General features: G+C 45.3%; 2 protein-coding genes across 9 annotated transcripts; both read left to right on the top strand.

Moving 5' to 3' along the window:
- The first annotated feature begins 10,728 nt into the window (after positions 1-10,728).
- Positions 10,729-49,799, top strand: atp2b1a (ATPase plasma membrane Ca2+ transporting 1a). Of its 2 annotated transcripts, XM_056578035.1 has the most exons (21): positions 10,729-10,981; positions 17,041-17,238; positions 19,065-19,322; positions 19,628-19,753; positions 22,085-22,243; positions 22,700-22,738; positions 24,727-24,882; positions 25,476-25,690; positions 26,050-26,292; positions 27,350-27,591; positions 28,935-29,172; positions 30,076-30,255; positions 31,328-31,415; positions 31,523-31,629; positions 32,884-33,075; positions 36,786-36,999; positions 37,543-37,754; positions 41,091-41,198; positions 41,704-41,892; positions 43,277-43,366; positions 46,710-49,799. In XM_056578035.1, exons 1-21 carry the CDS (start codon positions 10,789-10,791, stop codon positions 47,139-47,141), a joined length of 3,879 nt encoding a protein of 1,292 aa, XP_056434010.1. In that variant the 5' UTR covers positions 10,729-10,788; the 3' UTR covers positions 47,142-49,799. The 2 variants fall into 2 exon arrangements, with proteins under 2 accessions (XP_056434010.1, XP_056434011.1); XM_056578036.1 differs by lacking the exon at positions 43,277-43,366.
- A 3,658-nt stretch (positions 49,800-53,457) lies between these two features.
- Positions 53,458-86,431, top strand: LOC130372549 (NACHT, LRR and PYD domains-containing protein 3-like). 7 transcript variants are annotated; one of them, XM_056578611.1, is made up of 18 exons: positions 53,458-53,481; positions 56,916-57,023; positions 57,230-57,346; positions 60,171-60,287; positions 60,823-60,939; positions 64,273-64,389; positions 65,196-65,312; positions 66,019-66,085; positions 66,264-66,483; positions 68,998-70,816; positions 74,208-74,381; positions 75,652-75,825; positions 79,111-79,284; positions 81,693-81,866; positions 82,979-83,152; positions 83,368-83,541; positions 83,711-83,757; positions 84,527-86,431. In XM_056578611.1, the coding sequence occupies exons 2-18, from the start codon at positions 56,923-56,925 to the stop codon at positions 85,090-85,092; spliced, it is 4,449 nt and encodes a 1,482-aa protein (XP_056434586.1). In that variant the 5' UTR covers positions 53,458-53,481; positions 56,916-56,922; the 3' UTR covers positions 85,093-86,431. The 7 variants fall into 7 exon arrangements, with proteins under 7 accessions (XP_056434586.1, XP_056434585.1, XP_056434584.1 ...); XM_056578610.1 differs by lacking the exon at positions 53,458-53,481 and adding an exon at positions 55,521-56,256; XM_056578609.1 differs by lacking the exon at positions 53,458-53,481 and having other exon boundaries at positions 55,521-57,023.
- The last annotated feature ends 23,569 nt before the right edge of the window (positions 86,432-110,000 follow it).

The following is a 110,000-nucleotide window of genomic DNA, read 5'->3' as shown; positions in this document are numbered from 1 at the left end:
AGAGCATATGGCCCATTTGCACTAACTGACTCAACAATACGACCCAGACAACAGCTGTGAGCGCCAGGGAGTGGAAGAAATGAGTTTCCCCAATTATAAACCTATAAAAAACAAAGCAAGTACCGACTTTCATCAATTATTATTTGAAACAAAAAAACTGAGTGATCAAATGATTAGCTCAAACTGACAGCCGATCCGCAGATTGAGGTGGTTTCGATCAATCTAAAAGCCTTCACATGCAGTGACTTTCCAACGTAATCACTTGTGTGTTGCCTGAATTCTAATTGTTTAAATGGCTTAATATGAGGATTACTCATCTTAACAATCAGAGCCTCTGTTATAGAAGCTATTGTCTGTTGTACTTTGATGAAGAAAAGATGAGCTACACATTAGCTTTATTTTCGTGTCTGTTTGAGAGGGAAGAACATTCTATAGACGAGCTTATGCATGATTAAATATTTGATGCCGACCAAACATTTGAACTATGCTACGACATTAATTTCAAGGCTGCCTGTGCACGAGAGCGTGTATGTGTGGGTGGGTATGTGTGTCTGTGATCGTGTGGGTGTGGGTATGTGTTGGTGTGTGTGTTTGTGAGTGTGTATGTGTGTCTGTGTCCGTGGGTGTACCTCTGTGTGTTTATGTGTTAAAAATAGATAACAACGGATGGATAGGAGAGACATCTGTGTTTTGAGACTAGAAACACACACACACACACACACACACACACACACACACACACACACACACACACACACACACACACACACACACACACACACACACACACACACACATACCGCACAGTGGGCGTCCAATCAGGGGACAACCCTCAACACCATGACTCTGACTTCAAAAACGATTGAAACTTCGACCAAATCAAGATGTTTGTTGACCTTGTTGTGGTGATGCAGGGTTGGTTCCATGGATGCTGTGCTCTGGCTGATATGCAACCGTGAGATTATAAAAGAAAGGGGGGAGATAAAAGGAGACGAAAGCCGGCGGCGGTGTCACAGCCTCGGTGTAAAAACGGACAGCGGTACATTGATTGACGACAGAAGATGTTTAGAAAGGGTGGGTCAAAGGATATCGGATATCCTGACCGGATCAGCGACACCAACGTAATGACAACCTTTCCCCTGAAACATTGCCCTATACACACACACACACACACACACACACACACACACACACACACACACACACACACACACACACACACACACACACACACACACACACACACACACACACACGCACACACACACACACACACACACACACTTGACTTGCATACACTCACGCAGACTTGTTTTGGAGGGTTCGGATGGGAACCATCGACTCACTTGGGAACTTTTGGTATTATATTTTTAGCAGCAGCTCTAGCACTCTGTTCTCTGCGTTTGTGTCTCGCTGTCTGCGTCTCTCTCCGCTTGTGAAGTCGTGATTGGGAAATCATAATTGACATGGTGCGTGAATAAAGTCTATGTCATTTCAGCACTTCACCTCATCTTAAATAAACAACCTTGTTTTTGCTTGTTCTTGCCTTCCCTCTCGATCTTTCTCTTCGTCTCTCGCACTCTCCCTCGTAAGGCGTCCAAGATGTGATGTGAATGTACAGGGTCACGATCACTTTGAACTTTTCCCGCTACTATACAAAAAGTGTGTGCTGCCTAAATACCTCTGTATGTAGGATGGTTAATAATGAATCCCATTATGTATGAACAGCAAGTAGCGCTATTACATCGGGCTTATCTGAACCTCGCCTGGTTCTGTTTATCATCTACCCACACGTAGGCCCTATGTGAATGTCCAACCGGGGTCAACATGTTTAGTCGTAAAAACCCATGACCTGCTGTCATGACCATAGGTCAGTGATGTCTGATTTAAGGACCCCTGGCAAGAAATGGGCCTTAGTCATGAATATTCATGTTGAATTGGCATATTAGGAACATATTAAAGATGTGTTCTACCATATGCTTTCAACTGCCTATCCTTGCATTGCTCACAGTTTGCAGCATTGTACCTTATTATATGTGTCGGTGTGTTCAATCAACACTCATAATTGATTTCATATGCAAATGTGTTCTTGTTGCTATATTGATGCTATATGGTTCCTGTGTGTATTGCTTCTCCATCATCTACATGTTCTTGTGGTATAGACCAACAGTGTGTGTGTATGTGTGTGTGTGTGTGTTTGTGTGTGAACAGCATTTAACGTGTTACAAATTCGATTTAGGCAAGACAATTTTTAACCCAATTCATCACTGTTTAAGTGACAGTGGAAAAATGTCTGAAAATTGGTTATTCTGTCTCTACAACGGGATTAGGGGAATGAATACGGGCATTGAGATCCAGCGAAAGAAGAAAAAAAAGCACTACGTCATGGAAATAATGACGTCAGGTTTGATTAGGCGCCGAGGGAAGTCTTGACTGGTGTGGGTGGAGAGTCAACGGCGGTGCAGACAACAGACCAGCTCAATGTGGTGGACGGCCGCCGAGCCGAGAAGGTGCCGTTGATTGCCGGCTGTGTCATATGATTCGACCTGGGCCATCTATCTTTGTATTATCCCGTTATTATAACGTGAGACGGGGAAAAGCAGGCAGTGGGATCCGTGACGTAACCGTTTCCATAGGCGACTGATCCGCCGGCTGAGCCAATGGGGACGTACACAAGGGTCCATGGCCATCCTCCTGACATGCATCACATGTCCCCGGCGGTGTTGTGACAGTGCGGTGGGCGGGACTCTGCCTCTGGTCGGGGGAGCGCGTCCAGTCCCTCGCTGAGACTGAGGGGGAACGTAAGAGAGAAGGGGACCTGGGCTGTTTTTCAGGGAACCGAGTAAGTATTATTTTTTGCATTTTTCGTAATTCCAGCCAAGCCTGCGTAAAAAGGGCTCGGCGTGTCTCTGACGCGGCGCTCTCCGTGTGGTCCAACAGCTAGGTGTTCTCTAAGGTCCGCACATTGTGCCCACCGAGCAGACCGCCGTGCGCTAGCGGGGCAGTAGCTCGATGCTAACGGTACATCAGGACTGGCTGGCACCGGGCTGCTTCTCCTCTAGGACTCCAGCCGCTGTCCTGGTCGGCCGGGTCGGATTCTCTCCCACCTTGTCCGTTGCGATACTGAGCTGGAACATGCTATCGGAAATGTCACAGTGGTGCAAGAAGGGGGTTTTGGGATAAATGGCTGGTGTGCAATGAGTGGAGGCTAGTCGGCTACTCGGCTAAACGTGTAAGCTAACCTCTTCCTTTTGCGGCTGAAACGTTATTATTGTGTTATTATTGTGTTATTCTGTACATGGTGCAGCTGCTTGTGCACGACGCCTGGCGACAAAGTTCAGCAGCTCATTTGTGTGGAGGAGGAATAAGCTCAGACCGTTGACAAGGCTATTCCGTTAAATACAAGGCTGGCGCGTTTACGAGTCATTTGTCAGTTATATTGACCATTTTCCGAATATTTTCCAACGTTAAATAACCATTTCATTACAAACAGGCGAATTTGAGTGTGCTTTTTATTGTCGAGGGACTTTTAATATTTAAATGTATTCCTGGTCTGGAGTCGGTCGGAAAACCCCCCGTTAGAGCACCCAAAGAAGACAATTTGTGGGCTTGTGTGCTGCAGAGCCGTGTACTGCCAGGGTCGGCGGAGATAGGGTCATAAATTGTAGCGATATCCCGGTCAGCGGCAACACAATTTCCTGTCTCTTACTTTCTATGAGCTGTGTTCGTCAGCTAACAGTCGAGGAGAATGAGAGCATGACAAGAATAACATTAAAAACATTGACCATGAGTACACCTATTAGGTTATGAGGAAAAGCATTGACAAGACATTAAAGGGAAACGGGTATCCCTCGATCGACGTCCCTCCCTCTCTATCGTTGCTAAAATCATGCAACGGAAAGTCCCGCCCTCTCTCGCCAATAAGGCTCATTTGGAGCGTCCAGGACAGGCGTTCCGTCGTGAGATGGGAACGCCTGGGAGCGAGGATACGGCCGGGGCTGAGGGTGGCGTTAGCTGGTGCGGTTCTTGGTTAGGTGGTTGGGCGTTGCGCCCTAGAATATAGGAATGTATCCATAACACCTGCAAAATAAGACGCATTCATAATTGATGATTACATTTCGGTTTAAGAATGTAATTATTGTCTTTAACGGTCTATGTCTTATTCATTTTTTTAATCATGCTTTCATGAAACGGTGTAGAAGGACAACCCTTTAAAGCCTGTGCGAAACGAAGTTAGTTGAAGAGAGGAAGAAGCTACACTAGAAAATAAGTTCTTATTACATAGAGGCAACATTAGCACACAGTTATGTTAGGGCATGCACTTAATCATCAATATGATCATTAGGGTTGCTCACAAAGTCCAGGCAGGCCGACCCTACCCTAATTGTAACCTAACTGAACCAGGAAGGCGACATGTTCGTCAGCTAGAGCAACGTGACTGAAAAGATAAACTTCAATTCACAAGTAACAGACTACAGCTCTTGAGCCCAACCCGACCCTGATGCTATTAGATGGAGAGCCTGAATGCTGGAGAGTGCACTGTCACCGAATACCTTCTGGTGTCTTGGAGAAAGAAAAAGCCCCCATCCAATTAAAAGACTCATTGCTCCTGTGCATGAGCAGAGTTACACAGTACGAGACACGCTTCCTTCCGTCTTCTTACCACCACTTTCCAGCTTTAAAAGGATCCACGCTGCCCAAGCAGCGAGCCGTGCTTGCTTGACCCTTGCTTGTTTTATTGAGTGTGGTAAATGAATGCATCAGAATGTGTGGGACACTAGCGTGGACCGAGACACGCTGTCAGCAGAAGACAACCTCTATAGCATGGCGGAGTATGAATCATAGCTTGTCAAAGTAGATGGTGCATAGTAGGGGTTGTATGACACACCAACTGCTGTAGCCTACTGCTATCATTCCTGGTATAGTGTTCTGTAAAGTCTGTGGCTATTTGAGCTTGTCCTTTATGCATTATAACGGTAAACACAATTTAACAATTTGCCTATATTTGATGAATGAATTTCTTTCTTCATGCTCATTGCTGGTATTGCAATCATGGTTAATTTAGAGTATATTTCATTCAGGGTATTATGTCTGAAAAGTATACATGCAATATCTAGACTTTGTTTAATCATTCACTCTCAAACCCATTAGTAATGCAATCTGCTGTTCTGTCTGAGGCCTTTGCCCCCTCACTGTCACGGTCACTCGAAAGTAGATAAACACGAGTTGATGGCAAACAGTACTATCGAGATGTTGCTCTGTTTAAAGTGTAGTGTATCTATTACCATACTGGGATACTATCTTGTGTCCTTTGTTATACTTATTTCATGATGAAACACAAGCTTTTTGCAGAATTCATCTATTTATGCATTTTGTATTGCAACAGTGGCTGTTTTCAAAGTTTAATGACATAACTATGACTATAAATGGTACTCATTTAGGCTTTGAGCATTGGTGGTGGCGGGAGTAGTAGTAGTAGTAGTTCCAGCTACCTATCTATCATGCCTGATAAGATCTTTTAAGACTAATTATGAGGTCAAGTAATGTCTTGTACCTTACAGTAGAATATACTTATTTGGTCTGATCATTCTGTATTTATTAATTAAAATAATGATTGACTCTGTCTGCTACTTCATTTGCAGATAAACAGTGTTTTGGAAAGCGTCTCTCAGTATTTGCCTAACACGTGATGATTTGCCTGTCTTTGTATGGCAGTCCCTGAGCTGAAGTCGTCACTATGAGCCAAGTCATTCTGGCTCTCGCGTTGATTTTAGACAAATAATTTTTCCACTCAGAGGTGACCGTGATAACTTGTCAATACATTCTGACACATTTTGCAAGGGTGGTCTTGGAACCAATCTTTCGTCGCACTATGCTGCAGTGCTATCGCAGAACCGTCCACGCAGTAGCCTCTACTGGAGGAGTAAATTAATGGCACTGGACTAGCCCCTATTTAAAAGTATTATTTGCTTAAAGTATTTGGCCATTGTGGGTTATTCGTCTAAGGTGACATTTAATCTATGTAAACTAGAATGGAAAGCTGAACATAGTCTGCTGCTGTACTGTTCAGTGCATTGCAATGATATTTACACACGTTGGCCTTTTGCTTGTAATCTTTATCCTTGGTTGATTCACTGAAGGTCTGCTGCGCACCAGAACCAAGAGTCTTGAACCCTTTCAGAACTACTTAATTTGTTCCCGAAAGAGGAAATGCCAAGTGATAATAGTGCCATATGAGGTCAAGGTTTAGATTGGCAACCAAGACACAGGACAAACATGGAAACGTGTTGTCTTCTCCCCCCACTCAAAATGATAAAGGAGCAAAGAAGATCCTTATTGCTGTTAATATCTATTTTGTATGGTGCACTGCAATATTGTAAGAGTCATGTGTGTCATGTAATTTTAACAATGAACACATTTTATGCCATGAACATAGTTCAGTAGGAATAGCGAGGTCGCCGTGGCAGCCAATAGCTGGGCGACAGGTCCTCAGTGAGAAGCTTCTCTGTCTAGCCTGGTAACCAAAGATCTGAGTGATCGGCATCCTCAAAGCTTTGGCGTTAAAGAGGTTCCCTTGAGGACGATTTTCCTCGGAATGTCGTCGCACAGGAGGCTATATATCTCCTGAATCCTGTATCGGCAACGCTCGACTGCCAACAGCGATAAATATCTTTTCACTGATGACCCACCATCAATGTTTGAATTTCATCTATAAATGCAATTCATTTCTGGTTATCTAAGTGTTTTAGAGACCTCTAAAAACCCAACAACAAAACAAAGTGGAGCTCAGCGTGCAAAGTGAAGTGTGTTGAGCCTGACACCTCCGCCCGTGTCCTTATGAACTGGCCTGGTGACAATGTTGGAGAGCTATTTAGAGGTTCCTCAGTGCTGGTGTGAAGCACAGCCCTCAGATCTGTGAATCCACACGGCGCAAGAAGGCCCTGCTCCTCCGCTTTTACAGGGCCTGACCCAGATCAGCCGTGGTGGGGGGGAGGGTGGAGGGTCGGGACGGGGCTGGAGAGATGGGGTGGGCAGTCTGGGGAAGCTAAAAATACCGTCCTTCCAATCGGCAGCTTCCAATGTTGAGGGATCCCTGTATTTGGTGTCCTTCTCCTCTGCGGAGTCGTTGGCACGCGGGGGCCCACAACCTGCCAGAGGGTTTCCTTCGATTGGTACGTACGTACCTCGGAACGCTTAACGGGGCTGCGCTTCCGTCCAACGTGTACATGTTCCCTCACATGTTCCATCTGCCCCCCTCCCAATATCAGCAGTGGATGTGTTTGGTCAAACTTCGGAGCACTGCGTCCTTACAGCCTGAATAAAGAACAGGCCCCTGGTCATCACGACACGAGTGCCTTCCGGCCATAGGTCGGGCCATCACGTTGTGTGAGTTCTCACCGAGCAGGGGACACTCTGTGACAAGGGGTTAGCCTCAGCCGCCGCCGCCGTTCAGCCCACCACACCGTGCCAGCTGTTGGCTAGGGAGATCCAATCACCAATGATTTTCCGCTGTTGTGACATGTGACCTGTTCCGCAACCCGAAACTGTCACGGCGCCGCAAATGTTGGCACTGGCTTCATCTTGACTTTGTTGCCGCTTGTGTGGTGTCATGGGCGAGAGGGAGGCGTGGGGGGTATGGGGGGGGGGGGGGGGACTGCTTTCATTACTTCAGGTTGAACCTGTGCTCAGGGGACTTGCAATTGTGTCCACCCAGCGGAAACCCCCCCCCATTTCAAACAAGTCCTGCCGCAGTGTGCAAGATGACATCGTAAGTCATCTGGATGTAGTGGAACTTAATGTCTTGGAATACACTCAGTCGCTATGGTAACATCACTCTACCGTCAGGCCCAGTCTCTGAAAGTCAGACGAACCCGGCCACTCTGTTTCAGTGGAGGAGCGTCGGCACTACGACTGTGATATGTTCCATTGAGGCGTTTCAGTGAAAGTTTCACTTGTGTTTTCACTGCTTCGTACATATCTGATGGCCATAGGAAAACACCATGCGAAATGACGTGTGCATAGCGAAGCATGCACTGAAAACCCCCAGAAGTGAACACGGTGTTTCCCCTCCAGAGTAGGTGTGGTGGTGGTGGTGGTGGGGGGGGCACTGGGACCAGCAACCGATGCCACGCCAGTAATCAACGCTACCCTGCAATTATGCAGAGTAATGAATAATAAATTCTGTCCCCCTTTTCCGTGGCAGATGGCTCCAAATAGAATTTCAACATGTGACGGCATAGTTTCCAAGTCGCTCCACGGCAGAGACGGAAAAGCATCCACTTGTGAGGCTGCTGATAAATAAAGGCTGTTTCTTTATCTCCCGTGGCGTGTGTCCCAGTTAAAAACGCCATATTCTGGGAATTTTTGTGTTTGTTTCTTTGTTGGAGCGACAGGGTGTCTGGCGTTCACCAGGTAATGAATAGCGTTCCTGGCAGGCTTGTTTAGCTCATTGTGTTCTAGCCAGACGCTAATGCACATAGTGAGTAAAATAGACCGTCCAGCTGGTGGCCATCACAACAGCAGCACTGCATTTTCTTTTTCCTAGGAAATGTGTGTGAGTGTGCGTCCCCTCCCATGACATGCTTCATGCGGTCGCATTGTTCAAAGCTTTCAAATAAGAGTTACAGTATTTGCTTTGTCTTTTTCACAAAAGGATTTGAGGCTCAGAGTCCAACGTAACCGCTATCACTCCTGCCTTGATAGGCCCCTTCCAGCACTCCTATTCAGCCTCTTCTCTTTCACAGAATTTAATTAAACAAAATCCCCCCTCCCTCTTTTCGTCTTTAAAACTGCATGACAACTGCTGCGCTTTTGAAGGAATGATTCTGATTATGTTAGGCTGATTAAAGCTGAACTGGTAAGCAGGGTCTTGTTTGAATGGACTCTGGCGTGGAGCACCGGGAGCTTCCTGATGCCACAGCACAGATAGTCCTAATTAGATTAAATAGGAGGCTTTTCCTAGGCTAATCAGTCAGACGGCCTCGGCTTACCTTTAAAACGCCGGCAGCAAACCTGCAGAGAAGATGGTTCTTCCTCCTCAAGTCCTTTCTGACTTTGGGTTATTGGGGTACATCTTTCTTTGACCAATTTTGTGATACTAATTTCTTCGGTTGGTTTTGGGTAGTATGTAGGTATTATCATACCGGGATACCACATTTTGTAGTTCAAATTAGGATGTGATGAACTTTTTTTGAATGATCAAAATAAGTTTGGTTTGGATTTTACAGAAAAATGTTTCAAAAAGGCACACTTACTTGATCTGACTCCAAACCTAAAAGAACATCTAGCCCAAATCAATTAGCCGTGGTTGGAGTGTTTCAAATGTGTTTTGAATAGCATATTATACGATAAGGAACTTTTTGAGATCCACATATATTGTGTGGTAATATCTTTCGGTTTCCGTAAGGGCCCAGTACTACTGTGCTAAAAAGAGAAATCTAATTCTGCCCAAGGCAGGGCTGCTAATGCTCCACTTATGATGCTGAAAGGAAATCATGCAGGGCCATTCCATAAACACAGAGCAGTACAGTGGGCATGGAGTCTGGTTGTAAGGTGAGCATGTTGAGACATTCGCTGCCTCTGTAGGACAAATCAAACCGGTCTTGGGGAAATGAACAGCGTTTTTTCTCCTGGGTGTGATATGGGTTGTTTGGGACAGATCTTGAACAGTCAATTAAAGCTGTGCATTGTTTTCTCTGTGGCTTTCACTTTTTGTTCAAATTATTTTAAATGATGGTTGCCCGAAGAATAAAAAACATCCACTCAGAGCTCAGTCAAACCGGGGACTTTTTCTCTCTCTCTGAATCTCTTTGGTCCAGTCTGGAAAAAGGAGAGATATTCAGATTTTGAGCAATAGTGATGGTGGCAGTACAAATGTGACTATTGCATCTTTTTCCACCCCAGAGTGTTTCATGTTGGTCCCATCTTAAATTCCAATAACATTGCTCATATTTGCAGACATCACTCCATAATAGGACAAACTGCCATACAATTATCAATTTATTATATTTGTGCGACATTATCAATCTTCTGCTCGGTGAAGGGTTGTTATTTAGATGAATGTAAGATTCTTCCCTGGATTCCTATAATGAAAGGCACGTGATCAGTTGCAGGCATCCAACACTGCCTCAGACGCAAGGCATAGCTTTAGAAATGGAACCCTTACCAGGCGAGACGAGGAAAGTCAATCTTTAACGTCAGTCCTCAAGGGTTCCAATTTGAGCCGCTCAATGGAAAGTTTTTTTTTTCACACTTTTCACTTTCGAGTTACTGTCCTCTAGACAGTTGTGAGTGTGTATGCCGTTCCCTTGTGACTGTCTTACTGACTGTTTTCTTTTAATCTGTCCCAAGTGTTGTACTTGATGTCCATGTATGTTTTTTTTAATAGCAACCCTTCCTCATCACTAACGCTGACCTTTCTCTCTCCCCAGTTTCCCTTTCAGATCCGGGTGTCTGGGGTTCTCTGGCTCTGTGGATGATCCTCAGTCAACATGAAAGACTAGGAGCTCAGCTCTCCGAGGGGAAATGGCTTTCTGTGCTGCGTCCCAGTCCGGCGCCCTGGCCTGCTGCCCCAGCTGCCTCTGAGAGGAGCCCCGCTCCACGGCCCATGGGAGCCACGCCTGCACTCGCTCGCTCCAGGATTTAAAGCAACCCTTTTTTAATAAATCGCCGCTCCCCCTACCAGAGAGCCACCTGCCCCCCCACCCCACCCCCCCCCCCTCCCCGGGACACCGACCCCCCCCTCCGGCACTGTTGAGCAGCGAGGCGGGGTGCTGTGCGGCGGACACGATGGCCAACAACTCGTACAGCGGCGTCAAGAACTCCGTCGTGGAGAACAACCATGGCGGGGACTTCGGGTGCTCGCTCAAAGACCTGCGCTCGCTCATGGAACTGCGTGGTGCAGAGGGGCTGGGCAAGATAGGGGAGAGCTACGGGGACGTTCACGGACTCTGCGCCCGCTTGAAAACGTCGCCCGTCGATGGTATGCCGTAGCCGGGTGCCCCACCCCATCTTCACCGTCACCCGTTGATCTTGTTGTTTAACTTCCTGTACGGAGACGTTTGTGTGTCTGCAGCTGTCATGTCCGCGCGGTTTAGGAGAGGGGGTTAGACGTTGGCCCCCTGTCACCCACGTCACCTTGACATCACTTCCTTAAAACACGAATGGCGGACAGGTGGTCTGACAGCCGGCACTGCCCTGGAGCCTGTCCAAAGGCCTCGTGCCCTCGGTCTCTTGTTCTCCCTCTGCCCTTCCTGTCACCTGTGTGTGTGTGTGTGTGTGTGTGTGTGTGTGTGTGTGTGTGTGTGTGTGTGTGTGTGTGTGTGTGTGTGTGTGTGTGTGTGTGTGTGTGTGTGTGTGTGTGTGTGTGTGTGTGTGTGTGTGTGTGTGTGTGTGTGTGTGTTCCCAGCAGCTGTCTTGCCCTGGGCAGAGTACCAGTTGCGGCATGTCGCTGTCGTCCATGCGTGGGGCAGAGTACGTGCGTGTCACACACATGAACACCACCGGCCTCTGGCACAGGCGGCTGTGCTTACACAGAAATCGGCGCAAAATATCACACCTGCACAAGTGGATTAGGCTAATCAGTTCTGTTTAGCAGAACTTAAAGATATAGGGAGGTAAATGGTCTAATTGCTGAGGCAGGTGTTTGATTACAGAGGCGGGGCATAATAATGGCCTTCGACCCTTAAAACCGCCTGGATTATAGACTTCCTGTCCGTCACTGTGACCCTAAGCCGTGCATATATGGAGGCACCTTTCCCAACTCAGCAGATGTAACCAGGCCAAGTCTGCTGGGGTGAGGGCAAAAGAACTGCACCGTCACCTTATGGGCCCCATCCACGCTGCGCCACATTCCAACGCATCTAACTCCATTTGTCTTTTTTCTTTTACCTTCTTGCTCGCTCTTTCTCTCTCTCTCCGTCTCGATCACTCACAGCACACGCATACATTCTGTCTCTATAGACTGCCGGCCTGCCTCATCACGGATGGGACCTTGATTGGACCCTGTTTTTGGGGTGGGATTTTCAGTTTTATCCAGGTTTAGAACGACACTGCGTATCTTCTGTGGAGGCAACTGTGCCACAGCAGGGACAACGCTGCCAAGCGGCCGCCCCTAGCCTTTAGTGAGCCGTCGCCTTCTAAAGAGAAGTCAGACTGGATCTAAACCTCCAGGTTCTGATCAGGAAGAGCGCCTTGCAGTATTCTTGCAAGGTGTTCTTGGGTGTAATGAGCACAATGGTTCCATTGTGTGAGGTGGTGTAACCACAGTGTTGTTGAGCATGCATTGTTTACTGAAGGGCACCATGTAGGTTGTCCTGGTTGTAATTTGCAAATGACTGGTTGGGCCAAGTTGACCATCTTGTCTTCTATCTGGTGACGTTCATACAATCTGGTTGTTTGCATAAATGTCCCCCGTCTGTATGGTGTCTCAAGTCCTAATTAAGACTACAGGAAGTACATTTTAGAAATCAGCAGCTTGTTGCAGTCTAAAATGTTCTACTATTGATACTTAAGGGACTACTTTGGCGCATTAACGGCAGGATATTTCCGTTGACAATCTTCAAATCAATCTCGTAAAATTGCTTTCACTTTTTCTTCCCTTTTTTATTTTGCCAAATGAGATTGCAGAGGCAGAGTCTTGCAAATGCTTTTTTCTTCTACTCTCGAGAGTTTCCAGAGGTTCTGGAAGGCCTGCCTACTGACCCACACGCGTACTAACCAGCGCTGCTAACAGATTATCTGCAGGGAGGTCCGTTTATTCCGGGCACTCGTGGTTTTGAGTCTGGCCGTCGGCCATCGGACTGAGAAATTAAGCCGTCATTTAAGATTACAGGAGCTTGACAATTGAAAAGGGATTTCCAATTAGTGGGCCGGGCATTTCTCTAACCTCTTAAGTCTATCCTGTTGCTAATCCTTCAACCTTTCCAAGTGTGTGTGTGTGTGTGTGTGTGTGTGTGTGTGTGTGTGTGTGTGTGTGTGTGTGTGTGTGTGTGTGTGTGTGTGTGTGTGTGTGTGTGTGTGTGTGTGTGTGTGTGTGTGTGTGTGTGTGGGGGGGGGGGGGGTTCTTCCTTCCTCCCTCCCGAAGTTTGACTTAACTTCACTGGCGCAGCTGTGCTTTTATGCTTCACAACTCTATTTTTATCCGTCTCGGCAGAGTCCAGGGCTCAGACTATAACGCCCCGCTGAAGTGCGGCTCAATGTCCTCTCTGCAGCGGGCACACATCTCGTCACGCGCATTCCCCACACTTTGTATCGGCGTGTAAATGAAGAAAGGGCCCCTCCGTGTCGATGGTATCGACCATCTCGCCCCGTTTTCTCCACTCTGACACTTATTGTCTGTTGATGGCTATTTCGGTGGAGTCAAATATTTGGGTCCCGTCCTATAGATCCAATCGATTGTGGGCAGAGACGATTCTGCTGTTTGCCTGCATTCACAACGTCGTCAGGCCCTTAGCATCCGTCACCACGGCGATCAGCCCGGCCGCGTTCAACAGGAAGGCGCAGAACGTTAAATGATCGTTTTCTGCTGGTAACTCACAAGCAGAGTGGCGGCGTTGGCTCGGTGTCCATGAAGGACGAGGTGAGGAGGTTTGTTTGGCCTGTGAGCGGAGGCGGCAGATGGCCCTGCCTGTTGAGTCAGCACCGTCACTTGTTGTTGTTAATACCTGTTGTAATCTCTAGATGCCATACCGTGATTCGAGTGCGAGAGGCGTTCACTGACTTCCGTCATTGCACAACCGCATTTCCTCACTTGGTTGATAATAATTTACCCTCATTTTGTGGAGCCTTATCAGAAGATTGATGGCCTAACACTTCAGAAACGGTCTGGGATGCTTGTGGTGCAACCTGCCTGTTTCTAGGTCGGCCTGCAACACAGAGAGCTCTGTTACGTGTGAGAGGCACTTTTAGTTAATATCCTATTTCAACACATGACCTAACGGGTATTGACGTACCGCTTATCTCTTTCCAAAATGGAAAGAAGGGCCACGAGCGACGTAGATCAGCGCTGTCGTCGGGGCAGAGCCTCTTTATTTGTCTGCAAGCCCGCAATCTCATTGGGAGCGCACGGAAAGGTCAGCGGCCAGTACGGGTAAAGTGCAAAGTGTGACCTTTGAGCGCCGCGGCATGGTGGAACATCTCCTCACCTGCCGGGTTCGAGGGTAGCGGCGGCGCTAGGTCGGAGGCCAGCGCTATCTTCACCGGGAGACTCAACCACCAGGACACCGCAGAACTCTGCATTCACTTCCCCCCGTCCAGCTGGCTGCTAGAGCCAAGATGGCCGCGGATAAAGCCCATGGGCTCGCGCGGATGGAGAGGAACAAACCAACCTGTGGTTGGACCAGCGGATGTCTACGCTGCCGCTTTGGCCCATGTTGGGAAGGAAAGGATTGGGGATAGGATCTCGGCAGCCCCCCCCCCCCCCTCCTCCCGCCAGCGGGGGCTGAACTGACAGCGTTCTGAGGGGCCGTGTAGGGACAACTAGGTCCGTTTTAAACGGTTAATGATTAGCCACTTAACTGGAGACGGACTCCCTGTGCTGAGATGATGTGCTCGGCCGTCTGTTTTCGGTCGCTGTGGAGGGAGGGGGTGGGAGGCCCGGTGTTAACCTTTAACGTCCTTTTTACATTATGATCGTCCATGCACGTATGTCCCGAGCATGAAGGCAGACGGGGAGGGGGGGGGGACAATGCAGTGGAAAATGTAATGGGTTATTAGCTGTCAGCGTGTTCTCATTAGAGGCCTAGAGAATCAAAGCCGGCGCTGAGAGATGGCCACACAGCAGGCCGCCATGTTGGAGCCAGTGAGTCATCGATGGCTCCTAGAACTCGTAGCGTCGACGGTGAGGTCTTTTTGTTACCGGCTGGCGCGTTATTACATCGTGACGAAGGAGTTAGCGTGTGCTAGGATTGACATGACCACAATGTCTCTTTTCCTGGATTTCTTTCCCTCTCTTTTAAGAGTGTGAAAGCCTGGACGCGCCTAGGCCCATACATGTTGAAGTGAATCGGGGTCCTTTGAGGCTGTTCCTTACCGAATTTCGATTTGATTCAGTATGTCCAATCACCGTAACATCATTGTTGTTTTTCTGTCTTTGTATTCGGGTGTAACTTCAAATGGCTGAGGCCGCATCTTCAAGTGGAGTAATGTCACGCAACACAGAATAATGTTAGGCCATTGGAAGTCTAGGCCCTTGAGTTGGTTCAAGTCTACCAAAGAAATATACCCAAACAGCAAATGTATTTTGGTGTTTGTCTCAACACGGAGAAGGCGAACCATGCTGGTTAATTCTGAAAGTTTATAATAAACTTTCAAATGTGTTTTCATAATGATTGTTAAAATGAAAGATGAGACATCTGTAGTCTTAATCTTTCCATGCCAGAAAACATTATTAAACCAACCAATTATGCTGTAAAAAGAAGTCACTAAGAGGGTTTTACACAAAGAATACCGCGGGAATAATACATCCATCCAAAAATATGGACAATCAATTATTCCCCACACGAAAGGCTCTTCACAATATCACAAACCACATCAGTTTGCTGATTTAAATGGCTCATTAAGAACAACCCATTCATTCTCTGGCACTCGCTTTGGATTCCCTGTGTGTGTGTGTGTGTGTGTGTGTGTGTGTGTGTGTGTGTGTGTGTGTGTGTGTGTGTGTGTGTGTGTGTGTGTGTGTGTGTGTGTGTGTGTGTGTGTGTGTGTGTGTGTGTGTGTGTGTGTGTCACCTTGAACATCCAAACAGACCTTCCTCAAACCTTCCCTTCTCTCTTGGCATTCTCTCCACCGTCGGCTGAAGATTTAAGTTTATTTTTAGGAAGCTGAAAATGCTTCGACAAATACGGGAGGCTGCGAATGTTGGTGTGTGCGTCTCACCTCAAAGCCCTGCAATGCAGACTTTTTACCCACATCCAGAGGCATGAACAGTGTGTGTGCGTGCCTGTGCTCCCCTCACCTTTCCCCCCCTGCCTATTGAGACGACGAGCCCCGACCCCCTCCAGCACTCTGTTGCTCCCTCTCGTCATTAGTGGGTCCCCCGCAACACGCCGGGGGCCTGTCTCGTCCTCACCACACACACACGCACACGCACACACGCACGCACACACCCTCTCTCATTCTCGACGCATCTGCCTGTCAGCAGCAGTTTCACACAGTCACTCTCCCCTCTCTCTGCTCCATCTCTCCTTCTGCCTCTGCAACACACTGCCACACACACACACACACACACACACACACACACACACACACACACACACACACACACACACACACGCACACGGGCACACACACACGGGCACACACACACACACACACACACACGGGCACACACGCACACGGGCACACACGCACACACGCACACACACACATGGCCCCACACATGCCCAAGTCCAGTTCCGTCCAGTCTGCAGAGCCACCCCCGCACCATCGTCATGAATAGAGCTGAAAAGCTGTCGCGGATCATCAGATGTGCGGAGGTCCTTTAGGATACTCGACTCGGCCTTGAATGCAGCGGTACTTCAACGGCCAGTGGCGGAATGCTTATCTCTGCACATGGATGAATGGATGAATAACCAGCCAGACGAAAAATATTAGTCTCTTAATGGTACGCAGGGAGGTGTGTGTGCATGATGCTGAGATGATTTCAGCTCCTCCAATTGATTACTTAATACCCTTTACCGTTTATTAAATTCATGACAATGAGATAAGAAACTGGGAAGGGGGTTTACTGCTGGTCCATGGCCTGCAGAACGTGTATGATGGTTGGGGTTCATGGTTTCAGATAAAAGGCATGGTCACAACACTGATGTAACTGCTCGCTGACCTTTTGAATTGGATAGATTGTTTTCTTGAGGGAACAAGAGACCCTTTTGCTTATTAAAATGGGATTCTCCAAAGGCCACTTTCAGTTTCGTTCGAGACTAGTTGTTTGTTAGGAGAGTATCTGAAATGGATTTGACTTGTGTGAGGTGATCCAGTTCATTGTTCATCTCACCCTCACCCCTTATTTTTTCTCTCTCTCCCTGCTCTCTCTCTTTCTAGGTCTTAGCGGACAACCTGCAGACATCGAGAAACGGAAAACTGCGTTTGGGGAGAACCTAATACCTCCTAAAAAGCCAAAAACCTTCCTTCAGTTAGTATGGGAAGCATTACAAGACGTGACGCTCATCATTCTGGAGGTGGCGGCCATAGTTTCATTAGGCCTCTCTTTCTACCAACCCGAAGACGCTGATAGAACTAGTGAGTTACCTGTGTTCCTCCTCTAACTACTGAGATGCTTCTGTTGATCTGCATTACCTAACATCTCAACTAGTGAGTAACCCGTGGTTCCTCCTCTAACTACTGAGATGCTTCTGTTGATCTGCATTACCTACCATCTCAACTAGTGAGTAACCCGTGGTTCCTCCTCTAACTACTGAGATGCTTCTGTTGATCTGCATTACCTAACATCTCAACTAGTGAGTAACCCGTGGTTCCTCCTCTAACTACTGAGATGCTTCTGTTGATCTGCATTACCTACCATCTCAACTAGTGAGTAACCCGTGGTTCCTCCTCTAACTACTGAGATGCTTCTGTTGATCTGCATTACCTAACATCTCAACTAGTGAGTTACCTGTGTTCCTCCTCTAACTACTGAGATGCTTCTGTTGATCTGCATTACCTAACATCTCAACTAGTGAGTAACCCGTGGTTCCTCCTCTAACTACTGAGATGCTTCTGTTGATCTGCATTACCTACCATCTCAACTAGTGAGTAACCCGTGGTTCCTCCTCTAACTACTGAGATGCTTCTGTTGATCTGCATTACCTACCATCTCAACTAGCTCCCAGCTTGAAACGACCTGGACACATCTGTGGTCAATGCTGATCGATAGCGATGTCAATAATGTTCAACCAATGAAATCACATCCAATAACGGATATATTCTAGTAATTAAAAGGGCTGGCCAGCCGGTGTACTGTCACCTCTTCCAAAACCCCTCCCATCACTGGGGGGGCTCCACCTCACACACTAAGGTCATCCAGTCAGGTCAGGGGGGGCTCCACCTCACACACTAAGGTCATCCAGTCAGGTCAGGGGGGGCTCCACCTCTCACACACTAAGGTCATCCAGTCAGGTCAGGGGGGGCTCCACCTCACACACTAAGGTCATCCAGTCAGGTCAGGGGGGGCTCCACCTCACACACTAAGGTCATCCAGTAAGCTCTGCAGCCATTGGCTTGGAGAAGAAGGAGGCTGCAGCCGGTATGCTCTGCAGCCCTTGTATCTTTGAATGAGCCATTCTCCCAGTGAGCTAATGAGAATGGATGTGTTCCAGTTGAGGCCCTGTCAGACCTTCTCAGCGTGGGGGGGCTAGAAGCCATTTCTATTAACGTTTAGAGGCAGGTAGAGCAGGGGGGCGTTGTCAGCATAGTGGAGATGCCCCGTGCTTTTTAATGATCAAACCTGTCCCGTTCCAACAGGGGATGAGGAAGAGGAGGAAGAGGAAGGGCCTCACAGTCAACTGCTATAAGAATCATAAAACATAACCCGTGTTCGATTTGGCTCCCTTGTGCCCAATATAGTGCACCACAGAGCGGGCGTCAGCGTTTTGTAGTTTAATGTCCAAAATCTTGAGTGTACAGATCTTGTCCCCTATATAGTGCAGCACTTGATAAGTTAACTTTGGATGAACTGGATTTTGTTTTGTCCCAAAACGCAAATGTACCATGATGGGTACACAATGCACCGTAAAAGAAGTGCACAACTGATGCACACTGATTTCCACACCGTGTCCCATGATGCATAGCAGTTTTCATGGTCGTGAGATTCATCCACTAACAATGTTCCGGCGTGTCAGAGTGTGATGTCATATGAGCTGTCAGGGGGTGATGTCACATGTCACATCACACCAATAGATGACATCATTAGTGTCCGAAATCGCCCTCAATTAGGGCGAGTTAGGAAATATTAATGCAGGAACACATGAAGCGACACCACGGCCCAGATGAGCGTCAGGTGGAGCTCCGTGCCGGCGGTGAGAAGGCTCCCTTCTGAACCCTCTGAACCCCCCCCCCCGCGCTAACAGATTGTGGGCGGGCCGCCGGGGGCATGGAGGAGGAGGGCGAGGCGGAGGCGGGCTGGATCGAGGGCGCCGCCATCCTGCTGTCGGTGGTGTGCGTGGTGCTGGTGACGGCCTTCAACGACTGGAGCAAAGAGAAGCAGTTCCGGGGGCTGCAGAGCCGCATCGAGCAGGAGCAGAAGTTCACCGTGGTCCGGGGAGGACAGGTCATCCAGATCCCCGTGGCGGAGATCGTGGTCGGGGACGTCGCACAGGTCAAATACGGTATGTGGACGCTCGCCGCTCGCTGCTGCTGAGTGTTGCCTTGTTGGCAAATGTGACAGACCTGTTTGTAGGCATTTTTGTTAAATGACTAGCAACCTTATTGGCGTCCTAGCAGAAGTTTAAAATACCGCCTAAAGCGAGGAAGGCAGTAAAGTGCGATAAGGAAGTCAGAAGTGCACCACAAACGTTTGAAGATGTAAGGAATGCTGGAGAAGTAACTTAACAATTTGCTAAAAGGATGCAGAAGCCTTTGACTGTTCCCCGGAGTGTAACCTCCAGGCCGTGTGCTCCGCTGTGTGTCACAGGAGACCTGCTGCCTGCCGACGGCGTCCTCATCCAAGGGAACGACCTCAAGATTGATGAGAGTTCCCTCACAGGGGAGTCGGATCACGTCAAGAAAACACAGACGAAAGATCCCATGCTGTTGTCGGGTAAGGCCTACCAACACTGAAATACTCCCAGGGTCACCCAATTTGGTTGTCAAATAAAAATAGCGCACTATTATTGGTGTTTTTTGTCCCATTTGAGTGGGGCTGAACCAGATATGTTCATTGCTGCTTTTTTTTATAAAATGGGCAATTTATGATCCACCTATTTAATCAAATCAACAGATTCACTGAAATCTGTAATAACGAAAGGATCTATGACAACCTAATCCAGGTCCAGGTTTTAATGTTCGCTGAAGGGAAGTTTCTCGAGCATAAGTGATACCTCACATCGTGTGTCAGCCTCAAGTGATGCTGACGTACATAAACACATACATGATGGTAACACACTAGAAGGGCTGGGCGATTAATCAAAATCTTATTACGATTTAAATTTTAACGTCATACGATCCCAAAACGTATATACCGGTAATCGATTTTTTTGATTTCTTTCTTTATTTTTATTTTTTCTTTACATTTTTATAGGAAGTGCAGAACAGATGGATACATATCTGTACATTATTTTAGATTTGAACATTTTCTTTTTGACCAAAGTCCTGAGTTACAAAGTGTTTTTTGGTAGAGACATGCTGAATAAATACATCGTCTTTCAAACTCAAAAATAATCGTTTGAATAATCGTGACTTCAATATTGACAATAATAATCGTGATTATGATTTTTTTCCATAATCGAGCAGCCCTACACATTAGGCCAAGGCGCGGTTGGAGACATTAAACTCCTGTTAAGACTGTGTTTGGGTCAGCCTTTTATGCACTTTCAATTATCCCTCTTCACAGGTCTCTGTTCACAGGGGGAAGGTCTTCTGCTTGTTTTGTTCCTAATCTGTTTCCACCAACAGCCGGCTGGTCCTTAGATTCAAATAGCTTTTTGTTTAGTTTTTCTTTCTTCTTTCTCCTCGTCTCTGATTGCCTGTTTTCCTCCGGGAGTACGCAGCGAATCTAGAGGAGCGTTCCTTGTTTTAGTTTCACTCATCTTTCTCTCGCCACGCAACCAAGAGGGACACGGTGCATGTGAATCATACCCCCCCACCCCCCACCTGTTCCACCTCCCCTGGCTCTGACTCTCCTCCTACTCCTCCACCAAATCCCTGAAGAAAGATGGAAGGAAAAGCATCCTCTCATTTAGGGACACATACGGCCGCTCTCGCTACCTCTTCCTTCTCTCAGTCTCACTCTTTATCTGTGTCGTTCACTCTTTGTCTCACTCTCTTTCTAACTTTACTGGTTCCTAAACATTTAGTATATTCTAACTCTAACCAGCTACCTTTTCTCTGAAACCTTATGTTGTCCTCTGCTATCTCTCGCTAGCTCGCTCTCTCTCTCCCTGTCCCTCTCTCACTCTCTCTCAATCTCTTACTTTCTTACTTCCTTCTTTTCTATTCCTTACATTTATTGCTTTTACTGATGCCTTCTCTTTTTTTTTTCAGTTGTCTTTCTCCCCTTCTCTCTTCCTCTCTCTTGCGTTCTCTCTCTTTGATTTCTAGATTCTATGCATTTTTTTCTATATGTTCCCCCCATGTTTCTGTTTTAGTATAATTTCTGCTTTCTACGGCCAGATGGAGCACAAGTGGATACTTAACATTCAGATATTTAACTCCGGGGACAAGACAATCCTCCATTAATTCAGTCCCGCCATTAATCTGCCCTACAATGGCAGCCTGGGGGTTTGACGATGAAAGGCTGCTGATGAAAGATCCGGGGCGCGTTTGCTTCAAAAACAGGCGGCCTCCTCTCGTCGTTTTGATTCTCTGGGCGGGTCGATCCTTTGTGCTCCGCAGACCAAGAGCCACTATTTATTTTTCCACTCCTCGCATGCTGGCCTACTCCTCGGTTCAGCCCCTACACACACACACACACACACACACACACACACACACACACACACACACACACACACACACACACACACACACACACACACACACACACACACACACACACACACACACACACACACACACACACACACACACACACTACGGCACTAGGGAAACGCTTTGAACAGGTGGCAAATAAAACGAAACCAAACATTATTGTAAGTCGTTTTATTTTTTGGCGCGGGTCATCAGCTCATACTCTCAAGTCACTGCAAGACGGCGTGAAGGGAAACGGGCGCCATGGTGTAAAGGGCCAGAGAGAAACGCTGAGGGGAACATCGTGACTCGTACGCTGTGCCGAAACACCCGCTAAACATGCTGATAGCATTTACTCAGAAGTCTGTGTGTTATTCCTTCCTCCCTTGTGTGCGTGCGTGTGTCTGTGTGTGTGCTTGTGTGTGTTTTGTAATTTTTTGACCTCCTCCCCTCTCGTCCGCAGGCACCCACGTCATGGAGGGCTCGGGGAAAATGTTGGTCACGGCCGTGGGCGTGAACTCCCAGACCGGGATCATCTTCACCCTGCTGGGAGCCAACGAAGAAGAGGAGGACGATGAGGAGGAGAAGAAGAAGAAGGAGGAGAAGAAGAAACAGAGGAAAAGTATGTCGCACACACACACACCCAAGCAGTCACATACACACACAGTCTCACAGTCTCAGTCCCACAAACACACGAGCAGTCACAAATACACACAGTCAGACACACACACGCAGACACACACACACACAAAAGCAGTCGTATACTAAGAGCAGGGAGGGAGCGCACATCGCTCTCCCCCCTCCCTCCCTAGCGTCGGGGTTCTCGGCCTAGCCTCTAGTTATTTCTGGACGTCAAAGGGAGCCCGGTCGAACGCTGATTTGTTTTGATGCCTTCTGCTCATACGGGACCAGGGACAGGCTGCAGCCTCGGCGGGGGGCCGGTGGGACCGGTACGGGCCAACATGTCTGAGCTAATGGCTCCTCTATGACAGCCAGGTGGGGGGCTGTGTCGTTACGTGTGTCTGTGTTTCCATATTGATCCGTGCTGACTCCATTCCCTCCTCTCTCCGCTCCACAGACAAGAAGCAGGAAGGCGCTGCCGAGAACCGCAAGAAAGGTGAGGTGGATGCTGACACGGACACACACTCACACTCACACACACGCACGCACACTCACACGGCAGCATGCCTAATTGCCTGACGGCTTAGAGCCTGCCTAGATCCTTTAAGCCTCACGTGTAAATAGTAAATAGTGTTTCCTTGGCACTCATTTCACCACCTTCTGCGTACAAACGTCCCCGCGGCCCCTGGGCGCGCCTACGGCCGACTGGCCTCTGTCGGCCCCTCTGCCCCCCAGGTGTGGCCCAATCCAGAGTGAGGACAAGATTACAGCCCCGTGTACCCCCCCCCCCCCCCCCCCCCCCCCAAGGGTGTCATGAGGAACGGGGTGATACCTTAGAGTTAGGGTTCCATCGGGGTGGGTCGCTACACCCCCCCTGGACTGGGCCGCTGCACCACCCCTGGCCTGGGCCCCCCCCCCCCTCCCTCCTGTAGTCAGCTGTGGGGCCTCAGAACGCAGCCCTGACCCCCCCCCCCGGGTCACGGATGTGCTCCGCCGGCGGGCTGCGTGCGCTAATCCCCTAGACTGAGATTACATGGAGAGGACAGCAGCGCTAGTATTAAAGCCCCTCCCCCTTACACACACACACACACACACACACACACACACACACACACACACACACACACACACACACACACACACACACACACACACACACACACACACACACACACACACACACACACACACACACACACCCTGTCACACACACACACACACACACACACACACACACACACACACACACCCTGTCACACACACACACACACACCCTGTCACACACACGAGTGTGTTTAAGTTAAACTGAGCTTAATGGAGCTATGGCAGCCATGGCTGCTCTGTGGTGCAGCTCTCCCGTGGAGCTCTCCCGTGGAGACCACGTGGAGCTCTGCCGTGGAGACCACGAGGAGCAGCTCTCCCGTGGAGACCACGTGGAGCTCTGCCGGGCCTCAGGGCGGAGGATGATATCACGGGGTGCGACATCATGTCCCACTAACAGCCCCCGCTGATTGGTTGGTGGGGTTTGGCGGAGGGACTCTCTCGTTCTCCCTCTCTCTGCTGAAGATGGATGCTAGATATAGAGCGTCATGGGTGTTCCTAACGACCGCCACAGACATACATTCCAAAGCCTTGGAATCTGAAGCATTTGTGATGTCCTCTCTCCGTTCTGGCACATAGTTATTACTATTCCTCTTTCTTCAGAGGATAAACGGTGTAGTTTCTGTGACGGCGTTGGTTGCTCAGTCGTAGCTGGTTCAGTGAATCACGGTGATGGGATGGCTCCGGGCTGCACACAGTGCAAACCTGTTGCCTCTTTGACAAAGGTGCCCGTTCTCCTTATTGTAATTGCTACTCTGCGCGTTGCCTTAGTATTTACCTAGGAAAGCAGTGTGGAAGAATTCCTGAAATACAGCGCTCTGTATTTGAATATCTGCGCTGTAACCTTTCCTTGTTTGCTCTGTGGCGCTCGCAGACAGCTCACACAGAGCCCGGTCTGGCTAGCTTCTCTTTTGTTGCTGTGATCTTTTTTTAAAGGGTCTAGCACAAACACGGCGATCCCGCGCTGCTTGTGTTTGTTAAATTCTCTCTTCCAACGATTGGAATTGGAACCAAAAATGCCTCCCCTCTTCCAAGGAAGCAAACACTAGAAAAGGCCAATGTCCTTCCATCACACCCATATGCCCGTATTAGCACATCGGCTCATTGTTTGGCATTTTATATCAATTAACTATTTTCATATTCTGTGTGTGTCTTTATTTGTGCGTTTTATATCTTCAATATATATGTGGTTCAAATCCACTGCAGAGTTCTAAAAGTGTCGCCTCACACTCAAGGACAGCTCAAAGAGACTGAAAAGAGGATTCACGTGCAAGGACGAAGTACAAACGTGATTGTGTACCGTGCATACAGAGTGTGAAGGTGAGGACCGAGGGTGTCTCTGGGCAGTGTTTGAGCAGCGCTCCTCTCCTTCGTTGGTTCTAGCCAAGGCCCAGGATGGTGCCGCCATGGAGATGCAGCCGCTGAACAGCGACGAAGGCGGCGACGCCGAGGAGAAGAAGAAGACCAGCCCTCCGAAGAAGGAGAAGTCGGTCCTGCAGGGCAAGCTGACCAAGCTGGCCGTCCAGATCGGCAAAGCAGGTCGGTACACTAACCAACCATATACTTATTACGTTCTGTATTATTCACTAAACAAGCAATAAATCATTCTGGAGTCTGACCAACACAACATTGTAAGCAGTGAAAATTAGTGCTGTCAAGCGATTAAAATATTTAATCGCGATTAATCGCAGTAATGTCATAGTTCACTCACGATTAAAACTAGTAATCGTGATTAATCGCAAATCTTTTTTCTATGCTAAATATCGATTTATTTCTATGTCCCATTAATTGTTCTCATTTTAATGCTCTTATCAACATGGAGAAGTGCATCGGCTTGCCTTGTGCAAATGTTTTTTTATTGATAACAACATTGGCTTATACTGATCAAAGTGAAAATATAAGCTGCTCTTTCCTTTAGGCCAGGCCTATGTGTTGAGATGAATTGATGCATGAATTGATATTAAAACATCTTTATTTATCTATTGAATTGTATATAAAAAAAAATATGAATCTTTCTGATCTCCAGCAACAGTAAAAAAAAGAAAAAAAAAAAAGTTTAATGGTTCAGCCCTAGTCTGGATGCTTTGTTACGTCTCAGCTCAGTCCGCTCCTCACCCTCGCCCCGTCTCCAGGTCTGGTGATGTCGGCCATCACCGTCCTCATCCTGGTGGCCCTGTTCGCCGTCGACACCTTCTGGGTGCAGAACCTGCCCTGGGTCAAGGACTGCACGCCCATATACGTCCAGTTCTTCGTCAAGTTCTTCATCATCGGCGTGACGGTGCTGGTGGTGGCCGTGCCAGAGGGCCTACCCCTGGCCGTCACCATCTCCCTGGCTTACTCCGTCAAGGTAAACACCGAGCAGATTACGCCTCAGCCGGTCAGAGCGAGCCCGCTAAACCCAGCGCGACTCCACGTAGGCTGATGCTGCGTTACCGTTTCCCCCCCCGCAGCTTCTAGTCTGGAGATTACTGTGAAGAGATGTATTTTTCTTTTTCGTTTTTTTTGCCATTATTTCTTTCCTGCTCATTTTAGACGACACTGCTACTTCTTCTTTTTTTTAAGTTAGCTTTTACTCGCACATTAGTCTTTGTCCAAGAATGCTAATTTTGCCCCCTCATTCTAGTTTTTCCCGCTCATTCTGTCTTTCTCCCGCAAAACGGCCATTTTCCCCCGCTAACCCCGCCCGTCTCGGCCCCGCCTCCACAGAAAATGATGAAGGACAACAACCTGGTGCGGCACCTGGACGCCTGCGAGACCATGGGCAACGCCACGGCCATCTGCTCGGACAAGACGGGCACGCTCACCATGAACCGCATGACAGTGGTGCAGGCCTTCCTCGCCGACAAGCACTTCCGCAAGGTCCCCGAGCCGGACAAGCTGCCCCCCGCCACCCTGGACATCCTGGTGCTGGGAATCGGGGTCAACTGCGCCTACACCACCAACATCATGGTGAGAACCCCCCCCCCCCCACTGAGGTTAGTGGAGTAGGGTGGCTGGGGGCCTACACCACCAACATCATGGTGAGAACCCCCCCCCCACTGAGGTTAGTGGTGTAGGGTGGCTGGGGGCCTACACCACCAACATCATGGTGAGAACCGCCCCCCCACTGAGGTTAGTGGAGTAGGGTGGCTGGGGGCCTACACCACCAACATCATGGTGAGAACCCCCCCCCCCACTGAGGTTAGTGGAGTAGGGTGTCTGGGGGGCTACACCACCAACATCATGGTGAGAACCCCCCCCCACTGAGGTTAGTGGTGTAGGGTGGCTGGGGGCCTACACCACCAACATCATGGTTAGTACCCCCCCCCCCCCACTGAGGTTAGTGGAGTAGGGTGGCTGGGGGCCTACACCACCAACATCATGGTGAGAACCCCCCCCCCCCCCCCCCCACTGAGGTTAGTGGAGTAGGGTGGCTGGGGGCCTACACCACCAACATCATGGTGAGAACCCCCCCCCCCCACTGAGGTTAGTGGAGTAGGGTGGCTGGGGGCCTACACCACCAACATCATGGTGAGAACCCCCCCCCCCCCCCCCCCACTGAGGTTAGTGGTGTAGGGTGGCTGGGGGCCTACACCACCAACATCATGGTGAGTACCCCCCCCCCCCCCCCCCCCCCACTGAGGTTAGTGGAGTAGGGTGGCTGGGGGCCTACACCACCAACATCATGGTGAGAACCACCCCCCCCACTGAGGTTAGTGGAGTAGGGTGGCTGGGGGCCTACACCACCAACATCATGGTGAGAACCCCCCCCCCCCCCCCACTGAGGTTAGTGGTGTAGGGTGGCTGGGGGCCTACACCACCAACATCATGGTGGCCTTGCTACCTTTGTCAACACCCCTGATGTGATTCATGGTCCACCATTTTGAATTCTTCTTAATGCTGCGGTCAAAGAGCAGCGGTTCTCTTAGACTGAGTCATGAGGGCGAGGGATGGGACCACCGGTCAGAGCGACGGACGTCCCGGTCTCACCCTGCGGTCTCCCCCCTCTCCCCCCTCTCCCCCCCAGTCCCCGGAGAAGGAGGGCGGGCTCCCGCGGCAGGTGGGCAACAAGACGGAGTGCGCCCTGCTGGGCTTGGCCTCCGACCTGAAGCGCGACTACCAGGCGGTGCGCAACGAGATCCCAGAGGAGAAGCTGTACAAGGTGTACACCTTCAACTCCGTCCGCAAGTCCATGAGCACCGTGCTGAAGAACGCCGACGGCAGCTACCGCATGTTCAGCAAGGGGGCGTCGGAGATCCTCCTCAAAAAGTAAGATGTGTGTGTGTGTGTGTGTGTGTGTGTGTGTGTGTGTGTGTGTGTGTGTGTGTGTGTGTGTGTGTGTGTGTGTGTGTGTGTGTGTGTGTGTGTGTGTGTGTGTGTGTGTGTGTGTGTGTGTGTGTGTGTGTGGAGCTGTGTGTGTGTGGAGCAGTGTGTGTGGGTGTGTGTGTGGAGCAGTGTGTGTGGGGGTGTGGGTGTGTGTGTGTGTGTGTGGGGGTGTTTTGAAGCTTTGATTAATCAGTTTTGAAGCTTTGATTAATCAGTGGATGTTTGCAATGACAAGCCTGCAGTAGACCCTGTGCACACATGTACACACATTCACAATCACAGCACACCAAGTCACCCGTGGGTGTAAATGGGCCCTAAATAATTTTTAGTTTCCGCTCGAAAAAATAACCGATGTAATAAAGTTTCAACTAATGATCGCATCGTTTGGATTCTTGAGATTATTTGTTAACATACGCTGACGTCCTTTTCGTGGGCTATTGACGTTGGATATACAGCTTGAAATCAGGATTTTAACACATTACAGCAGCAACACATTTTCTGAGTCATTATTCTCAGGCGTAATGACTCGTTATCTCTAAGTACCACACAATGAAGGCTGTATTTCTATATAAACGTGCAGCGTTTCAAAACCTTCTGAAGACGCGTGACTTGTCGGCGTTGTGCTTCACACCCCTCAACACCAACACGCTTTGCTCAAAGTTGTGAATTTTCGCAGCGGGGGAATGTAGATTTCTCGCATTCCCCGCGCTCCTGTAATTGTCAGTGTTTTGGCTGGCGTCCGGGGCTTAATGATGTGTGTCACGGCTTATGTGGCTAAGTAGTTCAAGTGCAACCCACCCAAGCCCCTTACTTTGGGTCTTAAAAAAGCAAGCCTGTAACCGTTCCCTGTAAGCCTCTTAGCCTGGCCCACACAGGGCCCCCACAGCCTGGCCCGGGCCCCCACAGCCTGGCCCGGCCCCCCACAGCCTGGCCCGGGGCCCCCACAGCCTGGCCCGGGCCCCCACAGCCTGGCCCGGGGCCCCAACAGCCTGGCCCGGGCCCCCACAGCCTGGCCCGGGCCCCCACAGCCTGGCCCGGGGCCCCCACAGCCTGCCCCAGCCCCCAAAGCCTGGCCGGCCAGGCTGTGGGGGCAACAGTACGGAGCTTTCCATACTGTTGTTGGGGAATAGCCAGCTTGACGGTTCCCCTTAAGAAGTTGTTCTATTCAGTTCCTTCATGTCTTTGTACCGGGAGCTCCTCTTCGACAGCACCTGATTTGTCACCGTTTCGTGACAATAAGGTGTTTCTCCCCTGACCCCCCCCCTCCCCCCCCCCCCCCCCCCCAGGTGCTGTAAGATCCTGACGGCCAGCGGCGAGCCCAAGGTGTTCCGGCCGCGGGACCGAGACGACATGGTGCAGAAGGTGATCGAGCCCATGGCGTCGGAGGGCCTGCGCACCATCTGCATGGCCTACCGCGACTTCCCCGCCTCGGAGGGCGAGCCCGACTGGGACAACGAGACCGACATCCTGTCCCGGCTCACCTGCATCTGCGTGGTGGGCATCGAGGACCCCGTCAGACCGGAGGTGAGCTTTACCTCCCCCCCCCCCCCCCGTCAGGCGGAGGTGAGCTTTACCTCCACCCCCCCCCCCCCCCCGTCAGACCGGAGGAGAGCTTTACCTCCCCCCCCCCCCCCCCCCCCCCCCGTCAGACCGGAGGTGAGCTTTACCCCCCCCATCCCCCCGTCAGACCGGAGGGGAGCTTTACCTCCACCCCCCCCCCCCCCCGTCAGACCGGAGGGGAGCTTTACCCCCCCCGTCAGACCGAGGGGAGCTTTACCCCCCCCCCTCCCCCCGTCAGACCGGAGGGGAGCTTTACTCCCCCTGTCAGACCGGAGGGTGCTTTACCCCCCCCCCTCCCCCCGTCAGACCGGAGGAGAGCTTTACCCCCCCCCTCCCCCCGTCAGACCGGAGGAGAGCTTTACCTCCCCCCCCCCCCCGTCAGACCGGTGGAGAGCTTTACCCCCCCCCCCCCCCCCGTCAGACCGGAGGTGAGCTTTACCTCCCCCCCCCCCCCGTCAGACCGGAGGTGAGCTTTACTTCCACCCCCCCCCCCCTTAACTATTTACCTGCTTATTAAGGAGAAGGTAGGGGTCCATAGGTCTTTCCAGTCCTGGGAGTCACAGCCCTCCGTGGGGTCACCCAAACGGGGGCAGGACAGAATCCTGCATAAAGTTATTTTTCAAATAAACAAATTCTTCTTAAATGCATGTTCTTTTGGGCTTATGTTGTGAGGGTTGGTTTCAGGATTTGGTTTAAGGACTTCATAGTTTTAGGTCTAGGGTTTGGTTTCCTTTTAGGGTTTATTTTAAGAGTTTAGTTTCAGAGTTTAGTTGTGGGCTTTCTTCCACTGACCGAATGTTCAGCCTTTACTAACTGATCTCCTAACTCCCGCCCCCCCCCCCCCCCCCCCCCCCCCCCCCCCCCCAGGTACCGGACGCCATCAGGAAGTGCCAGCGCGCTGGAATCACGGTGCGCATGGTTACCGGCGACAACATCAACACGGCACGCGCCATCGCCTCCAAGTGCGGCATCCTGAACCCCGGAGACGACTTCATCTGCGTGGAGGGCAAGGAGTTCAACCGCAGGATCCGCAACGAGAAGGGAGAGGTGAGGAGAGGGGAGACGGGAGAGGGGAGAGGGGGAGAGGGGAGAGGGGAGAGGAGAGAGGAGAGAGGAGAGAGGAGGAGAGAGGAGAGGAGAGAGGAGAGAGGAGGAGAGAGGATAGAGGAGGAGAGAGGAGGGGGGAGAGGAGAGAGAAGAGAGAGGAGGAGACAGGATAGAGGAGGAGACAGGAGAGAGGATAGAGGAGGAGAGGAGAGGGGAGAGAGGAGGAGGAGGAGAGAGGAGAGAGGAGGAGAGAGGAGGAGGAGGAGGAGAGGAGAGAGGAGGAGGAGGAGAGGAGAGAGGAGGATAGGAGGGGGGAGGGGAGGGGAGAGAGAGAGAGAGGAGGAGAAGAGACAGGAGAGAGGAGAGGATAGGAGAGACGGGACGGGAGGGGAGGATAGGAGGGGGGAGAGAGAGGAGAGAGGAGAGAGGAGACGGGCCTCTCACTACACAGAGAGGCAGAGGGGCGAGGAGGCCTTGTCCTGACTCCCTGGACATTTTAGATTCAGCCTTGTTTGAATCATTGATCTTTACAGGACCTAGACATTCCAATGCTAACTATGCTACCCAGTGATTTTTTTATTTTTTATATTACCCTAATCCAAAAGTCGTTGGCGGTAGGGTAGAAACTTTTCAGAGTAAGCTCAATTTTTAAATCATTCAAACTGAGAAAAATCCCCACCCTCCCCTCAGACCACCCTCCAATAACCACTCCCCCAAAACATGTGACTAGCTCTCTAGCTTAACAATAGGTCAGCCTTGTGGAAGACTCCTGTAACGGACAATGAGTGCAAGGGACGGGTTCGCGCTGGCAGCCAGATAAGTAGGTTGACTGACGGGTAAGCCGTCCAATCAGGTCATTCGGGCTGAATAACATGATTGGACAGGCTTATGGTAGGCCTGCCGCAGATACTAGATTTAGTTATGTTTTCGTTGGAGCATATTATGTATTGTTTGCTGTAGTGATGTAAAGAAATATGTAAAATATTTCAACAATTATGCAACTATGCTTCCAAACTAGATTGCCTGCTCAGGCTTTAACTTAATGCTCATCATTTATTGTTTTTTTTTCCAGGTTGATCAAGAACGCCTCGACAAGCTATGGCCCAAACTGCGAGTGCTGGCCCGCTCCTCCCCAACAGACAAACACACACTGGTCAAAGGTAGGAGCTGGCAGAGTCCCTCCTCCGTTCTGCTTCCACAGTCACGGACCACTTCAGGCTTGGTACAATACTGCATCAACCGGACGGCCTTCTCCTTCCTCCTCCAGGTATCATCGACAGCACCGTCCTGGAGCAGAGGCAGGTGGTCGCGGTGACGGGAGACGGAACCAACGACGGGCCCGCTCTGAAGAAGGCCGACGTGGGCTTTGCCATGGTACCTCCTCCTGCTCCTCCTCCGGCTCCTCCTCCTACTTATCCTCCTCCTCCTCCTCCTCCGGCTCCTCCTCCTCCTCCTTCTCCTCCTCATCCTCCCTCTCCTCCTGCTCCTCCTCCGCATCCCTCTCCTCCTCCTGCTCCTCCTCCGCCTCCTCCTCTTCATCTTGAACCCCTCTGAGCATTACCCACACACACACACACAAAGCGAGAGTAGCTCTATCAACCAGATCAAGGCCGGGGCTACTTACTACTATAATACTATCCTCTACTTCTATTTATGCCTTTAGCAGACGCTCGGATCCAAACCAACATTGTTAATAACAACGTTAATTCAAAAAAACATTGTACACAAACACAAACAGTAATTGACTCATGCAAAACAGAAAAGCACATGAATAGAAAGTACACGATGGGCTGTGGTATGGCCACTCAGCAGAACGCCATAGGACAGCGTACAAAAGAACAGCCAGCGCAGAGCTGTCACCAAGGAGGGGCGGGCTAACCCGGGGATTCCACCGGACGCGTTACGGCAACGTTACGGCTGCGGCACGGAACGGCTGCGACTCTGCCCTGCTTATATTTCCACCGGGCGCGTTACGGCAGCGCAACGTGCGTTGCGAGCCAGCCGTATTGACGCGAGATCACGAGATCACGCGATAATCCTAAACCTAATGTACTGAACTTCCACTTCCAAATCGACTGCAATTAAATTTGTCCTTCCGGCCATCGCCCTTATGAAAAGGATGATTTGGTACATAAATGACGTTGTGATAGGCTACATGAGCTGAGTATTGTGTTTTATTTGAAAATTGACCGGATGCTCTATGGCTTTTACTTTTTCCCTTCCTGCCCTGCTCGATCTGCTCGGTTGAAATTGACGCGGTTCAGCAACGGCTTGCAGCAAAAATAGAAGTGCTGCGGAATGATAGCGCTGCGGCACGGCGAGCCGCTCCTGGGACGCTGCTGAGACGTTCCGCAGCCGCGCCCGGTGGAAATGGTCTCATTGATTAGAGTGGAACCTATCTGCTGCGGTGACCGCGGCCAAGACGTGCCGCAGCCGTAACGCGGCCGTAACGCGGCCGTAATGCGGCCGGTGGAATCAGGCCTTAAGAAGGCTCCCATCCATGCTGTTAGGGGACGGCATGGGGCCGATCCTGGCACCGTCCTGCCCCACTGCTAGAGAGACTATTGGCACACCTCACACCGACATGGGTATCACGAAGGTGTTAACGACCATCCCCCTCCTCCCCAGGGCATCGCTGGCACCGACGTGGCCAAGGAGGCGTCTGACATCATCCTGACGGACGACAACTTCTCCAGCATCGTGAAGGCGGTGATGTGGGGCCGGAACGTCTACGACAGCATCTCCAAGTTCCTGCAGTTCCAGCTCACCGTCAACGTGGTGGCCGTCATCGTGGCCTTCAGCGGCGCCTGCATCACCCAGGTACGCCTCGACGTCCCCCTCCCCCTCTCCCTCCCCCTCCCCCTCCCCCTTCCCCTCCCCCTCCCCCTCCCCCTCTCCCTCCCCCCCCCCCTCCCCCTCCCCCTCCCCCTCCCCGTCTCCTGTTGTAGTGGCATAAGCGTTTCCTAGGCTGGCTAGGTTGTCTAGCCAGTGTCGGTCTTCAGTTATGACCCGCTCGCTGGCGGACAGATAAGACCAGCTCCAGCCCAGTACCGGTCTGTGCCTGGCTCTCCCTCCCAGTCTCCCAGTGCAGCTCCGGTCTCTGAGCCGAGGCAGTGTTTAGGTCTCCGTCAGGCGGTGGAGTCATGGTTAGATCTCCGGAGCCACCGGCCTCTGTAGTGCTCACGGTCCTCCCAGCAGCCCCCCCTGTGAGGTGCTGGGAGGGTGACGGTGCGGGGGGGGTGACGGTGCTGGGGGGGTGACGGTGCTGGGGGGGTGACGGTGCCGGGGGGGTGACGGTTGCGGGGAGGGTGACGGTGCTGGGGGGGTGACGGTGCTGGGGGGGTGACGGTGCTGTGGGGGTGACGGTGCTGGGGGGGGGTGACGGTGCTGGGGGGGTGACGGTGCTGGGGGGTGACGGCGCGGGGGGGGTGACGGTGCTGGGGGGGTGACGGTGCTGGGGGGGTGACGGTGCGGGGGGGGTGTCGGTGCTGGGGGGGTGACGGTGCTGGGGGGGGTGACGGTGCTGGGGGGGGTGACGGTGCTGGGGGGGTGACTGTGCGGGGGGGGTGACGGCGCGGGGGGGCAGACCGAGCCGCTCGCCCCCGCTCCCCGTGGGGTTGATCTCGGCACGGACACTCCAGGCTCCCACGGAGGCGCTCGTGCGCGACTGGTACTCTCGCCATCACCTCCCCCTCCCCGCTGCCTTATATCTTCTTCCCTCCGCACATGTTGGTCCTCTCAGGAAGCCCTAATAAGGGCCTCCTGTCTGACCCCGTCGGCCGCTCTGACAGCCGCTAAATTAGAGCTCACCCAGCCAGGAAATAATTGAAAATTGGGGCTACGCTCACGAGAACAAATGGCTATTTACAGTTCACCCTACTCCCCCATATCCCCCCCCCCCCCCCCTTTTCACCAAGTAACAAATATGGCTATAATTATGGCATAATGAGCAGGCAGAGACGAGGCACCACTGCGAGTAAAGAGGGCCAGACTCCCTCCCTCCAGTTCTCTCCCTGCTCCTCCCTTCTCCTCCTCCACCTCCCCCTCTCCACTGCTGGAGATGTTGGCCCGTCGCTGCTCTGCTTTATATAACCGCGCAGTGGAAATAGCCCAGTCTGCACCACTTGACTAAATCCTGTAATTTTAAATCCTTGAGGAGGAGAAGAGAGAGAGGGGGGGAAAAAAGAAAGAGGAAGAAAACGAGGAGGACTGAAATGAAGTGCCTTCCCTTAACTGTTGTCTGAAGCCCAGTTTTGCGGTGGTCGTGATTTTTTATGTTGTTGTTTTCGTTCCTACCTTGCGGCGAAAGTTTTCTATATTTTTTTCTAGCGTAGGGAACAATGCCACGGTGAATCAGCAGCTCGGTCGGTGAACACTTTAGCGCGCGTCGTTCCCGAGGACTGAGTGGGCTGCTGCTGCTGCTGCTGCTGAACACTCGCCCTCCTCAACAAGAGACCTGCATTCCCTGCGCATTGCAGAGCTTTATGACTGTTCGATGGGAATAAAAAGCTACTCTGACCCTTTTTATACGATTCAAACTGGCTGTATGCACACTCTCTAATACTGCAGTGGCGATCAGCCTAGATCTGAACTGTTGTACTGTGGGTAGGTTGTGGCTCCGATGTGACGGAGCCGAAGACACGTCAGTGACATCTGAAGTGTCTGAACATATCGTCCATGAGGCGTTGGATCGACCTACCCGAGGCCACCTAATCCGAAGCTTGAGTTGCACTTCTGCGTCGATATAGCCCTCACGGGTCAATGCGTTAGCGCCGTAGCTTACGCCTCTCCGACAGAACTACATTTACATTAACATTCAGGGCATTTAGCTGACGCTTTCATTAAAGACTTAAAAAAAGTCCAATTGTCAGAAGAAAGAGAAACAATATATCGCTAAGTAAGGATGTTCATAGAACCAAGTGCCCTTCCACAACAAAGACAGCTACACATAGCTATAAACTATATGTCTCCATAGCAACGCATCGCAATCCGTTCGGGCCATCTTGTTGTAACTAAGGATCCCGAATCCAAATCCCGTTAAAATATTTTTTTTGACGATTCTTGATATTTTTTTTGCAAATCAACTTGTGACGGAGTCAATTGAGAGAGGATCATTAGTCGACATGTCTCATCGTGTTATTGTATCTCACCGTGTTATTGTGTCCCCTCGTATTATTGTGTCTCATCGTATAATTGTATCTCATCGTATTATTGCGTCATTGTGTTATTGGGTCTCATCGTATTACGTCGGCCGGAGAGATGATCGAATGATGAAACTCATGGAAATGTGTGAAAGTGATGCAGGGTGATGCAGTTCATTCATATTGCAGGGCTGAAAACTTTCTCCGTGTTGGAATAGAGTCACCGAACCTCAAACTACTGGACGTGTTCCACTCATCACAGGCGCTCGGTTTCCCCCGACACTGAACACGACCACCTGTAGTGCCTCTTGTTGAGGAGGCACTATCTGAGGCTGTTCTGATAATAATTGCATTTTACAGCACTTCTCTCGCACTCAAAGCGCTTGGGTTCTGACCTTCAGACCTAAGGTCACCTTCGTCCAAGTGGATTTTCTAATGTTTGACCAGTTGCATTAAAACGAAACCCTTTCTCTCTACTCAACCAAAGTCGTATGTAGAGGAAGAGAAACGTTTCTCTTGCCCAAAAATAAACAAAACGGTTGTGGTTGACTAACTAGATCTTTCCGTTTACTTCTACACTGCAACAGGAAGCAGCAGCAGGCTGGTATCTAGGTTTCATTAAGTCCTTCCTGTTTGCTTGTCAACATTACTCACCGGTCTACGTTTGACGTGCGTAGCCGGAGCAATGGAGTAGCAGTAGTGGTAGTCTTATGGAGTGGCAGTAGTGGTAGTCTTATGGAGTAGCAGTAGTGGTAGTCTTATGGAGTAGCAGTAGTGGTAGTCTTATGGAGTAGCAGTAGTGGTAGTCTTATGGAGTAGCAGTAGTGGTAGTCTTATGGAGTAGCAGTAGTGGTAGTCTTATGGAGTAGCAGTAGTGGTAGTCTTATGGAGTAGCAGTAGTGGTAGTCTTATGGAGTAGCAGTAGTGGTAGTCTTATGGAGTAGCAGTAGTGGTAGTCTTATGGAGTAGCAGTAGTGGTAGTCTTATGGAGTAGCAGTAGTGGTAGTCTTCAGACTGACACGTGTCCTTCTACCATCTAACATTCTTGTTCTCTCTGTCCCTCTCCACTACTCTCCACTCTCTCTTTACCACTCCTCTATTCTACTCAACCCTCTTCTACCTCTATCTCTATGTCTATATCTCTATATCTCCCTCTTCCACCTCTATCTCTATGTCTATATCTCTATATCTCCCTCTCCCCCTCTGCTCTCCTCCCCCCTCCCCTTCTGCTCTCCCCCTCTCCTCCCCCCTCTCCTCTCCTCCCCCCTCTCCTCCTCCCCCCTCTCCTCCCCCCCCCCCCCCCCCTCTCCTCTCCTCTCCTCTCCTCCTCCCCCCCCCCCTCTCCTCTCCTCCCCCCCCCCCCCTCTCCTCTCCTCTGTCTCCCCCCAGGACTCCCCGCTGAAGGCGGTGCAGATGCTGTGGGTGAACCTGATCATGGACACCTTCGCCTCGCTGGCCCTGGCCACGGAGCCCCCCAACGAGGCCCTGCTGCTCAGGAAGCCGTACGGCCGCAACAAGCCGCTCATCTCCCGCACCATGATGAAGAACATCCTGGGCCAGGGCGTGTACCAGCTCGTCATCATCTTCACCCTGCTGTTCTGCGGTACGTGGGCGTGCGGTACTGGTGTTCTGTGATACCTCAGCCGCGGCTCGGATAGAAAACTAAAGGATAGTCCCACGGGGGGGGGGGGGGGCTTTAGCCGCCTGCCTCCTGGGTGAAGTCCCCTTCAGCCCTGCGGTGTTTAGTTCCAGATGTGCCAGCGCCCCTTCCTGCTGCGGCTCGTAGCCCCGACACCGCTCAGGGACAGGGCTTACATAGGATCAGCCGCCTCGGCTCCACCAGAACCAGGACCCTTCAGCAGGGAGGGGGCCTCGCACCTCCGTCAGCTGGGGTGGGTGGAGGCCGTCTGCTGCCTCATAGTCAGGGTGGAGGTTTTTATTCACACTCTACGCTGGTTGGTGTGTTTAAGTTGGAGACACCAGAACCTTCATTCATTCAGTCTGGTCGTTTGTTTAATAGAGGAAAGTTTAAAGCGTAAAACTTGTATTTATTATAATGGTTATGCACTTCTCTACATAATGCAAAGTTACGATTTCTGTGAATTTAAATGGTAATTAAGAAGAGGAAAAAAACCTGTGTGTGCAGGTGAGAAGATCTTCAACATCGACAGCGGCCGTAACGCCCCCCTCCACGCTCCGCCCTCGGAGCACTACACCATCGTCTTCAACGTCTTCGTCATGATGCAGCTCTTCAACGAGATCAACGCACGCAAGATCCACGGAGAGAGGAACGTCTTCGACGGCATCTTCAGGAACCCCATCTTCTGCTCCATCGTGTTCGGCACCTTCATCATCCAGGTGCGGCCCCAGCTTTTATTCCACAGATACTCTAGGGTCTATAGCATATAACCGCCGTGTCTGATTACAGTTTAATTCATTTTTCACAATTTACCGGCTCTCGTTTTGAAGTAAATCCTGCGCCATTCGTTTCAATGGGAATCGCCACGGCCTATACTTCAACATAAGGTGGACTTTGAAATTCGTCCCAGCCTTTATACCCAAAATACTAAAGGGTTTATAGCATATAACCGCGTTTTCTGATTACAGTTTAATGCTTTTTTCACAATTTACCAGCTACCGTTTTGAAGGCTGAACAGACAAGAGAACTAAAGTGTGACGTCACGTTTCCATAGCAACCGATTTTCGGTCCTACACAAACCAAATTAAACAAGGGGAAATCCTATGCCACACAAACCTTTTATAGAAAAGGAAAAAAGAAATTGCGAATTGATTTGTGAGTTTGCTTTACCAATGATGTAAGTCAGTGGTTTTCAAACTGTGGGGCGCGCCCCCCCTGGGGGGCGCCAGAGTTCTTCAGGGGGGGCGCGACGTGAGAAAAAAATAAACCCGAAGAAAACCCTGAAAGACGATGATTCAAATCATCAGTCGTATTTCAACTGTAGAAGTAACATAACTAAATCAATTTTCAACCGTTTATCTTCGTGCAAACCATTTAACAAATCTACACACTTGTATCTTCAATAATATCGAAACAGAATTTCGATATCATTTAAAATGTCTTCAGAATCACAGTTTTAGTTTCATACTGCTTCGTTTTCAGCTGTTTTCATTGAAGACGTCAGCCCATTCTGATACACCTAGCTCTAGACATCGTAACTCATTCCTTTTTCAACCGTTTACCATCGTTCAAACCATTAAACAAATCTACACACTTGTATCTTCAATACTATCAAAACGGAATTTTGATAGCATTTATACTTTTTTCAGAATCACAGTTTTAGTTTCAAACCGGCGTCGTTTTCAGTTGGTTATAATAATTGAGGTCACCATAGCAACGCCGGTAAACAAACCCCGCCGAATAGTCGAATCTCTGGACTGAAAAGGCAGATCTGATTCGACTCAGAAAATTCAGAGTCGGGGACCCTGAATGAATCTGTAAACTGGCAGTTTACACAGATTAAGATGTTCAAATGTATTTAAAAAAGGTTAAGCTAAAACATGCTTAGATAAAGTTGTTACATTTTGTTGTTTAAAAACGCAAAAAGATGTAATGTTTCAGAAATATGTTTAAAAAATATGTTAAAAGATTTGTTTCAAATGTTTCAAAAATATGTTCCAAATGTTTTACAATTATGATCGGAGATGTTTGAAATGTGTAAAATAATAAAAATAGCTTTCAAAACACAGGTATTTAGAAAAAAAAATTGGGGGGGGGGGGCTCAGCTGAATTTTTTTCTCTGAGGGGGGGCTCACTCTCTCACACTTTGAAAACCCCTGATGTAAGTAATATTGAGAATAGATTGTCTTCATATAAAAAAAAAAAACTAAACCAAATGAACGTTTACGAACTTTTCCTTTTAATACCCGAGGGGAATGCATGAACGCCTCGACATGTTTCGATTGTTAGTGATTTTCACCTCTTGAAATTGATTTATTTTAATTTTGAAAGAAACAACACATGGAAGCAATGGAGAACGCCATCTCTCGTTCGGTTGTTTAGAACTGAAAATCTGGTTGCCAGGACAACGTGACGTTTTCACTTTAGTACTGTATTTGAGTGGAACAACTTAGCAGGTGTCCATATATATAGGGTTAGCCTAATTGAACTAGTTTGAAAAGAGAAAACATATTGATATTGAAAAGAGAAAAGTAATATAAAGACTTCTCGTCGACTAAAACAATGACTAAAATGTGACTAAATCTAATAAGCATTTTCGTCAAAAGACTAAGACCAAGACTCAATCTAAAATAGCTGACAAAATGAACACTGGTATTAGTATAGCCCTTAATCAACCTCAGTCTCAAAGGGTGCAACAGGACACATACTTATGACCCCCCCCTGACTCAGAGGAAACTCCCTCAATCAGCCGGTTAACCATGAGGAGAGTCCAGCGGGGCTCAGTGGCCGCGTGGGCTCGGCTGCTTTCAAATCAAACCAATCACAGCCAGCGACGGACCGGAGGCGGGGCTTCTCTAGCCGGCCCTGCTGAGCGCTCGGCTCCCGCGGCGACGACCAGCGGCCGCGTTGTACGTCCACCCGCCGCTGGACGTCTAAATTAAAGTCAAAGAAAAAAACAAACATGAAGCGGTTCCCCGACGGCCCGGCCTCGGCGTGGAGAGAGACGACGTTCCGTCGTAACTCTATTCCCAGATCTCGTTAACGCCTCGCCGAAGGCCGCAAGGGAAAGTTCAGCGTTCCCCAAACTCCTGAGTTACATCACAGCGGCCCAGGCACTTTTACTACACAGAGATGTACCGCCTCTCTCTCTCTCTCTGTCTCTCTCTCTGTCTCTCTCTCTCTCTCTCTCTCTCTCTCTCTCTCTCTCTGTCTCTCTGTCTCTCTGTCTCTCTGTCTCTCTGTCTCTCTCTCTCTCTCTCTCTCTCTCTCTCTCTCTCTCTCTCTGTCTCTGTCTCTGTCTCTGTCTCTGTCTCTGTCTCTCTCTCTCTCTCTCTCTCTCTCTCTCTCTGTCTCTCTCTCTCTCCCTCTCCGTCTCTCCCTCTCTGTCTCTCTGTCTCTGTCTCTGTCTCTCTGTCTCTGTCTCTCTGTCTCCCTCCCTCTCTCTGTCTTTCTCTCTCTCTTTCTCTCTCTCCCTCCCTCCCTCCCTCCCTCTCTCTGTCTCTCCCTCTCCCTCTCTCTGTCTCTGTCTCTCTGTCTCCCTCCCTCTCTCTGTCTTTCTCTCTCTCTTTCTCTCTCTCCCTCCCTCCCTCCCTCCCTCCCTCTCTCTGTCTCTCCCTCTCCCTCTCCCTCTCTCTGTCTCTGTCTCTGTCTCTGTCTCTCTGTCTCCCTCCCTCCCTCTGTCTTTCTCTCTCTCTTTCCCTCCCTCCCTCTCTCTGTCTCTCTCTCTCCCTCCCTCCCTCTCTCTTTCTCTCTGTCTCTCCATCCCTCTCTCTTTCTCTCTGTCTCTGTCTCTCCCTCCCTCTGTCTCTCCCTCTCTCTCTCCCTCCCTCCCTCCCTTCCTCCCTCTCTCTGTCTCTCTCCCTCTCTCCCTCCCTCCCTCCCTCCCTCTCTCTGTTACCCCAGGAATCAGCCAGTATTACAGCATACTTTCCGTGTCCAGCCTCCTCTGTCCCGGCGTCTGACAGGTTTATGTAGCGCTTTAAGCCGGTGATTCACTGCTTAATAAAGCGGCCCTCTCACCTCCTCCTGTGTCTTCATCGTGTGTCGGTGTGTAGATCGTCATTGTGCAGTTCGGTGGGAAGCCGTTCAGCTGCGTGGCGCTGACCACGGACCAGTGGCTGTGGTGCACCTTCCTGGGCTTCGGCAGTCTGCTGTGGGGACAGGTGAGACCAGGCGGCCCTCTGTGGAGCCCCGAGCTGGACTGTGGGGAAACGCTGCCCCCCTGTGTTGACTTTGAGGAATTGCACCCATAGCGGTTAATATACTGTGACCTCTGAGTGCTAATATGAAACATTAACACTAAAGAGTTTAACTTGAAATAGCCTTTTTTTCATGCTCAATTTGAAAGTATCGACTCACTGCCGACTTCGATCACTTGTTTCTCATATAATTTTTAAGTAGCCGCTTCCATTATTTTATGAAGTAATTTTGATTTGTGTTTACCGCAATCAAAGCTTGAAATCGGTGAACAAAAAGAAAGTTGAGTCATTCAGTTGTTCTGCTCTTCAGGCGGGGGGCAGCCCAGCCCAGTCTAGTGTCGGCCTCCCAGAGGAAACGGCTCTGGGTTCAGACCGCAACGTCCACATCCTACCTGTAGTCGTTGAGCGAAGTGCATTAATGACATCACTTATGTCATGCCCCTCCCCTTCCCCCCCCCCCCCCCCCCAGGTGATCGCCACGGTCCCGACCAGCCGGTTGAAGTTCCTGAAGTCGGCCGGCCACGGGACGCAGAAGGAGGAGATCCCCGACGACGAGCTGGACGACCTGGACGACAACGACGAGATCGACCACGCGGAGCGAGAGCTGCGCCGCGGGCAGATCCTCTGGTTCAGGGGCCTCAACCGCATCCAGACGCAGGTAACGTCAGCTCCACACACCCCCATCCCCGTCGCCCTGACGATCAGCCCCGCCCCCCTCCCTCCTCCTCCTCCTCCAAGTAGCACCGCCGCCGCCCGCAAGGGAACGGAGAGACGATTAGTAGGAACTATTATGTTATCATATACCCTGGGCTAAACCTTTCATCTCTCTCTCTGTCTCTCTGTCTCTCTGTCTCTCTGTCTCTCTGTCTCTCTGTCTCCTCTCTGTCTCCTCTCTGTCTCCTCTCTGTCTCTCGTGTTCCTTCTCTGTCTCGATATTCTTTAACGCCCCGTGCCCACTACCTCCGTCAGTTGTCCGTTGCCCATTGACTTTGAATGGGGACGGTCGCGCAATGCATTGTGGATCCGTCCGTTGACTTGGAGCGTTCGCCACCGTCAGAAAGTTGAAAAATGTTCAACTTTTTCGGCAGCGACGGTTCCGTCATCCAATCAGATCGCGTATGCAAATTTAAGCACTGTGACGCGACTCGGGCTCTGACGATACTGGAAAGGGGGAAAGCGGGTCTTCTTGCCTCGCAACAAGCAGGAAGAAGCGGGAAGAACCCGGCGAAGCGATTTGATTGGCTGACGGTTGCCTCTGCAAAGACTACTCCCCCATCCGTCAGCCACGCCTTCCCACGTCCGTTGACTGACGGTGCAGTGGGCACGAGGTGTAAGGGTGGCATGTGCCCTGAACAGAGCATCTATTCTATTGGGAGCCAATGCAGGTCTTTAAGGCTGATGTCCGAGCAGGTTGGCCAGCTTGAGTGAATGAATAAAGGGACCTGGAGGCACTGCTCAGAGAGAAGGCAGGGCCTCACATGATCACTTGATGAATGGTACGGCGATGACCGGAGGGAGAGGGCGACTCGGTCGGGAGAGATAAAGAAGCAGCAGAGAAGGGTGCCTTTTTAACCAGCCACGAGCCGCCTCCTCCTCCTCCTCCTCCTCCTCCTCCTCCTCCTCCTCCTCCCCCCCGCCTCCTCCTCCTCCTCCTCCTCCTCCTCCTCCTCCTCCTCCTCCTCCTCCTCCTCCCCCCGCCTCCTCCTCCTCCTCCTCTTTCCCCTACAGTCTCTTATTATTTTCTCTTTTACTCTCTGAATTATTAAATCAAATCTCTCTTTTTAAATTGACTATATTTCATTTCTATGATTATACGTGTCTTTTATTGTGCTCTCTTTCTCTTTTGTTCTTTCTTTCTCATTTAATCCCCTCTCCCTCCATCATTTCCTTTGTCTTTATTCGTTGGACTGTCTCTCTCTCTCTCTCTCCTCTGGCCCTGTGTGCCCTCCGTCTCTGTGTTAACGCTCCCTCTTGGTTCTTCTCTCCTCTGGTCTGTGCTCTGTTCTCCTGGTGTGTCACCTGGCTGTCCTGGTTCTTTGCAGATGGACGTAGTGAGCGCCTTCCAGAGCGCCAGCTCCTTTCAGGGGGTGCTCAGGCGCCAGGCGTCCAACTCCAGCCAGCCGCAGCACGATGTAACCAATGTTTCTAGCCCTTCACATGTAACCTTCTCTACCACTACTACCACCACACCCAGTACCAGTACCAGTACTACCACTCCTGCCATCAACTCCGCTTCTGCCACTGTGGGGTGTGAGTGCGTGTTCTCCTCTAGTGCATGACACTACTCTTACCGTTTTTTGGACTTTGATTTCTGTGTGCGTGTGTGTTAGTGTGTGTTTTCTTGATTTACCTGTTTGTGTGTTTTTGCATCGGTGACTCTCCTCTTCACTCTACCACTAATGCTCTCGTCTTGATGTTCGTTGACACAAGTTATCTTTGGACTCCCCCTCTCTCTCTCCCCCTCTCTCTCTCTCTTCCTTCACTCTAATGTTCCCTCGTCTTCCTCTTTCCTCTTCTACTTTAAATCCAACGTCCCCAGAACGCGCCCCCCTCGTCGACCTCCATACCGCTTGGACACCTTGCTGTGTGTATCTGTGTGACTCCATAACCCCATGGATTTATGTGTTTCCCAGTGGGGGGCTTCTGTGTTTGTTCTGCTTCTGCTTCTTGGTCTCCTGTGAGATATGGAGAAAAACAAGGTGGACGATGTAGTACTTTATCATGGGGGGGGGGGGTAGGGGTGTGTTTGTGGTGGGGTGGGGGTTCTGTTTGCTGTGCCTTTTTATTGGACTGACAACGCCAGGTTTGTCTGCCGCTGCCTTTAGTCTGTGCTGTACTACCCCCTCTGCTCCTCCTCCTCCTCCTCTTCTCTCCTGTCGGCTCTCATCCATGTGTGTTTTGCAGAGCTCTAGAACCTCGTAGCCGGGTAAATGGTTTGAGTATAAGCCCATGATCATGGTCCAAGAGTGTACCCCCCTTTTGAGACGACGCCCCTCTCTGTTCACGATGAAGGGACCCAGAGTGACCTTTCACCCTACAGCTGGACCAGGGCTCTTGCTGGTCCCCACGTCTCTCTCTCTCTCTGGCTCTCTCTCTCTCTGGCCCTCTCTCTCTCTCTCTCTGGCCCTCTCTGGCCCTCTCTGGCCCTCTCTGGCTCTCTGGCTCTCTCTGGCTCTCTGGCTCTCTGGCTCTCTCTCTCTCTCTCGCTCTCGCTCTCGCTCTCGCTCTCTCTCTCTCTCTCTCTCTCTCTCTCTCTCTCTCTCTCTCTCTCTCGCTCTCGCTCTCGCTCTCTCTCTCTCTCTGGCCCCTTCTCTCTCTCTCTCTCTCTGGCCCCTTCTCTCTCGCTCTGGCCCCTTCTCTCTCTCTCTGGCCCCTTCTCTCTCTCTCTCTCTCTCTGGCCCCTTCTCTCTCTCTCTGGCCCCTTCTCTCTCTCTCTCTCTCTCTGGCCCCTTCTCTCTCTCTCTCTCTCTCTCTCTCCCTGGTTGGGCTAATGTGCTCTTCTGAGGCGGAGATGCGTATAGCGTATCAGCGATTGCCCTTGGTAGCCTGCGCTAGTGTTCCACTATATCTGTGGTGTTGGACAGCCTCCATTTGAGATCCGCAACGATTTTAAAGAATCGCAAGATTGCATTAAGCTGAGGACACGGAGCACACTCGCTCTCCCTCTCTCATCAGGAGGCAGAGAGACTCTCACTCTGATTCTCTTTTCCCTTGCCAGGAGAGAGTGCGTGTGTGTGCGCGTTTGTTTTCCCCAGACACCGGAGACAGGTGGTCTGACAGAGCAGTAGCTCTCGTAATGTGCTGTGTTGTGTAGGGGTTTGTGTGGGAGTGTCCCCTTAGGGAATCCCCATCACCGCATCTCAATGTTAAACATGACACAACAGTTGGATCCAGCCGGGAGGGAGGAGGGCTGTGTTACAGTGTGCTGCCGGTTGTTGTTCCTAACCCTTTGTCCCTGCTAGGTTCCAGGGTGTTCCGATCCCCAGAGGGGAACCCTGCGACCTCACATTTTCTAACACAATTTTTAACAATTTCTTTCCAGGTTATCTCAAAAAGTCAATGATTCATGCAATCGTGTTTGTATGTTAAGTTTAAGTGTGTTTAAAGTATTTTAAATGCAATGTGAATTGCAATGTGGTGAGGCCTGTTGTTTGTCCACCTATGGTGGCCTCAATGACCAAAAGACCCCAACAGAAACCAAGACTGACTCCCAACGTGTTCCTCCTATAGATTCTGTGAAATGTGTCATGGGCTATACTCAAAGGTTTACTACTGTTGAACACCAGGTAGCGCTCGCTCTGCATGGGGCCCCTGCCTCGCTGTCGTGGTGCCGGTTTTCTCCTCACATGTTTTACCAGCTTGCAGACGCTTTGCTGCCGCCGCTCATCCCTTTATTCCCCCACAAGCTAATCCTCTCGCTCCCTCTTACTCGCTCTCCCTTCCAACTCCTTCTGTCCTTCTCACACTGTGTGTGTCCGTCTCTCTCTCTTACTGTCCTTCTCACTGTCTCTCTCTCTTACTGTCCTTCTCACTGTCTCTCTCTCTTCCTCTGTCCTTCAGGCTGTCTCTCACTTCCTCTGTCCTTCTGTCTGTCTCTTTCTCTTACTCTGTCTTTCTCACTTTCTCTCTCTTATTGTATTTTTGCTTGTCTCTCTCTTACTGTCTTACGTGCTGTCCTCATCTGTCTCTCCTATACTTATTTACTCTGCCAATTTCTCTATCTCTCTTTCTGTCTCTATCTGTCCCTCACTGTGCGTGCGTGCGTGCGTGCGTGTGTGCGTGTGTGTGTGTGTGTGTGTCTCTGTCTCTGTCTCTGACTCTCTGTCTCTCTCTGTGTGTGTCTCTCTCTGTCTTTGTCTCTCTGTCTGTCTCTCTCTCTCTCTCTCTCTCTGTCTCTCTCTCTGTCTCTCTCTCTCTGTCTGTCTCTGTCTCTGTCTCTCTGTGTGTGTATCTCTCTCTGTCTCTCTTTGAGCATGTTCAACAACAATAACCTCTTGTCTTTGGATCTGTCCTCTGTCAAAGAACTATTTTCCTTCCTGTCCCCTCTTTGCACTTTTGATTAAATTGGCCTCGGCCCCTAATCCAGAGTTGTTATTTGGTGAAATGCCCCTTCTAACCCTACAGTCACAGACTGCATTCTATTGGTCGGTTTCAACGCTCCCCAGGGGTCACTACTTACTTCTTCCCAAAGTATTTATTTGAAGCTCCTCACTAAACAGAGTGTTTCAACGGCAGTCCAGGGCAGTCAATGATTAACCACCAGCATCAGGACTACTCAAATGTACTACTAAGCACCACAGCATTCCTGCATGCATGCCCCCGCCGCCCAAAGCACACGAGTCGTCCCTACTATTGACCCTATTAAACCCCTCCTGAATGCAGTGCTGCCAGCTGTTTAAGGTCCAAATGTGTGTTTCTATGGAAACAAGACTGACTTTATCTCCATTTCCCCCCCCCCCCCCCCCCGTGGTGCAGATCCGGGTGGTGAATGCATTCCGCAGCTCCGTGTCCCTCTATGAGGGCATGGAGAAGCCCGACCCGCGCTCCTCCATCCATAACTTCATGAGCCACCCCGAGTTCACCATCGAGGACTCGGAGACGCACATCCCCCTGATCGACGACACCGACGCCGAGGACGACGCGCCCACCAAGCGCAACTCGGCCAGCCCCCGCAACGCCTCGCCCGCCCCGCCCTCGCCCGGCCCCGCCCCCGGGAGCCCCGCGCCCAGCCCCGCCCCCACGCCCCCCCTCCAGGGCCCCGAGCCCCCGCCGGCCACGCCCAACCAGAACAATAACGCCGTGGAGAGCAACAACCACCTCCACGTCGGCCTGAAGCCGCCGGCCCCCACCGCCTCGCCGCTGGCCAGCCCCGGGAGCCCCCTGCACAGCCTGGAGACCTCCCTCTGATCCCCCCCCCAGGGAGGGGGCCCTCACAGCCTGGAGGGGGCCCTCACAGCCTGGAGACCTCCCTCTGATCCCCCCCCAGGGAGGGGGCCCTCACAGCCTGGAGGGGGCCCTCACAGCCTGGAGGGGGCCCTCACAGCCTGGAGGGGGCCCTCACAGCCTGGAGACCTCCCTCTGATCCCCCCCCCAGGGAGGGGGCCCTCACAGCCTGGAGGGGGCCCTCACAGCCTGGAGACCTCCCTCTGATCCCCTGGGGCCGGAGGGGCCACACTGCTACTACTACTACTACTACTACTACTACTACTACTACTACTAGTACTACTACGACAAACACACACCCCTGACACCACCTCCCTCAGTCCCTCCACACACACACACACACATACACATACACATACACATACACATACACATACACATACACACACACACACACACACAGCTCCACGCACACCACCACTTTACCGCCCAGCTCGGGAGGAAGCTCTGACGACCGGACAGATGCACTAGCAGGGGAAGGGGAGAGGAAACGAGGAGACAAGGAGAGGAGTCAAGGAGGGGCCGCAGGCTCCTCGGGGGGGGCAGGGGGGTCCGGGATTGGCCCGGCTGGGCTTCGGTGATGCATCAGACATTGGTTCAGAGTGGAGGGTTTTGGTTGGTGTGGATGCATTTGTCTTTTGAAACATTTTTTCTCTCCCCCCCCCCCCACCCCCGGACTCCCCGACCTCACCCCCCCCACCACCCTTCCTCCGTGGTATAATTGTCTTTTTCTCGGTGCACGAGAGGTGTGATTACAAACTCGGATTGAAAGTGACCTGTTTTTATTATTATTATTATTGTTGTTGTTGTTATTCTTATTCTTCTTCTTATTATTATTGATTGAGGAGAAGAAGCTCCTCCTGGCTTGATGATCGGCTGTACGAATTTAAAAGAATCTCTACGCTTTTATCTGAATGATGTATATTTAGCTCTCTGGCCCTCGCTCATTCAAAGCCTCTGCTCCATTGGCTGTTAATATTCTGAACTATTTATGTTTTTTTTTTTTGATAAAGCAGGTCTGTTTACAAAGTTTGTAGATACTTTTTTTCTGTTCGTGGGCAAAAAGAGCTTCCTGGCGTACGATCGAATTAAAACTGGGGACAGTTTAAAAAAACTAAAAAGAAGAGACACAAAAGATCGAATGAGACACTATTTCAGATACTGCTGTATTTTCAGGAAAAAAAGGGTGTTTCTATGGAAACCTAACTATTTTTGCCTGCACGTTTTACTTGTTATATATTTGTAGATAAATATAAAACTCTCTAGCCAAACAGATAAACACTAAGGCTTGTGAAACAGTGGAACAGAGGTCTGCCGCAGGGGATTTCACAGGAGACAAACCGGACCTCTCTCCACTCACATTTCTATGTAAAGTTTCTGAGGAGCTCCGAGTTCTATTCACTCACTCATTCATTCAGTCATTCATGGGTTTATCGATTGCATTCAAGGGCTCTGGACACCTTGATGGTCACGTTTTGAAAGGGTATGTTCTTAAGAGTTTTTGAAACTGCTGGTTGACCTACACATTGTCCTTCTCTTGAGTTCTTTCCTCTCCTTTCTTTACATCAGTCCCTGCCAATGTACAATATTCATATTTGTTTACTCAGGCATAGAAAGGAATTAATACAACAGCAACAAAAAAAATCGACTAAGACGGAATCTTTTAACTTAACTTTTGTCTTTAGTAGGGAAATGTTGTCTCTGGTCAAATCAAATGGATTTTTTTCCCTTCATATTTCATTCAATCTTTAAGATCTCTCTTTGGAACAACTTTATGCATCCCTCTATCCCATATCTATTTTGTTGACTTTTAAAAAATAATCCCTCACCACAAAAAAATAAACAGTTTGTATCGTCCATCTTTGTCCATAAGACTCCTTCTACCACCACCATGAAAATGTTGCTGCATCTGGGTTGTTTGTAAAATATTTTTGACACCTGATGTACTGGAAACAAACAAAAAAAAAAAGGATTTGACACGTCAACATAAACGACACATACACTGGTATCTGCACAGGGTACTTTATTTCATAGCGTCCCTTGGGGAACAAATTTTGATACACACCAGACAAATTGTACCTTTGTATTTTTATGACGACACAGTTGCTAACCTTTCCTCCTACTCGCAGAACGCGAGACTTGACACACAAAAACGCGGGACTGGGGTGGGGGGGGCTTCGGGCTCTTGAGAATTAAAACAAATGGGTGTAAATTGGTGTGATAGGAATATTCTTCTCAGGGTGCACACGTTTTGAAAGAGAACCGGCTTCTATAGAAGAGTTTGCGGTCAAAATTGTAATGCATTGTGAAACCGATTGGGGGAATTCCTTGGCCGGCACGGTGACTGCATAGCATCGCTCCTGGTATGAACCTGGAGGACGGCGGCACAAGGGAAATGTTAACCACAATAATACATAACGTTATTTTCTGGAAATTTTTTCTTTTTTTTTGTCATGTTTTACAGATGAAATAAAGCAGCTTGATATGGCGTACAAACTGAAGGATGAGAAAAAAGCAGTATCCATACAAAGGAGTTTGTTCCGTAGCTTCTTCCTGTAACGGGAATGAATGTTTATCCATCTGTTTTCTGGATTTTTTTTTTAACATTTGGAAAATAAAGTACTTCATGTCTGGTTATCTTGAGCAATTTAAATGGTTATCGTGATTGGATTTACATTTGAAACTTTGTCAAGTAATGTGTATGGTTTTTAAAAATAAAAAATGTATTTAGCCTAAATGCAGGGCCCTGCGTTTTATTCATCAGTGGCAGTTTTGGCAGGAATCCGTGAAGAAGACTAAAATGTGTAAAAAATATTCATGTCCTAAGGTTAAGGAGTCCGGGCTTGCCTCCAAGGTAGGCCAATTAACAGCGGAGCTCGAAAGCATGAAGTCCCTCTTCCTGGCCTTTCGGGCTGGGACTGGTGCAGGGGAGCCAGGTGCTCTTGCTCCTCCGGCAGCTGCCTTGGAGCCGGAGGAAGATGTGCTTTCTCTGGCAGCGTGAGCTGCCGAGTATGAGCCGGATGGGGTCCTACAGGACGCAGCCTCCCGTGCCTCCGCGGCGTGCTCCCGTCCTTCGACCCGCAGCTCTACTGGTGCTTCTGAGGCCAACTCAATGGGAGCCATCATTCGTATGGCCCTGGCCAGTCTGCGGCTAGACGTGCCGCAAGCGCAGCTGGCTCCGGCCAGTGCTTTCTTCATGCGTGGCCCAGCCCCCGCCAGCTTTACCGTGCCTCCATCGGAGGAGTATCTGAGGGAGTTGCATGTATGCTGGAGGGATTCTAGAGCTCTCTCTCATGCAACATCCGACGGTCTGCCCCTGGCAGCCATGCAGGATGCACCCAAGTTTGGCTTGGACCGCATGCCAGCAGTTGAGCCGACCATAGCCGCTCTAATTGTCTCGCCTGATGAGGCTCTAAGACCGGATGCGAGGTGTCCTCGTCCCCAGTGTCAGGTTACGGATAACCTGCTCTCCAAAGTCTATGACGCAGCGGCACGCATGGGACGCATAGGCAATTCTATGTCCCACCTGATGCTCGCTCTGTCAGCATCCCTGCAGGAGGTTGCAGTGGGTGCTCCGGCCCACGATTTCAGTGACGCTTCTCTGCAGGCGTTCGGCCCCCAGCCTGTGGCCGGGTCAAGATGACCATCATACGACCCGGCAAAAACCCAAGCCCTCACCCAGGAGTTGTCCGCCCTCCTGGACAAGGGTGCCATCGACCCAGTAGATCCCCTGTTGCAACTCAGGGGGTTCTACTCAACTTACTTTCTGGTAACAAAGAAAGAAGGCGGACACCGTCCTATCCTCGACTTGAGGGGTCTCAAAAGGTTCCTGAAGGTCCTGAGGTTCCACATGCTAAGCACTGCAGAGGTTCTGCCTACTGTTGCCAGAGGGGAGTGGTTTACATCAGTAGACCTGAACGATGCCTACTTTCACGTTCCTATAGCACCACACCACAGACAGTTTCTGCGGTTTGCTTTCCAGGGGCGACGTTTTCAGTTCATGTTGCTCCCATTCGGCCTCTCCCTTTCCCCACGGATTTTCACCAGGTGTGTGGTGGCAGCCCTCTCACCCCTGCAGTCGCGGGGCATGAAGAACCTGCCATATCTGTTTGCCTTCTTGCCCTGGCTCCTTGGAGGGACAGATCGTTTCTTCTCCAGGGCAATCAGGCTGCAGACTTACTCTCCCGTTGCAAGCCTCCGCCGGGGGAGTGGCGGCTTCATCCGGAGGTCATTCTCAACATCTGGGACGTCTTCGGCAGGGCAGAGCTGGATCTCTTTGCCACAAAGGAGTTGACCCATTGCCCCCTGTGGTTCTCCTGGACAGAGGAGAGCAGCCCTCTGGGTCAGGATGCTCTCGCCCACGATTGGCCAGAGGGTCTCCTCTATGCCTTTCCACCAATCCCTCTGATATTTCCGACGCTACAGAGGGTCCTCCAGCAGGGTCACAGACTGCTGTTGGTAGCCCCCTTCTGGCCAGGGAGAACATGGTTTCCACTGCTGCGCAGGCTCTGCAGCAGTTCACCACAGCGCCTTCCCGACAGGAAGGATCTCCTGTCTCAGTGACAGGGCAAGATCTGGCATCCCGACCCTCGTTGCCTGCAGCTATGGGTCTGGCCTCTGCAGGGAGTACTCAGACGATGTCTGCAATACCATACTGAACGCCAGGGCGCCTTCTACTCGGGCACAGTATGAGAATAGGTGGCAGCTATTTAACGCATGGTGTTCAGACAGGGCTGAGGACCCTGTGCATTGTTCAGTTCCAAATATTTTGGAGTTCCTCCAGTCACTCGTGGATGGCGGCCGGTCCCCAGCTACTCTGAGGGTATACGTGGCAGCCATCTCCTCAAGACATGCTCGGGTGGATAATAACACAGCGCGTTGCGGTTACGACCCCCACGAGCACAGTGTGCCCCAGCATGGGATCTGCACCTGGTGCTCGATGCTTTATGCTTGCCTCCTTTTGAACCCCTGGCTCAGGTGGAGCTGAAGTGGGTCTCTACTAAAACTGCCTTTCTCCTGGTCATCGCGCCAGCGAAGCGCGTCGGGGAGCTTCATGCTGACTCATGTCTGAGGTGGAACTCAGATGGCTCAGGGGTTACCCTGTGGCCGAATCCAGCTTTCCTCCCGAAGGTTCTGTCATCATCAAACCTCAACCGACCTGTCCGCCTGGCACAATTTATCGCCTCGGAAGGGGAGGACAGGTTCAAACTGCTGTGTCCTGTGCGAGCTCTGAGAGCGTACATAGCTGCGACCGCAGGCATTAGACGGTCGGACCAGCTCTTCCTCTGCTATGGTGGTCCTAGGAGGGGCTGTGCTCTCTCCAAGCAGCGATTGTCTCATTGGGTTGTGGACGTCATCACCCATGCCTATAAAGGAGGTGGTCACCCCCTGCCATCCGGGGTCAGGTGCCACTCTACCAGGGCTGTCTCAACGTCATGGGCTGCCCTGCGGGGCGTGCCCCTGGAAGACATCTGTGATGTGGTCCTGTTGCCCGACTCTGCTGTTTCCTCTCAATGAGGTAGGTGTTAGAGTTCCTCGTGACCTTGTTGGTATGAGCAATCCAGTGCTTGAAGCACCGGTCAGTAAGTATGAAATAGAAGGATAGTTACGTATGTAACTACGGTTCTATGAATCCTGGATGACCGCCAGAGTGCTCTGTCACTCAGAAGCCTCGGTACTCGCGAGAAGATTCTGCAGGAACTGATCCTCTAATGTCAGCGGAATATATAGGCTGTCCGGAGCTCATCAGGGGTCACAGGTGTCTTTGTACCGCCTCTGGCGGTCATCCAGTATTCATAGAACCGTAGTTACATACGTAACTATCGATTCATACGTTCACACTGACGCAAATAAAGTGTTGATTTAAACAAGGTGGTGATATCTTTGAAGGAGGGAGGAGGATTGTACATGGAGGTGTTCAGCAGACACAGAGCAGAGAAGGCCTTTTCTACTTGATGTGCTTCTATTCATGACGTTATCAGTCTCTTTATTGATAACATGGTATCTGTGTTCTGTTGGTTCTGCTGTAGAGAAGCAGCTGACTCAGTGACTGAGTGTCTCTACAGGCTGGTTGAACCATCGAGTGTCTCTTGGTTTTTCTCTGAGCTTCTACACATCACAGCTCTCCGTCCATCATTGTTATTTTAACAAAGTTATTATTCTTGGATCAGCCGCCTTAGCATGTTAGTCTGGGAGGAGTATGAACTAGAAGGGGAACTGGTCCAACTGGTTGGTTCATCATTTCCTTGTTATGATTCAGATGGTTTGGTGTGGCTCACTTCATAACAGCAGGAAGACGACTAAGGTACTGTAGTCCACTCTGATCCGTGATAGATCATACATAACTTTGAATCTCATCAATAGGGTGATGGTTAGTTTCCTGTAAAACCACATGAACCTGAACCTTCCAGCCTGGAGTCAAGCGTCCGGTTGAGGTTATAATGACTGTTTCCTCTGATTTAGAATGTGTTCTTAATCACAAGTGTCCTTTGGTGACTTTAAAGGTACTTAAGATATAATGTACAGTTGTTATATTTGTAGTGTGTTGTTATGAGTACATTATTTAGACAGGAAGACGGCCATCTTGGTTAGGGAAGGTGTTTATACGTCCTCTTGTACTGGGTCTTTTTCTCTGTGGGCCTGCATCATTCTGCAGTGTATAACCTTCTCTATATCTGAGAGTATCCCTCGTATGAGACGGAAATTACCTTCAAGTTTAATTAACTCTGCTGTAGAGAAGCAGCTGACTCAGTGACTTCTGTGTTGACAGCCTCAACACAAGTCACTGGTGATGACTGGTTCGTGTTTTTTAAGTCAGCCAATCGCACTGACATCTTCTCACCAGCTGCGTTGCACCTTTTCCAGGGTTTCAAACGGACCCTGTGTCAATTAATTTGGTTAACTACTCTCAAGACGTTTAAATGATTCATGTACACTTATAGCAAAATGTTCCACTTTACTACAGCTGGAGTTGAATGAATCACAGACTGCAGCAGAGTAGACCGTTTGGGATCTTAAAGGGTAGGATGTTAAACTTGGCAAAAGTGAAGATTTGTGTGTGTGTGTGTGTGTGTTGGGCCTTATCTGAATACCTGCCAGGAAAGGGTTTAGCCTAAGGGAGGAAAAGACGCAAGAAGAATCCAACCGAACGAGATTCTCTTCAAGACTCATTCAAGAGAAATGAATAAAGAAATTTAATTAATTAAAAAATCACACGCCAGTACAACATGCTAACCCTTACTGAGTACTCTTTACTCTGAGTGGTCGGTACTCTGAGTATCTTGTGCTCTGAGGAAACTCTACTCAGTACTCGGCTCTTCTGAAAAGCGGAATCATCCGTATAGATTCTACTGATTCATACCGTGGCGACTCCTACGGGTTCGCGCAGGGGATCCTGGGAATCTGTGTTGCCTGATTAACAAAGGGCCTTTATCGTCCTTTGTAATTGTTTGGATAAGTGGGGTTAGTGGGTTGGGGACGGGGTAGTTAATTGGTTGTGTGTTGTTGAGTGTTAACATGTTGTGTGTATCGTTGCCGCCAACGTTACCAAGAAGGACATGTTAGTTTGTTGGGTGCGCTGTTTGCCGTATGGTCATGAATCAAGGTTCTGCAGTCGTGCGGTGCATGGTACGCAGAACTACGATTTATTAAAGGTTGACTATGTGTGCTTCTTGGCAGCCGTTACAATCTGTTTCCCCTGAGGCAATAGAGCGGCAAGGTCACGCCCCTTCCGGTAGAGCCCATGGGACCTATGAGATCAAAAAATATGAATGGGTTTCAATGGAGTGAAGTAATTATTTTCTGGCCCCAGTCTTTATATGCCCCGGATTACACATACGTTGTTTTTGGATTTAAATGATAATTCTTCATGTCAACAGTTTTACCGTTTATTATGGAATTGTTCAGATAAAGGCTGTAGAGGAAACACAATGAGAAAGACTACATGTCTCGTGACGTCACTCTCCCTGCGACTGGCGGGGACAAGACCGACAATCTCCCCATCGGCACAACTGAAACTCTCCACATGCCCCGACTTATGGTTTTCACCTATTTTGATGCTTTTATCCTCCCCTTGGAAAAAAGCGGTGAAGTGGAGCAGAGAGATCGCCATGTCTGTACCAGAGTGGTGGTGACGTATATCATTCGCGTCGAGAGCAGCAAGGGGCTGTAGTTCACAAAGCGGCCTCACACAAATCCTAACATTATCAAACTTATTTTTATTTTTCTTTGCATGAAAAATTATCATTTAATTCCACAAACAACAATTGTGTAATCCGGGGCATATAAAGACTGGGACCAACAAATAATTACTTCCCTACATTGAAACCCATTCATATTTTTTGATCTCAAAGGTCCCATGGGCTCTACCGGAAGGAGCGTGACTTCGCAACTCTATTCAAGTGTTAAAATAAACTAGGTCGTGATCCTTTAAGATGGAGGAGGATTATGCATGGAGGTGTTCAGCAGACACAGAGCCGAGGACGCCTCTTCTACTTGATGTGCTTCTTTTCAGTATATCAGTCTCTTTATTTGTAACACGCCATCTATGTTCCTGTTGGTTCTGCTGTAGAGAAGCAGCTGACTCAGTGACTGAGTGGCTCTGCATGCTGGTTGAACCATCTAGTGTCTCTTGGTTTTTCTCTAGTCTGTTTACATGAACATACAAGTTAATGGACTTTAGCTGTGATGTGTAGAAGCTCAGACTAGTATTCACTTGTTTGTATCTGACATGTTTTGAATACTTCCTGCAGTCTTCTTCAGATGCGTCAGCTGTTGCTGTGACGTGTGTTGTGTCAGCTGAAGTTATAGAGAACCATGTCAGATACAAATGAATAATAGTCTGTGTACATGAACATACAGTTAATTTATCAAGTTAGACTAAATTAACTTTTTCTGAGCTAAAGTCCATCATTCATATTTTAATAAAGTTATTATTCTTGGGTCAGCCGCCTTAGCATGTCAGTCTGGGAGGAGTATGAACTGGGAGGGGAACTGGTCCAACTGGTTGGTTCATCATTTCCTTGTTATGAGTCGGACGGTTTGGTGTGGCTCACTTCATCACAGCAGGAAGACGACTAAGGTACTGTAGTCAACTATGATCCGTGATGGATCATAAATATGAATAACTGAATCTTATCAATAGTTTGATGGTTAGCTTCCTGTAAAACCACATGGTTAAAAACCTTAGTCAATGTATGAATGCATTGCTATTTGATACATTTGCTATTGAATCATTTTTAAGATTCCTGCTCTGTAGAATGCTACCTGTTAGACTGTGGGCATTGGGGACCGAACCCTGAACCTTCCAGCCTGGAGTGAGCGTCAGGTTGACGTTAAAAGTGACTTTTTCTTCTTGTGTCTCCTTGTGTCCTTTGGTGACCTTAAAGGTACTTAGGACAGTATGTACAGCTGTTATATTTGTAGTGAGGTATTATGATTACATTATTGAGACAGGAAGATGGCCATCTTGGTTAGTGAAGGTGTTTAAACGTCATCTCTTACAAGGTCTTGTTCTCTGTATTTGTTCTCTGGAATGATGATATGTTATTAAATAGTTTATTAGAAACGTCTGGGCAGCATCTCCTCATCTCTCCCTCGTTGAGGACGAGAGGGTCTATGAATCTGCGTCTAGTTAAGACCACCCTGCCTCTGGTCCAAAGAGACAGAGACAACAGCCCCTTGTGACCGGAAGTACGCAGCTCATATAAAAGCAGAGAATAAACACTTGAGTGGTCGTAGGAACCTTATGGAGCTGCGGTCGACTATGGACGAGGAGAGAGAGGAGGGGGGTCCTACCTCTAAGACCACTCTGTCTGGGGAACATGGTGGCCAGAGCAAAGCTAAGAGGTAAGAAGAGGATCTCTCTGTCTGTGACTATTGTCCATCTCAGAGCTCAGCAGTGATACATCATACTCCATCATTAGTCTGAGTAACAGCTGTGTGTGTGTGTGTGTGTGTGTGTGTGTGTGTGTGTGTGTGTGTGTGTGTGTGTGTGTGTGTGTGTGTGTGTGTGTGTGTGTGTGTGTGTGTGTGTGTGTGTGTGTGTGTTGAAGCCCAGAGCAGCAGGAGAGAGCACACTCCCCTGGACCCAGCTGTGTCTCCATGAAGAGTGACCGTTCTATGGGAAGACCTCCTAACCTTAAAGATGGATGCCCCTCCAGAGAGGAGAGGTAGGAGTTTCAAACAAACGATAACAGGCTGTGTTGTTATTATCAGACTAAAACGATACTGACGTTTTCAATTCAGGAAAAATGCAATTGATTCTGTGTGTGTGTGTGTGTGTGTGTGTGTGTGTGTGTGTGTGTGTGTGTGTGTGTGTGTGTGTGTGTGTGTGTGTGTGTGTGTGTGTGTGTGTGTGTGTGTGTGTGTGTGTGTGATAATAAGCAAAAACCAAATGTAGATTCAGTTGATTAACTTTTTTTCATATTGATTTCTTCGCACTTCGCTCAATGACTGCCTGGCTTGTACCTGTTCCACCTATGGTCTCAGGAAGCACACACTGTCACCTCCCTCTCCACCTCTAGAGGGCGCCCTGACACAAGGAGTCACATACTGTCACCCCTTTCTCCACCTCTAGAGGGAGCCCTGACACAAGGAGTCACACACTGTCACCTCCTTCTCCACCTCTAGAGGGAGCACTGACACAAGGAGTCACACACTGTCACCTCCTTCTCCACCTCTAGAGGGCGCCCTGACACAAAGAGTCACACACTGTCACCTCCCTCTCCACCTCTAGAGGGCGCCCTGACACAAGGAGTCACATACTGTCACCCCTTTCTCCACCTCTAGAGGGAGCCCTGACACAAGGAGTCACACACTGTCACCTCCTTCTCCACCTCTAGAGGGCGCCCTGACACAAAGAGTCACATACTGTCACCTCCTTCTCCACCTCTAGAGGGAGCCCTGACACAAGGAGTCACACACTGTCACCTCCTTCTCCACCTCTAGAGGGCGCCCTGACACAAAGAGTCACATACTGTCACCTCCCTCTCCACCTCGACGCGCTCGGAGTGAGAATGTGTAGCAAATAAAGATTTTGGGTAGAAAAAAAGATCGTCCTGTCGGCCTTAAAATGACTCAACAGCGCCACGGTCAGTGACTTTGGCTTCAGCCTCTGACGCAAAAGGGTACCCTTGTGCTTCTTTTTTCGACGCATGGGGTTTTCAACTCGTTACAATGTGGGCCTAATCCCTCCACGGCCATATATGAAGCTATGAGAATTCATCCCATTGGCTAACGGAAGACCCGATAGCTGCACATTAACGGCGAAATCTGTGACATTACTCAACACAACTACCCCAACGTGTCCTTGTTAATTACACAACATGAATGGGTTAATGCTATGGACATCAGTTGTCCTGTTTTGTGCTTTGATTGAGAGAAACAACATTTTTTTTGATCAGTGTTGGGTAGCTGAGGTCGTTGCTATAGAGACCACATCCGTCTGCTTTTTTTGACGACTGACAGAGCAACCCAATCTCATCAAAATTACGTTCCCAGAGAACTATTCGGCATTTTCAATTACGTTTGTCTGAACGTATTTTGTCCTTGATTACGTTTTATTGAACATATCGCAAATGCGAATCCGTTCTCAGCCTATTTTTTGCCATTTATTTACCGTGTTACAATGGCGAAGAAATATGTTTCTTTGTATGTGTAAAACATACTGTATTTGTTTCTGAAGCAAAATGCATTAGTTTGTGAATGATGTTTTGTATTTGCAAACCACACTGAGTGTGTTTGTGAATCGTTGTGCTTGAGTAAAACACATTTTGTGTGTGTGAATCGTTGTGCGTGAGTAAAACACGTTTTGTGTGTGGGGGGTTTTGGCATGATTCTAACTCCATAAACTTTTCTTCATATTGATTTCTTCGCACTTCGCTCAATGACTGCCTGGCTTGTACCTGTTCCACCTATGGTCTCAGGTAGCACACACTGTCACCTCCTTCTCCACCTCTAGAGGGCGCCCTGACACAAGGAGTCACATACTGTCACCCCTTTCTCCACCTCTAGAGGGAGCCCTGACACAAGGAGTCACACACTGTCACCTCCCTCTCCACCTCTAGAGGGAGCACTGACACATGGAGTCACACACTGTCATCTCCTTCTCCACCTCTAGAGGGAGCACTGACACAAGGAGTCACACACTGTCACCTCCTTCTCCACCTCTAGAGGGAGCCCTGACACAAAGAGTCACACACTGTCACCTCCTTCTCCACCTCTAGAGGGAGCCCTGACACAAGGAGTCACACACTGTCACCTCCTTCTCCACCTCTAGAGGGAGCACTGACACAAGGAGTCACATACTGTCACCTCCTTCTCCACCTCTAGAGGGAGCACTGACACAAGGAGTCACACACTGTCACCTCCCTCTCCACCTCTAGAGGGAGCCCTGACACAAGGAGTCACACACTGTCACCTCCTTCTCCACCTCTAGAGGGAGCCCTGACACAAGGAGTCACACACTGTCACCTCCTTCTCCACCTCTAGAGGGCGCCCTGACACAAGGAGTCACACACTGTCACCTCCTTCTCCACCTCTAGAGGGAGCCCTGACACAAAGAGTCACACACTGTCACCTCCTTCTCCACCTCTAGAGGGAGCCCTGACACAAGGAGTCACACACTGTCACCTCCTCCTCACCTCTAGAGGGAGCCCTGAAACAAAGAGTCACACGTTATGAGAGATATGAACTCATGTGCAGTAAATAAACTGTGTTTGTATAACAGAAGATAAGAAGTATATCTGGCTCCTACACAGACGATGGACAAAGACCGGTTGGTTGTTATGAGACTGTGGAGAAGATAAAAAATAATAGGTGTGTGTGTCTGTGTGTGTGTGTCTGTGTGTGTGTGTGTGACTGTGTGACTGTGTGTGTGTGTGTATGTGTGTGTGTGTGTGTGTGTGTGTGTGTGTGTGTGTGTGTGTGTGTGTGTGTGTGTGTGTCTGTGCGTGTGTGTGTGACTGTGTGACTGTGTGTGTGTGTGTGTTGAAGCCCAGAGCAGCAGCAGAGAGCAGACTCCCCTGGACCCAGCTGTGTCTCCATGAAGAGTGACCGTTCTATGGGTCGACCTCCCAACCTTAAAGATGGACGCCCCTCCAGAGAGGAGAGGTAGGAGTTTCAAACAGATGATGAAAACAGAGCGTGATGTTATTATCAAATCAAAACGATACTGATGTTTACAGGTCAGGAAAATGCAATTGTGTGTGTGTGTGTGTGTGTGTGTGTGTGTGTGTGTGTGTGTGTGTGTGTGTGTGTGTGTGTGTGTGTGTGTGTGTGTGTGTGTGTGTGTGTGTGTGTGTGTGTGTGTGTGTGATAATACGCCAAGACCAAATGTAGATTCAGTTGAACTCCCTCCTCACCTCTAGAGGAAGCCCTGACACAAAGAGTCACACGTTATGAGAGATTTGAACTCATGTGCAGTAAATAAACTGTGTTGTATAACAGAAGATAAGAAGTATATCTGGCTCCTACACAGACGATGGACACTTTCCAGTTGGTTGTTATGAGACTGTGGCGAAGATAAATATAATAGATGTGTGTGTGTGTGTGTGTGTGTGTGTGTGTGTGTGTGTGTGTGTGTGTGTGTGTGTGTGTGTGTGTGTGTGTGTGTGTGTGTGTGTGTGTGTGTGTGTGTGTGTTGAAGCCCAGAGCAGCAGGAGAGAGCACACTCCCCTGGACCCAGCTGTGTCTCCATAAAGAGTGACCGTTCTATGGGAAGACCTCCTAACCTTAAAGATGGATGCCCCTCCAGAGAGGAGAGGTAGGAGTTTCAAACAAACGATAACAGGCTGTGTTGTTATTATCAAACTAAAACGATACTGACGTTTCCAATTCAGGAAAAATGCAATTTATTCTGTGTGTGTGTGTGTGTGTGTGTGTGTGTGTGTGTGTGTGTGTGTGTGTGTGTGTGTGTGTGTGTGTGTGTGTGTGTGTGTGTGTGTGTGTGTGTGTGTGTGTGTGTGTGTGTGATGATAAGCAAAAACCAAATGTAGATTCAATTGATTAACTTTTCTTCAGATTGATTTCTTCGCACTTCGCTCAATGACTGCCTGGCTTGTACCTGTTCCACCTATGGTCTCAGGTAGCACACACTGTCACCTCCCTCTCCACCTCTAGAGGGCGCCCTGACACAAGGAGTCACATACTGTCACCTCCCTCTCCACCTCTAGAGGGAGCACTGACACAAAGAGTCACACACTGTCACCTCCTTCTCCACCTCTAGAGGGCGCCCTGACACAAGGAGTCACACACTGTCACCTCCTTCTCCACCTCTAGAGGGCGCCCTGACACAAAGAGTCACACACTGTCACCTCCCTCTCCACCTCTAGAGGGAGCCCTGACACAAAGAGTCACACACTGTCACCTCCTTCTCCACCTCTAGAGGGTGCCCTGACACAAGGAGTCACACACTGTCACCTCCTTCTCCACCTCTAGAGGGAGCCCTGACACAAGGAGTCACACACTGTCACCTCCTTCTCCACCTCTAGAGGGAGCCCTGACACAAGGAGTCACACACTGTCACCTCCTTCTCCAACTCTAGAGGGAGCCCTGACACAAGGAGTCACACACACACAAAACGTGTTTTACTCACGCACAACGATTCACACACACACTCAGCGTGGTTTGCAAATACAAAACATCATTCACAAACTAATGCATTCTGCTTCAGAAACAAATGCAGTACGTTTTACACATACAAAGAAACATATTTCTTCAATTGCAAAAAAATATCCTCCAAGTACAAAATAAAATCTTTCAAGTACAAACTAAAATCTTTCAGGTACAAAAGAAAATCCTTCAAGTACAAAACAATTCTGCAAGTACGGAAATCTGAAAGTTGCGCGTGGATCTGAAGGCATTTGCGCGTGGATCAGCAAGGCGGAAAATTAGTGCCAAAAGTCACGTGACAAACAAAGGTCCTGTGATTCACACTACACAATAGCAGGTGGCGCTGTTGAGTCAGTTTAAGGCCGACAGGACGACCTTTTTTTCTACCCAAAATCTTTATTTGCAACACATTCTCACTCCGAGTGCGTCGATTTTTGACGGACGGTCAGTGACTTTGGCTTCAGCCTCTGACGCAAAAGGGTACCCTTGTGCTTCTTTTTTCGACGCATGGGGTTTTCAACTCGTTACAATGTGGGCCTAATCCCTCCACGGCCATATATGAAGCTATGAGAATTCATCCCATTGGCTAACGGAACACCCGATAGCTGCACATTAACGGCGAAATCTGTGACATTACTCAACACAACTACCCCAACGTGTCTATTACGTATTTCTTCAAGGAAAGGTTCAAAATCCGGGATTGCTTTTAACTCAGTTTATTGTTAAAGTCTGCATGTTTCGGCATGGTAAATGGCTATGGAACGAAAGTCTAGGAATCGTGTAGAACACGTGTGAGAGAAAATAACTCTGGCTACTATGGGCCACGGGCAGAGGCCCGTGACCCTTCGCGGGTGTCGCTGAAAATCTCTGGCCCCTTCACCTAGTGTGCACAGGTAAGGGACCGTCAAGTGGGCGTGGCCTAGTGGGCGTGGTGGCTTCGGCTTCTTCAGGTGATGCCTTCTGTGGTGGAGCCGCCTTCAATAAGGTCTTGCTCCCCTAGTGGCTATGTATAGTATTTACGGCTTATATGTTTGGTCCTGCTTCATTGGGTCTATGTGTGGGTAGCTTAGATTCTTAAAATACGTAACATGTCCTTGTTAATTACACAACATGTATGGGTTAAGGCTATGGACATCAGTTGTCCTGTTTTGTGCTTTGATTGAGAGAAACAATATTTTTTTTGATCAGTGTTGGGTAGCTGAGGTCGTTGCTATAGAGACCACATCCGTCCGCTTTTTTTGACGACTGACAGAGCAACCCAATCTCATCAAAATTACGTTCCCAGAGAACTATTCTGCATTTTCAATTACGTTTGTCTGAACGTATTTTGTCCGTGATTACGTTTTATTGAACACATCGCAAATGCGAATCCGTTCTCAGCCTATTTTTTGCCATTTATTTACCGTGTTACAATGGGGAAGAAATATGTTTCTTTGTATGTGTAAAACATACTGTATTTGTTTCTGAAGCAAAATGCATTAGTTTGTGAATGATGTTTTGTGTTTGCAAACCACACTGAGTGTGTTTGTGAATCGTTGTGCTTGAGTAAAATACATTTTGTGTGTGTGAATCGTTGTGCGTGAGTAAAACACGTTTTGTGTGTGTGGGGGGTTTTGGCATGATTTTAACTCCATAAACTTCATATTGATTTCTTCGCACTTCGCTCAATGACTGCCTGGCTTGTACCTGTTCCACCTATGGTCTCAGGTAGCACACACTGTCACCTCCTTCTCCACCTCTAGAGGGCGCCCTGACACAAGGAGTCACATACTGTCACCCCTTTCTCCACCTCTAGAGGGAGCCCTGACACAAGGAGTCACACACTGTCACCTCCTTCTCCACCTCTAGAGGGAGCACTGACACAAGGAGTCACACACTGTCACCTCCTTCTCCACCTCTAGAGGGCGCCCTGACACAAAGAGTCACACACTGTCACCTCCCTCTCCACCTCTAGAGGGAGCCCTGACACAAAGAGTCACACACTGTCACCTCCCTCTCCACCTCTAGAGGGAGCACTGACACAAGGAGTCACACACTGTCACCTCCTTCTCCACCTCTAGAGGGAGCACTGACACAAGGAGTCACACACTGTCACCTCCTTCTCCACCTCTAGAGGGAGCACTGACACAAGGAGTCACACACTGTCACCTCCTTCTCCACCTCTAGAGGGAGCCCTGACACAAGGAGTCACACGTTATGAGAGATATGAACTCATGTGCAGTATATAAACTGTGTTTGTATAACAGAAGATAAGAAGTATATCTGGCTCCTACAAAGCCGATGGACAAAGACCAGTTGGTTGTTATGATACTGTGGAGAAGATAAAAATAATAGGTGTGTGTGTGTGTGTGTGTGTGTGTGTGTGTGTGTGTGTGTGTGTGTGTGTGTGTGTGTGTGTGTGTGTGTGTGTGTGTGTGTGTGTGTGTGTGTGTGTGTCTGTGCGTGTGTGTGTGACTGTGTGACTGTGTGTGTGTGTGTGTTGAAGCCCAGAGCAGCAGCAGAGAGCAGACTCCCCTGGACCCAGCTGTGTCTCCATGAAGAGTGACCGTTCTATGGGTCGACCTCCCAACCTTAAAGATGGACGCCCCTCCAGAGAGGAGAGGTAGGAGTTTCAAACAGATGATGAAAACAGAGCGTGATGTTATTATCAAATCAAAACGATACTGATGTTTACAGGGCAGGAAAATGCAATTGTGTGTGTGTGTGTGTGTGTGTGTGTGTGTGTGTGTGTGTGTGTGTGTGTGTGTGTGTGTGTGTGTGTGTGTGTGTGTGTGTGTGTGTGTGTGTGTGTGTGTGTGAGTGATAATACGCCAAGACCAAATGTAGATTCAGTTGAACTCCCTCCTCACCTCTAGAGGAAGCCCTGACACAAAGAGTCACACGTTATGAGAGATTTGAACTCATGTGCAGTAAATAAACTGTGTTGTATAACAGAAGATAAGAAGTATATCTGGCTCCTACACAGACGATGGACACTTTCCAGTTGGTTTTTATGAGACTCTGTGGAGATGATAAATATAATAGGTCAAGGTCAAGGTTGCTATATTCATAGCCGTGGGAAAATATGGTTTGCAGTTCAAGAAAAGGGCGTTCACGGAAGACAAGACAGACACAGACAAAAATCACAGAGGTGCTCAATACATCAGAAAGTGCAACAAAGTTATGCACCACTAGTGGCGCTGCAACAATCTATTAGTACAGGTAATGGCTGCAGGAACAAAACTGTTCCTGTAGCGGTCGGTTCTGCTTTGGGGAACTTTGAGCCTCTGTCTAGACTGAAATTGTGTGTGTGTGTGTGTGTGTGTGTGTGTGTGTGTGTGTGTGTGTGTGTGTGTGTGTGTGTGTGTGTGTGTGTGTGTGTGTGTGTGTGTGTGTGTGTGTGTGTGTGTGTGTGTGTGTGTGTTGAAGCCCAGAGCAGCAGGAGAGAGCAGACTCCCCTGGACCCAGCTGTGTCTCCATGAAGAGTGACAGGTCTATGGCTAGACATCCTAGCTTTAAAAATGGACGCCCCTCCAGAGAGGAGAGGTAGGAGTTTCAAACAGACGATGATAACAGGTTGTGTTATTATTATCAGACTAAAACGATACTGATGTTTTCAAGTCAGGAAAAATGCAATTGATTCTGTGTCTGTGAGTGTGTGTGTGTGTGTGTGTGTGTGTATGTGTGTCTGTGTGAGTGATAATAAGCAAAAACCAAATGTAGATTCAATTGATTAACTTTTCTTCACACTGATTTCTTCGCAATTCACTCAACTCAATGTACCTGTTCCACCTATGGTCTCAGGTAGCACACACTGTCACACCCTTCTCCACCTCTAGAGGGAGCACTGACACAATGGGTCACACACTGTCACCCCCGTCTCCACCTCTAGAGGGAGCCCTGACACAAAGAGTCACATACTGTCACCTCCTTCTCCACCTCTAGAGGGAGCCCTGAAACAAAGAGTCACATACTGTCACCTCCTTCTCCACCTCTAGAGGGAGCCCTGACACAAGGAGTCACACACTGTCACCTCCTTCTCCACCTCTAGTGGGAGCCCTGACACAAGGAGTCACATACTGTCACCTCCTTCTCCACCTCTAGAGGGAGCCCTGACACAAGGAGTCACACACTGTCATCTCCCTCCTCACCTCTAGAGGGATCCCTGATACAAGGAGTCACACGCTATGAGATTGTATGACTCTTTGTTTCAGGGCTCCTGAGTGTGTGTGTGTGTGTGTGTTCTCCACAGACCCCAGGAGAGGTCAAAGGTTTCCAGTGCTCAGTCGGCACAGCAGCATCCAACAGAGCTGATCAAGGTGTGTAAATGTCCACCGAGACATTTTACTTCTGCTCTTCATTAAAAATAATCTCTTGTTTTGATAATATTCTCCAGGCTTCCCTCTTTAGAGCAGCGGACGTGAATCTAGAACAGATGCTTCTGGTGTCCTCAGTTAGTTCAGAGTAAAGTTCTCCTTGATGTTTGTTCTGTTCCAGAGGGCTGAGGAGAACGCACACGCTTTTCTAGACAAGGAGCTAAAGAAGCTCTGGAGGGATCTCTTCCGAGATTATCCACAATGCTCAGAGAGTCAGAGGGAGGAGGTGGATGATAAGAACGAGGAGCAGAGGAGGCGCGCCATAAAGGGAGTGGTAGACATCACAAAGCTCTGCCTGATGGAGATGAACCAGGAGGAACTGGCCGACACACTGTGGGCCGGTAAGAGACTCTTATTCTGAAGACAGAGGAGACTCTAATCTTTAAAGGTCCCATGACATGCTATTTTATGTATTCTTTAATATAGGTATTAGTGGGCAACTAACACAGTATTCAAAGACGTTCCCTAAATTCAGCCGTGGTGCAGAGTTACAGCCACTCCGAGCCAGTCGCACATTGAGCTTCCCCCAAATGCGCTGTTTCGGTGGGCGTGTCAAGGAGGAGGGTGGGGGTGTGGCCCTGAGCAGCTTGCAGCCACCATGCGCTCTGTTTACAGTGGATGTATCACAATGGCGAGGCGCGCACAGCCTTTAGCCGTGTTCTGTAAATATTCTAGAACACACGGGAGTCCTGGAGCTCTATATCTAAATATTATCATATAGCCTACACAGATATCTATATCATATAATATATATTATCACGGCCAAAAGCTGTTTGAGCCGATATTATGAATCTCAAACGACCGCGTTGGGTTCTCCGACGTTCCTGGTTCTTCAACGTCCACATCAATGTGAATATACACACTGTAACGCAAGTGTTTCTTGTCGGTTCTTTGACGTGTCTTGTATTTCCACAACGAGACTGTCGTGGGGGTTATCTGAGCCATGGTTGAGAAGGAATTGGGGGAAAGGAACTTTGGTTTGACTCGCTGAAGTACATGAACTGCGACATGCCGCCGGTTGCCGCGAGGCACCATCGCCCGGAAGCGGGCAGCCGGCAGCAGGCAGCGCACGGTTCAGTCGACTTCAGGTTGATGTGAAAGTGGAAGAACCAGAGACGTCGCAGAACCCGACAAAGTCGTTTGTGATTCATAATATCGTCTGAAGGAGCACACAATATGTTATATGATATCTATGTATTATATGATATTATTTAGATATAGAGCTCCAGGACTGTAACGCAAGTGTTGTACACTTCCTTGTTATTTGGATAACCGTTCTGCTGTTGGTGTGATGGCGCATAACACGTCGGACTCTCGTATCTGGTATTTCTACAACGAGACTCGTATTGGGGGTTATCTCAGCCAAGGTTGAGAATGAATTGGGGGGAAGGAACTTTGGCTTTGACTCCCTCAAGAACATGAACCACGACATGGAGGAGAAAGGGATTGTTGGCGGCGAATGTCTCCCGCTTGAGCCCCGCTGAGGGACCACCGCCGGAGGCGGAGGTGCATAAGCGCTGCCCGGCAAAGATCCCTTTCTCCTCCTTGTCGTGGTTCATGTTCTTGAGGGAGTCAAAGCCAAAGTTCCTTCCCCCCAATTCATTCTCAACCTTGGCTGAGATAACCCCCAATACGAGTCTCGTTGTAGAAATACCAGATACGAGAGTCCGACGTGTTATGCGCCATCACACCAACAGCAGAACGGTTATCCAAATAACAAGGAAGTGTACAACACTTGCGTTACAGTCCTGGAGCTCTATATCTAAATAATATCATATAATACATAGATATCATATAACATATTGTGTGCTCCTTCAGACGATATTATGAATCACAAACGACTTTGTCGGGTTCTGCGACGTCTCTGGTTCTTCCACTTTCACATCAACCTGAAGTCGACTGAACCGTGCGCTGCCTGCTGCCGGCTGCCCGCTTCCGGGCGATGGTGCCTCGCGGCAACCGGCGGCATGTCGCAGTTCATGTACTTCAGCGAGTCAAACCAAAGTTCCTTTCCCCCAATTCCTTCTCAACCATGGCTCAGATAACCCCCACGACAGTCTCGTTGTGGAAATACAAGACACGTCAAAGAACCGACAAGAAACACGTTACAGTGTGTGTATTCACACACACACATGTGGCGCTCGCACGGTCGAGTCTCATTGGCGGGCCAACGTCTCTGGGCGGGCCAGGCAGAGTAAGGGGAGGAGCTGAGATTCCTGATGACGTCATGAGCACAGACATTCCAAATCAGCGCGCTTGAGCCTCCGTTTTTTCAAAGGCGAGCAGAACAGCTAGTGCTAGTTTTACACCAAACGCAAGTTTTAGCCACTGGGGGACCATAGGCTGGCTAGGGGAACTCATATTTATGTTAGAAAACCTCCCAAAGTGAGATTTTCATGTCATGGGACCTTTAAAATACATTAAATTCAATTTTGAAGAGCAGTATGAGATTCGTATTTGTTCTGTTCAGACTTATTGATATAATGTGAGACTCCTACATTTCAATTTTTTTCTTTAATGTGGTGATATCTTTCATCTTGGGGGTTAAATGGTTGGATCCAGATATGTAGTGTTATTGTGAATCCATCAGGTTAAAGAACATTATACGGCAGATCAACAGAAGATTAACTCAGTAGAAGAGATGCAACACAATATTTTTACATCAGCATAGAAACTTACTTTTTACCGGTTCACTATTATTAGACAAATCACGACCAGCTTCTCCGACCACAAGTAATGAAGCCACTAAATATCATGAAGTTGATCGTAAGATAATTCCATAACAGGAAACATTGACATGTTTCCATTGATGTCACCATCCACTAACTGATGTCTTCTGTTGTTTTGTGTTTTAGGATCTGCTTCTGTCGAGTGCCAACATAAAATCAAGTTTTTTTTGAAGAATAAATTCAGGTGTGTGGTTGAGGGAATCGCTAAAGCAGGACAGCGAACAGGGCTGAATGACTTCTACACAGAGCTCCTCATCACAGAGAGAGGCAGTGGAGAGGTCAACCAGGAACATGAGGTCAGACTGATTGAAACAGCTTACAGGAAACCAGCTGAGGAAAAACCAATCAGATGTGAGGACATCTTTAAACCCTTACCTGGACAAGATCAACCAATCAGGACAATAATGACAACTGGAGTGGCCGGCATTGGTAAAACAGTCTTAACACACAAGTTCACTCTGGACTGGGCTGAAGACAAAACCAACCACGACATACACTTCACATTTCTCCTCACTTTCAGAGAGCTGAATTTACTGAAAGGGAAAGAGTTTAGCTTGGTGGAACTTCTTCATCACTTCTTTATTGAGACAAAAGAAGCAGGAATCTGCAGCTATAACCGGTTCCAAGTTGTCTTCATCTTAGATGGACTGGATGAGTGTCGACTTCCTCTGGACTTCCAGAGAAACCCGATCTGGACTGATATCACAAAGTCCACCTCGGTGGACGTGCTGCTGACAAACCTCATCAGGGGCGACCTGCTTCCCTCCGCTCGCATCTGGATAACCACACGCCCTGCGGCAGCCAATCAGATCCCTGCTGAGTGTGTTGACATGGTGACAGAGGTGAGAGGGTTCACCGACCAACAGAAGGAGGAGTACTTCAGGAAGAGATTCAGAGACGAGACGCTGACCAGCTCTATCATCTCCTACGTCAAAAAATCACGAAGCCTCCACATCATGTGTCACATCCCAGTCTTCTGTTGGATCACTGCTACAGTTCTGGAGGACCTCTTCAAAACATCCCAGATAGGAGCGGAGATGCCCAAAACCGTGACTCAGATGTACAGCCACTTCCTGAGGGTTCAGTCCATACAGGGGGACAGGAAGTACCATGGGAGGGCTGGAACAGATCCAGACTGGAGTTCAGAGAGCAGGGAGATCATTGTTTCTTTGGGAAAACTGGCTTTTAACCAGCTGGAGAAAGGCAACCTGATCTTCTATGAGGCAGACCTGGCAGAGTGTGACATCAATATCAGAGCAGCCTCAGTGTACTCCGGAGTGTTCACCCAGATCTTTAAAGAGGAATGTGGGCTGTACCAGGACAAGGTGTTCTGCTTTGTCCATCTGAGCTTCCAGGAATTTTTGGCTGCCCTTTATGTCCTTCTGTCCTTCATCAACACTGGGGTCAATCTGCTCTCTGAAGAACCAACAACCTCTGGTAAAGATAAACTCCTCCTCCTCTACAAGAGTGCTGTGGACAAGGCCTTACAGAGTGAGAACGGACACCTGGACTTGTTCCTCCGATTCCTCCTGGGCCTCTCTATGGAGACCAATCAGATTCTCCTACGAGGTCTGCTTGGAAAAGAAGATAGTAGATCACTGATCAATTGGCTGAGACAGAGAGGAAGGGGCTCACAGACCAATAAGAAAACAGTGTCTTACATCAAGGAGAAGATTGGTGGAGATCTCTCTCCAGAGAAAAGCATCAATCTGTTCCACTGTCTGAATGAGCTGAACGACCGTTCTCTAGTGGAGCAGATCCAACAGTCCCTGACATCAGGAAGTCTGTTCAAAACACATGTCTCCCCTGCTCAGTGGTCAGCTCTGGTCTTCATCTTACTGTCATCAGAAGAGGAGCTGGACGTGTTTGACCTGAAGAAATACTCTGCTTCAGAGAAGGGTCTTCTGAAGCTGCTGCCAGTGGTCAAAGCCTCCAAAACATCTCTGTAGGTTCATTAATAACATGTATAACAATACACACAACACAATATACCTGATAGTAGAAGATATAATTTTATGATAACATAGAAAAGATCTTTCGAGGTTATCTTATAACATGTATCTCAATATACACAACTTTATATTGTGTAACCAGGTTGAAAAGTCAAACTCAAAGCTCTATTCATTATGAAATAACGAAATAATGAAAGAAAGAATTACTATTGTTTAACAATAATTAAATACAGCTGTAATTAATTATGTAGCAATATGTATAAATAAGTAATTATTGGAATTAAGGATAGATTCATAAATATTAGTGTTTATTATGAATTAAAGATAACCCACTATTTTAAAACATTTTTACCTTGTTTAGTAGTTTGGTTAAATAGACGATTTGGGTTTAGCGAATATGATGCGTTGATAAAGACACTTCAGGGTCATCTGGGGGAAGGGTGAGAGGTCATGATTGAGCAGGAAAAGGGAGAAATAGGGAAGAGAAAAAGGAAGAGAGTACTTTGTTCTCTGTAGAGATCGCCCCTTTTAATTATATTTAAACATTTACTTATAAGTAGAGCTGTCAAGCGATTAAAATATTTAATCGTGATTAATCGCATTAATGTAATAGGTAACTCTAATTAATCGCGATTAATCGCAAATTATTTTTCTATGCTAAATATCCCTTGATTTTTTTGTCCCATAATTCTTCTCATTTTAATTCTCTTATCAACATGGTGAAGTGCATCGGCTTGCCTTGTGCAAATGATTTTTTATTGATAACAACATTGGCATATACACTGATCAAAACAGGACGATACAAAAAAAGAGCCTATAGTTCAATTAAACGACTGCTTTGAACAAATTTCATTTGAACATAGCAGTCAGGCTACTGCTTCTTTGTTTTGAGCCAAAGAAAAAAAAAATATATATATATATTTTTTTTTTTTCTATAAAATAATTGCGTAAATAAACGCAATTCTTTTTTTTTCTTTTAAAAAAGCTTTTCTTTTTTTCTTTGGCTCAAAACAAAGAAGGAGTAGCCTGACTGTTATGTTCAAGGCAGTATCTTTGTATGTTCATCGTTTAATTGCACTATCGGCTTTTTTTTTGGATCGTCTATTTTGATCAGTATCTGCCAATGTTTTTATCAATAAAAAAGCATTTGCACAAGGCAAGGGGATGCACTTGATAAGAGCATTAAAATGCGAAAAATTAATGGGACAAAGAAATCAAGGGATGTTTAGCATAGAAAAAATAATTGTGATTAATCGCGATTGCTCACGATTAATCGTGAGTTAACCATGGAATTAACGCGATTAATCGCGATTAGACTTTTAATCGCTTGACAGCACTAATTATAAGTTGTAACCAGTAGCGGTGCCAAAGAATTATGATTGCGGGAGCTACGGGGGGCTAGATTGTTTATAGCAAGGGCTGATACATTTTGACGCAACAAATAATACTACACACTACAATATGATACAAATCAACCAATCAAATCACACAACAAGCAGCAACGTTCATCATCACTTACGCAAATGAAAAATAGGATTTCATAGTTCCGTTTTGTTACATATAGATCAGTGCGATATCTTCATCTAATAATGTATACATATATATATTATTATTATATTATTGTGGCGATCACGGTCGTCCAAGTGCTGCTAGGGGTCCTGGAAGGGTCGAATACTCGTTCGGAAAATTAGTATTCGAAGCTTAAATCAGTATTCGGAGCTTCGTTTTTTTTTTTTTTTCACGTACGTGACGTTACCAGAGCGAGGGAGGCAAACTACAAGCGTCAGCGACACTAAGCAGAGAAGCGAGAGAGGTGGAGGAAGAATAGATATCTTGTTTCCCTTTACTTTGTAACACAACATTAGCGGGATCTCTGGAGGAAAAGTAATACTTAAAACCTTAGCTCAGTTGTTTGTTTACGTTCGCTGTACAGTGCCGCGCCAATCAACTGTGACTGGCTTGCTGCAGAGCGTGAGCGTCTTGGGAATACCCGGTCAATATAGTGGATATAATATGGACACATAAGACAATCAATATTCGGTATTTGTTATGGATTTATTGTACAAATTCCCTGAAAAGATGCACGTTCCAGGATGAATTGAAAAGCTCCCGTAAGGGCTGAGATGGCAGAGAACAGCTGATTTGGAACGGAGCAACAGCTGTTCGCTTTCACGGGGAAAAACTAAGGAACTTCAACCTACTTAGGCCTACTAATTAACGTTCAAAAGCTATTAAATCTTCAACAAAATATGCAGATACTCTCAACTCGGTTCCAGGGAGTATATAGGGATTATTAATGTTGTTTTTGATGGTGTTTTTTTCTGGAACGAGTATTCGAATATTCGCTCGGAAAAACCAACGAGTGTTCGAAGCCTGAAAAATGGCATTCGGGCCAGCCCTAGTGCGGAGTATGGGCCACAAGACCTGCAAACTCTTAATAACTTGGACTCCCGTCTGGTTGTTCCCGTGCTGCTCGCCACATTATTATTAAAAAAGTATTTTTACCATTAAAATTTGTCACAACAAATTGACTGGGGGTTTTGAGAGGGGGAGCTTGGAGGGGGGTCAGCCTTTTTAGGGGGAGCTTAAGCCCCCGCTAGCCCCCCCCCCCCCCTTTTATCACCACTGGTTGTAACCCTTATATACAAAACATGTCTCTAGATGTACTATAACATGTATTATAATTGGTGCTGTCGATTAAATCGATTAATCGCATTAATGGCATAGTTAACTCACGATTAATCGAGAGCAATCACGATTAATCACAAATGTTTTTTCTATGCTAAATATCCCTTGATTTCTTTGTCCCATTAATTTTTCTCATTTTAATGCTCTTATCAACATGGAGAAGTGCATCGGCTTGCCTTGTGCAAATGTTTTTTTATTGATAACAACATTGGCATAAACTGATCAAAACAGGACGATACAAAAAAAAAGCCTATAATGCAATTAAACGATGAACACAAACATACTGCCTTGAACATAGCAGTCAGGCTACTACTTCTTTGTTTTGAGCCAAAAAAAAAAAAAAAAAAAGAATTGCGTTAATCGCGCAATAAAAAAATTAACGCCGCTAAAATTGGTTTGCGTTAACGCCGTTAACACGTTTAACTGACAGCACTAATTATAATACAAAACATAAATTCCATAATACTACAATAAAAAGTCAAATTAATATACAAAACAGGTCTCAATCACTACAAAAAACTCCAATATTGAATAAAAATAAGGATCTAATGTAGTTAACTCATAGTATATATTAGTTATATTAATAAAAGATCTCTAATCAAAGATTTCAACATAAGTCCTTCAATATGTTACAAGTAAAAGATGTAAATTACTTTAATCACATTTCCTAACATGTTCTGTTTATTGTGTGTACAGGCTGAATGACTGTCAGCTGTCAGAGACATGCTGTGAAGCTCTGGCCTCAGTTCTCAGCTCCAACTCCTCTAGTCTGAGAGAGCTGGACCTGAGTACCAATTATCTGCAGGATTCAGGAGTGGAGCTGCTCTCTGCTGGACTGGGGATTCCACAGTGTACACTGGAAACTCTCATGTCAGTTTAACTCAATGGTGAAACACTTACACCACAAGTTCCACATCAGAGGACTTTGAACATATTTACCTCCAGGAAGTAGTTGGGTCTAAATAAATAAGCAGAATTTGTCTTCTCAGGGCTCTCAAGACACATTTTCTGCTGGGGCCGCCAACTTTTTCATTTGGTGGCAACCTAACAAATGTGGTCGCACCCCTTTATTAGACGTGAAAATGTCCGTGGTCACGTACCATCCATCTCTGTCCGTTCATGTGAACAGATTCACTCACTTTAAATAAGCTGTTTAAGTTTTGATTGCATAGGGGTCTTTTTCTTTTTTTACCGCCAGCGCCTCGACATCTCTTTCCCCGACAATCAACCCTTCATCCTCCTCCTCCTCCTCCTCAATCAAATAGCTACTAATAATAACCAGCATTTCTTCACAGGCACTTGAATAGCGCTAGAGCTGCGGTGACATTTCAATGTTACTTTGCACAGTGTTCAAGCCACTATTTTAGTTTTCTAATCAAAGCAGAGTGTCTTCATGAGAACTTAAGTGGGTCGTGTTTCCCAATAGAACGATCACACAGTTAAGTTTAATAGCAGGCTTTTCTGTTTTTTTCTTAGGTTTGTATCTTTTATCTTTTATATATATGTATATATTTATATTATATATAATAATATTTATTATCTTATATATTCTATTTTATATTCTATTTTATTCTTAATATTTGTGTATGTATTTCTGGAGTTCGTGGCAAAAATAATTTCCCCCTGGGATTATTAAAGTATTAATCAATCAATTAAACTTAGATCTCAGTCTTTTTAGGGACATTTTCAGGAGTTTTCTTGAACATATAGTTATCTGACCTCTAAGTTAGTCATATTTTAAAGATCTACTGTACTGATAAAACATATCTAATAACAAGTTTCAAATAAAACATGAAACACAGTTGCTGCCATGTTATGTTTATTTTGTATGAGGTGTGTGTTGTAACACATTCTTAGTTTGTTAATGACGGTATAAGGTGTGTGTTATATCATTTATATTATACTTATCATGTAATAATCAGACAGTAAACTGGTCTTTAAAATTATTTATTAAGATAATTTTTTTAAGGGAAGTATAATGATACAATTTGTTTATGAACTATCGGAAATCGAACTCTTAATATTTAGTTTATTAACATTAATTTTTTTTTTTCGTTCATCTGTGTTAAATTACTTTGGTTTCAATGATCCTAAAACATTAATCACAGTTCCTAACATGTTTTGTTTATTGTGTGTACAGGCTGAATGGTTGTCATCTGCCAGAGAAATGCTGTGAAGCTCTGGCCTCAGTTCTCAGCTCCAACTCCTCTAGTCTGAGAGAGCTGGACCTGAGTACCAATGATCTGGGGGATTCAGGAGTGAAGCTGCTCTCTGCTGGACTGGGGAGTCTACAGTGTACACTGGAAACTCTCAGGTCAGTTTTACTCAATGGTCAAACAGTTACACCACAAGTTCTACATCAGAGGAAGTTAACAGGTCTAAACAAGTCAAATATGTCCTCTCAGGGCTCAAGACCCATTTTCTACTGGTGCACTTAACTTTCTCATTTGGTGGCACCTTAACAAATCTGGTTGCACCCCTTTATTAACCATGAAATTATCCTTGGTCACGTACCATCAACCCGTATCCATTCATGTGAACAGATTCACTCACTTTAAATCAGTTGTTAATGTTTTGAATGCATAGGGGGTCTTTTTCTGATTTTACCGCCAGCGCCTCAACATCTCTTTCCTCACCAACCAACTCTTCATCCTCATCCTCCTCAATCAAATACCTACTAATAATAACTAGCTGCTGATTGGTTAATATATTCCAATTAGGATTTATCTTTTTCTCTGGGTCATCCAGAATAGTGCATTACTTCACAGGCTCTTGAATAGCCTTAGTGCTGCGGCGGAATTTCAATGAAACTTTGCACAAACCAGTGTTTTAGTTTTCTGATCAAAGCAGAGTGTCTCCATTGGAACTTAAGTGGGTCGTGCTTCCCAATAGAACAATCACACCGGCGCCGCAATACAGCCGCTCTTTAATTCAGCACTGAACTAAACCTGGTAGTTGATAAAACTTCATAAAACCTTTTTGAAGAATAATGATATGATTTGTTTCTGAAATATGTGAAATATAACTCTTAATATTTAAAGATCCAGTTTTTTAACATGTACATTTATTAACATTGTAAAATGACTTTGGTTTTAAACATCCTAAAACACGTCCTTCATTATGTTAAAAATAAAAGATGCAGGTTACTTAAAGGTGCCATGACATGCTATTTTATGGATGCTTTAATATAAGTATTAGTGGGCCACTAACACAGTATTCAAAGACGTTCCTGAAATTCAGCCGTGGTGCAGAGTCAAAGCCACTCCGAGCCAGTCGCACATTGAGCTTCCCCCAAATGCGCTGTTTTGGTGTCTGTAGCTCAGTGGCGATTTCTCTAAGACTGCAAGGGAAGCTCAGCTTCCCCTAAAATTTCGAACATTAAATTGTCAAATATGTATTGTTGTGTTAACATTTCATTGACTACAAATTCGTTAAAATACGTTCATGTCGAAGACGAGTTCGATAAGAATCCATCCAAGACTGACTCGATTTTGTTAACTTCTCATACATTCCCGTAATGTCAATGCATTAGACCGTAGAAGCCGAGCGTCCATTCACTTCAATGAGACTGCATGGAACAGTTTTTTTCATTGCCTCGAAACTCGACGGTCATTGGATAGATGCCCAGATTTGTCCCGCCCCCGGACGCTCAGCGTCTCTGGGGGTGGATGGAGCAGTGGGCTGGCCTGGGCTAGCCTGGACGCTGGGCTTCCGCGTTATGATTGGAGGATCAGTCGAAAGTCTGAATCACTTTTTGATTGACAGCTATTTGAGATATACACAGTCACTTCACTTCACTATCTGAGTTCAGTCCCATCGCGGATTTTGCAAGTGAAGTCTCATGACAAACTGCAACGCATTTCTTGGTATTTGCTTGGCGAAATTGCTTCCATTATTAATTTATTACACTGTGAATAAAACACATTTATTGTATTTCCTTGTTTCAGTTTAACATACTTTCCGCATTTCCTTGTTCCGAGATTAATATCGTTTCGTTAGTTCGTTCATTTATACTGTTGGCTAGGTCGGAGTGAACTAGCCAGCTAGCATTTTCTTGAAAAGGAACGGAGGGCCGAATTGAGGTATAAATAAATTGACAACTATTTTGATGTAGGCCAAAAATGAGCTTCCCCTCTTTAAAAGACCAGCAGCCGCCACTGCTGTAGCTATAATGCAAATGAGGAGGAGCGAGGCGGGTCAAGGAGGAGGGTGGGGGTGTGGCCCTGAGCAGCTTGCAGCCACGGTACCATGCGCTCTGTTTACAGTGGATATATCGCAATGGCGAGGCCTACACAGCCTTTAGCCGTGTTTTGTAAATATTCTAGAACACATGGGAGTCCTGGAGCTCTATATCTAAATAATATCATATACATAGATATCTATATCATATAATATATATTATCAAGGCCGAAAGCTGTGTGAGCCGATATTATGAATCTCAAACGACCGCGTTTGGTTCTCCGACGTTCCTGGTTCTTCTACGTCCACATCAATGTGAAGTAGACTGAACTGCGACAAGGAGGAGAAAGGGATTGTTGCCGGGCAGCGCCTAGGCACCTCCGCCTCCTGCAGCGCCGAGGCGGTGGTCCCTCGGCAACGGGAAGCGGGGCTCAAGCGGGAGACATTCGCCGCCAACATTCCTTTTCTCCTCCATGTCGTGGTTCATGTTCTTGAGGGAGTCAAAGCCAAAGTTCCTTCCCCCCAATTCATTCTCAACCATGGCTGAGATAACCCTCACTACGAGTCTCGTTGTAGAAATACCAGAGACGAGAGTCCGACGTGTTATGCGCCATAACACCAAAAGCAGAACGGTTATCTAAATAACAAGGAAGTTTAAATCACTTGCGTTACAGTCCTGGAGCTCTATATCTAAATAATATCATATAATACATATTATCACGGCAAAAAGCTGTGTGCGCCTCCAGACGATATAATGAATCATAAACGACTTCGTCGGGTTCTGCGACGTCTCTGGTTCTTCCACTTTCACATCAATCTGAAGTAGACTGAACCGCGCGCTGCCCGCTGCCCGCTGCCGGGCGGTGGTGCTTCGCGGCGGTGGTGCCTCGCGGCAACCGGAGGCATGTCGCAGTTCATGTACTTCAGGGATTCAATGCCAAAGTTCCTTTCCCCCAATTCCTTCTCAACCATGGCTGAGATAACCCCCACTACAGTCTTGTTGTGGAAATACAAGAGACGTCAAAGAACCGACAAGAAAAACTTGCGTAACAGTGTGTGTATTCACACACACACACACACACACACACACACACACACACACACACACACACACACACATGTGGCGCTCGCACGGTCGTGTCTCTGGGCGGGCCAGGCAGAGTAAGGGGAGGAGCTAACTGCAGTATGACGACGTAGGAAACCACATTCCAAATCAGCTCGCTTGAGCCTCCATTTTTTTCAAAGGCGAGCAGAACACCTAGTTCTCGTTTTACACCGAACGCAAGTTTTAGCCACTCGGGGACCATAGGCAGGCTAGTGGAACTCATATTTATGTTAGAAAACCTCATAAAGTGAAGTTTTTATGCCATGGCACCTTTAAATCACAGTTCCTTACATGTTCTGTTTATTGTGTGTAAAGGCTGAATGGCTGTCATCTGTCAGAGACATGCTGTGAAGCTGTGGCCTCAGTTCTCAGCTCCAACTCCTCTAGTCTGAGAGAGCTGGACCTGAGTACCAATGATCTGCAGGATTCAGGAGTGAAGCTGCTCTCTGCTGGACTGGGGAGTCCACACTGTACACTGGAAACTCTCAGGTCAGTTTTACTTAACAGTTACACTACAAGTTCCACATCAGAGGACTTTGAACAGATTTACCTCCAGAAAGTTAACGGGTCTAAATAAATAAGTAGAATATGTCCTCTCAGGGCTCAAGACACATTTTCTACTTGTGCCAATTACTTTTTAATTTGGTGGCAACCTAACAAATGTGGTCGCACCCCTTTATCAGACGGGATAATATCCTTGGTCACGTGCAATCCATCTGTCTCCATTCATGTGAACAGATTCACTCACTTTAAATAAGCTGTTTATGTTTTGATTGCATAGGGGGTCTTTTGTCATAGGGCTGTTGTGACACTGTAATTTCCTGTAAAGGATTATTAAAGGATCTATCTATCTATCTATCTTTTCTTTTCCAGCGCCTCGATATCTCTTTCCTCACAAACCAACTCTTTATCCTCCTCCTCCTCCTCCTCCTCAATCAAATAGCTACTAATAATAGCCGGCTGCTTATTGGATAATATACTCAAATTAGGATTTAACCTCTCCTCTGGGTCATCCAGAATAGTGCATTTCTTCCCAGGCAATTGAATAACACTAGAGCTGCGGTGACATTTCAATGTAACTTTGCACAAAGTTCAAACCAATATTTTAGTCTTCTGATCAAAGCAGAGTGTCTTATTGGGAACTTAAGTGGGTCGTGTTTCCCAATAGAGCGATCACACCGGCGCCGAAATAAAGCCGCGCTTTAACTCAGCACTGAACTAAACCTTGGCAGTCTGCATGCATTGCAGCGCCATTACCACTCATCTTATCACACACGAGACCTAGGGCCCTATCTTGCATCCGGCGCAATTGAATTTCTCACTGGCGCATGTGTCGTTGGTAGTTTGCAACTGGCGCAGAGCGTTCTTTTCCCTTCTGCGCCACGCGTTAATCAATTAGGGAATGATCTTGCGCCCCAAGGGGCGGTTCGGCAAAAGGAGGAGGCGTGTTCTGGCGCAAACGTTCCCTGGTGCTATTTTGCAGTATCAGAAATCACTTGCGCCACAAACCAGGAAATACCTGGTTTAAAGTCAGTGACGCGTTGTTCAGATGCTATTTTAAGGGCGCATGCATAATGTTGCTTGTGCTCCTCGCGCATACACTTTGCTTCTCTCATCTACCTAGCCACACATTCTTGGGAAATTATTTGGGAAAGAACAGCTGATACAGCGGTAATAAGTTGTACTTTTAAATCAATGCATCTGCAGCCAAGCACCATACAGCAAACACATATTTTCTTAACACAGACATCGTGTACATGCCCATAACTTTTAGGATTGATGAGTATTTGATCGTGAGAAAACATTGTTTTACCGTGAGTGAGTGTTAAAAAGGATGAATGAATGCGGGCGCGTGTGTGTGCGTCCATCTGTTTAAAAACACACAAAGTTTGTTAATGATAGTATAAGGTGTTTGTTTTAGTATATTCATATTCTACTCATAATCATGTGGTCAGATAGTATGGTGGACTTTAGACGTGTTCAGTTAGATTTAATAACAGTTTCTTCTTAGATCTCGGCCTTTTTAGGGACTTCAGGAGTTTTGTTGAATATTTAGTTATCTGACCTCATATTTTATAGATCTACTGTACTGACATTTAGTCAAACTAATAGAACACATCTAATAACAAGTTTCAAATAAAACATGAACCACAGTTGCTAACATGTTATGTTTGATTTGTATGAGGTGTGTGTTATAACATTTCTATTCCACTTATCCACTTACTTAATGATTTATTAAGGTTTAGTAACAGCCTCTTCATAATTTTTTAAGGGAAGTATAATGTTACAATTTGTTTATGAACTATGTGAAATCGAACTGTTACGACCCCAAATAGTATCCAGGGGGATCTGGTGAGTAACAAAGAATATTTCTTAGTTCTGGGGGACAAGGAGGAGACACGGACAGAGGTAACGGTAAGCAAAAAGGTTTATTGATGGGCCAAAGAACTAAGAACCACTTTCCCAAAAGAGGAAAGCACAAATCAAAAGAACTAACTCCAAACCAACAAAATACTCCACTACTCCTACTACAACAACGGCACTCCGTCGCTAGCTCCCACACACAAACAATTGTCAACTGCTTGATGGCACAAAAGGCCCTGTGCGGCTGTTTGCTCCCAGCTTGTATAGCCCTCAGATGAGCACAGGTGCACTCCATTTCCTGATTGCCAGGGTTGCAATCAGAAAGGGGGGGGGGAGAAAGGTCAACTGGGGAGAGAACACAATAAAACACAAACACAACACACTAGATCCGTAACACGAACTCTTAATATTTAAAGATCCAGTTTATTAACATTCATTATATTTGTCGTTCATGTGTGTTAAATTACTTTGGTTTCAATGATCTTAAAACGTTGTTTACAGTTCCTAACATGTTGTGTTTATTGTGTGTGAAGGCTGAATGGCTGTCATCTGTCAGAGACATGCTGTGAAGCTCTGGCCTCAGTTCTCAGCTCCAACTCCTCTAGTCTGAGAGAGCTGGACCTGAGTTCCAATGATCTGGGGGATTCAGGAGTGAAGCTGCTCTCTGCTGGACTGGGGAGTCTACATTGTACACTGGAAACTCTCAGGTCAGTGGAGGTTCCACATCAGAGGAAGTTAACAGGTCTAACTAAGTCAAATATGTCCTTTCTGGGCTCAAGACACATTTTCTACTGGTGCACTTAACTTTCTCATTTAGTGGCACCCTAACAAATGTGGACACATCCCTTAAAGGGGACTTATTATACCACCAGGTGTGAGTGTGATTAGCCTTACAAGCCGTTTCGAAAATCTGCCTAATATGACATCACTAGTGGGTGTGTCCACCTAGATCTGTGCTGGATAGATCTATCTACCAGCCTACCCAGTGGACTGAAGTAAACATTTCTCATCTATCCAGCACAGATCTAGGTGGACACATGAAAATGTCCTTGGTCACGTACCATCAACCTGTGTCCATTTATGTGATTCACTCACTTTAAATCACTTGTTATTGTTTTGATTGCATAGGGGGTCTTTTTCTGTTTTTACCGCCAGAGCCTAAACATCTCTTTCCTCACCAACCAACTCTTCGTCGTCCTCCTCTTCAATCAAATACCTACTAATAATAACTAGCTGCTGATTGGATAATAACTCCAATTAGGATTTATTTTCTTCACTGGGTCATCCAGAATAGTGCATTTCTTCACAGGCTCTTGAATAGCGCTAGTGCTGCGGAAACATTTCAATGAAACTTTGCAGAAAGTACAAACCAGTGTTTTAGTTTTCTGATCAAAGCAGAGTGTCTTTGTGAGAACTTCTGTTGGTCGTGCTTCCCAATAGAGCGATCACACCGGCGCCGCAATAGAGCCACGCTTTAATTCAGCACTGAACTAAACCTGGTAGTTCATAAAACTTCATAATACCTTTTTGAACTATAATGATATGATTTGTTTATAAACTATGTGAAATCTAACTCTTGATATTTAAAGATCCAGTTTATTAACATGTTCATTTATTAACATTGTAATTCAGTTTTAATCATCCTAAAACATTAATCAGAGTTCCTAACATGTTCTGTTTATAGTGTGGGAAGGCTGAATGTAGTTAAATGAATAAATCATCTCTATTTAAAGTTTTCAACAGGTCCTTCATTATGTTAACAGTAAAACAAGTTACTTAAATCACAGTTCCTACCATGTTCTGTTTATTGTGTGTACAGGCTGAATGGCTGTCATCTGTCAGAGAGCTGCTGTGAAGCTCTGGCCTCAGTTCTCAGCTCCAACACCTTTGGTCTGAAGGAGCTGGACCTGAGTTCCAATGATCTGCAGGATTCAGGAGTGAAGCTGCTCTCTGTTGGACTGGGGAGTCCACACTGTACACTGGAAACTCTCAGGTCAGTTTTACTCAACAGTTACACCACAAGTTCCACATCAGAGGACATTCAACAGATTTACCTCTAGAAACATAATAATTCTTGTGTGTTTGTTTGTGTTTGTGTGTGTGTGTGTGTGTGTGTGTGTGTGTGTGTGTGTGTGTGTGTGTGTGTGTGTGTGTGTGTGTGTGTGTGTGTGTGTGTGTGTGTGTGTGTGTGTGTGTGTGTGTGTGTAGCCTGTCTGGCTGCCTGGTCACACAGGAAGGCTGTGCTTCTCTGGCCTCAGCTCTGAGCTCCAACCACTTCCATCTGAGCAAGCTGGACCTGAGCTACAATCACCCAGGAGAATCAGGAGCTGCGCTGCTCTCTGCTGTAGTGGAGGATCCACGCTGGAGACTGGACACTCTCAGGTATGGAGAGGACAGCTCACCACTCAGGGATTAAGTCTCCTATTTAAGCCACTGTTAGATTAAGTGGTTTGAAAAGGCAGCTGTATCTCATGTTGTGTGGAACGTGATCAGACAGCAGATGATGAAGGTGAATATTTCAACATGCTGCTCTCAATTTGATTCCCCCCAGTGTGGAGCACTGTGGAGTGTGGAGGCTGAAACCAGCTCTAAAGAAGTGTAAGTGTCTGTTTGATTCATCACAACACACACTCACTATTGAGAAAGTCCATCCACACAGTAGGATGTGACGTCCGGCCATTCCCATATGGACTTCTGTATACGAATGTGTAGCTATGTTTCCCTGTGTTTATGTATGTCAATCTTCTTTGAGTCGGTGTGTGTAAGTATGTGTACATGTCTATGTATATTATGTATGAACCAGGTCTATGGTACCAACAGTTAGTTTCCGGCCTGTATGTGAGCTCAGCTGGTTCAGTCTGTGGTTTACACAGGTGGAATACAATGGATGTGTATTGTAACATTTCAAAGTCTAATATCTTGAAAACGATGTTGACTATAGCTTAGAAATTTGAGAGGAGCAATAAGCTTACCATGTTGAACGTTTTGGTGTATAATATATAATTTGTATGTTGTGTAAATATTGCGGGAGTAGATTCAGTTTATGCATTTTCAAGGCTTCAATGTTTGAATGGGACAGCCACTCACACACACATGGGATTTACATTTAAGTTTAACTTAAATGATCGTATAACCAATGTTCACAACTATTTCTAAAGCTATAGCACACTAGTCCACTATAGTAGTTCTGACATGATTTAGTCTTTCTAGGTTAGCTAATGTTTGTAGAGTAGATGAACGTGAAGAAGAAGAAGAATGCAAGAGTAACAGTTCTAGGGATGATGATGATGATGGTGATGGTGGTGATGATGATGATGATGATGATGAAGAATGTTTCAGCAGCTCATCATGTCTTGTTCTCCCTCAGATGACTTTGAACTCACATTGGACCCAAAGACAGCCTACAGACGACTCTCTCTGTCTGAGGACAACAGAAAGGTGACGCGGGTAAGAGAGGACCAGTCGTATCCGGATCACCCAGAGAGATTTGACTACTGGTACCAGGTGTTGTGTAGAGAGGCTCTGACTGGCCGCTGTTACTGGGAGGTAGAGTGGAAAGGATATGTTGTTATGGGAGTGACATACAGAGGAATCACAAGGAGAGGAGGGGGTGCAGACAGCGAGCTTGGAAAGAACAACAAGTCCTGGCGTCTTCTTTGTTGTTTTGGTTGTTACATTGCCATGCACAACGGTAGAGGAACAGCCATACGTCTACCCCCCGCTGGCTCCACCAGAGTAGGAGTGTATCTGGACCGGCCTGCTGGCTCTCTGTCCTTCTACAGAGTGTCCCCAGGTGGAGGAGGGTCCTCAGACACACTGACACACATCCACACCTTCCAGGCCTCCTTCACCCAGGAGGACCTCCTGCCTGGGTTTGGGTTATGGGGGGATGAGGGTGACTCAGTGTCTCAAGTTACACTGTGTAAGTTATAGTCTCTCTCTCTCTCTCTCTCTCTCTCTCTCTCTCTCTCTCTCTCTCTCTCTCTCTCTCTCTCTCTCCGAGTCTGAGGACATCCATGAATGCACACATGCATATATTAACGCACACACACGCATATATTAACACAAACACGTGTGCATATATTACACACACATGCATGTATAAACACATACACATATGTACAGACACACACACATATTAAGACACGCAAACACACACACACACATATAAACACAATGCTTGCACGCACACACACATAAACACACATGCGTGCGCACACACAAAACGCTTATATAAACACACATGACACGAGTATATGAACACACACACACATATATGAACACATACACGTATATATGAACACACTCACCCGCGCACGCTCACACACACACAAATACACAAATTATGTAAACACACACACACACACACATGCATATGTAAACGCACGCACATTCACACACACACACACACACACACACACACACACACACACACACACACACACACACACACACACACACACACACACACACACACACACATATATAAACACTCAAATATACACAAACATGCGCACACACACATGCAGTTATGAACACACACACACACATGCAGATATAAACACACACACATACACGCAGATATGAACACACACACGCACGCATGCATTTGCAATGAACACACACACACCCACACAGACTACACACACATCTATATATAAACACACACTCTGTGTTTCGTAATTAAAATTCATGTACTCATGTACGTTTTCTTGGGCTTCTGAAAGTTGATTAATTATTGATTGATGGTAAATCTAAACATGTATATGATACAATACTGTGTATATTTTCAGACGTTAATAGTTTCATGCGGAACGGCTCTGATATCAGTTTATATTTTGAGCCTTTTTAAGCCTAACATGGAACCTGATTTAAAGCAGATTTAATATTATATTCATAATGCAAGCGGTCTGGGAAAGGCTGTTGATCATGTTGTGATGACTTTAAACTGAGTATTGATTCTTGTGTTCTTGTGGGAACAACACAGCAGCAGAATGTTTATGATTAGTAATGCATACCTGTTTATGATTAGTTATGTCTGCTGCTTTTATTGTTTAAGTCCTTGTATTTATTGTGTTCATGTAATTGACTGTTCTTCTATTGTTTGAGTCCTTGTGTTTATTGTGTACATGTTAGGGACTGTTTTTCTGTTTGGTTAATAAAGCATAATGGTGATAATCAACTCAGAGGATTCACTGAATTTTGTCTGTCTTCAGCAGAGGATCAGTTTACACTTTAAGGTCGGGGTTCACTGAATAAAAAGCACAACAGAGGCTTTGTCTACACTAGAAGGTCTGTAGTCTCTGTAGGTCTGTGTTCTCTCGGTAGAAGGTCTGTAGTCTCTGTAGGTCTGTAGTCTCTGTAGGTCTGTAGTCTCTGTAGGTCTGTAGTCTCTGTAGGTCTGTAGTCTCTGTAGGTCTGTAGTCTTTGTAGGAGGTCGGAAGTCTCTGTAGAAGGTCTGTAGTCTCTCTGTAGAAGGTCTGTGTAGGGCTGTAGTCTCTTTAGAAGGTCTTTAGGGTCTCTGTGGAAGATCTGTAGGTCTTTAGTCTCTGTAATAATAATAATAATACATTTAATTTAGAGGCGCCTTTCAAGACACCCAAGGTCACCTTACAGAGCATATGGTCAAACAAGACATTGTGGAAAAAATAAATAAATAAACATAAAAAATAAAAGATAAATAAAACAAAAACAAGACAAAACAAAACAAACAAACAATCAAAACAGTGATCAGTTAGACGTTGTGTGCGAGTTTGAACAGGTGAGTTTTGAGTTGTGACTTGAAGGTTGTAATGGTGTCTGACTGTTTTATGTGTGGGGGGAGAGAGTTCCAGAGCCTGGGTGCTGAACAGCTGAATGACCGGGCACCCATCTGTAGGTCTGTAGTCTCTGTAGAAGGTCTGTAGTCTCTGTAGGAGTTCTGTAGGTCTCTGTAGAAGGTCTGTAGTCTCTCTGTAGAAGGTCTGTCTCTCTGTAGAAGGTCTGTAGTCTCTGTAGAAGGTCTGTAGTCTCTGTATACGGTCTGTAGTCTCTGTAGGTCTGTAGTCTCTGTAGAAGGTCTTTAGTCTCTCTGTAGAAGGTGTGAAGTCTCTCTGTAGGGCTGTAGTCTCTGTAGAAGGTCTTAAGGGTCTCTGTGGAAGGTCTGTAGGTCTCTGTAGAAGGTCTGTAGTCTCTGTATGCCGAACATGGAGTTGGAAGAGGCGTTGATGTGCTTCTTTAACCACATAGCCGGTGTGTTGGTCCCAGGTGACTGCATCACTGCATGGAACATATCCACTGGGTTCAGAGGTCAAAGGGCAGAGCTCTGAATCCCCAGGAGGAGAGCTATGAGGGTCGTGTTGTAGCGCTCCAGTTCAGAACAAGTGGAGAACCTGGCGTTCTTGGGAAGAAAATGAACAAAAAAATAAAGAATAAAGATTCTGAAACCCTAAACCCTCTGAATACTGAGTGACATCACGTTACAATGGTTGTAAGCTCTGCTGCTTTGATAAGACCAGCGACGCGGGAAGTGGGGGTGCTTAGGGTGCTGCAACACCCCCCCCTGGCGGCCCCTGGCTGTAACTGCAAGTGAGAAAGTTTTCTGAACAAATCAATACTTTTATTTATTTTTGTATAATTTTATCATACAACATGATTTTTCATTAAATTATTGACATCCAACCTTTTTATGATATTTATGATATTATCATTTCATTTTATTTAGAACATTGTCTGTGTAGGCTGACGTAGGCTATGACGCACAATGCAGAACTGTCCATAGCTGAACATGGTGCTATGCTGATTTTACATAAGCATGTTGGTGTTCAACATCTGTTGTGGTGAACATTCTAAAACTGGTGTAAAATGTTGCTGCCATATTAATAGACACGTTGAATGTTATTGTTTTGATTCTGGAATCCCGCGCGTAAACTGGTTGGCAAAAAAAGAGCAAAGACGGACGGTTCACTTGACGGAGAAACCGTCACTTTCCTCATATCAGACAACTCGTAACTCTGGATGAAAGTGAATGCTTTCTTTTATTGTCACTTTCCTTTATAAACCTTTAGAAATAACCTCCTGAAGCTGTGTATAATTCCGGACCGCAACGGCTTGTCGGAATGTTGTTAGTGTGTGAAATTCAGCACAGTATCAGCCGAGTTGACTCTAATTTCCACATTGTTTACTTGCTAACGTTTGTGAATAACAGTGGCTAGTTGGCAGAACTCTTTTTAGACACCAGTAGAGTGTTTATCAGAGCGGAGCCCTGAATGTGACGTCACCCGTCATCCCTTCTCTGTAAACAATGGATGTTGCGCAGCATTTATTATGACGTCATTATAGAGACTCTCTTTCAGCACCCCCCCCTCGGACTGACTTACCGCGTGCCTGGTGTTACCCCCTATGTTTTATTCGATACATTTCGACAGTGTTTCCCCTTATGGGTTTTTCATGACGATGGATAAAAAAACGACAGTGTTACCCTTCACGTTCATTTGATAAAAACGACAGTGTTACCCCTTAGGTTTTTTTTCCCATGATGACTGATGAAAAACAACAGCATTACCCCTTATATTTTATTTGACAAGGAACTTTTTTCTTTTTTTTTCAAATATGTTTTTTTTCATGACGACCAAAAAAATACGACAGTGTTACCCCTTATATTTTATTTGACAAAGACAAGAGTGTTACCCCTTAGGTTTTTTTTTCCCATGATGACTGATGAAAAACAACAGCATTACCCCTTATATTTTATTTGACAAGGACAATTTTTTTTTTTTTTCAAATATGTTTTTTTTCATGACGACCAATAACAAACCACAGTGTTACCCCTTATGTTTTTTTCATGACGACCAATAAAAAACCACAGTGTTACCCCTTATGTTTTTTTTCATGACTACCAATAAAAAACAACAGTGTTACCCCTTCAGTTTTTTTTCATGACGACCAATAAAAAACAACAGTGTTACCCCTTATGTTTTTTTTCATGAAGACCAATAAAAAACAACAGTGTTACCCCTTATGGTTTTTTTTATCACGACCAAAGAAAAATGACAGTGTCACCGCTTATGTTTTATTTGATAAAAACGACAGTGTTGCCCCTTCTGTTTTTTTTCCCATGATGACTGATGAAAAACAACAGTATTACCCCATATATTTTATTTGAGAAGGACAATTTCTTTTTTTTTTTATGTTTTTTTTCATAAATAATAATAATAATACATTTAATTTAGAGGCGCCTTTCAAAACACCCAAGGTCACCTTACAGAGCATATAGTCATCATACATATTAAAAAAAAAAACAAGACATTGTGGAAAAAATAAATAAATAAATAAATAAATAAACATAAGCAATAAGAAATAAATAAAACAAAAACAAGACAAAACAAAACAAAAAAAAACAATCAAAACAGTGATCAGTTAGACGTTGTGTGCGAGTTTGAACAGGTGAGTTTTGAGTTGTGACTTGAAGGTTGTAATGGTGTCTGACTGTTTTATGTGTGGGGGGAGGGAGTTCCAGAGCCTGGGTGCTGAACAGCTGAATGACCGGGCACCCATTGAAGTGAGTCGTGATGTGGGGATACATAGTAGTCCAGCAGAGGTTGAGCGGAGGGAGCGGGAGGGAGTGTATTCTTGGAGGAGGTCGCAGAGATAACTGGGGGCTAGGTTGTGGAGAGCTTTGTAGGTGAGGAGTAGGGTTTTGTATTGGATGCGGTAGTGTACTGGGAGCCAGTGAAGTTGAATGAGGACAGGGGTGATGTGGTCAGATGATTTGGTGCGGGTGATGATCCGGGCGGCTGAGTTCTGAATGATCTGCAGTCTGTTGATGAGTTTGGTGGGGAGTCCGGTGAGGACTCGTTGCAGTTGCAGTAGTCTATGCGTGATGTGACAAATGAGTGAACTAGGATTTCAGTGCTGGATTGGGTCAGTGATGGGCGGAGTCTGGCGATGTTGCGGAGGTGGAAGAATGCAGTCCGGGTGATGTTGTGAATATGGGGTGCGAATGAGAGGGTGTTGTCCAGGATGACGCCGAGGCTTCATGACGACCAATAAAATATGACAGTGTTACCCCTTATTATTTTTTTCATGACGACCAATAAAAAACAACAGTGTTACCCCTTATGTTTTATTTGAAAAAGACAAGTGTGTTACCCCTAATGTTTTTTTTCATGACGACCAATAAAAAACAACAGTGTTACCCCTTATGTTTTTTTTCATGACGACCAATAAAAACGGACAGTGTTACCACTTATGTTTTTTTTCATGACGACCAATAAAAAAGGACAGTGTTACCCCTTATGTTTTTTCATGACGACCAATAAAAAAAAACAGTGTTACCCCTTATGTTTTTTTTCATGACGACCAATAAAATCGGACAGTGTTACCACTTATGTTTTTTTTCCCATGATGACTGATGAAAAACAACAGTATTACCCTATATATTTTATTTGAGAAGGACAATTTCTTTTTTTTCAAATATGTTTTTTTTCATGACGACCAATAAAATATGACAGTGTTACCCCTTATTATTTTTTTCATGACGACCAATAAAAAACAACAGTGTTACCCCTTATGTTTTATTTGAAAAAGACAAGTGTGTTACCCCTAATGTTTTTTTTCATGACGACCAATAAAAAACAACAATGTTACCCCTTTATATTTTTTTCATGACGACCAATAAAAAACAACAGTGTTACCCCTTATGTTGTTTTTCATCACGACCAAATAAAAGCGACAGTGTCACGCCCCATGTTTCCTTTGATAAAAACGACAGTGTAACCCCCTATGTTTTAATTGATAAATATCAACAGTGTTACCCCTTATGTTTTTTTTCATGGCGACCAATAAAAAACAACAATGTTACCCCTTATGTTATTTTTCATGACGACCAATAAAAAACAACAGTGTTACCCCTTATATTTTATTTGACAAAGACAACAGTGTTACCACTTATGTTTTTTTTTCATGACGACCAATAAAAAAGGACAGTGTTACCCCTTATTTTTTTTTCATGACGACCAATAAAAAACAACAGTGTTACCCCTTATGTTTTTTTTCATGACGACCAATAAAAAACAACAGTGTTCCCCCTTCAGTTTTTTTTCATGACGACCAATAAAAAACAACAGTGTTACCCCTTATGTTTTTTTTCATGACGACCAATAAAAAACAACAGTGTTACCCCTTATGGTTTTTTTTATCACGACCAAAGAAAAATGACAGTGTCACCCCTTATGTTTTATTTGATAAAAACGTTGCCCCTTCTGTTTTTTTTCCCATGATGACTGATGAAAAACAACAGTATTACCCCATATATTTTATTTGAGAAGGACAATTTCTTTTTTTTTCAAATATGCTTTTTTTCATGATGACCAATAAAATATGACAGTGTTACCCCTTATTATTTTTTTCATGACGACCAATAAAAGACAACAGTGTTAAACCTTATGTTTTATTTGAAAAAGACAAGTGTGTTACCCCTAATGTTTTTTTTCATGACGACCAATAAAAAACAACAGTGTTACCCCTTATGGTTTTTTTCATGACGACCAATAAAAACGGACAATGTTACCACTTATGTTTTTTTTCATGACGACCAATAAAAAAGGACAGTGTTACCACTTATGTTTTTTCATGACGACCAATAAAAAACAACAGTGTTACCCCTTATGTTTTTTTTCATGACGACCAATAAAAACGGACAGTGTTACCACTTATGTTTTTTTTCCCATGATGACTGATGAAAAACAACAGTATTACCCTATGTATTTTATTTTAGATGGACAATTTCTTTTTTTTTCAAATATGTTTTTTTTCATGACGACCAACAAAATATGACAGTGTTACCCCTTATTATTTTTTTCATGACGACCAATAAAAAACAACAGTGTTACCCCTTATATTTTATTTCATGACGACCAATAAAAAACAACAATGTTACCCCTTTATATTTTTTTCGTGACGACCAATAAAAAACAACAGTGTTATGTTGTTTTTCATCACGACCAAATAAAAGCGACAGTGTCACGCCCCATGTTTCCTTTGATAAAAACGACAGTGTTACCCCCTATGTTTTAATTGATAAATATCAACAGTGTTACCCCTTATGTTTTTTTTCATGGCGACCAATAAAAAACAACAATGTTACCCCTTATGTTATTTTTCATGACGACCAATAAAAAACAACAGTGTTACCTTATATTTTATTTGACAAAGACAACAGTGTTACCACTTATGTTTTTTTTTCATGACGACCAATAAAAAAGGACAGTGTTACCCCTTATTTTTTTTTCATGACGACCAATAAAAAACAACAGTGTTACCCCTTATGTTTTTTTTCATGACGACCAATAAAAAACGACAGTGTTACCCCTTTTTTTTATAAAAACCGACAGTGTTACCCCTTATGTTTTTTTTGATGATGGCCGATAAAAAACGACAGTGTTACCCCTTATGTTTTTTTTGATGACGGCCGATAAAAAACGACAGTGTTACCCCTTATGTTTTTTTTGATAAAAAACAACAGTGTCACCTCTTATGTTTTTTTTGATGACGGCCGATAAAAAACGACAGTGTTTTTTGATAAAAAACGACAGTGTTACCCTTTATGTTTTTTTTGATGACGACCAATAAAAAACAACAGTGTTACCCCTTATGTTTTTAATTGTACATTAATCTCCCAGCTAGGAGGAGCTGGGGATCGAACAACCAACCTTTCAGTTTCAAGACAACTGCTCTACCTACTGAGCTAGGCCACCCGATCTTTGATAATAAACGACAGTGTCAAATCTTATTATTTATTTGATGACGGCCCATAAAAAACAACAGTGTTACCCCTTATGTTTTTTTTGATGACGGCTGATAAAAAAGAACAGTGTTGCCCCTTATGTTTTTTTTGATAAAAAACGACAGTGGTACCCCTTACGTTTTTTTTGATGACGGCTGATAAAAAACAACAGTGTTACCCCTTATGTTTTTTTTGATAAATAACGACAGTGTTACCCCTTACGTTTTATTTGATGACTTGGAATAAAATACAACAGTGTTACCCCTTATGTTTTTAATGGTACTAGAATCTCCCAGCTATGAGGAGCTGGGGATCGAACAACCGACCTTTCAGTTTCAAGACAACTGCTCTACCTACTGAGCTAAGCCACCCGATCTTCGATAATAAACGACAGTGTAAGATATTATTATTTATTTGATGACGGCCCATAAAAAACGACAGTGTTACCCCTTATGTTTTTTTTGATGACGGCCGATAAAAAACGACAGTGTTACCCCTTATGTTTTTTTTGATGACGGCCGATAAAAAACGACAGTGTTACCCCTTATGTTTTTTTTGATGACGGCCGATAAAAAATTACAGTGTTACCCCTTATGCTTTTTTTGATGACGGCCGATAAAAAACGACAGTGTTACCCCTTATGTTTTTTTTGATAAAAAACGACAGTGTTACCCCTTATGTTTTTTTTGATGGCGTCCGATAAAAAACGACAGTGTTACCCCTTATGTTTTTTTTGATGACGGCCGATAAAAAACGACAGTGTTACCCCTTATGTTTTTTTTGATAAAAAACGACAGTGTTACCCCTTATGTTTTTTTTGATGACGGCCGATAAAAAACGACAGTGTTACCCCTTATGTTTTTTTTGATGACGGCCGATAAAAAACGACAGTGTTACCCCTTATGTTTTTTTTGATAAAAAACGACAGTGTTACCCCTTATGTTTTTTTTGATGACGGCCGATAAAAAACGACAGTGTTACCCCTGATGTTTTTTTTGATAAAAAACGACAGTGTTGTTTTTTTTGATGACGGCCTATAAAAAACGACAGTGTTACCCCTTATGTTTTTTTTGATAAAAAACGACAGTGTTACCCCTTATGTTTTTTTGGATGACGGCCGATAAAAAACGACAGTGTTACCCCTTATGTTTTTTTCGATAAAAAACAACAGTGTTACCCCTTATGTTCTTTTTGATGACGGCCGATAAAAAACGACAGTGTTACCCCTTATGTTTTTTTTGATGACGGCCGATAAAAAACGACAGTGTTACCCCTTATGTTTTTTTTGATAAAAAACGACAGTGTTACCCCTTATGTTTTTTTTGATGACGGCCGATAAAAAACGACAGTGTTACCCCTTATGGTTTTTTTGATCAAAAACAACAGTGTTACCCCTTATGTTTTTTTTGATAAAAAACGACAGTGTTACCCCTTATGTTTTTTTTGATGACGGCCGATAAAAAACGACATAAAAAACGACGGTGTTACCCCTTATGTTTTTTTTGATGACGGCCGATAAAAAACGACAGTGTTACCCCTTATGTTTTTTTTGATGACGGCCGATAAAAAACGACAGTGTTACCCCTTATGTTTTTTTTGATAAAAAACGACAGTGTTACCCCTTATGTTTTTTTTGATGACGGCCGATAAAAAACGACAGTGTTACCCCTTATGGTTTTTTTGATCAAAAACAACAGTGTTACCCCTTATGTTTTTTTTGATAAAAAACGACAGTGTTACCCCTTATGTTTTTTTCGATAAAAAACGACAGTGTTACCCCTTATGTTTTTTTTGATGACGGCCGATAAAAAACGACAGTGTTACCCCTTATGTTTTTTTTGATGACGGCCGATAAAAAACGACAGTGTTACCCCTTATGTTTTTTTTGATAAAAAACAACAGTGTTACCCCTCACGTTTTTTTTGATGACGGCCGATAAAAAACGACATAAAAAACGACAGTGTTACCCCTTATGTTTTTTTTGATAAAAACCGACAGTGTCACCCCTTATGTTTTTTTTGATGACGGCCGATAAAAAACGACAGTGTTACCCCTTATGTTTTTTTTGATAAAAAACGTCAGTGTTACCCCTTATGTTTTTTTTGATGACGGCCGATAAAAAACGACAGTGTTACCCCTTATGTTTTTTTTGATGACGGCCGATAAAAAACGACAGTGTTACCCCTTATGTTTTTTTTGATAAAAAACGACAGTGTTACCCCTTATGTTTTTTTTGATGACGGCCGATAAAAAACGACAGTGTTACCCCTTATGTTTTTTTTAATAAAAAACGACAGTGTTACCCCTTATGTTTTTTTTGATGACGGCCGATAAAAAACGACAGTGTTACCCCTTATGTTTTTTTTGATAAAAAACGACAGTGTTACCCCTTATGTTTTTTTGGATGACGGCCGATAAAAAACGACAGTGTTACCCCTTATGTTTTTTTCGATAAAAAACGACAGTGTTGCCCCTTATGTTCTTTTTGATGACGGCCGATAAAAAACGACAGTGTTACCCCTTATGTTTTTTTTGATGACGGCCGATAAAAAACGACAGTGTTACCCCTTATGTTTTTTTTGATAAAAAACGACAGTGTTACCCCTTATGTTTTTTTTGATGACGGCCGATAAAAAACGACAGTGTTACCCCTTATGGTTTTTTTGATCAAAAACAACAGTGTTACCCCTTATGTTTTTTTTGATAAAAAACGACAGTGTTACCCCTTATGTTTTTTTTGATGACGGCCGATAAAAAACGACAGTGTTACCCCTGATGTTTTTTTTGATAAAAAACGAGTGTTGTTTTTTTTGATGACGGCCTATAAAAAACGACAGTGTTACCCCTTATGTTTTTTTTGATAAAAAACGACAGTGTTACCCCTTATGTTTTTTGGATGACGGCCGATAAAAAACGACAGTGTTACCCCTTATGTTTTTTTCGATAAAAAACGACAGTGTTACCCCTTATGTTCTTTTTGATGACGGCCGATAAAAAACGACAGTGTTACCCCTTATGTTTTTTTTGATGACGGCCGATAAAAAACGACAGTGTTACCCCTTATGTTTTTTTTGATAAAAAACGACAGTGTTACCCCTTATGTTTTTTTTGATGACGGCCGATAAAAAACGACAGTGTTACCCCTTATGGTTTTTTTGATCAAAAACAACAGTGTTACCCCTTATGTTTTTTTTGATAAAAAACGACAGTGTTACCCCTTATGTTTTTTTTGATGACGGCCGATAAAAAACGACATAAAAAACGACGGTGTTACCCCTTATGTTTTTTTTGATGACGGCCGATAAAAAACGACAGTGTTACCCCTTATGTTTTTTTTGATGACGGCCGATAAAAAACGACAGTGTTACCCCTTATGTTTTTTTTGATAAAAAACGACAGTGTTACCCCTTATGTTTTTTTTGATGACGGCCGATAAAAAACGACAGTGTTACCCCTTATGGTTTTTTTGATCAAAAACAACAGTGTTACCCCTTATGTTTTTTTTGATAAAAAACGACAGTGTTACCCCTTATGTTTTTTTCGATAAAAAACGACAGTGTTACCCCTTATGTTTTTTTTGATGGCGGCCGATAAAAAACGACAGTGTTACCCCTTATGTTTTTTTTGATGACGGCCGATAAAAAACGACAGTGTTACCCCTTATGTTTTTTTGATAAAAAACAACAGTGTTACCCCTTACGTTTTTTTTGATGACGGCCGATAAAAAACGACATAAAAAACGACAGTGTTACCCCTTATGTTTTTTTTGATAAAAACCGACAGTGTCACCCCTTATGTTTTTTTTGATGACGGCCGATAAAAAACGACAGTGTTACCCCTTATGTTTTTTTTGATAAAAAACGTCAGTGTTACCCCTTATGTTTTTTTTGATGACGGCCGATAAAAAACGACAGTGTTACCCCTTATGTTTTTTTTGATGACGGCCGATAAAAAACGACAGTGTTACCCCTTATGTTTTTTTTGATAAAAAACGACAGTGTTACCCCTTATGTTTTTTTTGATGACGGCCGATAAAAAACGACAGTGTTACCCCTTATGTTTTTTTTAATAAAAAACGACAGTGTTACCCCTTATGTTTTTTTTGATGACGGCCGATAAAAAACGACAGTGTTACCCCTTATGTTTTTTTTGATAAAAAACGACAGTGTTACCCCTTATGTTTTTTTTGATGACGGCCGATAAAAAACGACAGTGTTACCCCTTATGTTTTTTTTAATAAAAAACGACAGTGTTACCCCTTATGTTTTTTTTGATGACGGCCGATAAAAAACGACAGTGTTACCCCTTATGGTTTTTTTGATCAAAAACAACAGTGTTACCCCTTATGTTTTTTTTGATAAAAAACGACAGTGTTACCCCTTATGTTTTTTTTGATGACGGCCGATAAAAAACGACAGTGTTACCCTTTATGTTTTTTTTGATGACGGCCGACAAAAAACGACATTGTTACCCCTTATGTTTTTTTTGATGACGGCCGATAAAAAAACGACAGTGTTACCCCTTATGTTTTTTTTGATAAAAAACAACAGTGTTACCCCTTACGTTTTTTTTGATGACGGTTGATAAAAAACAACAGTGTTACCCCTTATGTTTTTTTTGATAAAAAACGACAGTGTTACCCCTTATGTTTTTTTTGATGACGGCCGATAAAAAACGACATAAAAAACGACAGTGTTACCCCTTATGTTTTTTTTGATGACGGCCGATAAAAAACGACAGTGTTACCCCTTGTTTTTTTTGATGACGGCCGACAAAAAACGACATTGTTACCCCTTATGTTTTTTTTGATGACGGCCGATAAAAAACGACAGTGTTACCCCTTATGTTTTTTTTGATAAAAAACAACAGTGTTACCCCTTACGTTTTTTTTGATGACGGTTGATAAAAAACAACAGTGTTACCCCTTATGTTTTTTTTGATAAAAAACGACAGTGTTACCCCTTATGTTTTTTTTGATGACGGCCGATAAAAAACGACATAAAAAACGACAGTGTTACCCCTTATGTTTTTTTTGATGACGGCCGATAAAAAACGACAGTGTTACCCCTTGTTTTTTTTGATGACGGCCGATAAAAAATGACAGTGTTACCCCTTATGTTTTTTTTGATGACGGCCGATAAAAAACGACAGTGTTACCCCTTATGTTTTTTTTGATAAAAAACGACAGTGTTACCCCTTATGTTTTTTTTGATGACGGCCGATAAAAAACGACAGTGTTACCCCTTATGGTTTTTTTGATCAAAAACAACAGTGTTACCCCTTATGTTTTTTTTGATAAAAAACGACAGTGTTACCCCTTATGTTTTTTTTGATGACGGCCGATAAAAAACGACATAAAAAACGACAGTGTTACCCCTTATGTTTTTTTTGATAAAAACCGACAGTGTTACCCCTTATGTTTTTTTTGATGACGGCCGATAAAAAACGACAGTGTTACCCCTTATGTTTTTTTTGATAAAAAACAACAGTGTTACCCCTTATGTTTTTTTTGATGACGGCCGATAAAAAACGACAGTGTTACCCCTTATGTTTTTTTTGATAAAAAACGACAGTGTTACCCCTTATGTTTTCTTTGATGACGGCCGATAAAAAACGACAGTGTTACCCCTTATGGTTTTTTTGATCAAAAACAACAGTGTTACCCCTTATGTTTTTTTTGATAAAAAACGACAGTGTTACCCCTTATGTTTTTTTTGATGACGGCCGATAAAAAACGACATAAAAAACGACGGTGTTACCCGTTATGTTTTTTTTGATGACGGCCGATAAAAAACGACAGTGTTACCCCTTATGTTTTTTTTGATGACGGCCGATAAAAAACGACAGTGTTACCCCTTATGTTTTTTTTGATAAAAAACGACAGTGTTACCCCTTATGTTTTTTTTGATGACGGCCGATAAAAAACGACAGTGTTACCCCTTATGGTTTTTTTGATCAAAAACAACAGTGTTACCCCTTATGTTTTTTTTGATAAAAAACGACAGTGTTACCCCTTATGTTTTTTTCGATAAAAAACGACAGTGTTACCCCTTATGTTTTTTTTGATGACGGCCGATAAAAAACGACAGTGTTACCCCTTATGTTTTTTTTGATGACGGCCGATAAAAAACGACAGTGTTACCCCTTATGTTTTTTTTGATAAAAAACAACAGTGTTACCCCTTACGTTTTTTTTGATGACGGCCGATAAAAAACGACATAAAAAACGACAGTGTTACCCCTTATGTTTTTTTTGATAAAAACCGACAGTGTCACCCCTTATGTTTTTTTTGATGACGGCCGATAAAAAACGACAGTGTTACCCCTTATGTTTTTTTTGATAAAAAACGTCAGTGTTACCCCTTATGTTTTTTTTGATGACGGCCGATAAAAAACGACAGTGTTACCCCTTATGTTTTTTTTGATGACAGCCGATAAAAAACAACAGTGTTACCCCTTATGTTTTTTTGATGACGGCCGATAAAAAACGACAGTGTTACCCCTTATGTTTTTTTTGATGACGGCCGATAAAAAACGACAGTGTTACCCCTTATGTTTTTTTTCATGACGACCAATAAAAAACGACAGTGTTACCCCTTATGTTTTTTTTGATAAAAACCGACAGTGTTACCCCTTATGTTTTTTTTGATGACGGCCGATAAAAAACGACAGTGTTACCCCTTATGTTTTTTTTGATAAAAAACGACAGTGTTACCCCTTATGTTTTTTTTGATGACGGCCGATAAAAAACGACAGTGTTACCCCTTATGTTTTTTTTGATGACGGCCGATAAAAAACGACAGTGTTACCCCTTATGTTTTTTTTGATAAAAAACGACAGTGTTACCCCTTATGTTTTTTTTGATGACGGCCGATAAAAACGACAGTGTTACCCCTTATGTTTTTTTTGATTAAAAACGACAGTGTTACCCCTTATGTTTTTTTTGATGACGGCCGATAAAAAACGACAGTGTTACCCCTTATGGTTTTTTTGATCAAAAACAACAGTGTTACCCCTTATGTTTTTTTTGATAAAAAACAGCAGTGTTACCCCTTACGTTTTTTTTGATGACGGTTGATAAAAAACAACAGTGTTACCCCTTATGTTTTTTTTGATAAAAAACGACAGTGTTACCCCTTATGTTTTTTTTGATGACGGCCGATAAAAAAAACGACATAAAAAACGACAGTGTTACCCCTTATGTTTTTTTTGATGACGGCCGATAAAAAACGACAATGTTACCCCTTATGTTTTTTTTGATGACGGCCGATAAAAAACGACAGTGTTACCCCTTATGTTTTTTTTGATAAAAAACGACAGTGTTACCCCTTATGTTTTTTTTGATGACGGCCGATAAAAAACGACAGTGTTACCCCTTATGGTTTTTTTGATCAAAAACAACAGTGTTACCCCTTATGTTTTTTTTGATAAAAAACGACAGTGTTACCCCTTATGTTTTTTTTGATGACGGCCGATAAAAAACGACATAAAAAACGACAGTGTTACCCCTTATGTTTTTTTTGATAAAAACCGACAGTGTTACCCCTTATGTTTTTTTTGATGACGGCCGATAAAAAACGACAGTGTTACCCCTTATGTTTTTTTTGATAAAAAACGACAGTGTTACCCCTTATGTTTTTTTTGATGACGGCCGATAAAAAACGACAGTGTTACCCCTTATGTTTTTTTTGATAAAAAACGACAGTGTTACCCCTGTCGTGGCAATTTCTCTATTAGATATTGCGTCTGAGACAGATGAGATCTTTAGATGCAAAAAAAGCACACAATACTTGTAGGCAATTGCTGGTCGCATATATTTGTATTAAAAGTATGAACAAAGATACATCACAACATGCATCAACAAACAACATAACAGGCATACATTACAATAATCTGAGGCCCCAGATGGGAGCTTCTCTTTGCGTGTTACTTCATTCTCTGAAGGTACGCTGGGGAGAAGTCCACCGAGTGTCTGAATCGATGAGTTCTTATTCCACTGGGAGTTGGGCTCTGGAGGAGGTGTGTCCCCCAAAAAGCCTTTGTGTACCAGATGGTTATCTTTACAACTGCAGCTGTGGGGAATGCCATTGGAGGGGGTAGCGGCCGTGTCATCTAAAACCCCTGGCTTGGTTGACGCTAGCCAGGGGGTAGAGGAGCAGGCCCATACATCAAAGGATTGCATGGAGGGTCATTTACAAGACACGAAAACACAGGAACAGGCAGGCAATAAAAATGTATCACTCAACCCTTGACGGTTTACACTTTAAATGACCTGCATGGAGTAGAACGTAGGCCCTATATTAAATTACACAGAACAACAAACCTTAAATTCATACATAGACCAAAACAATACAACATGTAGATTTTCCATCACACCCCTTATGTTTTTTTTGATGACGGCCGATAAAAAACGACAGTGTTACCCCTTATGTATTTTTTGATAAAAAACGACAGTGTTACCCCTTATGTTTTTTTTGATGAAGGCCGATAAAAAACGACAGTGTTACCCCTTATGGTTTTTTTGATAAAAAACGACAGTGTTACCCCTTATGTTTTTTTTGATGACGGCCGATAAAAAACGACAGTGTTACCCTTTATGTTTTTTTTGATGACGGCCGATAAAAAACGACAGTGTTACCCCTTATGTTTTTTTTGATGACAGCCGATAAAAAACAACAGTGTTACCCCTTATGTTTTTTTGATGACGGCCGATAAAAAACGACAGTGTTACCCATTATGTTTTTTTTGATAAAAAACGACAGTGTTACCCCTTATGTTTTTTTTGATGACGGCCGATAAAAAACCACAGTGTTACCCCTTATGTTTTTTTTCATGACGACCAATAAAAAACGACAGTGTTACCCCTTATGTTTTTTTTGATAAAAACCGACAGTGTTACCCCTTATGTTTTTTTGATGACGGCCGATAAAAACGACAGTGTTACCCCTTATGTTTTTTTTGATAAAAAACGACAGTGTTACCCCTTATGTTTTTTTTGATGACGGCCGATAAAAAACGACAGTGTTACCCCTTATGTTTTTTTTGATGACGGCCGATAAAAAACGACAGTGTTACCCCTTATGTTTTTTTTGATAAAAAACGACAGTGTTACCCCTTATGTTTTTTTTGATGACGGCCGATAAAAAACGACAGTGTTACCCCTTATGGTTTTTTTGATCAAAAACAACAGTGTTACCCCTTGTGTTTTTTTTGATAAAAAACGACAGTGTTACCCCTTATGTTTTTTTTGATGACGGCCGATAAAAAACGACAGTGTTACCCTTTATGTTTTTTTTGATGACGGCCGATAAAAAACGACAGTGTTACCCCTTATGTTTTTTTTGATGACGGCCGATAAAAAAACGACAGTGTTACCCCTTATGTTTTTTTTGATAAAAAAACAACAGTGTTACCCCTTATGTTTTTTTTGATGACGGCCGATAAAAAACGACAGTGTTACCCCTTATGTTTTTTTTGATGACGGCCGATAAAAAACGACAGTGTTACCCCTTATGTTTTTTTTGATGACGGCCGATAAAAAACGACAGTGTTACCCCTTATGTTTTTTTTGATAAAAAACGACAGTGTTACCCCTTATGTTTTTTTTGATGACGGCCGATAAAAAACGACAGTGTTACCCCTTATGTTTTTTTTGATAAAAACCGACAGTGTTACCCCTTATGTTTTTTTTGATAAAAACCGACAGTGTTACCCCTTATGTTTTTTTTGATGACGGCCGATAAAAAACGACAGTGTTACCCCTTATGTTTTTTTGATAAAAAACGACAGTGTTACCCCTTATGTTTTTTTTGATGACGGCCGATAAAAAACGACAGTGTTACCCCTTATGTTTTTTTGATAAAAAACGACAGTGTTACCCCTTATGTTTTTTTGATGACGGCCGATAAAAAACGACAGTGTTACCCCTTATGGTTTTTTTGATAAAAAACGACAGTGTTACCCCTTATGTTTTTTTTGATGACGGCCGATAAAAACGACAGTGTTACCCTTTATGTTTTTTTGATGACGGCCGATAAAAAACGACAGTGTTACCCCTTATGTTTTTTTTGATGACAGCCGATAAAAAACAACAGTGTTACCCCTTATGTTTTTTTGATGACGGCCGATAAAAAACGACAGTGTTACCCCTTATGTTTTTTTGATAAAAACGACAGTGTTACCCCCTATGTTTTTTTTGATGACGGCCGATAAAAAACGACAGTGTTACCCCTTATGTTTTTTTTCATGACGACCAATAAAAAACGACAGTGTTACCCCTTATGTTTTTTTTGATAAAAACCGACAGTGTTACCCCTTATGTTTTTTTTGATGACGGCCGATAAAAAACGACAGTGTTACCCCTTATGTTTTTTTGATAAAAAACGACAGTGTTACCCCTTATGTTTTTTTGATGACGGCCGATAAAAAACGACAGTGTTACCCCTTATGTTTTTTTTGATGACGGCCGATAAAAAACGACAGTGTTACCCCTTATGTTTTTTTTGATAAAAAACGACAGTGTTACCCCTTATGTTTTTTTTGATGACGGCCGATAAAAAACGACAGTGTTACCCCTTATGTTTTTTTTGATAAAAAACGACAGTGTTACCCCTTATGTTTTTTTGATGACGGCCGATAAAAAACGACAGTGTTACCCCTTATGGTTTTTTTGATCAAAAACAACAGTGTTACCCCTTGTGTTTTTTTTGATAAAAAACGACAGTGTTACCCCTTATGTTTTTTTTGATGACGGCCGATAAAAAACGACAGTGTTACCCCTTATGTTTTTTTTGATGACGGCCGATAAAAAACGACAGTGTTACCCCTTATGTTTTTTTTGATAAAAAACGACAGTGTTACCCCTTATGTTTTTTTTGATGACGGCCGATAAAAAACGACAGTGTTACCCCTTATGTTTTTTTTGATAAAAAACGACAGTGTTACCCCTTATGTTTTTTTTGATGACGGCCGATAAAAAACGACAGTGTTACCCCTTATGTTTTTTTTGATGACGGCCGATAAAAAACGACAGTGTTACCCCTTATGTTTTTTTGATAAAAAACAACAGTGTTACCCCTTACGTTTTTTTTGATGACGGTTGATAAAAAACAACAGTGTTACCCCTTATGTTTTTTTTGATAAAAAACAACAGTGTTACCCCTTATGTTTTTTTTGATGACGGCCGATAAAAAACGACATAAAAAACGACAGTGTTACCCCTTATGTTTTTTTTGATGACGGCCGATAAAAAACGACAGTGTTACCCCTTATGTTTTTTTTGATGACGGCCGATAAAAAACGACAGTGTTACCCCTTATGTTTTTTTTGATGACGGCCGATAAAAAACGACAGTGTTACCCCTTATGTTTTTTTTTGATAAAAAACGACAATGTTACCCCTTATGTTTTTTTTGATGACGGCCGATAAAAAACGACAGTGTTACCCCTTATGGTTTTTTTGATCAAAAACAACAGTGTTACCCCTTATGTTTTTTTGATAAAAAACGACAGTGTTACCCCTTATGTTTTTTTTGATGACGGCCGATAAAAAACGACATAAAAAACGACAGTGTTACCCCTTATGTTTTTTTTGATAAAAACCGACAGTGTTACCCCTTATGTTTTTTTTGATAAAAAACGACAGTGTTACCCCTTATGTTTTTTTTGATAAAAACGACAGTGTTACCCCTTATGTTTTTTTTGATGACGGCCGATAAAAAAACGACATAAAAAACGACAGTGTTACCCCTTATGTTTTTTTTGATAAAAACCGACAGTGTTACCCCTTATGTTTTTTTGATGACGGCCGATAAAAAACGACAGTGTTACCCCTTATGTTTTTTTGATAAAAAACTACAGTGTTACCCCTTATGTTTTTTTTGATGACGGCCGATAAAAAACGACAGTGTTACCCCTTATGTTTTTTTTGATAAAAAACGACAGTGTTACCCCATATGTTTTCTTTGATGACGGCCGATAAAAAACGACAGTGTTACCCCTTATGGTTTTTTTTGATCAAAAACAACAGTGTTACCCCTTATGTTTTTTTGATAAAAAACGACAGTGTTACCCCTTATGTTTTTTTTGATGACGGCCGATAAAAAACGACAGTGTTACCCTTTATGTTTTTTTTGATGACGGCCGATAAAAACGACAGTGTTACCCCTTATGTTTTTTTGATGACAGCCGATAAAAAACAACAGTGTTACCCCTTATGTTTTTTTGATGACGGCCGATAAAAAACGACAGTGTTACCCCTTATGTTTTTTTTGATAAAAAACGACAGTGTTACCCCTTATGTTTTTTTTGATGACGGCCGATAAAAAACGACAGTGTTACCCCTTATGTTTTTTTTCATGACGACCAATAAAAAACGACAGTGTTACCCCTTATGTTTTTTTGATAAAAACCGACAGTGTTACCCCTTATGTTTTTTTTGATGACGGCCGATAAAAAACGACAGTGTTACCCCTTATGTTTTTTTTGATAAAAAACGACAGTGTTACCCTTATGTTTTTTTTGATGACGGCCGATAAAAAAACGACAGTGTTACCCCTTATGTTTTTTTTGATGACGGCCGATAAAAAACGACAGTGTTACCCCTTATGTTTTTTTTGATAAAAAACGACAGTGTTACCCCTTATGTTTTTTTTGATGACGGCCGATAAAAAACGACAGTGTTACCCCTTATGTTTTTTTTTGATAAAAAACGACAGTGTTACCCCTTATGTTTTTTTTGATGACGGCCGATAAAAAACGACAGTGTTACCCCTTATGGTTTTTTTGATCAAAAACAACAGTGTTACCCCTTATGTTTTTTTTGATAAAAAACAACAGTGTTACCCCTTACGTTTTTTTTGATGACGGTTGATAAAAAACAACAGTGTTACCCCTTATGTTTTTTTTGATAAAAAACGACAGTGTTACCCCTTATGTTTTTTTTGATGACGGCCGATAAAAAAAACGACATAAAAAACGACAGTGTTACCCCTTATGTTTTTTTTGATGACGGCCGATAAAAAACGACAATGTTACCCCTTATGTTTTTTTTGATGACGGCCGATAAAAAACGACAGTGTTACCCCTTATGTTTTTTTTGATAAAAACGACAGTGTTACCCCTTATGTTTTTTTGATGACGGCCGATAAAAACGACAGTGTTACCCCTTATGGTTTTTTTGATCAAAAACAACAGTGTTACCCCTTATGTTTTTTTTGATAAAAAACGACAGTGTTACCCCTTATGTTTTTTTTGATGACGGCCGATAAAAAACGACATAAAAAACGACAGTGTTACCCCTTATGTTTTTTTTGATAAAAACCGACAGTGTTACCCCTTATGTTTTTTTGATGACGGCCGATAAAAAACGACAGTGTTACCCCTTATGTTTTTTTGATAAAAAACGACAGTGTTACCCCTTATGTTTTTTTTGATGACGGCCGATAAAAACGACAGTGTTACCCTTATGTTTTTTTTGATAAAAAACGACAGTGTTACCCCTGTCGTGGCAATTTCTCTATTAGATATTGCGTCTGAGACAGATGAGATCTTTAGATGCAAAAAAAGCACACAATACTTGTAGGCAATTGCTGGTCGCATATATTTGTATTAAAAGTATGAACAAAGATACATCACAACATGCATCAACAAACAACATAACAGGCATACATTACAATAATCTGAGGCCCCAGATGGGAGCTTCTCTTTGCGTGTTACTTCATTCTCTGAAGGTACGCTGGGGAGAAGTCCACCGAGTGTCTGAATCGATGAGTTCTTATTCCACTGGGAGTTGGGCTCTGGAGGAGGTGTGTCCCCCAAAAAGCCTTTGTGTACCAGATGGTTATCTTTACAACTGCAGCTGTGGGGAATGCCATTGGAGGGGGTAGCGGCCGTGTCATCTAAAACCCCTGGCTTGGTTGACGCTAGCCAGGGGGTAGAGGAGCAGGCCCATACATCAAAGGATTGCATGGAGGGTCATTTACAAGACACGAAAACACAGGAACAGGCAGGCAATAAAAATGTATCACTCAACCCTTGACGGTTTACACTTTAATGACCTGCATGGAGTAGACCGTAGGCCCTATATTAAATTACACAGAACAACAAACCTTAAATTCATACATAGACCAAAACAATACAACATGTAGATTTTCCATCACACCCCTTATGTTTTTTTTGATGACGGCCGATAAAAAACGACAGTGTTACCCCTTATGTATTTTTGATAAAAACGACAGTGTTACCCCTTATGTTTTTTTTGATGAAGGCCGATAAAAAACGACAGTGTTACCCCTTATGGTTTTTTTGATAAAAAACGACAGTGTTACCCCTTATGTTTTTTTGATGACGGCCGATAAAAAACGACAGTGTTACCCTTTATGTTTTTTTTGATGACGGCCGATAAAAAACGACAGTGTTACCCCTTATGTTTTTTTGATGACAGCCGATAAAAAACAACAGTGTTACCCCTTATGTTTTTTTGATGACGGCCGATAAAAAACGACAGTGTTACCCATTATGTTTTTTTTGATAAAAAACGACAGTGTTACCCCTTATGTTTTTTTGATGACGGCCGATAAAAAACCACAGTGTTACCCCTTATGTTTTTTTTCATGACGACCAATAAAAACGACAGTGTTACCCCTTATGTTTTTTTTGATAAAAAACGACAGTGTTACCCCTTATGTTTTTTTTGATAACGGCCGATAAAAAACGACAGTGTTACCCCTTATGTTTTTTTTGATAAAAAACGACAGTGTTACCCCTTATGTTTTTTTTGATGACGGCCGATAAAAAACGACAGTGTTACCCCTTATGTTTTTTTTGATGACGGCCGATAAAAAACGACAGTGTTACCCTTATGTTTTTTTTGATAAAAAACGACAGTGTTACCCCTTATGTTTTTTTTGATGACGGCCGATAAAAACCGACAGTGTTACCCCTTATGGTTTTTTTTGATAAAAAACAACAGTGTTACCCCTTGTGTTTTTTTTGATAAAAAACGACAGTGTTACCCCTTATGTTTTTTTTGATGACGGCCGATAAAAAACGACAGTGTTACCCTTTATGTTTTTTGATGACGGCCGATAAAAAACGACAGTGTTACCCCTTATGTTTTTTTGATGACGGCCGATAAAAAACGACAGTGTTACCCCTTATGTTTTTTTTGATAAAAAACAACAGTGTTACCCCTTATGTTTTTTTTGATGACGGCCGATAAAAAACGACAGTGTTACCCCTTATGTTTTTTTTTGATGACGGCCGATAAAAAACGACAGTGTTACCCCTTATGTTTTTTTTGATGACGGCCGATAAAAAACGACAGTGTTACCCCTTATGTTTTTTTTGATAAAAAACGACAGTGTTACCCCTTATGTTTTTTTTGATGACGGCCGATAAAAAACGACAGTGTTACCCCTTATGTTTTTTTGATAAAAACCGACAGTGTTACCCCTTTTGTTTTTTTTGATAAAACACGACAGTGTTACCCCTTATGTTTTTTTGATGACGGCCGATAAAAAACGACAGTGTTACCCCTTATGTTTTTTTTGATAAAAAACGACAGTGTTACCCCTTATGTTTTTTTGATGACGGCCGATAAAAAACGACAGTGTTACCCCTTATGTTTTTTTTGATAAAAAACGACAGTGTTACCCCTTATGTTTTTTTTGATGACGGCCGATAAAAAACGACAGTGTTACCCCTTATGTTTTTTGATAAAAAACGACAGTGTTACCCCTTATGTTTTTTTTGATGACGGCCGATAAAAAAACGACAGTGTTACCCTTTATGTTTTTTTTGATGACGGCCGATAAAAAACGACAGTGTTACCCCTTATGTTTTTTTTGATGACAGCCGATAAAAAACAACAGTGTTACCCTTATGTTTTTTTGATGACGGCCGATAAAAAACGACAGTGTTACCCCTTATGTTTTTTTGATAAAAAACGACAGTGTTTACCCCCTATGTTTTTTTGATGACGGCCGATAAAAAACGACAGTGGTTACCCCTTATGTTTTTTTCATGACGACCAATAAAAACGACAGTGTTACCCCTTATTTTTTTTTGATAAAAACCGACAGTGTTACCCCTTATGTTTTTTTGATGACGGCCGATAAAAAACGACAGTGTTACCCCTTATGTTTGTTTTTGATAAAAACGACAGTGTTACCCCTTATGTTTTTTTTGATGACGGCCGATAAAAAACGACAGTGTTACCCCTTATGTTTTTTTTGATGACGGCCGATAAAAAAACGACAGTGTTACCCCTTATGTTTTTTTTGATAAAAAACGACAGTGTTACCCCTTATGTTTTTTTGATGACGGCCGATAAAAAACGACAGTGTTACCCCTTATGTTTTTTTTGATAAAAAACGACAGTGTTACCCCTTATGTTTTTTTTGATGACGGCGATAAAAAACGACAGTGTTACCCCTTATGGTTTTTTTTGATCAAAACAACAGTGTTACCCCTTGTGTTTTTTTTGATAAAAAACGACAGTGTTACCCCTTATGTTTTTTTTGATGACGGCCGATAAAAACGACAGTGTACCCCTTATGTTTTTTTTGATGACGGCCGATAAAAAACTACAGTTTACCCCTTAGGTTTTTTTGATAAAAAACGACAGTGTTTACCCCTTAGGTTTTTTTTGGCTGGACGGCCGTAAAAAACGACGAGTGTACCCCTTATGTTTTTTTTGATAAAAAACGACATTGTTACCCCTTATGTTTTTTTGATGACGGCTGATAAAAAACAACAGTGTTACCCCTTATGTTTTGTTTGATGACGGCCGATAAAAACGACAGTGTTTACCCCTTGTTTTTTTATAAAAAACACAGTGGTTACCCTTTACGTGGTTTTTGATGACGGTTGATAAAAACAACAGTGTTACCCCTTATTTTGTTTTGATAAAAAACAACAGTGTTACCCCTTATGTTTGTTTTTGATGACGCCGCTAAAAAACGACATAAAAAACGACAGTGGTTACCCCTTAATGTTTTTTTTGATGACGGCCGATAACAACGACAGTGTTACCCCTTGATGTTTATTTTTGATGACGGCCGATAAAAAGACAGTGTA

The sequence above is a fragment of the Gadus chalcogrammus genome, chromosome 19 (genome assembly GCF_026213295.1).
Source record: "Gadus chalcogrammus isolate NIFS_2021 chromosome 19, NIFS_Gcha_1.0, whole genome shotgun sequence".
Lineage (NCBI taxonomy): Eukaryota > Metazoa > Chordata > Actinopteri > Gadiformes > Gadidae > Gadus > Gadus chalcogrammus.
This window is presented reverse-complemented; position numbering and strand designations above follow the sequence as displayed.

Coding starts and splice junctions, on each gene's coding strand:
- LOC130372549 (XM_056578611.1), top strand. CDS start 56,923: ATGGAGCTGCGGTCGACTATGGACGAGGAGAGAGAGGAGGGGGGTCCT. Junction 57,347..60,170: donor TGCCCCTCCAGAGAGGAGAG/GTAGGAGTTTCA, acceptor TGTGTGTTGAAG/CCCAGAGCAGCAGCAGAGAG. Junction 79,285..81,692: donor TGTACACTGGAAACTCTCAG/GTCAGTTTTACT, acceptor TTGTGTGTGAAG/GCTGAATGGCTGTCATCTGT.
- atp2b1a (XM_056578035.1), top strand. CDS start 10,789: ATGGCCAACAACTCGTACAGCGGCGTCAAGAACTCCGTCGTGGAGAAC. Junction 41,199..41,703: donor GCAGTCTGCTGTGGGGACAG/GTGAGACCAGGC, acceptor CCCCCCCCCCAG/GTGATCGCCACGGTCCCGAC. Junction 43,367..46,709: donor CCAGCCAGCCGCAGCACGAT/GTAACCAATGTT, acceptor CCCGTGGTGCAG/ATCCGGGTGGTGAATGCATT.